The sequence below is a fragment of the Hoplias malabaricus genome, chromosome 2 (genome assembly GCF_029633855.1).
Source record: "Hoplias malabaricus isolate fHopMal1 chromosome 2, fHopMal1.hap1, whole genome shotgun sequence".
Lineage (NCBI taxonomy): Eukaryota > Metazoa > Chordata > Actinopteri > Characiformes > Erythrinidae > Hoplias > Hoplias malabaricus.
In genome coordinates this window covers 44,613,605-44,757,783 of record NC_089801.1, presented here as the reverse complement: position 1 = coordinate 44,757,783, position 144,179 = coordinate 44,613,605, and the positions used below count along the sequence as shown (strand labels likewise).

General features: G+C 41.8%; 2 protein-coding genes, 2 long non-coding RNA genes and 1 pseudogene across 4 annotated transcripts; 4 read left to right on the top strand and 1 right to left on the bottom strand.

The window, feature by feature from the left end:
- The first annotated feature begins 7,057 nt into the window (after positions 1–7,057).
- LOC136676754 (uncharacterized) lies at positions 7,058–15,266 on the top strand. Its single transcript, XM_066653962.1, has 10 exons — positions 7,058–7,274; positions 7,414–7,479; positions 7,921–8,055; positions 8,185–8,280; positions 10,576–10,701; positions 12,771–12,833; positions 14,490–14,552; positions 14,653–14,715; positions 14,822–14,884; positions 15,056–15,266. Exons 1-10 carry the CDS (start codon positions 7,058–7,060, stop codon positions 15,169–15,171), a joined length of 1,008 nt encoding a protein of 335 aa, XP_066510059.1. The 3' UTR covers positions 15,172–15,266.
- A 9,116-nt stretch (positions 15,267–24,382) lies between these two features.
- LOC136676743 (deleted in malignant brain tumors 1 protein-like) lies at positions 24,383–122,690 on the top strand. Its single transcript, XM_066653950.1, is given in 17 exon segments — positions 24,383–24,499; positions 28,637–28,945; positions 29,666–29,980; positions 30,096–30,410; positions 30,504–30,833; positions 31,012–31,317; positions 31,781–32,086; positions 32,472–32,786; positions 102,548–102,862; positions 102,978–103,292; positions 103,389–103,583; positions 119,003–119,308; positions 119,449–119,514; positions 119,722–120,036; positions 120,256–120,501; positions 120,631–120,726; positions 122,559–122,690. Coding segments are annotated over 15 exon segments (3,834 nt in total). The 5' UTR covers positions 24,383–24,441; the 3' UTR covers positions 120,324–120,501; positions 120,631–120,726; positions 122,559–122,690.
- Positions 44,150–44,514, top strand: LOC136686225 (uncharacterized). Its single transcript, XR_010800293.1, has 3 exons — positions 44,150–44,262; positions 44,344–44,379; positions 44,466–44,514. It is a non-coding gene; the product is annotated as an uncharacterized lncRNA (long non-coding RNA).
- LOC136686212 (scavenger receptor cysteine-rich type 1 protein M130-like) lies at positions 66,610–89,180 on the bottom strand (annotated as a pseudogene).
- Positions 122,691–138,039: 15,349 nt separating the features above from the next.
- On the top strand, positions 138,040–140,529 carry LOC136686224 (uncharacterized). Its single transcript, XR_010800292.1, has 3 exons — positions 138,040–138,145; positions 138,252–138,312; positions 140,118–140,529. It is a non-coding gene; the product is annotated as an uncharacterized lncRNA (long non-coding RNA).
- The last annotated feature ends 3,650 nt before the right edge of the window (positions 140,530–144,179 follow it).

Here is a 144,179-nt window from a genome sequence, read left to right as displayed (position 1 = left end):
GGCTCTGGGTGTCCTGTGGAGGTGCTGGGAGCAGATGCTTTTGGCCAAAGGGAGGTCCAGATGTGGTCAGAGGAGCTTCACTGTAGAGGAAATGAACCTCGGATTTACTCCTGCCCAATATCATCTTCACTCAGACACAACTGCACTCATGATAATGATGTGGGACTGGTGTGTTCTGGTTAAGTATAACTATTTAAACTCTATTTTAAAAGTTCTCTTCTCTGCTTGTCACACTCTGTGAGCAGTGGTCTGCACTTCTCTGAGCTAATTCCTGTAATATGATGTTCATTCAGGTCACACAGGGGCTCGTCTGGAGAAGGGCTGGGACTAGTGTTCTGGTCGAGTGGAGCTCCAGTATCTCAGTGAGTGGGGCACAGTGTGTGATGGAAGCTGGGATATGAGAGCTGCCAGTGTCCTCTGTGGTCAGCTGAAGTGTGGGAGTGCTGTGGCTGTGTTGGGGTCAGACTGGTTTGGGGAGGGGAGTGACCGGATCTGGGCTGATGTGTTTGATTGTCAGGGAAAAGAAACCCACCTGTCACAATGTCCCATTTCATCATGGAGTCGAGCTGCATGCTCTCATAAACAGGACGCTGGAGTCATCTGGCAACCCGTTTGGCTGTTTCTGTACCCGTTTGGAAGCTGTTTTGATCGCTCGGGTTTTCCTGTTTACTCGTTTCCATTGTTATTTCTATATTTATATCTGTTTTTATAACCTACTAACCATCCATAGATCTATCTTTTAGATTGTCTCCGCAGGAATATTCATTACAGAGGCACTAAAACTGCCACCGGACCCTGGAGTAACGTTCTTGGTGTAAGTTACTAAAATTCACTAAAAGCGGTAAGTACCTGCAATTCCATGGCTACTACTGGCTGTTTTGCCTGCTCAGAGTGTGGCATGTTTAGTTTAACGTCCTTTTCCACCTCTAGCGATAAATATAGTGGTTGTATTTGTAGTAAGTGTCAGCTAGTTAGCTCTCTGGTGGATAAAGTGGACCAGTTAGAAGTGCGCATCCGGAGCTTATTATTGTTGAGGGATAAACAGCGAGATTCAGTGTTAGCAACTCCGGGTGCCTTAGGGAGAGTTAGCACCCCCATGACTCCGGCGTTAGAGCCCTCACAGCGGGGTGAATGGGTGACGTCTCGGCGTCATAGCCGGAAAGCTAAGGCTGATGCTAACGCTGAGGCCAAAGCTAGCCCACCGGGACACCACGCTCCTCCGATTCGCGTGTCAAACAGGTTTGCCCTGCTCAGCGAAGCACCCGCTGTGGAGCCTGTTAAGAGTGCTCTGGTTATAGGAGACTCTATTGTTCGGCACGTGAAATTAGCTACTCCTTTAGGGGCGCCGGCAGTAACAGTTAGCTGTTTATCGGGAGCCAGAGCGCCGGATATTAGTGGCAACCTTAGACTGTTAGCTAATAGGAGATATTCGAGGGTAGTCATTCATGTAGGGGCCAATGATATTCGTCTGCGGCAGTCTGAGGTAACTAAGGGTAATATTACAGAGGTGATTAAACTGGCCCAGACGATGTCCGATGCCGTAATCTGCTCTGGCCCCATACCAATGCGGCGTGGCGACGAAGCTTACAGCAGACTTTGGGCGTTAAACTGCTGGATGTCCAAGTGGTGTTCCGAAAATCAAGTGGGCTTTATAGACAATTGGTTACGTTTTGAGGGCAAGCCTGGTCTTATAGGTAGGGATGGTATCCACCCCACGCGGGAGGGTGCTGCCTTACTTTCTTGCAGTATAGCACATAGTCTTTTAGTTAGTCAGCAGAGTAGTGTAGATAGCTGCTGACAATCCAGAGCCGGGACCAGGCCGCAGACAGACAGGCTAAACCGACCGTCTGCGAACTGTCTTGAGGCGTCACCCAGGTTCAACTGTATTGAGACTGTGTCTTTCCCCCGAACTAAATGTAAAAGTAGAAAAACAAAATCAGCCTGTTTCAGCAACCTAATCAATATTAAATCATACACAACACCTAGCAGCAACACCTCAGAACTAAAATTTGGGTTACTCAACATAAGATCACTAAACTCAAAAGCACTCATCGTAAATGATATTATAAGTGATCATAAATTCAATGTTTTCTGTCTCACGGAAACGTGGGTTAAACCAAATGAATATTCAGCACTAAATGAAGCCACCCCCCTAGGCTATAATTATGCACATAGCCCAAGAATATCAGGCAAAGGAGGTGGAGTATGTGTAATTTACCTTCTCTTCTTTTGAGGTTCTCTCCACTATTATTACAAATCCGGTCACAAAAAAGGACGCATTTTTATTATGCAACATTTACAGACCACCAGGGCCTTACTTAGAATTTCTGAAAGAATTCAGCGATTTTGCTACAAACCTAGCAGTGTGCAATCATAAAGTTATAATTGTAGGAGATTTCAATATCCATTTTGAGAAGGAAAGTGACCCACTAAAAAAGGCATTTACCTCAATCTTAGACTCTATTGGTATTACTCAAAATATAACAGGGCCTACACACTACTGCAGCCACACTTTAGACTTAGTTCTGACACTAGGTCTTAACATTGACAAAATTAATATCTTACCGCAATCCTCAGCAATCTCCGATCATTACTTAATTTCATATGAGCTACGTTTTATCCATAATATATGTAAGAACCCTCGCTATTCTACAAGGCGTATAATAAAACCATCTACCGCCCTACAATTTATAGAAAACCTACCAGAACTATCGACCCCAGTTCCAACTCCATCAGACCCAATGGACCTAGATGTACTAACTGATTACCTAGAAAATACCTGTCGATCTACTTTAGAAAAGGTAGCACCACTTAAACATAAAAGTATAAGACAGAAAAAGCTCGCACCATGGTATAACGATAAGACCCGTACTTTAAAACAAACATTACGAAAACTAGAGCGGAAATGGCGATCAACCAAGCTTGAAGTGTTTCATTCTGCCTGGAAGGACAGCCTTATAGAGTATAGAAATGCCCTCACTAAAGCTCGCTCAGCATATCTGGCCTCGCTGATCTCCAATAATAAAAATAATCCGAGAGCACTGTTTAGTGTGTTTTCTAGAATTACAAAAAATCAAGCAGGTTCTGAACAACTAATTCCAGCAACTCTCACCAGTAAAGATTTTATGGACTTTTTTAATAATAAAATTGAGAATATTAGACAACAAACTCTAGCCACAGGATCAAATCCATCCTGGCTGCCACCTGATGTGAATGAAATAAAACATAATATAACTGCAAAAGAAAGACTTGAAACCTTTTACCCACTCCCACAATTAGAATTAGAGAAGATTATCACCTCCGCAAACTGTACAACTTGCACACTTGATGCAATTCACACAAAGTTGCTCAAAGAAGTACTACCAGCTATTATTGATCCTCTTTTAACTATAGTAAACTCATCGCTTAGTCTGGGCCATGTACCCAAAGCTTTTAAACTAGCAGTTATTAAACCTATGATCAAGAAACCAAATCTTGATGCTAGTACACTGTCTAATTACAGGCCTATTTCTAATTTGCCATTTCTGTCTAAGATCTTAGAAAGAGCTGTGGCCCAACAACTTTCAGTTGATATCTACATGTTCATATCTACATAAGAATCATATATATGAAAAATTCCAATCTGGATTCAGGCAACATCATAGTACAGAGACAGCTCTAGTCAAGATAACAAATGATCTTCTTCTTGCCTCTGATCAAGGCCACGTATCCCTGTTGGTGCTTCTTGACCTAAGCGCAGCCTTCGATACAATAGACCACAATATTCTCATAGAAAGGTTAGAAAACATGGTTGGAATCACAGGGACAGCCCTATTATGGTTCAAATCTTACTTAACGGAACGTTATCAATTCGTAAAAGTAAAAAAAGTAAACAATCTAAATTCAAATTATTCTAAAGTAAGATTTGGAATTCCACAAGGCTCTATTTTAGGACCATTATTATTTACATTATACATGTTACCGCTAGGCACAGTTATAAGAAACCATGACATTAACTTTCACTGTTACGCAGACGACACACAATTGTATATTTCAGCCAAGCCCGATGACAAACACAGATTAAAGAAAATAGAGGACTGTGTAAAAGACGTGAAAGGCTGGATGTTGCGTAACTTCCTCCTTCTAAACAGCAACAAAACAGAGGTCCTGCTTTTGGGTCCAAAAGTGACAAGAAATAAATTATCAGATTTAATTTTAAATCTAGCTAACTTTCCAGTTAAACCTGGTTCAGCAGCAAAAAATCTTGGTGTCATAATTGACCCGGATTTATCATTTGATCAACACATAGGTAGTATCACTAGGACAGCTTTTTTACATCTTCGCAATATTGCTAAGATTAGAAATGCCTTATCCCTGCAGGACGCAGAAACATTAGTACATGCCTTTATTACTTCAAGGCTTGACTACTGTAACGCACTACTGTCAGGATGCACCAGCAGCAATTTAAGAAAACTTCAACTAGTTCAAAATGCTGCAGCTAGGGTCCTCACTAAAACTAGAAAATTTGAACATATCAGCCCAGTTTTATCATCACTTCATTGGCTGCCTGTTAAATTCCGCATTGACTACAAAATTTTGTTATTAACATATAAAGCTCTACATGGGCTTGCTCCTGAATATCTTCAAGATACAATTTCCTATTATGAGCCTCCACGTTTACTCAGATCACAGAATACTGGATTTTTAAATGTTCCCAGAATTCAGAAGGCCTCAGCTGGGGGAAGAGCCTTTTCTTATAAAGCCCCCCAACTCTGGAATGATCTTCCAGAAAATGTTCGGGACTCAGACACAGTCGCAATCTTCAAATGTAGGCTAAAAACTCATTTGTTTAGTTTATCATTTGGTAGCTAATGCTCCCCCATAGATAAAGGCGGCAGATCCGGGGGGTCCATGGACACAGGGAATTATAGTAAACTGAGACGCTGGTGCTGTCGTCCCGCCGCTTCTCGCGATCACTCAGGTTTGTTGACGGTGGAGCGGAGGGATGCCAGTGTTTCAGGATGCTCCCGTGTCTGTGTGTCCTCCTGGTTCTCTCCTTTTAGTTAATGCTGTCATAGTCAGATCTGCCGGAGTCATTAGCCACACTCTGGAAATTTTCATATTTTCTACTTTACAAACACAAAACAGTTCAAAACTAATTCCATCCCTTTACATCTTTCCGAGTAAACGACTGCCCACCTGTCTGTCTGGACACTGATGGATGACTGTCGAGATCCTCCTCCACGCTTCAGACCAGCTGCCCACGCTCCAGCAACCACCAAGTGCCTTGAAGCTGTCCCTACACTGAAGTTCTCATGGACTACTAACTATCATCACCAGTAGATTGACCAGAGGAGGATGGGTCACCCCTTGTGAGCCTTGGTTCCTCCCAAGGTTTCTTCCTCAGCTGGGGGAGTTTTTCCTTGCCACTGTCGCCCCTGGCTTGCTCACTTGAGGGTTTTACATTTGTCTTTACATTTCATGTCAAATCTTGTCTTACTGGAATTCTGTGAAGCTGCTTTTTGACAACATCAGTTGTGAAAAGCGCTATATAAATAAATTTGATTTGATTTGATTTGATCTGCACGAGTGAGATCTAAAACTGTTCATATCCTCTTAGACTAATATATAGTATAATGTAAATCTATGTTAATGCTTTATTTAACTCATCATTCTCCTCTCCAGACTCTTCTCTGGCTCTTCATGAGGGGCGAGTGCGGTTGTCTGGAGGGAGGGAGTATGAGGGGGAGGTGGAGGTGTACTTCAGTCAGGACTGGAGGAGAGTTCTGCTGGAGGGAGGGAGTGTGTCTGAGGCCTCTGTGGTCTGCAGACAGCTGGGCTGTGGCTCTGTGCTCAACTTCTCCCCCTCCTCTTCATCCAGTCCTGAACACACACACACGTGTGTGAGGGGTTTCAGCTGCTCTGGGAGTGAAGCTCATCTGGGGAACTGCAGCAGTGCAGAAGTAGTAAACTGCAGCTCCAGAGAACAGCTCTCTATCACCTGCTCTGGTACATGTTACACCACTGCTCTGATTAATACATTTTAATCTCCAGTGTTGCCTGATCTATATGGCTACAACACAAATTAACCTTAACATAATTCTCATAACCAGAGGAATAAATAAGGCCATCATGTTTTGGGATGAAGTGATGTATTGAATTTGTTATGCGTGTGTTTTGGTTTGTGATCTAGCCGTCAGACTGGTAGGTTCTGGAGGAGCGTGTGCAGGAAGGCTGGAGGTCTTTCACAGCGGCTCATGGGGGACAGTGTGTGGTGACTTGTGGGATATTAAGGATGCACAGGTGGTGTGCAGACAGCTGCAGTGTGGAGAGGCCCTCAGTGCCCCGGTACCAGCCCGGTTTAGATCTGGAACTGGACCCATATGGCTGAATGAGGTGCAGTGTGAGGGGAATGAGACGTCCCTGTGGAACTGCAGATATCAGCTGAGTGAAGAGGGGGTGAATGTGGACATGAGGAGGAAGTAGGGGTAGTGTGTTCAGGTAAGATTCTGTGCCATACTTAACTGACATTTGGTTCTGAAGCTGATAATACTTAAATGTTATGCATCACTGGAGAATGTTATGAACATTCACTATGTATTTTTACTAGACCAGCCAAGTGCTATTTTTACTAGACACCTAATAAGGAGGTGATTATAGTGTCATGGCCGATGTTCACATGTTTGAAGACACTGTATAATTAGTGAATTCAGCCATTATGTATTTTGTCCATTGTGAACATGGCTGTTTCAGATGTGCGTGTGTAGAAAAGTATGAAATTAATTTGGGGATATGGAGCAGGTGCACATGAGCTTAAGCTCTACAAAATCAATATTAGGCAGCACCTGGAGGGTTAAAATCCATCCAGTATTGAGTTGTGGAGCAGTAGAACTGTGTTCTCTGGAGTGATAGAGCGGCATACTGTTATACTAGGTAAAACTAAAAGTAACTTTATGTAGCACTGTGTTTATTCATTTTCCTCCCAACAGAGTTTAAGGAGATCAGACTCACTGAGGGCTGTGAGGGGAACCTGGAAGTGTTCTACAATGGGACCTGGGGTAATGTGTGTGTAAATCACATGTCTGAAGAAACACCCAGTGTGATCTGTCGAGAGCTGGACTGTGGAGGAACTGGCAGTGAATCCTGGGGCACAGCGAGAGTGGAATCAGCTCCTAACTGGCTGGATGATGTGAAATGTAGGAAACATGACCCCACCCTGGGGCACTGTCCATCTTCACCCTGGGGTCAGAAAAGGTATAATAATCGCAATGAGGTGGCTCTCATCACCTGCTCAGGTAGGTTGTTTCTCTCTACAGATTATAGTGCTGTTACTGATTGGCAGTCAATTTTAGATAAATGTTGTCATGAATTCATAAAGTAAATCTTCTGATAGACAGACATTGGATCTGGGTGTTTACCTTTTTTTTCTTACAGAAGATCCAAGCCAGTCACACCCTCGAAAGAAATGCTCTTCATCTCGCCTCCAGAAAGGCTGCTCAGGTTAGGCCCTTCATGTAATTGTTTTACATAAGATAGTCTGCTAATGTGGATTTTCTAGGTTAGTTATAAGACACTTACACTGGCCTACACTGTCAAAAGTTTATTGGGATTGTAGGAATCTAAAAATATATTTCAGCATGTTACTATACATTATATTATATTTATTTTATATATATATTATATCAACAGTCTTCATGTGTTTTGTAGATCACCTGCCTCTCAGACTGAGTGGAGGAGAGGGAAGCTGCTCTGGGAGACTGGAGGTGTATTATAACTCTAAGTGGGGGTCCATCTGTGAGGATCTGTGGGACATCAGGGACGCTCAGGTGGTCTGCAGGCCTCCTCCATCACCACCACCACAAGTACTTTTTTTAAACAGAAAATTATTTCTTAATGTGTTTGTGTTCTACTTCATTTTTCTATGTTTGTGTTTTTTTCCAGTTGCTCAGACAGTCCCTCCTCTACCAGTTGTTCCCTTCATCTATCCAGTGTCTCTCCTGGTGCTGGGAGCGCTGCTCTTCCTGGCCTTAGTGCTTCTGTTTGTGCTGTTTTATCAGAACAGAGTGCTCAGGAGAGGTAGAGAGATTCAGAAATCATCTACAGTCCACTTTCTGTACTTTCTCTAAACATCATTAGTCCTTCAATCTGTCATCAGTCTTCTCTTCTACTGACCTGGCTCCCTGTTTCTCTCTGTGTCTCTCACAGTGCTCTCTAAGAGGAGGCGTAAGACTCTGACTGAGGCAGTCTATGAGGAGATTGACCGCAGAAATATCACTAAAAGAATCCCCTCCACTCAAAGCGGTCAGTGATATGTGGAGAGTTCTATAGTAAATTAATTTTATTACATTAAAGTTTACTTACATCTGAGATCATGGAAAACATGCCATGATTCTGTGATTAAAGGGGTGTTTCTTTTTCTGTAATAAATCACTATTTCTGTATATTTACAATAAGAGAAAATTAGTTCAGTGACAGATTGAGTTAGATAAGATGTACATTATGGTTATTGTGTAATTCTGCTGAAAAACACATATTCAGGAGCTACATTTAACCCGCATCATTCCTGTAAATCTTCTTTTTCTGATGAGAGAGAGATAGAGAGACAGATTTGTGGGACAGGATTGTGAGTGTGTGAGCTTGTTAGTGACAGAGTGAATAAATGAATAAGCAGGTCGATTAAAATGTGAACGAATGAGTGAGGGATATAACAAGTAAGTTGGTGCTTGAATAAGACCACATAACTGAACTAATAAATCAGTGGCCTAAGCAGAGTGACAGAGTGAGCGATAGATTTAGTAAGAGAAGAGTGACTTCCCAAGTGACTATTAGTGATTGATTGATTGACTGATCAAAGTGTTTTGAGCACACCCATTAATCCTGAACTAATCCCCAACTCCTTTGCTGAAAAGGAACTCCAAATTTGCAAGGTACCCCTTCCATGCTTCACTCTTGCCTGCAGACACTCATTATTGTACTGCTCTCCTGCCCTTCAGCAAACTGCCTTTTGTTAAAACCAAATATTCCAATATTTTTATATTGACTCCTCAATCCAGAGCACCTACTGCCATTTTTCTGCATAGTTGAGTTGCTTGACCTGGGGCCGGTCTGCTAAAGTCCAATTTAAGTTTTCCTTAAATTAAAACCGGTTGCACAAAACTTTTCGTCAATGTTTCCGTAAAATGTTCACTTATGTATTTAAAGTTTTTTCCTCATCTTAAGGAGTCCCTTATTAAATCGTTGCACAAAACACCTTAGCAACTAAACTAAGTAAAACAACTTAAAGTACCTCTGATACTGTCTTAACCGCAACATGGCCGAGTTTATTGCAATAAATGAACATATCCCGAGGAGAGTATTCCACAACCGGAAGAACCCACTGGATACGCTTAATTATGAGCAGTTGATTTTAAATTATACATTTGATCTGCAGTCAATTCATGATTTGTTTAATCGAGTTGGATCATGCTACTTTCTGCAGCTGTGCTATTCCTTCAGAAATGCAGTTAATGATTTCTGTCCGATTTTATGTTACGAGATCCTTCCAGTCAGTAATAGGCGAGGCATTTCATGTCCACAAGTCAACAGTGTGCCACATCATTCAATGAGTTTCAAATGCCCTAACCCGTCTGCTTTTATTGTATTCCTCCAGGATTGTCTTTTTCTTGTTTTCTTTTGTTTTTTTTTGTTGCGATAACATAAAATAGATTTTACTCCCGTATAAAAAATCCTTTATCACATTTCCTAATGGAAGGAATTCTTTTAGGGGATACTATGCAACACCCTTAAATAAATCCCTCAGTTAAGGAGAAATTAACCCGTAAGTGTCAGGGGAAAGCTTAAGGTGTTTTGTACAACTGGCCCCTGGTTTCCATGTTTAAGGTGTGGCTTTTTTGGCTGTATATCTTCTATGAAGACCACTTCAGGCCAAACATCTCTAAAAAGAAGTTAGGTGTACCTGGTACCACAGGTTTCTGCTAGTTTTGACCTAATGACATTGCAGGAAATCTTCTGATTTTGAAGGGAAGAAAGCATGATGTGTTTTTCATCAGCTGCAAGCTTTCTTGGCTAACCACTGCATGTAAGGTCCTCAACACTGCCCATTTCTTTGTGCTTTTTCAAAAGATCAGCACATCCTGAAACCCTAATCTTTTGAAAGACTTTGCAAGGGGAGAGACCTTGCTGATGCAGTATGACTAACTACATTGTGTCTTGCTTCTGTGCAGTCTTGCCATGATGCCCTTTTGAGACTCCTACACACTTGCTTCTGTTTTAGCTTGATAGTGTTTTGACCTATATATATATGATCGTTGTCATCTGTTTGGTATATTTGGTTAGTCAAACTGATTATCTGACTATAATCCTATAAAATCCCTGAGTTTGTACAACTGTAGAACCTAGAAGAACAGATGCTGTTTTGAAGGCAAAGTCTGCTCTTTTGTTCATTTACTTTGCATTTTGTTAATTGATAAAGCAAATTATTAACACTTCTATTGTTTGAAAGCATTCTTATTTTGCAACATGTTTTCCACACCTGCCTAAAATGTTTACACTGTAATGTACATGTAATCAAACTGGCTCTGATGCATCTATCTGCAGAGCAGGAGAGCAAGTGGCAGATGCTAGACCAGCAGTCAAAATGGCAGGCAGAAATGGTCAAACTAGTTAAGGAGTCATCGTTACTGAAAAAACAGTGGAAGCAAGGAACCGAGGAGGAAAAAGAGGGTATTATGATTTTGTAAGAAGAGGTTAGAAGTGAGTTGATGAGACAAGAGCAGAGGTTAGGAGGAAGAGGAGGGGACAACAGAGTGGGCTAGAGCATTTTTAGGGATTCTTTTAATACCTTGTTTAGGACATTAAGGAGACGTCTGGGAGTTTGAAAGTTGGAGAAAGGATTTAGAAGAGCATTTTTCATAGTGTGCATTCCAATAAAGAAGTCACTAAAGGACTGAAGCTGCCAGCAGAAATTCTGCCAGTGGACATCATAGACTGTGAATGGATGTTAACGCAGTTAACTGAGATACAAGAGGTGGTGCAGTGTACTAAAGCTTGTTTGGCAGCAGGGCATAATGGGGTACCATATTGTGTGTGTGTGTGTGTGTGTATAAAAGTGCACCCGCTGCCTTGAAGTTTCTGTGCTTGATGTACTGTACAAAGTTCACTGAACACAGATAAATTGGGCCAGTAGGGATTAGTATAACCTCAGTCACCAGGGAGTCCAGTGTGAATTTACGCGTATCAGTGGAATATAGGACTATGGTGTGTATGTTCTTTAGGTAGAGTATAGAGTCCTGGTAGCACTAAGCGTGCATTAAAGGTGCTTGTGGGGCTAGGTACATCCTTAGTCACCAGGGAGGATGATGTGGTTAAAAGGCTGATAATTTGTTTAAAAAAAAACTTGGAGGGGTGGGACATAAGACATACTTGTTGAGAACTCCAGAGGTGTTATTGGTTTAATTAAGCAAAACACTGAATAAAGAGAGGTGCCTACCTGCTGACCCCTGTAAAAAGCTTGCGACGTAGCAGGTGCTTAGATATGTGTGATAATAAATTGGGATCTATGTGTAACTCCAGTGATTTTTTTCATCTTATTCGGTATAATTTCAATAAAGACCAGCAGTTCCGAGCAGTGCCATAGCATTAGACAGGCACCACAGAGCGGCCCGGGAGTGTTAAAGAAATGTTGTGTTTGTAGGTGGACATCGCAGATCGATTACTCTATTTAATGAGTTAGTGTGACAGGATGTCTGAATGAGTGAGTGAATGACAAATTACATGGCTGTGATGTGAGTGATGGGTTGCATGGTGGTGCAGCAGGTAGTGTCGCAGTCGCACAGCTCCAGGAGCCTGGAGGTTGTGGGTTCAAGTCCTGCTCCGGGTGACTGTCTGTGAGGAGTTTGCTGTGGCATGTCCGTGTGGGTTTCCTCCGGGTTCCTCCCTAAAGACACACATTGGTAGGTAGATTGGTGACTCAAAAAGTGTCCATAATGTGTGTGTGTTGCACTGCGAAGGACTGGCACCCCCTCCACGGCGTGTTCCTGCCATGCACCCAGTGATTCCGGGGTAGGCTCTGAACCCACTGTGACCCTGAGTGGACAAGCGGTTACAGACAATGAATGAATGAATGACAGTGTGATAAGAGAGTACAGTACTGAGTAAGCAACTGGGTGAATTAATGACTAAATTATTAACATCTTAAAAGCCAAATTAGTGTCTAAATGAATAAGTTAATGACCAAAACAAGAATAGGCTGAGGGAATAAACAAGAGCCTGCATGATGAAGTCACTCAGTGAATAAATAAGTGACACCAAATGAGTGAGTTACAGAATGAATGACCAAATGAATATGTGTGAATAAATGAGTGTATAAGACAGCAAATAATAAATTAATGAGTGGCCCGAGTGTGTGAGTAAGTGACTGGACAAATATTAGATTAAATTAGAGAGTGAATGATTCATTAATTGAATAAGTGACAGAGTGAGTGAGAAGCAAGCTGGTCACATGACTGAAGTTCTGAATCAGTATAACAAGTCGTGATCGATATTAACAGTCATTAAAGAACAAATGTAAACTATAAGTAGTGGCACAAGAAGAATATTGTTTGTGTTTGTTTTGGAGTGATCATTAATGGAAAACAGAGGAAGAAGTTGGCAAATAATACCCCCTCAGGGGATGAGGATTCAGGCCTGTAACGTTCTCTTGGTGAATGTGATGTTGTTGGAGCAGGTTATTATACAGTGAACATTTCCAACCATAACCCCCTGTTCATGACTGTACTTCTCTCCTCTAACAGGGAGTATCCTCTCTGAAGAACAGCGTTCAGGATATGAGGATGTGGATGAGGAGCTACTCTTGAGTAAGAGAAATATCACAGATAAATTGATTAATTGGTCAGTTTTGGCAGAGAGGGGACTTATGGTGGTCTCATCTCTGAAGAGCTTTAATTTCATAATGGTTCCATATTCTCAGAGCTGGACGTGTACACAAGGTTTTGAATGTGAATAAAGCCTGTTTCTGTTATTATCTTGATTTGTGGCTGACTCCTGACAGATCTGGCCCAGACTGAAATTCTAGGATTAATAATCCTACTTCAGCACTAAGGCAAAAATGAGAAAAAATATCATGAATGTATTAAATACACACTGAATAATCGAGGGCAATATTTCACCATGTCAAGGTCGAACAAACAGTCTGTACAAAGGGACACAGGAGCACACAGTACTCTGGTGATGTAGAGTGGTGAATTTCATCCTGATTGGCTGATTCGGGACAGAGTCCATTGGGTGTATGATGGGAAATACTCAAAAGACTCAATGGGTTTTGAACAGGACCTGGAACCATGATACCATGTTAGGACTGGACCAGTGGCGGATGCTGGTCTTTCAAGGAGGGGAAGCTCAATTTCGGCCTACATCATAAAATGTGTCGGTTTATTTATACGTAAATTCTACCCTCTGTTCCTTTTCAAAAAAATGATCTGTGACCCTGTCGTACCAACAAGGCGTCTTTTCCAGGGATTTGACTAGTGTCCTCTCAATGGCCAGCAGAGCTAGGCTGCTTAAACGGCCTTGACCCATGTGAAGTGTGTCCGCCTGTGAGTGCTTTGTGACGGTGGAGGGGCTCAGCAGCACCCGCTGGACAGAAACTGCGATAGAAGTCAGAAAGAGTGATAGAAGTCAGTCTCCAAACACAAGCAGCTACAAAAAAACCCACCAGAAATAGAGGCTCAATTTGTCGCTAGTCGTTTTTAACAAAGAAAATGCCGCTAAGAGGATTAAGAAAGTCTGGTTCAACTCAGAACAGAATGAAAATGTAATGCTCCCATGGATCTCTACACCAAAGGATCGCTGATTCGCTCATTTCACTGTCAATCAAAAAGGGATTCAGCCTCAGACAGATCATCCAATCATCATGCAGAAGCTGAGCGTCCGGGCCAGCCGAGGCCAGCCCACTGCCCCATAGACCCCCAGAGACACTGAGCATCCGATGGGCGGGACAAAGCCCAGCATTTATCCAATGACTCGTTTCGCTGCACTTGGCTGCTTCGCTATTGAACTCTGTGGACGCTCAGGTTCCTCACTGTTTAAAGCACTGTGATGCCACGGGAATGATTGAGAGGAAAGCTGCGTCTTTACCAGTGATAAGAAGCTGATTCTGAACAAAAGTTGAGCGCATTGTAATGCATATTAATTCAATGACATGTACAGACAACAGTATATATTTGATCACTTATTTTTTGACATTTTAGGGGAAGCTGAGCTTCCCTTGCAGTCTTAGAGCAATCGCCTCTGGACTGGACATAGTGCTGGACTAAGAACAGTGTCCTGTGACCACTGGAAGCAAAAAATGCAGAGCATTTAGACTACAATCTGTAATTTTAAAACTACAAAGTGCTTCTGTATGGTCTATGGAGCTATTTGGCTAATTGATGGAGTTTCACTGATTTATACTGATTTCTCTTTACAAGTCACAACAACATGTTTTGTAAATGTGTCTGTATGTGTTGGCGTAGACGAAATAAAAGAGATTTATGGTGATGTCATCAGCGCTGACCAGAACTCACCTGGAGGAACAGGTACGACTTGTAATGGAACAACATTGTAATCTCCAACATGAACGCAGTCACTGATGATACTGGGGCTGATTTAATGTCCTCTGTCTCTACATTTGGACAGAAGACATGACAGAGAACTATGATGATGCTGTTCCCACTGGACCAAGCTCCAACATTATGACAAGTAATGTTTTCTTCATGTGGATAAATAATGTTCAACTGAAGCTTCAGCACAGTTCCAATGTCAGCTCTGTTTCTTCTTGTTCTCATTGATCTCCATGTTGGTGCAGTGGATGCAGCAGAGAACTATGATGATGTGGTCACTGCTGGACAGGATGGAGGAGGGGGAAAAGGTGAGGGTCTGATCTTGAGCGACTGGGAGTTTAAAGTCAGTGTGAATGTGGAGTCGGCTCCTTTTCCTTCTGTATCATGACGTATTTCTGAGTGAAACGCAGCGGCAGAGTCTCTGTCCCTGAGCGAGCTGAGTGTCCTCACTCAGTGATAATAATGGATTGATTTTACAGACTATGAAGACGTGGAGGAGGAGCCTCAGACAGAGATGAATCATGTGACTGAGAGACCACACCCAGTGTCTTTCCTCAGGAAACTACATTCAAACCTCTTCAGACGCAACAAGTGATTCTGTTATAGATCAGAATTCATATTTTAAAGGAATATAAACATTGTTTATTGTAGCTTTACAGATCTCAGAGAGGACACGGTGGTATTAAACACCTCCAGGAGTAAATCACCAGCCTCAGTGAGCTACACTCTCAATACAGATGTGTTAAAACAACATGCAGTGTATTATTTTGAACACATCTGTATGTCCAGGTCAGAATGAGAGTTTCTTATGGTGTAAGTGTGTAATGTGTGGAATCTGCTGCTGTGGTCTGAGAGATAATTCTGTTCTCCTCTCTTCTCCAGATGTTGAGCAGCAGTAGACCACTGGACACTTGATAACTGTTAATCTGTCTCTCTCTGACTCTGTGTCTCAGAAATGATGTGTTACAGAACAGAAAATAGATTAGACCTTTTTTAACCATTTTATTACATTTTCTCATTTTTTTCAATCATTTTAATAATTTTATTGTGAATTTTCAATCATTTTTAACTGTCCTAACTGAGCACGCTCTTTTAATAAATGAATCAAATTTTTATTTAATGATTAAATACCGATTGTTCACCACTGGGTGCACTGTGTACAGTGCTGTGTTTCACAGAATCTCCACTTGAGGGCGCTTCACTTCGCCTCTTAATAAAGTGGTAAATGTAGAGCGCTGGGTTTCACAGACTCTGCCTCAGGAAGTAAACGAAAATGTATAAAATAAATGTAGATAATATTGTCTAAAATATGTTATAATACTATTATATTATTATTATTGAGTAATCTGAATATGATTTTTACAGATGTATCATTATAATGATTTTTCTTGTTAATAATTATTCATTCATTCTGTAACTGCTTATCCAGTTCAGGGTCATGGTGGGTCAAGAGCCTGCCTGGAATTATTGGGCACAATGCGGGAACATACCCTGGAGGGGGCACCAGTCCTTCACAGGGCAACACATGCACTCACACCTACGGACACTTTTGAGTCAGCAAACCACCTACCAATGTGTGTTTTTGGACTGTGAGAGGAAACCCACGCGGACACAGGGAGAACACACCATCTCCTCACAGACAATCACCCGGAGTGGGACTTGAACCCACAACCTCCAGGTCCCTGGAGCTGTTTGACTGCGACGCTACCTGCTGCACCACTGTGACATTTACTCCATTCAGCCCCAACATTAAAACCTTCTTGCTTCTATGCTCACTGCCTATTTTATCAGCTCCCCTGTGTTGTAAACTTGTCTCCTGGTGGTTTCAAAGTGAAGAGAGGAGACCAGTCTGAATATAATGCTGTTTACTGAGTGCTCTGGTTGATCCTCAGACTGATCTCAGAATGATCTGGTCACAGGCTGAATCTCAGACTGATCTAATGGTTTGTAAGAGGCACACATCTTTATACCTATTTTACAACTTCCCACAAGGATTGATCTTTACCTAAACAGGATCTGGAAGCACCAGGAACTGTCGTAACACATGGCTTGTCACTGTCGTGAACAAGCCATAAACAACCTAGACCATAAACATCATCTGAGTTCCTGGTGCACTGTCGTAAAGTTAACAGCTGTTCGTATCAGAGGTGTTTAAGACAGGGAATGTGTGATCTCTAAAACAGTCCAAAATGTTATAGGAGAAATGGTACAATTCAGATCCAAAGGAAAAAAAACAATACAACACCTGACTCCTCTGTAGCTCTACAATGACAGAATGTAGTCCATCTTTTACACTGCATACTTTGTTAGTCAACTTTAACCTCATGTTTCAATGGTCAGGACCCTGATAGGACCACCATAGAGCAGATGTGATTTAGGTAGTGGATCATTCACTTTTGCTCTGGTTTCCTCCCACGGTCCAAAAGATAAAACTGCTAGGTGGATTGGCTACGCAAAAGTGTGCATGGGTGTGAGTGTGTGAATTATTGGACGCAAAGTGTGAACACACCCTGAACAGGAAAGCAGTCCATCACAAAGCCTCACACACTCTCCCAGTCATTCACTCACATACACTTTCACAGTCACTCAGACCTGTGGACACTTTTACACTTTTCCTCAGGTTACTTTGGTGACATCAAGAAAAAAAAACATCTACACTTTTACATACATCCACTCAGTGTGCAGTAGTTAGCTCCACCCACTCAAGGTGAATTTATAGAGTGTGTCAGTCTGGGCAGATCTGTAAATGAGGACAGGCCAATCAGAACAGCGCTCATTTACATGTATCAGTAACAGTAACAGTCTGTTTCCTGGATAAAGAGTTTGGAAAAATTAAATATGAGTGTTTTGTTTTATAAATCTACACAAATATCATCAAACACTGCCAGATAAACACAGGTTATAGGCCTGAGTTCATGAAGCAGATTTTCTTTCTTTTACTGTGTTTTCCCCTTCCTCCTACAACCGCTGCATAAAACCCACATTTTTGAAACCTCTACGCTACAACGGTGGGTCAGTGGGGCGTTGTTTGTGTGGGCTGTGCTCAGTCAGTGCTGAGGATTCTGGGAGTTGGTGGCATCTCTGAGCTACTGACACCAAAATATCTACCAGGTAAACAGACAAAATCAGGCATTTTGGACTTAAAGTGTGTCTTAAAAATACAGGTTTACACTGGAATTTTATCAAAATTATCTCTTAAAAAATTTGTTATAAAAAAAAGTGTTATTTTATGGAAAATGTAGGTTTGTGAAACACTGGCACTGCATTTTGTACGAGACAAACACAAAATCAGTGGATTTCAGATCAAGTTTCTAAACTAAAACTAGTTTTACTGAGAAATGCATATTTCCACTGGAATTCTTTAATTTCACATTGTCCACAATAAATACATCTTTAATGAAAAATGGAATTTAAAACTAAAATGAATTTTTTTTAATCAGTGGATTTAGGCCTCAGTGTCTAAAACTAGTGTTACTGAGAAAAACAGGTTCAGACTGGATCTTAATGAATAAAATATTATTCAAGATACATGTAACTTCACGAAAAGTGTGAATGGGGCTGAAATCCACTGATGCTCTTTATTTGTACAAAAACCTGACCAACCACAAATGTGATAAGTTTGGAACAAGAACTGTACCTAATAAACTGTCAGCTTTTTGTGAGTGTCCACTATGTGTCCAAATGTTTGTAGACACTCTTCTAATGAGTGAAATCAGTGGTGGAGCCACTGTGGACACAGGTGTTGAGTTGTTGACACGGTGTGTATAATCTCCACAGAAGAGCAGTGTCTATAGAAGAGGACGCTGTGGAGCAGCTGCACATGAGCGGTCACCAGGCCCAATGCCCAGCGTGGACTAGAGGAGTATGAAGCATTTTCCTCATTCTCTGATGTAACGGAGGTCCATCAAATACATTTAGGATGAGTTTGTGATTCAGAACTAAATCAAATCATCACAGAAATTTTGCAGTATTTAGGGTAAAGCCTTCTCGGTAGAAGCTGTTGGTGCAAACCGGGAACAAACTCTCCATTAAAACCTTAATTTCTGAATAAACGTAGGAAGAGGAGGTGTCCACAAACTTTTGTCCCTGTAGTGAACGTGTGGCTGCACTTCACAGACATTAGAAATCCTCTGGCTCCATCTTGTGGAGAAAACTAATTCCTACAGGGATTGATCCACAGCGCTTCTATAAGACCTTATTTATCAATGTGAAAATACACGTGTTAAAGCAAATGACTGTCATTCAAACACTGTTTTTATGAATTTCTTACATTATATTTAATTCTGTAAATTTGTGTAATTATCATTTCCTTGAACTGTACTCTGTATGTGTTAAAATACATTTAAATAGTTACACCTTTCTCAATGCTGGGTTTAGTTTATTTAGAGTGTTTTTGAATGAAAACTAATAGTTCTGGGTGTATTTTTGTTTTGTAACGTGTTAAGTAGTGAAATAACTGTTCCCCACGGGACTGAGTGGAAGGACAGGAAACTGGGTCCGCCAATCAAGGATCACTCCAAACTCCAAAATTATTTTCACCCAAAGCACTTACATTTATTTTATTTACTCCACACACAAAAATAACAAAAGAAAAATAAATAAAAAGGATCATACAAAAAAGAAAACAATAGGCCTGTTTTCTTAGAGTACCACACACTTCACAGCAATCAGTAAATTAAGGTTTGCCTTTCCCTCTAGGACAGCTCTTTCCAGCTCTCTCCTTAATGACTCTCCTTCTCTCCCCTTTATAGGTTTCAGCCCCGCCCCCTAATTAACTCGAGCCAACCCATTCTCCACTTTCAGGTAGTACCTCTTTAAAACTAATTCCTATTATCCAAATACCTAAGATCTAATCCCTAAAAAAATAAACATAGGTATGACATATATTTCATCTTACCGGTAAGTATACTCATTCTCATTCAAACTGTTCCTTCTTTCCTCTACAGGTACCATATTAGATCACCTACCCCACCTTTTTCTAGTCAACCGAGGGCCCTTCGGCATCCACAAAAAAAGGAAGTCGCATGGACCTCTCCTCCCCTGACCATGCTACCTGAGGGACAAGCAGAAACAGGTAAACACTTTTAAAACATATATATTTTTAACACATGGTCTACTATGTGTTACAGATTTATTGATGAGGCAGGCCTTAACCTCATCACACACCCCCCTTTAACACGTCACTCCTCAGAGTGATGTGAGAGGATGCCAACGATTATATTCTGAGAACCTTTTCGGTACCGGATCTGAAATTTAAAAGGTTGTAATGACAAATACCAATGAGTAATTCTATCATTACTGTCCTTCATACGTTGCATCCATTGTAAAGCTCTATGATCTGTCTCTAAAATAAAGTCTGTGCCCAACAGATAGTATTTGAGTGAATCCAACGCCCACTTCACTGCAAGTGCTTCCTTCTCTATTGCAGAGTAATGAATCTCTCGTGGAAATAACTTTCTGCTAATGTACAGAACCGGTTTCCAGTCCCCTTCATCTTCTTGGAGTAGCACTGCTCCTAATCCATGCCCGGATGCATCTGTCTGCACCACGAATGGCTTATCAAAGTCTGGGCTAGTACGTATGGGTTCTGAACATAAGCATGCCTTCAGATCGTTGAAGGCTGCATCGCACTCATCTGTCCATTTTACCCTTTGTGGTTTGTCTTTCTTCACCAAGTCTGTCAATATGGCCTCTCTATCTGCAAAGTTTGGGATGAAACACCTATACCAGCCCACCATTCCCATCAAGGATCTCACCCTCCTCTTTGTTGTTGGTGCTGGACATCTTTTGACTGCCTCCACTTTGTCCACTGTAGTGCATGTTGGTCATACACCGTGATACCTCTGTGAATATATATTTAATATATATATTTATATTTGTGTTTATAGCGTTGACCTTATCCAAACTCTTATGATCTCTGATATTTGACTTAATGATATTAATTAAAGTTTATAATTGGCTTAAGCAATCTTTGGCTTACTGTCCTGAGCAGGAGGGTCCAACCATATGGACGTTTTGGACGAAAAGTTTCGCTAGTTACTGCAGATCCAGAACTGACAATCGATTCAATAGACTTACTTATTCTACGACTTTCTTATATCTCGGCGGTGTTTCTTACTCTGGCCATGAATAAGTTCACCTGCTTTGATCAGTCGTGAGATTTAACTTAGATTGGGCGATAAAACATAAACACGATTAAAGAAAAGAGATATTCAAATCACTCGACGTATTAGTAAGGCTTCATACTCTAGCTAATTCAAGACGTCTCTTGTGAGCTTTAGTGAAGTCTTTTAAGGTCCTTCTTTGTTTTCGTTCGTCGGCGTGAAGAGGAGAAAGCGTCTCGCTTGGAGAGGTTTGGAGCTTGAAGAGATGAACAAAGAGAACGCGTGCAGGCGTTTAGAGCCGAAACGAAGTTAAGAGTTGAGCTTCTGATCTTCTGAGCTGCGGTTGAGCTGAGTTGAGCTTCCGATCTTCTGAGCTGAACTTGATGAACTGCACGCTCTCTTTTTCCTGTTGCGAACTGTGTTGTTCTCTCAACTGGTCTCTCTACCGATCTCTTCTGATGTCTTTTTTTTTTTTTTGATGTGCCGAGCTGAGCTTCTTTTCAAAGCCAGCGCGGTCACGCCCTATTGGGAGGTGTCCTTTCTCCGATTGGGTGCGAGTTCGAGGCTCACGTGACTCTCACGAGAGAGAGAGAGAGGAGGGGGAGTTTGAATCAGAGATTCACACAGAAGGAATATAAATTTTGCGTATTGAAATTTCTTATACATGTTAGTAATATACAACAATGAGCATCCTGGATTATTAATATCAAACATTTACATAAGATTTCATCTTGGGTGCGTTGTGTTTACGTCCCATTCACAATATCGTTTTTAGAAGTATTAATTCTAGTATTAATTCGTTTTTCTAATCAGAGACAGAAACTTCCTTCATGATTGACAACAGTAATACACATCATTTCATTAGAAGGTGGACGTTCATCGTAGGACACAGAGAGTGACATTTATACATATTGCATAGACATACTTATTAAATTTTTATTAAGTCCATCATGTATTTAGACGACCTTAGGCGAGACGTGATTTCGCAAACGTCCACCTGGGGTCGCTGTTGGTCCATGCCGTTGGTTCGGTGTGGATGAGTCAACGGGGGTTCAAACCGAGGTCACCCCTTCTAACCATCTGCTGATTCCCGTGGGAGATAACGAGAGACATTGAGGTGCCACTTTGTCATAAAACGGGATTATAACTCCCCTCTTTGTTTGAGGTTCCTGTTTCTTACAAGTATTATAAACTTGTTATCTTTTTAGTTCCTGAAGAGAGGAAGGGGGCCGGGGGCCAGGTGTCGCTGGAAAGTGTCCCTCTCCAGTCTTTGATGTGAAACTTGTGTGCGTGCGTGTTTATGGGGGGCTGCAGGGTCTTTGTCCCCCCCGCGGTTTGTGGAATGTGGATTCTGTCGCAGACAGAAGGTCCTGATCAGAATGGAAAAGTTTTAATTCCTTATTTTATTTTTTTTGATTTAACTCCTCCTCCCAGTACATAGCCTAGGTATGACACTGTGTTTCTTGCCAAATTGCATTTACCTGGGTTGATCATCAGCCCAGCATCTGCGATTTTTCTCAAGATTGTGGTTACATGCTGTAGGTGTTCTTCCCAGGTTGTGCTATATATGATGACATCATCTATATAAGCAGCTGCAAATCCCTCTGTTCCCTTTAATACTCCATCCATCAACCTTTGAAAGGTTGCAGCTCCTCCATGCAAACAGAAGGGCATCATTTTAAAATGATATAATCCACTAGGCACCCGGAACGCTGTCAACTCTCTAGCTGAACTACTTAATGGCACCTGTCAGTACCCTTTACATAGGTTTGGTGTTGTCAAAATCTTTGCTTTTCCCAATCTTTCAATCAACTCATCTGCTCTAGGCATTGGGTAAGGGTCAAAAGCCGATACTGAGTTTACTTTGGAGAAGTCGACACAAAATCGCAGACCCCCATCCTTGTTTGGGACCAGAACCACCGTACTGCACCATTCACTCTTCGAGGGTTCAATTACCCCCAACTTTAACATCATCTCCGCCTCTTTTTTTAGTTCCGGAATCAGACGTGCTGACACCTTGCAGTTCATCTGTCAGATTGTATCCTGTTTCAGCAGCCGTATATTATGGTATGGTATATGATGTTTGTTCTCCCTGGCTCTTCTCTGAACAGGTTAGGTGGAAGAACGTTCTCCAGCTCTGTCTGCTGTTCTGGGCTGAGGTGTGATAAGTTGAGTGATGGACAGCCCTCTCTTCTTGTAGGGAAGTACTGTACTGTATTTTCTTCTTCTACTCCCACTGCCCTTACCCATAACTGTTCTGTGCTGTTCTTGATGTCATCTCTTCATGCCCTCAGCATATTAATATGAAAGACTTGTTTTGTTTTGTTTTCTTTCTGTCTGGGAGAAGTATGATGTCTGCCCGATCCGTTCGAGTACTTCATATGGCTCATGCCACTTGGCTAGTATGCTGGTATCTGACGTTGGCAGTAAAACCAGGGCTTTCTCCCCTGGTTTTAACACTCTGTTTCTTGTGGCTTTATAATACCATTCTTTCCGTCTCTTCATCTTCTCCCTCATCTTTAACATGTAGGACAATACATTGAGTTGTTGTTTTCTGTCCTTCCCATGCTTCTTTCAATACATCTAATAGCCCTCTCACTTCTCTTCCTTACAGTAGCTGGAATGGTGAGAACCCCGTGGATGCTTGTGGCACCTCTCTGTATGCAAACAGTAGGTATGGAAGCCATGTGTCCCAGTCTGCACCGTTCTCTGAAACAAACTTGCGGAGCATAATTTTTAAGGTTTTGTTAAACCCCTCAACTAATCCATCAGTTTGAGGGTGGTACGGGGTGGTCCTGATACCTTTTATGCCTAATAAGTCTAAAATGTCTTTCAACTGCTTGGATGTACAATTTGTGCCTTGATCAGTCAATATTTCCCTAGGCACCCCAACCCTAGAAATTATCTGTATCAATGCGTTGACTATCTGGCGTGTTTTAACATTCCTAAGAGCAAAAGCTTCTGGATATCTCGTTGCATAATTGCATACAACCAAAATATAACGGTTACCTCCCCGGCTCCTCGGTAAAGGCCCTACTATATCTATAGTAATTCACTCAAATGGCACATCCACTATAGGCAGATTTATCAAAGGTACTTTATCAAATTTTGTTTTAGGTGCCGTTAATTGGCTACCTGAGGGACAAGCATAAACAGGTAAACACTTTTAAAACATATATATTTTTAACACATGGTCTACTATGTGTTACAGATTTAGTGATGAGGCAGGCCTTAACCTCATCACATAATGTAGAAGTAAATTTGTAAGTTGTTTTTTTTGAGTGTGTGTTTATCAGTGTGTGTGTTTATCAGAGTGTGTGTTTATCAGTGAGTGGATCAGCTGTGTGGAGGTGCAGCATTAAAGCTTTTCTCCACTGGAGTGTTTCCTCTCTCTGAAGTCAGTCTCCTGTTTGCTGGGGACCCTCTCAGCACACTGCCGTCAGCGTCTCTCCTCACACAAAGACAAACACCTCAAGAACCTAAGGAGGAGTTCTGTCCATCAGCGTCACACTCTTTTGATGAAAATGGAGAAAGAAGAAAATGCCTCCTCTGATTTGTCACTGAAATGTTTGATGATTTCCTCTTCTCTTTCTAATAAGGTAATAGTGAGTGTGATTGGTGGCTGGGGGAGCTCTCTCTCTCTCTCTCTCTCTCTCTCTCTCTCTCTCTCTCTCTCTCAGTTTCTTCAGTCTCTCTGGGGGAGTGGAGGTGAAGTGTGTTCTGCTGCTGAGGTGAATGGACTGTGTGCAGGTCAGAGGGAGATGGACAGCTGTGTGACTCTCATTCTCCTGTTCTCCACATTCACTCTCTCCACAGCTGGTGAGTACACTCTCTACTAATCAGTGCACAAAAAGTACACAGTTGTAAGCAAGTGTAGAAAAAAAATGGTGGACAAAGGCTGAAAACTCCTGTTTAAAGTCTTTTCATTGGTGTGAGTGTTACTATGTGTCAGGACCCTGGAGCTGTGTGACACTGTGTTGACCCCACTTTGTGAAGCCTTTAGAAATTGTATATTTCTGTATAAATATTAACTAAATAAAACATCATCAAATTGTTTATTTAGAAAATAATACAGAATACAGTTAATAATAATAATACAGTTATACAGAAAATAATCATTGATAAATCCAACTAATAAATGAGACAACACTATTAAACTTGATTATTTGTTTATTTAGGAGTCAGCAGGTGTGCATGGCAACAAAAGAGAAGAAAAAAGAGGAGTAACTTGTAGACTCATGTTGTGTTCATTTGTACGCATGTACAACTAGCTGTAGTTGGTCTCTCCTCCACTCCTTCTCTTTGTTAGTTAAGTTCCTCAACATCTAGATTATAGTTCAGTTGGATTGCCCTGAGGGTGGTATGATGAAGTGCGGGAATGACGGATACCAGAAAGCTTTTGGAGTGTGGGGTATAACTGATTCTCAAACTCACTGCCTTGATCATGAAGTAGCTTAAAGTAGATATCCAAAAACAAGGCATGAAATCATTACAAATGCACTTGGCTGTGATCTTTCCAATCTTATTCTTTGGGGGATATGCCTGAGCAAATCTATTAAAATGATTAATCACTACAAGAATATACTCATAGCCACACTTACTGGTCTCCAGATGTAAATAGCCAAAACACACTAGCTCAAGGAGAACATATGATGTAATACTGCTCATGGGAGCTTGATTCTGGAGTCACTGGCTTCTTGGACTTGATGCATGGACATTCCTTGGTGACATAGTCCTTGAATTTCCTGGTCATAAAGGGCCAATAAAATTGTTCCCTTGTTAGATGGAGCACCTTTTCTGTGTCAACATGAGCATTTTGTTTATGAAGCTGTTTCAGGACCATCCCCCAGTAGTTGGTTGGGAGACCTGTTTCCTCTTATTTGTTCTTCGGTAGAAGTTTTAATTTTACAACAACTTGCCCCATTTATGAAACAGTTTTTAGGTAGCCACACTAGATGCCTTGTGCACGTCATCAGTCAATGATACACTTGCCTTGTTCAGTCACATCACTCAGCAAACTCCTTTGTGCAGGACTTGTGCAGGTTTTTTTGTCCAATGGGACACATGACAGCATATCTGCATCATAATTAGGTTTTCCTGGTCTATACTTTTTGTCAGACATAAACTCTGCTCCCCTACCCACCTATGGTCCATGACATTGAGTTTACCTGTACTCATGATGCAGGTCAAAGGATTATTGTCAGTGTACACCATGAAATGGGGTGCATAGTATGGGTAATTCCTAAACTTTTGACACACTGGCCACTGTATAGATGGTAGTTACACACAGCTGCCATCAGTGTCCTACCCTTATACCCCATAACCCTTAGCTTGCCATCCTGCCTCTGATAGGGGATCGCCCAGAAGCCCTGGTCTGAGGCATTGGTATGTTGTAAAAAAGGAAAGTCAAAATCAGGATATGCCAGCACTGGAGGGTTCATGAGTAGAATGATGAGTTGCTCAAGGGCTTGTTTTTTTTTTTTTGTTTAGTTTTGTTTTTGTGATCAACAATTTTTATAATTCCATTAAAAAAAAGGGGGGGGGGGGGGGGGGGGGGCAAAAGACAATCAAAACATAAAAGTAAAAAGAAAAAAAAATGTGGAGTTGGATAAATTAAAACTCGCACCAAAACACTTTTGTCCTAGAAACGTAATAAACATACCCCCAGAAACCTTAAAGGGTCTACTTTTCAAATATATGGAGATTGAAAATACATTTATTTTTAGCTTGTTGTTATAGAACATAAGTAACAAGAGGCACGTTTCAGTACGCAACTCAGACCGTGACTTCTGATGGCCCACCCATACGTATTCATATGATAATTGCATGCTAATCCATTCACTCTTATTGGAGGATTATGAACAGTGTGTGAAAACGCTCATTTTAGTCATGTAAACTAAAGAACATGTCTGTTTTCACCCTGATCGCGGAGCTTGAAGACAGCATACTCGTGCTTTTCAGCAGCATGAGGAAGATGAGCAAGTGAAATATATTTGACATGTTTTTCTGCAGCATGTTTTTTCACAGATTAGCTTCTAGCTATTTCCAGCGACAGAATTTGTGAAGCTGACGGTAAATGTTTTGTAATTGCGCAGAGGCAGGGAGCTCAGTTTTTAAAAACAGCTTGTAGTAAAGTTTGGATTCTCTCAGTTGTTTTCAAGCAGTCATCTGAAGCTCATATTTATGGCTTTGTTACTCCAAAGCAGTCTGTCTTGTTATTAAATAATTAAAATACCACCATTTACAACCAAATGATTCAGTTGGTCTCACTGATGGGGTGGGGTTGGGGCTAAAGGGCCATTATCTTTGACAGTAGTGAGGGGATTTCTCACCTGTGATTTTACACCTATTCAAATACTATCACGATGGGGAACCCAGCCGAAGTCATCACAGTGCTCCAACAATGAGAAACAGGACAATGAGAAAAGGTTTGAGTGCACCACAGGCAGCTGCTGACAAACGTGTGGGAGATGGATGAAAGAATGTGGGTTTGTGAGCAGAGCTCACAAATGTATGTGTATTGCAACTGAGAGGTTATGTGATCCCCAAGGTTGATGTTTGCTTGTCAAGCCTCTAAGTGTCTTGGATGGCAACTCCGGTTCTTTACTTTTTCTTCTTGCATGAACTGTCTGGTCTGATATATTTTGGAGTAGGTCATAGATGGGCTTTGCTTCTTCACATCCCCAACTGTCTGTGGTGTCTTACTGGCCAACAACTGTACAGCTTGTGGTTAGTCCTCACTCCCTGAGCCGACACAAGATGACTTCCTGTCAATATTTTTCAGGTCTTAGTTTTACCCCATGACACTGGAGGAATTTGCATTACAAAGAACATAGTTGAGATAGGGGACGCAGCATTCATCCCTCAGGGGGCCCAGCAGCTCCTCCACGCTCCTTTGGAAGGCTGTGGAGGCAATCCCGACTTGCATCAAAAGCTCCTGGATATACTTCTTTACTTATATGAGCAGTGATTTGTGGACTGAGGATTATGCTTTCTGAGGTTGTCACAAGGGTAGATTACTTACAGGTGATATTGCAGGAACACTACTGAACCTCTCTCAGACTTTCTATGTAGAGCCTTTAAAGTAACTCTTGCCACAGCTTGTACACTACAAAGGACTTTAGCAAAGTAACAGTGTGTTTTGTGCTTTTGCTCACTGGTGTGACAACATAAGGTTTCTTTGAAGTCTGTATCTCCAGTCGGCCCTCTTCAAGTTCTAATTCTAATCTAATCTAGAAACTGAAGTTCTAATTTAACTTCAAGTTGTGGAATTTCTTTGTCAGGTTCAAAAAGGATAAATTAATCCAGTAGATCCATACTTGAAGGATGGCTAGCTAACATCTGCCTAGCTATCGGGTTCATGTAAGGAACATAGAAGCTACACAGTTTGCATATACACTAACACTCACATTAGGTTGAGGATTTGACAAGGCATCATGCCAATCAACATTACCCCTGCAGCAAATTTTAGAAGGAACAACATGACTCTAAACGATGGTGCCAATCACATCATTCAACTTCAACAACTGTGCCATACCTGCATCCTCAGACTCAGCCAAACATTAAACATTAGCTCTCTAAGACAGATGTGTATATTTCCATTACTTGGCTATTTTTCGTTTGGTCAAGGCTTTGTTTTCTCCCTTTGTTTCACAAACGTGTGTGTTACAAAGTGTTTCATTAGTTTAGAAATGCTCAATATATATGGTTAGTTGACCATATTTCCTATATAAATTAATAAGTTATTAATACATTATTTATATTAATAAATTATTAATTAGATTTTGCATGCTCAATTGCTCTTTGAAGTGTAAAAACACTGTATAGTGTACACTTTATGGAAATGTGTTTTAAGTTCAGATTAAAAAACATTTTCAATTTCTTTCTTTCTTTCTTTCTCTCTCTCTCTCTCTCTCTCTCTCTCTCTCTCTCTCTCTCTCTCTCTCTCTCGTACAGACAGTGTGAGGTTGGTGAATGAAGACAGTCCCTGTGCTGGGAGAGTGGAGGTTCTTCATGAAGGACAGTGGGGAACAGTGTGTGGTGATGGCTGGGATATGAGAGATGCTGCAGTGGTGTGTAGAGAGCTGAACTGTGGGGAGGCTGTAGATGCCCCACTGTTTGGTCACTTTGGTCCAGGATCAGGACCAATCTGGATGGATGAAGTGGACTGTAGTGGATCAGAGTTTACACTGAAGAACTGTAGATCAGATGGATGGGGTGAACATGACTGTTTTCATGGTGAAGATGCTGGAGTCGTCTGCTCAGGTAAACTGCTGTCAGTCATCACATGAATCACAGTCTGTGTTAATATTATCATTAACATCACACCATTCATTTTACTGAGGATTCTGAGTGTAATTAGTGGTGAATAACAAGACTCTTTTACACCAGTGTTCCTGAACAGAGACATGAGAGATGTGTAAATACAGACTGTAGGGAAGTGAAACAGCCAAACACTTTTCAGAATGAAGGAGCAGATCATATAGTTTCTCACTAAAATAAGTTTATTCTTCTCACAACACAAGCCCTTTCTCTCACTGTTCATCCTGAGATCACTGTGGAGGAACAGGATGAACTACTACTGCAGATATACTCAACCCCTATTTACCAACCCCTGTCGCAACTCAGACTTCAGATGACTACTGCAGTCACAGAATTACTGAACCATTATTTAACACATCCTCCCCCACCCCAAGTGCAAACAGCTGAACATTTCTAAATTCTGCTTAAAAAACCCTAATTTGCAGTGGGCACTCAATAATTTTAATTGCAGCTGTATAAAATACACACACACACACACACATACATACATACATACATACAGCTATATGTAAATATTTGGGCAAGTCAGTCAGATCTTTTGGAGATCACTCTAACACTTGCTACTATCACCAATTACCAGGTGGAAAATGGGTGTGAATCTATAATTTATTATCTATTATTCTGTGCTGTAAAAGAACTGTAATATAACTGAAATACACACAGGTCACAGAAAGTCCAGACTCACTGATGGTCCTCACCTGTGCTCTGGGAGAGTGGAGGTGCTTCATGTGAAGACCTGGTCCACAGTGTGTGATGCTGGCTTTGATCAGCAGGATGCAGAGGTTGTGTGTAGAGAGCTGGGCTGTGGGCGTCCTGTGGAGGTGCTGGGAGCAGCTGCTTTTGGCCAAGGGGAGGTCCAGGTGTGGTCAGAGGAGCTTCAGTGTAGAGGAAACGTATCTCAGATTTACTTCTGTTAAACATCATCTTCACTCAGACACAACTGCACTCATGATAATGATGTGGGACTGGTGTGTTCTGGTAAAGCATAAATATTTAAATTCTATTTTAAAAGTTCACTTCTCTGCTTGTCACACTCTGTAAGCAGTGGTCTGCACTTATCTGAGCTAATTCCTGTAATATGATGTTCAATCAGGTCACACAGAAGCTCGTCTAGTGAATGGCTGGGACTCGTGTTCTGGTCGAGTGGAGCTCCAGTATCTCAGTGAGTGGGGCAAAGTGTGTGATGGAAGCTGGGATATGAGAGCTGCCAGTGTCCTCTGTGGTCAGCTGAAGTGTGGGAGTGCTGTGGCTGTGTTGGGGTCAGACTGGTTTGGGGAGGGGAGTGACCGGATCTGGGCTGATGTGTTTGATTGTCAGGGAAACGAAACACACCTGTCACAATGTCCCATTTCATCATGGAGTCGAGCTGCATGCTCTCATAAACAGGCCGCTGGAGTCATCTGCACGAGTGAGATCTAAATCTGTTCATATCCCAGAGTAATATATAATATAAAACAACTCTATATTAATACTTTAGTTAACTCATCATTCTCCTCTCCAGACTCTTCTCTGGCTCTTCATGAGGGGCGAGTGCGGTTGTCTGGAGGGAGGGAGTGGGAGGGGGAGGTGGAGGTGTACTTCAGTCAGGACTGGAGGAGAGTTCTGCTGGACTCCTGGAGTGTGTCTGAGGCCTCTGTGGTCTGCAGACAGCTGGGCTGTGGCTCTGTGCTCAACTTCTCCCCCTCCTCTTCATCCAGTCCTGAACACACACACACGTGTGTGAGGGGTTTCCGCTGCTCTGGGAGTGAAGCTCATCTGGGGAACTGCAGCAGTGCAGAAGTAGTAAACTGCAGCTCCAGAGAACAGCTATCTATCACCTGCTCTGGTACATGTTACACCACTGCTCTGATTAATACATTTTAATCTCCAGTGTTGCCTGATCTATGTGGCTACAACACAAATTAACCTTAACATAATTCTCATAACCAGAGGAATAAATAAGGCCATCATGTTTTGGGATGAAGTGATGTATTGAATTTGTTTTGCGTGTGTTTTGATTTGTGATCTAGCCATCAGACTGGTGGGTTCTGGAGGAGCGTGTGCAGGAAGGCTGGAGGTCTTTCACAGCGGCTCATGGGGGACAGTGTGTGATGACTTGTGGGATATTAAGGATGCGCAGGTGGTGTGCAGACAGCTGCAGTGTGGAGAGGCCCTCAGTGCCCCGGTACCAGCCCAGTTTAGACCTGGAACTGGACCCATATGGCTGAATGAGGTGCAGTGTGAGGGGAATGAGATGTCCCTGTGGAACTGCAGATATCAGCTGAGTGAAGGGGGTGAATGTGGACATGAGGAGGATGTAGGGGTAGTGTGTTCAGGTAAGATTCTGTGCCATACTTAACTGACATTTGGTTCTGAAGCTGATAATACTTAAATGTTATGCATCACTGGAGAATGTTATGAACATTCACTATGTATTTTTACTAGACACCTAATAAGGAGGTGATTATAGTGTCATGAACGATGTTCAAATGTTTGAAGACACCGTATAATTAGTGAATTCAGCCATTATGTATTTTGTCCATTGTGAACATGGCTGTTTCAGATGTGCGTGTGTAGAAAATTATGAAATTAATTTGGGGATATGGAGCAGGTGCACATGAGCTTAAGCTCTACAAATTCAATATTAGGCAGCACCTGGAGGGTTAAAATCCATCCAGCATTGAGTTGTGGAGCAGTAGAACTGTGTTCTCTGGAGTGATGGAGCGGCATACTGTTATACTAGGTCAAACTAAAAGTAACTTTATGTAGCACTGTGTTTATTCATTTTCCTCCCAACAGAGTTTAAGGAGATCAGACTCACTGAGGGCTGTGAGGGGAACCTGGAAGTGTTCTACAATGGGACCTGGGGTAATGTGTGTGTAAATCACATGTCTGAAGAAACACCCAGTGTGATCTGTCGAGAGCTGGACTGTGGAGGAACTGGCAGTGAATCCTGGGGCACAGCGAGAGTGGAATCAGCTCTTTACTGGCTGGATGATGTGAAATGTAGGAAACATGACCCCACCCTGGGGCACTGTCCATCTTCACCCTGGGGTCAGAAAAGGTATAATAATCGCAATGAGGTGGCTCTCATCACCTGCTCAGGTAGGTTGTTTCTCTCTACAGATTATAGTGCTGTTACTGATTGGCAGTCAATTTTAGATAAATGTTGTCATGAATTCATAAAGTAAATCTTCTGATAGACAGACATGGGATCTGGGTGTTTACCTTTTTTTTTCTTATAGAAGATCCAAGCCAGTCACATCCTCGACAGAAGGATTAGGTTAGGCCCTTCATGTAATTGTTTTACATAAGATAGTCTGCTAATGTGGATTTTCTAGGTTAGTTATAAGACACTTACTCTGGCCTACACTGTCAAAAGTTTATTGGGATTGTAGGAATCTAAAAATATATTTCAGCATGTTACTATACATTATATTATATTTATTTTATATATATATTATATCAACAGTCTTCATGTGTTTTGTAGATCACCTGCCTCTCAGACTGAGTGGAGGAAATAGAAGCTGCTCTGGGAGACTGGAGGTGTATTATAACTCTAAGTGGGGGTCTGTCAGTGATAATCTGTGGGACATCAGGGACGCTCAGGTGGTCTGCAGGCAGCTGGGCTTTGGGCCGGCGCTGAGGGCTGATGGGAGTGCTGTCTTTGGTGCTGGTGAAGGGCCGATCTGGCTGAACAGAGTGAAGTGTAGAGGGAATGAGATTCACCTGTGGGACTGTCCTCATTCCCTGAAGAACCACACTGACCGCTCCCACAGACAGGACGCTGGAGTCACCTGTGCAGGTCAGAGACCACTGGAGTTAGGAGTTTGTGTCTTTAATCAAAACTGCTGTACCCCAGGGTAAATAAAGCTTCACTGAAAGGTGCAGTGATACCCTTTAGTTAATAGCATCTAATACTAGTCTCACACATGCAGTGTTCAAACTGTATGGCTTAAGAATACGAAGTCAGTTAATAACCTTTGTTTTACAGAGTTTATATTAGTATTTAAGGTTCCACTTCTGTATTTCTAGAGATATCTGTGCCTACTACTACTGCACTCACCACAACCACCTTCTCCATCACCACAGGTACTGTTTTAATCTCTTAGGGCATTTTTAAATAGTTTTTCTTAAAGATTGTTCAGAGCTGTTCAGTGTTTCTGTTCTTTGTCATTATTTCCAGTTGATCGTTCAAAGGGAACAAACAGTACGACACATACTCAAGCTGTTCCCTTCATCTATCCAGTGTCTCTCCTGGTGCTGGGAGCGCTGCTCTTCCTGGCCTTAGTGCTTCTGTTTGTGCTGTTTTATCAGAACAGAGTGCTCAGGAGAGGTAGAGAGATTCAGAAATCATCTACAGTCCACTTTCTGTACTTTCTCTAAACACCATTAGTCCTTCAATCTGTCATCAGTCTTCTCTTCTACTGACCTGGCTCCCTGTTTCTCTCTGTGTCTCTCACAGTGCTCTCTAAGAGGAGGCATAAGACTCTGACTGAGGCAGTCTATGAGGAGATTGACCGCAGAAACATCACTAAAAGAATCCCCTCCACTCAAAGCGGTCAGTGATATGTGGAGAGTTCTATAGTAAATTAATTTTATTACATTAAAGTTTACTTACATCTGAGATCATGGAAAACATTCCATGATTCTGTGATTAAAGGGGTGTTTATTTGTCTGTAATAAATCACTATTTCTGTATATTTACAATAAGAGAAAATATTAATTCAGTGACAGATTGAGTTAGATAAGATGTACATTATGGTTATTGTGTAATTCTGCTGAAAAACATATATTCAGGAGCTACGTTTAACCTGCATCATTCCTGTAAATCTTCTATTTCTTTTGAGAGAGAGATAGAGAGACAGATTTGTGGGACAGGATTGTGAGTGTGTGAGCTTGTTAGTGACAGAGTGAATGAATGAATAAGCAGGTCAATTAAAATATGAACGAATGAGTGAGGGATAGAACAAGTAAGTTGGTGCTTGAATAAGACCACATAACTGAACTAATAAATCAGTGGCCTAAGCAGAGTGACAGAGTGAGCGATAGATTTAGTAAGAGAAGAGTGACTTCCCAAGTGACTATTAGTGATTGATTGATTGATCAAAGTGTTTTGAGCACACCCATTAATCCTGAACTAATCCCCAACTCCTTTGCTGAAATGGAATTCCAAATTTGCAAGGTACCCCTTCCATGCTTCACTCTTGCATGCAGACACTCATTATTGTACTGCTCTCCTGCCCTTCAGCAAACTGCCTTTTGTTAAAACCAAATATTCCAATATTTTTATATTGACTCCTCAATCCAGAGCACCTACTGCCATTTTTCTGCATAGTTGAGTTGCTTGACCTGGGGCCGGTCTGCTAAAGTCCAATTTAAGTTTTCCTTAAATTAAAACCGGTTGCACAAAACTTTTCGTTAATGTTTCCGTAAAATGTTCACTTATGTATTTAAAGTTTTTTCCTCATCTTAAGGAATCCCTTATTAAATCGTTGCACAAAACACCTTAGCAACTAAACTAAGTAAAACAACTTAAAGTACCTCTGATACTTAACCGCAACATGGCCGAGTTCATTGCAATAAATGAACATATCCCGAGGAGAGTATTCCACAACTGGGAGAACCCACTGGATACGCTTAATTATTAGCAGTTGATTTTAAATTATACATTTGATCTGCAGTCAATTCATGATTTGTTTAATCGAGTTGGATCATGCTACTTTCTGCAGCTGTGCTATTCCTTCAGAAATGCAGTTAATGATTTCTGTCCGATTTTATGTTACGAGATCCTTCCAGTCAGTAATAGGCGAGGCATTTCATGTCCACAAGTCAACAGTGTGCCACATCATTCAATGAGTTTCAAATGCCCTAACCCGTCTGCTTTTATTGTATTACTCCAGGATTGTCTTTTTCTTGTTTTCTTTTGTTTTTTTTGTTGCGATAACATAAAATAGATTTTACTCCCGTATAAAAAATCCTTTATCACATTTCCTAATGGAAGGAATTCTTTTAGGGGATACTATGCAATACCCTTAAATAAATCCCTCAGTTAAGGAGAAATTAACCCGTAAGTGTCAGGGGAAAGCTTAAGGTGTTTTGTACAACTGGCCCCTGGTTTCCATGTTTAAGGTGTGGCTTTTTTGGCTGTATATCATCTATGAAGACCACTTCAGGCCAAACATCTCTGAAAAGAAGTTAGGTGTACCTGGTACCACAGGTTTCTGCTAGTTCTGATCTAATGGCATTGCAGGAAATCTTCTGATTTTGAAGGGAAGAAAGCATGATGTGTTTTTCATCAGCTGCAAGCTTTCTTGGCTAACCACTGCATGTAAGGTCCTCAACACTGCCCATTTCTTTGTGCTTTTTCAAAAGATCAGCACATCCTGAAACCCTAATCTTTTGAAAGACTTTGCAAGGGGAGAGACCTTGCTGATGCAGTATGACTAACTACATTGTGTCTTGCTGCTGTGCAGTCTTGCCATGATGCCCTTTTGAGACTCCTACACACTTGCTTCTGTTTTAGCTTGATAGTGTTTTGACCTATATATATATGATCGTTGTCATCTGTTTGGTATATTTGGTTAGTCAAACTGATTATCTGACTATAATCCTATAAAATCCCTGAGTTTGTACAACTGTAGAACCTAGAAGAACAGATGCTGTTTTGAAGGCAAAGTCTGCTCTTTTGTTCATTTACTTTGCATTTTGTTAATTGATAAAGCAAATTATTAACACTTCTATTTCTTGAAAGCATTCTTATTTTGCAACATGTTTTCCACACCTGCCTAAAATGTTTACACTGTAATGTACATGTAATCAAACTGGCTCTGATACATCTATCTGCAGAGCAGGAGAGCAAGTGGCAGATGCTAGACCAGCAGTCAAAATGGCAGGCAGAAATGGTCAAACTAGTTAAGGAGTCATCGTTACTGAAGAAACAGTGGAAGCAAGGAACCGAGGAGGAAAAAGAGGGTATTATGATTTTGTAAGAAGAGGTTAGAAGTGAGTTGATGAGACAAGAGCAGAGGTTAGGAGGAAGAGGAGGGGACAACAGAGTGGGCTAGAGCATTTTTAGGGATTCTTTTAATACCTTGTTTAGGACATTAAGGAGACGTCTGGGAGTTTGAAAGTTGGAGAAAGGATTTAGAAGAGCATTTTTCATAGTGTGCATTCCAATAAAGAAGTCACTAAAGGACTGAAGCTGCCAGCAGAAATTCTGCCAGTGGACATCATAGACTGTGAATGGATGTTAACGCAGTTAACTGAGATACAAGAGGTGGTGCAGTGTACTAAAGCTTGTTTGGCAGCAGGGCATAATGGGGTACCATATTGTGTGTGTGTGTGTATAAAAGTGCACCCGCTGCCTTGAAGTTTCTGTGCTTGATGTACTGTACAAAGTTCACTGAACACACATAAATTGGGCCAGTAGGGATTAGTATAACCTCAGTCACCAGGGAGTCCAGTGTGAATTTACGCGTATCAGTGGAATATAGGACTATGGTGTGTATGTTCTTTAGGTAGAGTATAGAGTCCTGGTAGCACTAAGCGTGCATTAAAGGTGCTTGTGGGGCTAGGTACATCCTTAGTCACCAGGGAGGATGATGTGGTTAAAAGGCTGATAATTTGTTTAAAAAAAAACTTGGAGGGGTGGGACATAAGACATACTTGTTGAGAACTCCAGAGGTGTTATTGGTTTAATTAAGCAAAACACTGAATAAAGAGAGGTGCCTACCTGCTGACCCCTGTAAAAAGCTTGCGACGTAGCAGGTGCTTAGATATGTGTGATAATAAATTGGGATCTATGTGTAACTCCAGTGATTTTTTTCCTCTTATTCGGTATAATTTCAATAAAGACCAGCAGTTCCGAGCAGTGCCATAGCGTTAGACAGGCACCACAGAGCGGCCCAGGAGTGTTAAAGAAATGTTGTGTTTGTAGGTGGACATCGCAGATCGATTACTCTATTTAATGAGTTAGTGTGACAGGATGTCTGAATGAGTGAGTGAATGACAAATTACATGACTGTGATGTGAGTGATGGGTTGCATGGTGGTGCAGCAGGTAGTGTCGCAGTCGCACAGCTCCAGGAGCCTGGAGGTTGTGGGTTCAAGTCCTGCTCCGGGTGACTGTCTGTGAGGAGTTTGCTGTGGCATGTCCGTGTGGGTTTCCTCCAGGTTCCTCCCTAAAGACACACATTGGTAGGTGGATTGGTGACTCAAAAAGTGTCCATAATGTGTGTGTGTTGCACTGTGAAGGACTGGCACCCCCTCCACGGCGTGTTCCTGCCATGCACCCAGTGATTCCGGGGTAGGCTCTGAACCCACTGTGACCCTGAGTGGACAAGCGGTTACAGACAATGAATGAATGAATGACAGTGTGATAAGAGAGTACAGTACTGAGTAAGCAACTGGGTGAATTAATGACTAAATTATTGACATATTAAAAGCCAAATTAGTGTCTAAATGAATAAGTTAATGACCAAAACAAGAATAGGCTGAGGGAATAAACAAGAGCCTGCATGATGAAGTCACTCAGTGAATAAATAAGTGACACCAAATGAGTGAGTTACAGAATGAATGACCAAATGAATATGTGTGAATAAATGAGTGTATAAGACAGCAAATAATAAATTAATGAGTGGCCCGAGTGTGTGAGTAAGTGACTGGACAAATATTAGATTAAATTAGAGAGTGAATGATTCATTAATTGAATAAGTGACAGAGTGAGTGAGAAGCAAGCTGGTCATGACTGAAGATCTGAATCAGTATAACAAGTCGTGATCGATATTAACAGTCATTAAAGAACAAATGTAAACTATAAGTAGTGGCACAAGAAGAATATTGTTTGTGTTTGTTTTGGAGTGATCATTAATGGAAAACTGAGGAAGAAGTTGGCAAATAATACCCCCTCAGGGGATGGGGATTCAGGCCTGTAACGTTCTCTTGGTGAATGTGATGTTGCTGGAGCATGTTATTATACAGTGAACATTTCCAACCATAACCCCATGTTCATGACTGTACTTCTCTCCTCTAACAGGGAGTATCCTCTCTGAAGAACAGCGTTCAGGATATGAGGATGTGGATGAGGAGCTACTCTTGAGTAAGAGAAATATCACAGATAAATTGATTAATTGGTCAGTTTTGGCAGAGAGGGGACTTATGGTGGTCTCATCTCTGAAGAGCTTTAATTTCATAATGGTTCCATATTCTCAGAGCTGGACGTGTACACAAGGTTTTGAATGTGAATAAAGCCTGTTTCTGTTATTATCTTGATTTGTGGCTGACTCCTGACAGATCTGGCCCAGACTGAAATTCTAGGATTAATAATCCTACTTCAGCACTAAGGCAAAAATGAGAAAAAATATCATGAATGTATTAAATACACACTGAATAATCGAGGGCAATATTTCACCATGTCAAGGTCGAACAAACAGTCTGTACAAAGGGACACAGGAGCACACAGTACTCTGGTGATGTAGAGTGGTGAATTTCATCCTGATTGGCTGATTCGGGACAGAGTCCATTGGGTGTATGATGGGAAATACTCAAAAGACTCAATGGGTTTTGAACAGGACCTGGAACCATGATACCATGTTAGGACTGGACCAGTGGCGGATGCTGGTCTTTCAAGGAGGGGAAGCTCAATTTCGGCCTACATCATAAAATGTGTCGGTTTATTTATACGTAAATTCTACCCTCCGTTCCTTTTCAAGAAAATGATCTGTGACCCTGTCGTACCAACAAGGCGTCTTTTCCAGGGACTTGACTAGTGTCCTCTCAATGGCCAGCAGAGCTAGGCTGCTTAAACGGCCTTGACCCATGTGAAGTGTGTCCGCCTGTGAGTGCTTTGTGACGGTGGAGGGGCTCAGCAGCACCCGCTGGACAGAAACTGCGATAGAAGTCAGAAAGAGCGATAGAAGTCAGTCTCCAAACACAAGCAGCTACAAAAAAACCCACCAGAAATAGAGACTCGATTTGTCGCTAGTCGTTTTTAACAAAGAAAATGCCGCTAAGAGGATTAAGAAAGTCTGGTTCAACTCAGAACAGAATGAAAATGTAATGCTCCCATGGATCTCTACACCAAAGGATCGCTGATTCGCTCATTTCGCTGTCAATCAAAAAGGGATTCAGCCTCAGACAGATCATCCAATCATCATGCAGAAGCTGAGCGTCCGGGCCAGCCGAGGCCAGCCCACTGCCCCATAGACCCTCAGAGACGCTGAGCGTCCGATGGGCGGGACAAAGCCCAGCATTTATCCAATGACTCGTTTCGCTGCATTTGGCTGCTTCGCTATTGAACTCTGTGGACGCTCAGGTTCCTCACTGTTTAAAGCACTGTGATGCCGCGGGAATGATTAAGAGGAAAGCTGCGTCTTTACCAGTGATAAGAAGCTGATTCTGAACAAAAGTTGAGCGCATTGTAGTGTATATTAATTCGATGACATGTACAGACAACAGTATATATTTGATCACTTATTTTTTGACATTTTAGGGGAAGCTGAGCTTCCCTTGCAGTCTTAGAGCAATCGCCTCTGGACTGGACATAGTGCTGGACTAAGAACAGTGTCCTGTGACCATTGGAAGCAAAAAATGCAGAGCATTTAGACTACAATCTGTAATTTTAAAACTACAAAGTGCTTCTGTATGGTCTATGGAGCTATTTGGCTAATTGATGGAGTTTCACTGATTTCTACTGATTTCTCTTTACAAGTCACTACAACATGTTTTGTAAATGTGTCTGTATGTGTTGGCGTAGACGAAATAAAAGAGATTTATGGTGATGTCATCAGCGCTGACCAGAACTCACCTGGAGGAACAGGTACAACTTGTAATGGAACAACACTTTAATCTCCAACATGAACACAGTCACTGATGATACTGGGGCTGATTTAATGTCCTCTGTCTCTACATTTGGACAGAAGACATGACAGAGAACTATGATGATGCTGTTCCCACTGGACCAAGCTCCAACATTATGACAAGTAATGTTTTCTTCATGTGGATAAATAATGTTCAACTGAAGCTTCAACACAGTCCCAATGTCAGCTCTGTTTCTTCTTGTTCTCATTGATCTCCATTTTGGTGCAGTGGACAGAAAAGTGCTATGATGATGTGGTCACTGCTGGACAGGGTGGTGGAGGCAGAAAAAGGTGTGTCTGATCTTGTTGTGGACATTTCAGATAAATGTGAGTGTGGAGGGTGGAGGAACTGATTTAAATGAAGGGCACAGGAAACTTGTTGAAAATATCTTTACATGATCTACAGCAGGGCTGCCCAATCCTTGTCCTAACACTCAGCACAATTTTCATCCAATCTTTTGGTCCTCATCTTCTCTGACCAGTCACAAGGCTGACTGACTATTCTGCCCTCAATATGTGTCGGTACAAGACTCTTGTGTAGTAAACAAGACTCACCGTATGGATTATGTATTACTCAATCTATGGATTAATAAAACTGAACCAAGAGCTAACAGATACTTAAAACATATTAGCTGGAAAACTTTAAAACATTTAAAGTCTGCTGAGTTACAAAATGCAATGCTTGGACAATACAAATACAATTAACAAGCAATCATTTCCAAGCCACAAAAAGAGCTAGAAAATGATGGTAGTCAAAATCTTGGAAAAACACTTCTGTTTTTGCAAACGCAAAGAGCACCCAAATAATGAGGATGCATAACTTCATCAACCAATCATATTAATTGGGGGGAAAAGCTCAGCGTCTTTTAAGTTGGAACAGTATGTTTGAGGAAAAAACTACTGTTTGTATGTGGCGAAAATGGATCAGCATTTATTCAATAAGTGTTACAGATACAACAGAAACTCATTTGTAACTCGTGGAGTTTAGATTTGTAGCACTTTTGGCGTTCATGCCTTTAGCCATCTCCCGAATTTAGAGTTACCTTAAGAAATCTGAAACAGCAAAAATAAGTCAATATTACTCATTGAGCAGCCTTAATCATCTGTTTCCATGATTTGGGGACCACACCGCCAAATGAGCAAAGTGAGAGAAAGCCTAGAGCAGTGGTTCTCAAACTGTGGTATGTGTACCACTAGTGGTACGTGAAGCAGCAGGAGGTGGTACACCAAATGACCTTGAAAAATGTACTATTTAGTTAAGGAATTTATTCATAACTGAAAATCAAAGGTTTTTATGTGTAAACAGGTGTAACAGGCTGTTTTCACCTGTAGCCTATTGAAGCACATAACTGATATTAAAATGTACCTGTTTCTTTATTTCTTTCAAAATGCTTATTGCCCATACATTTTATGTTCTCATGAATGTATAATAGTGTTTAAAACATTCAGTTCAGGCCTAGTATGTATTTGTATTCCCACTATAATTGTGTAAAGCATTGCAAATATCCAGTTAAACAAAAAAGCAACAAAAGCATGCAAAAATTCAAGCAAGATTTTGCCTTATGCCCCCAGAACAGAGGAAGAACCAGGGGTGCACAAGTCTGTGGTTAAAATCATAGGTGGTACTTGGTCTAAAAAGTTTGAGAACAACTGGCCTAGAGTATGTAGAGACCCTGAATTTTTTTATGTTTTATTTATTTATTTTAAAAATTACCCCCTTACTGTCACTAGGGATATTGAAGAATTAAATGTTCTTTTTGGACCGTTCCCAAAGTAATTAAAATTTAGAAGATTTCCAAAAGATCCAAAATACACCCTCTCTCCTGAGGGAGGCGTGCTCGTTCCGGAAGTTTCACAAAGACCAGTCGAGTGAAGTTCAAAGCAAACCAAAGTATTTATTTTAATACTGAAACCAGGATAATACATAAGAAACGCAACCTAGTACCCTTCCACGCAAAGTTCTGACCTTCCCATCTGACTCCAAAGTTTTTATACCCCAAATGACGTATATCCTGCTGGCAAGGCGTTTCTGGCTGATTATATTAATATGCATAATTAGACATGTTAGTACTCAGGTTCCTCGCGTGCAGGTTTCCCATGCACCTATAACCCCAAAACACTCATCATGCCCTTCTGACTCTGTAGGTTTTATTACCCACATTCCTTTTCTGTCACCAAGATTCAGAGGGGTCACTAATGGACTTAAGGTCACTGAGATGCCCTAAAGTTCAACTGTCCTAACTAACACTTGGAATTTATACTACAAGCCTAAGTGCAGATCTGTTAAAGATCTAAGAAATTAGAAAGGTGTAAACACTGAGTCAGCATGTCAGTTAGTGTGCAGATTCTAAACTGTTTAAATGCATGGTTAAAATACTGGTTAATCATTCATATGAATACAAGGTTTCATACAATGAATATGTAATTATACTTTCTAATTTTAACTAATCATCATTTAAGGATATTTGTCCACTAACACAAAGTAATAAAATTATTTTTCACAACAATATGTAATCTGGCCTCTGAGGTTAGAAACAATTTCAAAAATGAGTGCTGTGCTTATAGTGACCACAGGAGGGACCTATTGACTGACATAATGAACATTTCTGTTGAAATAAAGCTATGCACTGTTTCACTCCCATGACCTTAAAGAGCAGCTGAACAAACAGAGGCCAACAGCAAAAATACTGACTCCGAGTTTAATGTTTGTGTGAATGTGGAGTGGGCTCCTTTTCCTTCTGTATCATGACGTATTTCTGAGTGAAACGCAGCGTCAGAGTCTCTGTCTCTGAGCGAGCTGAGTGTCCTCACTCAGTGATAATAATGGATTGATTTTACAGACTATGTAGCGTGTGTTAACAAGACTGAGATTCATCGACAGAGACTTTGTGTCTGTGAGTGATTCTGTTTCTCTGAGCTTGGAAAAAGGTGGTGGTTAAACTTCTGCATTTACGTTTTAATGGTAAAGAAAATATATAAAACCATCTGGGGGCTCGTCTAGGATTTCTCATGTTCGGGAAGACATTTACCTGGAGCAAGAGGTGACAGGAACATTTCCTGAACACCCACATCAGATGCCTTCATAGAAGGAAGTGACGCTGACCGGCCTCTGCCCGGACCTCTAAAATCAATGGACTCTGAGAACTGTGGTGAATAGGTTTGAGAATTCACCAATGTTTAGAAGTACTTAAGTATCCAAGCCGATAGATTCTTAGGGCATGGTTTATGAACCCTTTAAAAGTGATATTCAGTATGATTCTGGAAACCAGGATGAGCATGGAGCACTTCAGGACCAAGGGCTTGTATGAAAAAGTGATAGGGGATATGGCAGTCATGTTTGCCTTTTTATGAGAAGAATCTCTACAGGAAAAATGGGTTCAGAAGTGTGGTTTCCCAAGAGGGGGCAGCCTGAATGTAGGGAGATTGAAAAAGTTAAAGGTTAGAATATCTGGAGCAGAAGAGTGATGTGGCAGTGGGTTAGCAGAAGATATAACAAGTGTAAGAAACTGAAATGATACAGGGCAGACTGGATAATGTTTATAAATTAGTGGGATGATGCACAAAATATAGAAAGGATATGAGAAATTAATAAGCCCAAGTCTACTAATGTGAATTCTGTGTTCCTCCTCTTTCTCTGTAAAAACTGAATGATTAGGGAAAGCAGGAAAGTAGTATATATCCTACACCTTCTGTCAAACACCTCTGTGAATGATTTATGACCCCTTGATTTATGACCCCTGATTTATGACCCAGGTGACAGGTCAGTACAGGATGTCCTTATATGGGCTTCCCCTCACACCTACACCCCACCCCCTGACACCCTCACACCCCCCAACATGTTTGGGGTGGGTTGTGCTTGCATGTGTTATTTAAAATGACCCTGGTGGATTTCTATGGCTAAACGCTTTTTAAAATGTCTACAGTGTGTGTAAATCAGTCTCTTTTAAGAGAATCTGCAGTTACACCAACTATTAGTTCTGAAACCAACGTTGCTTTTGCGCCAAGGAAGAAACGGCGTGGTAAAGCATTTGGTAGCAGCCCTCGCGAATATTTTAGGGGTGTTAAAATTAACCAGTTTGATTCTCGGGCTTATGACTGACAGGTCAGTACAGGATGCCCTTATATGGGTTTCCCCTCACACCCACACCACACCCCTGACACACCCACAGCCCCCATGTATATATAGTTAGCTTGAATCCTGTGTTTGTGAGAAAGCCTATACCGACACTATTTGGAAGTCGCAATGGAGTCCTTCATTTTCGGTAAGTGTTAAACTACAGATTTCTACCTAATTTTTTGTCAGAATTTCGGTGATATAATATTTTCTTACCCACTTAACAGGGTTTATCTTGTCTAGGTACATCTGAGTTAGAAACCATCCGTGCCATTAGGAGCATTGAAGGTTTATCACAACTTTGTGAAGGTATGACTCTGCTCTTTATTATTTTATGTGTCTTTTTTGATTTTAGTTGTTATTCATGAGATTATTTTTTCATTTCTTCAGAAACTGTGGATGCTACGGGGTATTTAAATCCTCTTGGTAGGTTGTCTGATACATCTTATAACTCATGGTGTTATATTTTGATTGTGTGTCGCAATAGTGTGTAATTTATATGTTCTCTGTAGTAGGGTTGACACGTTTGGTTGAAGAAACAAATCTCTTAACACCGCCAGGGTTTGAAGTTGTTCCCGGCACCTCTGCCGTTGTTGAACCATTGGATGCTACGTACGCCAACAACGACCAAGCGCCGCAAACATTTACGCCGTGTTTAACAAGCAGTCCTACCCGAGCCAATCAAAGCGTCCCAAGGGACATCAGGGTGCCTGTTCCACAAGGAAAACGTGGTAGTTTTGGATCTGGTGGTGCTCAAACATCGCGCTCAAGTAGTGGTAAACGTCTTAGATTGGACGATATCCACAAAACAAACGGTAATAAAAACACAATTAAATATTATTTGTATTATTTATAACATGAGGTTTGTGTGTTAACGAGTGTTTCATTATTTTATCTGTTCATAGATTTGGACATTTTCGATCTGTCGGTGTATGAGGACTGTGTTGATCCTGGTCTGTGCGCCGCTGGATGGTCTGATGAGTTATTTAAAACATGGAATGATAACAGCTTTACAGTAAAGGAGGACAACGGTGCTGCTGTTGTGCCGAATGATGTGTTAAATGATGCTCTGATCGAACCTGGGGACTCTGTTACGGATGAAATAAAATCCAATCAAGATCACGAACAACAACAACAACAACAACAACAACAACAAAACCAGGTGGGGGGTTGTAATTGTGCTAACAACCCTGTTGAGCTTATAACGTTGATGAGACAGATGTCACAGGAGATCGCTAAAATCTCTATTGAACAGCGTAGGCAGGCTGCTTTAAACCGCAGGCGTGACAATATTATTCAGAAACAGTTTGAATGTATTGAAGCCTTGTGTAAAGAACAAACAGCTAATGCCAATTTAGTTAAGGATATTCATGGTTTGTGTAAGAAACAGGTTGCGCACAGTGAAACAGCGTTAGAATTGTTGTATAAATTAAACAGACTTTTGCAGTTAAAAAAATCAACACGGATCCCTGTTGCAGGACCGTCTTGTAGATGATAATAGTTAATATTATAATTGTTATTATTATTATTATTGTGTTAATAATATACTGTGGTTTTTTTTTTTCAAGTATGTGTTAAATAAATCAAATCATTAACGTACATTCAAAAGTAATAGCATTATTTTAAACCATTGACATTTAAAAACCAACAATTTGTGTATCGAAAACCAAATAGGTCTAAACAGTCATGGCATCTACAGATTTTGCGCTTGATGACCCAATATATGAAGCGTGGAAACAGTTGTCTCCGAGTGAAAAAATGCTTTGTCTTATGGACGAATATGATATGGGTATTGAATCGCTTAGCAACCAGCAAGACGTAGACATACAAGACAGCGATAACAGTAACGCACATGGCTTATTACAAATTACACTGGACGAATGGTTAACAAACACAAGACAAGCATCACATACACAACCGGTTAAGCGTTGTAGATATGATAGTAGTGGCGAACAATCAACAGATTTTGCATGTGATGACGCAACATATGATGCTTGGGGGCGGTTGTCTCCAAGTGAAAAACTACACTGTCTTATCGAAGAATGTGACATGGCTATAGCAGACCTAGAAAATGATATTCAAAATAATACACAACACATAAACAATGAACAAACAGGTAGCGGTGTGACAACACCTGGACATTCAGCATTTGACCCAACAGCTCCTAACTTTGGTTTATCTGACGGTCATATAGCAGAATTGGTGAGAAATGGTGGTGTTGTAGACGATTATACCATAGTGTCTAGGAATCGGTTTAACAGCGTTGTGCTTCACCGGATGCTGAATTTACATGACGCGCCATCCACAGACATAGCTTCATACACGTCCTATATACACGATGTGTTGTCAGAAATTGTGTCATTCTCCAGGGTCTTGGCTGGTGATGGCGGTGTTATCGACATCACCCTAAGAGGTAGTAGTTTAACATCTGATGTAAACACGGTGTTGTCTTCAAGGGACGGTTACAGTGTGGACAGATTTTCAGACGCTATTGAAAGGGTTATGCAGACCAATAACAGTATTAAAACGGATGAGAGTTTGGCTCTGACTGTCTCGATAGTCGTGGGTAAAAATGGTGGTGTTCGTCGTAAGGTGCGTGACCTAGCACACGATCAGGTGATCAAAAGGAACAGACTGAATCTTTTCTGCCCAACAAACATCTCAAACAATCTGTGTTTTGCAATCTGCATTGCTCTTTTTCTGAATCCGCATGTACCACATAACACATTAGAACCTATAGCCGAACAGATACAGATAAACATTGGCTACACACGTGACCATAGAGTAGGTTTTAATGATATTGGTCGTTTTGAATATAAGTATGGTATTAAAATAGTTGTGTTCCACAAGAGTCGTTCGGGTAAATTAGAAAAGTACCAAACCAAAGACAAACCACATACCAAGACTGCGTTTCTGTACCTCCATGACGGTCATTATTATTTGGTAAAAAATTTGAAAGCGTTCATGGGGGTGCCGCATGTTTGCACGTTTTGTTATACGGGCTACACTAACGCCAGAGATCATAGCTGTAAATATAGTTGCGATGTGTGTCAAGATGCGATGTGTCACAAACACCCCAGGCGTGTGAAATATTGTGATGACTGTTCGCGTTACTGCAAGTCTGTCTATTGCTATGAGCAGCATAAGAAACAAAAACAACAGTCTATTACAGGGGTGATAGCATCCTCATGCAATCTAACTAAGTATTGCAAAAAATGTGGCCATCGTTATCACGTAAGTTTAATAAAACCAAAACCCCACAAGTGTGTGTCGGGTCGTTGTGTTCATTGTGGTGAAGATTTAATATCGGACACCACACATGAATGTTACATACAGCCGATCAAAATAAAAGAACCCAGTAATTCCTACATCTTTTTCGACTTTGAGACACGCTTTGAAAATGGAAAGCATGAAGCTAATTTTGTCTGCGCTATTACATATGATGGTACAGAATTCACTGCAGAAGGGTCTGACTGCATAGAAAGGCTTATGAGAAAGTTTAGACAGCTCAAATATCAAGGGTACACATGGTTAGCACACAATGCGGCCGGTTTTGACAATTTTCTATTATTGGAATATTTTTCTAGTGTGGGTGTCGCTGTCAAAATCACCATGATGGGGTGTAGACTGATCTCCATGTATGATGAAACATACAAACAACGTTACATAGACTCATATTCATTCATTCCAATGCGTTTGGCTAAAACAACATCAGCCTTAAATCTAACATGCTCCGAGAAAGGACATTTCCCACACAAATTCAATTTAAAACAAAATGAGAACTATGTGGGGCCATACCCTGAAAAGGGTTTTTATGGTTATGACACTATGAACGACAAAGGTAAAAAAGAGTTTGACGAATGGTACGACACAGTCTCAAACGGTGTTTTTGACTTCCAAAAGGAGTTGTATGTTTACGGCAGGAACGACGTTGTTTTACTGCGCGAAGCATGTATCAAGTATCGCGAAGAATTCATTCAGTGCACAAAGCTAGACCCGTTTAATTATACGACATTAGCATCATGTTGTATGGCAGTATACAAAACACATTTTCTACCAAAAGACACGCTGGCGCTGACACACAACAACGCATACATTAACCAGCACAAGACATTCTCTAACGTCTCTATTGAATGGCTTGAGTATGTTAAGCATGTAAGAGATGTTGATGTGCACCACGCTTTAACTCACGGGGAAATGAAGTTTGGCGCATATTATGTGGATGGTTATTATGAAAAAGATGGTGTGCGAAAAGCTTTAGAATTTAATGGTTGCATGCATCATGGTCATGAATGTCGTTACAACCCGAACCAGTGCCATCCTATGTCAAAGGTCTTGTATGGAGATTTGCGAATGCGGTTTGATACCAAGGTGGAGACGCTTGTTCGTGCATATGGTCTAGAAGTTGAAGTGATGTGGGAATGTCAGTGGGCATCTGCTAAGAGGGATGATTTGGATGTTGCCACGTTCATTTCTAATTACACAGCTCCTGAAAGGCTCAAACCAAGAGACGCACTTTTTGGTGGTCGAACAAATGCGTATAATTTGTATTACAAAGCAAAGGAGGGTGAGAAGATTAGATATTTGGACTTCACCAGCTTGTACCCATTCTGCCAGGCCCGGAAGAAATACCCAGTAGGGCACCCCCAAATATTTTTCAAAGACTTTCAACCTCTTGAGGATTACTATGGTCTAGTCAAGGCAACAGTATATCCGCCAAGAAAACTCCTTCACCCTGTTTTACCATACCGTTGTAATGGAAAGTTAATGTTCCCGCTGTGCCGCACATGTGCCGAGCACGAAAACCAGTTGCATTCATGTATGCATAGTGATGAAGAGAGATCTATAACGGGGTCATGGGTCAGTATTGAACTAGTGAAGGCTGTTGAGAAAGGGTATGTAGTTGCAAAAATCCATGAAGTTTGGCATTTCCCAGACAGTTCAGAGACATTGTTCTGCGAGTATGTAAAGACGTTTTTACAGTACAAGCAGGAGGCCAGTGGTTATCCAGCACATGCTGTCACAGAGGAAGAGAGGGCCGAATACATCAGGGATTATTTTGAAAAGGAAAATATCCAACTGAATCCTGACAAGATATGCCTTAACCAGGCGCGTCGCTCTATTAACAAATTGTTGTTAAACAGCTTGTGGGGCCGTTTTTCAATGAGGGAAAACCTGCCCGTGTCTGAAGTGTTAACGGACCCTGAACAGTTTTCACAACACATCTTTGGTGACGGCTATGAGGTTAAACACTTTTCATTTGTGTCCGACACCGCAGCATTGATTCAGTGGTGCTATTCGGCTGGAGACAGCTGTCCAACACGTGATATTAATGTATTCCTCGGCGCATTTACAACAGCGCACGCTCGTTTAGAATTGTATAATCTAATGGATAAATTGGGAGACAGATTGTTGTATAGCGACACTGACAGTGTTATTTTTGTTTCTCGTGAAGGTGATTGGGAACCCCCTCTGGGGCCTTATTTAGGCGATTTGACAGACGAGATTGGTGGTGGTGATTACATTACAGAGTTCTGCTCGGGAGGTCCTAAGACGTACGGTTATCTTACAGCTGGCGGTAAAACATGCATGAAAGCAAAGGGCATTACGCTAAATTCTGAAAACTCAAAAGTTATTAGACTCGACACACTTATTGACCTTGTTGATAATTATGTGACGAATCGCGATACTAGCCGACACATACTTGCTCGCGCTGACGGCATTGTGAGAAATAAAAAGAACCTCACGCTGAAAAACAAATCAGTAGTGAAGCGGTTTAAAGTTGTGTACAACAAACGTGTCCTGTTGCCTGATTTTTCAACACTTCCTTATGGGTACTAAAGACGGTCGAGGTGTGATAGATGTTGACGGGTTTGATTTTAGATTACAACACCCATTTTCGTGTGTAATAAGCGGACCATCAAATTCCGGAAAAACTTTTTTTGTAAAACAGTTGATTGAGCGTTCTGATGAGTTGATTTCAAATAAAATAGAAAATATAGTATACATTTATGACTGCTGGCAACCCCTTTATGATGAAATGTTAAAGATAAGAAATATTATTTTTGTTCAAGGGATACCAACGTCGCTATGTGACGACACACTTTTACCGCTTAACAGAAATAATTTGTTAATAATTGATGATGTTATGAAAGATGCCAGCAATAATGCCGAAGTGGAAAAGGTGTTTACACAGTATGTACATCACAGAAATTTAAGCGCCATTTACTTAATGCAAAATTTGTTTTTTCAAGGAAAGTCTAGTAGGACAATTAGTTTGAATACAAACTATCTCATATTATTTAAAAATCCAAGAGACAACAATCAGGTTTGTGTATTAGGTAGACAGATGTACCCCGGCAACACCAAATTTTTCATGGAATGTTTTCAAAATGCTGTTAGCAAGCCGTTCGGTCACCTTTTAATTGATTATAAAGCTAAGACTCCTGAAAACTTTCGTCTCAGAACAGATCTGCTTTCAAACACGCCTGTTGTTTACATTCCGAAAATACGCAGATAGATCAGCATGTTGGACAGACTATATAGAAACCTGCCGCTTCTTAAACTTTTATTTAAAGCCACACCAGCACAGAGACGTGTTATTTTACAAACGGCGTCTAATGAACTTATCTTAACTCTGTGTGAGGTTGCCCTTAATGTTCTTAATGGCACTGTACCTCTCACATCAACACAATATCGTGAGTTAAAGAAGAAGAAGTCTGAAATTAAATTTATCGCTGATAAAAAGGTTGGTGTTTCACGGAAAAAGAAAATAATTAATCAGAAAGGCGGCTTTCTTTTACCATTGTTAAGCGTTGCTTTACCATTTATAGCAAGCTTGATAGCGGGGAGATAAACTGAAGACATGGAGTATGCTGAAAAATTATTTTTGGTACCTCAGCACCAGTTGGATAAGTTAAAGAGTGATAACAGTCGGGGCGCTGTCCGACAAATTGTAGAAAATGATTTGGACGTGTCGATCAGAGATATTTTGGCCAGGAGGGATCTCGACCCCCACGAGAAGGCCAAACTTTATACATCCGTGTTACAGAGATATTTAACCATCGCTAAACATGGTGATATGGAGACCAATACTTTAACATTGTCATTGCCGCATGCGGATACTGTTAATAAGGAAATAAATGTTGTCGATCAGACTGGTAACAAACATTCCATACTCGATGATGTTCTTAGAAATGTATCTTCGCGAAGCAGACAGAATGTTCAGTATGTTTTAGATACAATGTCTAAATCAAAAGATGTGTCTTCCTGGAATGAATTAGGAGAATTTGTCTTAAATGGACGTACGATCCCAGGGTCACATATTCTGGACTTGGTGAAAAGCATCACCGCCGCACACCGTGTTAGCGATGATCGTAGACCTCAGGGGTGGAGCGAGTTTCTAGAGGCTTTTGCTGTTTTAAACATCCCTCTTTCTACCATACCAAATAAGTTTGTCAGACAAAAAATTAATTTGTTAAAAAATAAAAAGTCTGCTGATTATGCTACACCAGTGAAAGACACTTTGCAATCGCCTGTTAAGAGTGTTGAACACCCCAGATTTCACTCCCCTGTTTTAGACAGAAGTGTTTGGTTAAACTTCTAATTGTTATATATTTTATTTTTATTTTATTTGATGTGTGTGTGATTGTGTTGTTTAATTGATTGTTTTGAATATTTTTCACATTGTTTGAAAACTGTCATTTGTTGTTTTATTATTGTTACATGTATATTTGTAAATAAACGAACCAGAGTTGAAAATCTTTTTTGAAAATCAGTGTTTTTATTCGTCAGCTTTACACTACACAGGGTTATACAATAAACATCTCTCCTTTTTGAACATGTTGTATACAAATAAACGACCTGTTCTTACAAACACACGGATACAAATGTTTCACAAAGGCTGAAACCATATTGTCATTTTTAGTTAAATTAAAACCATATTTTGACATCACTTCTTCATAATTACACTGTCTAACCATGTGGTATAGAAAAAACACACAATGTTGACCGCATGTAGTTGATGTAAAATCTTGAACTTGTCTGGTAGAATACCTCAAAGTCGTGCATGTTGTTTTAAGGAAATCACTAATAATTTTAGGGAACTTGTCATAGGTAGGTGCATTTCCAAAACTGTCAAAAAAACACCCGACACGGTCTTCACTTATGTAGATAGCAAGCCAATGTTCGCCAGGAAGATCAGATGAGTGTGTATTGACAATAGCCGTCACAGGTAATTTCCATATACCATTTGTTGGTAATTGGTCACATGCTAACACACCGAGAAAATGTGTGTTAACAGCCACTTTGTCCATTACAGCAGACAGCTCCAACGTATTCATTAGTAATAATCCACTAAAACTTGTCTTCGGTTAGAGATTTCAATGATGCTGTCAAAAACAGCATACACAACCAAATTTACAGTATGCGGGAGCGGCTGTCTGAAACGGACCTCCAGTCTAATATTACCTGATTTGACCAAAGACACGTGTTGACCGCATTCTTCATCAGGTGTGAGGTTAAACGCATACAGAGTGTAGCCCTGTAGGAAATCCTGCCTATCAATTGGCAATGCCTGGTTTTTCAGATGTCTTCCAGATGCAAGCGCTAACTGGAAGAATTCGCGCACGGCGGAACCAGTGTGGAAATCGGGTTGGTGTGGTTTGGCTGGAAATTGTTGGCCGTCTAAATAGACCGCAAGAAACTCCAAGTTGTAATGTTTAAACGCGAAGGGGTTTTTATTATACGCGCCTGTGAATGCATCATTATCAACCATGGCTATTATCATAGACTTGGGTAGAGTCCCCAAGAACAAATTTTCTTGGTTAGAAACACGTGTTCCAGCGGGTAAGTTTTTTAGACACACTCTGTCAATGGGGTATTTAGCCGTTGTTGACAACAATGTCTGGGCATGACCCAACCTTACAGCTGGTGACACAGATACTTTTTTGACAAATAACGATGCAGAGAGAATATTCACTTTGTATGCTAACGCGTCATGCCGCATTAGACAGAAATCATCCTTATTACGTGTCATGCGAATTTTTATATCAACACCGTTAAGCATCAATTTCTCCTGAAAAAATATGTCGCTATGAATCGGGGTCAGCAGTTCTACCACATTACTAGCGTTTGTAAATGCGGCCCTCTTTGCCAAACCGCGATTGTTCCTTGCGGGGTTTGTTTCATCCTTATGCCCTGCAGTGTCCAGATAAAAGAGGCCTGCAGAGAAGACAGTTTCCAGGGTGTCCCGACCATAGTTGGCAAGACATTCTATCATGCTACGGTATGGGTAGGTACTTGAACTCTGTGATACCAGCCTGTCTCCTAGGGACACGTCGACCTGTGAAAATATTGTGGCTCCAGGATAGTTTATCAACCCCACAGCGGCTCCGTCATCAATGTCGCTTCCGTCAGGTTTTGTGATTTTAAGACGAAGGTATAATAGTGTGTTATTTAGATCCATATAATCTTCACCATGGCCGGCTATGAAAAACTCCAGTGGGGCAGTGTCGGATATTGCTGACAGCGGCGGAATTTCGACATAAGTGTTTTTCTCAATAGCGGTTTGTGTTAAAGGTACTGTAAACAAGTCCAGTTCTGATTTAATACACTCCTCAGACATGCGATGAAGTAGAGCCATGATCAGAAAATGGTTTTAATAGGTTTCCTACAGGTCGAGGTTGTTGTCAGCTTCCCCTTACGCTTTCTTTTTGACACTATGTGTTTTTTCATCTCAAGCTTGGTTTTCTTAGCAGGACGGCCACGCCTCTTACCAGGGGGTCGTTTCACAGATTTTCGAGCCATCACCAACATACCCGACCCATCTTGATTGTGTGCCATCATACGCGTCAGACCGTTACTGACAACATCGCTTACAATGTTTTTAGCAGCTGTTTTTAGATGTGGTTTGGCTATATTAAAACCCTTCTTGAACAACGGTATAGCCATTCTGAATAAATTTCTAAAAATCCCACCAAATCCCGCACCATACATTGTTGGGCTACCTGTATAGCCGGGCATGTGGCCTCCGGCCTGACTTTGATAGTAAGAAACGTAACGTTCAGGATCCATGGCCTGTCTGTTGAAAGATTCCATTTTCAAAACCTAATTCCTTGTTTTACAGGTCTAAAGTGTAGCTTTACAACCACTTTCCCATAAGAAAAATTTACGTGCTGGTTCTGATCGGTTTTCACTTCTATAGCGATATCGTTTATCTGTGATTTTGTTGTCGACACGTAGTGTGGCTTACTGTATCTAACTGTGACAATATCATGGTTGTTCCCTGATATATGTACACATCTTAACAGAGGTACAAAACTGTCACCAATTAATTGGTAATCAACAATGTCTGTGTAAACAAACATTGAGTAGAAACCACCATAGATGTCGACAGGGTGTGGCGCGTACTCTTTTTGTACGACATCCGGGTCATTTGTTTTAACTACACACTCTAGTATCACACCCAGTTTAAAACCCAAGATGATGGCTAGTTTACCATTAAATATCAAACCGATATCAGATAACGTCTTAATAAATAACCTGTGACTTATTTGGTCATAAACAAGACCTATTGAATGGTCTGCTAGATGGATATTAATCTCAGCAACTAATGCCGGTATATGGTTATAATACCCTGTAGGTAGTGTTATTTGTGTTGTTTTGCCAGATTTTTTATCAGTTACGCTAAATGTGGCATCTAGCTCACAAAAGGTTGTCCACGTTCGTGGGTATTGAAACTCTATCACCCCTACTTCCCAGTCACCTTTTAGATCGATTGGTTTTGCTAGTTTTGTTCTATAATTAGAAATTTGATTATCGGGGTATACCGACATAGACGAATTGCTCGGCAGTGTGACGCAAAAACCATTGTCCCCCATATTTGTCCTTTGATGTAAATGAACTAGTTCACAAAGTACAACACCTTTTAAGGCCTTTGTATGTCCACAACATCATTTTCAGGAACCCAGCTGTTAAATTTTGACGGCCAACCTAACCATTTCACTAAAACCATTGTTTTTTTACCCTGTTTTTTTTTATCCAAAATCTTTTCAACTTTGAATGCTTTTTCTGTAGACATGCGTATTTTTTGCAACTCTTCTTCATAGAAACGGCCGTGTATAATGTCACCGTCATAATCTTTCAATTTATAAACGGGTGGTTGTCGTTGGATACATTCTGATATAGTGAAAAACTCCTGTGTATAGTTCTCCTCATACCCCTTTGTAAACGGACCCCTGACTTTAGAAATACGCACAACGTCACCAGTCTTGTACTTAAATATGGTTTTCTTGTCTAATTTGTTTCTCACACCATACAGCGTTTTAAACACGCTAGATTCGTTTTCTTTCGTCACATCAGCTGGCTTGGTTTTGATACTACGGTGGTAACTATTATTGTAACCGCTCATAATATCTTGTAAAACATCAATGTACCTTTTGGAGTTTACAGCTGTTAGATAACGCCACATACGACTTTTTAGCGTTCTATTAAACCGCTCTATGACACTGGCTTTTAGCTCACTACCTGTAGCAAAATGTGTGATTTTGTTTTTTGATACTAAAATTTGAAAATGTTTGTTGAAAAACTCTTTACCCCTGTCAGTCTGTAACTTTTGAGGAACTCTGCCTTCTTCTAATATGTTCGCAAATGCCTTTGAGACTTCTATACCAGACTTATTTTTTAACAGTCGAGCCCACGCATATTTGCTGAACACGTCAATACATGTCAACATATATTTATATCCGTCATTTTCCCTAGAATACGCACTCATATCAACAAGATCAGCTTGGAATTGAGCGTCAATGCCATATACTATAACCCGGTTTCTTTTGTAATTATGTCGTATGGGTTTGTGGAGTGTGTATGCATCCTCTCCAGATAACCAGTCTGAAACCTGTTGATCAGACAGACACAATCCTGTATTCTCTAAAACACCCCGTTTCAAACGATTTTTACCGCCTAATGAACCAGAATTAGACGGCGTGTAATATACCGTTCTCATAAGATTTGATGTGTCGATAGATGACAATGTTGAAAATAATGACCCCAGATTTGTTTGTTTGACTGTTTTATTCACAATGCATCGATGAAATCTAAAAAGTTTGCACACACATCTACATTTTTCTCAACTAGATATTCAACAAATGTTTCAATCACTTTACAAACATCAATTGGTTTCTTTGTTGAAAGTTTTATCACACAAATGTCTATTATATATGTACATAGACAAAGCACATAACCAATTTTTACCACATTTTCACTCTTAGGCATGAGAGACAGTAATTTACTAATAGTCACAAGGGTTGTTTCGTCAGAATCTATACATAACTGTGTCAAATGACACCAATCATGCGATGTTGATTTAACAATATTCATTTGGTTCTTGAAATTTTGTAAACGTTTAACATTGACATCATACACACTATCGTCAATACATTTATACAACAAACGTGTCAATTCGCAGTTCACACGGTGTTTCAGCACACGCTTTGACAGACTTTGGTGTCCGCAAACTATCCCCATTTTCACTTAAACAGCTCTGCAAGTCTTTGAATCACCTTCCCAACAGTCAATGGCATCGCTGACAAACTGTTCAGAGGTTTGATCAATCAGACTTTCTCTTAGTTCCTGCAGCTTTTCCACAATGTACGGCTCGCATTGTAATTCACAGACGACTGTTTCAACACATCCTTGAATTTTTAGAAGGGGTAGTTCTATTCCAAAACACTTTAGAAGCCCAGCTATGGCATGTTTTAAGGCGGGCGTGAACAATGTCCTTGTTATATCTTTATAGTATTTTTCAAAAAAGAAGATATCAGGTTCAAACAGACACGAATGTCGAAGTTGACTAGGGTGATCCACTTCACAACCAAGACATGTTTCCTTCAGCTTGTTGTTTATGATGTGTTGTAGGATTACAACGACAGTGGACTTTATCAGTTTTAGCGCCGTAGAGCTTACTTGCCCGTCCACCACATCAATCGGAGCAGATATAGCGTTGTCTTCAGGAGCTTCAGCGATTGTCAGTTGTCTAGCCATCAACGTTGCCAAATCATCCACCGGGTCTTGTCGAAAAACATGCGGGTTCGCAATGTCCACACAACTGAGATCATCACCATATTGACCCAACAAACTGTTGTCTGATACCGCTTTGGCAACCGCCGTCGATTCACCATAGCTGTAGTTTACAAGCCCATGACCCGTGTCAATCGGCGTATATTCAATGTCCGACAGTCGATAATTTTCACACCACATAGGTCCACGGGTGTCGGGATGGTCTGCTGGAAGAATGTCCTCAAACATGATGGCTTGCGTGTTGTTCGTGTCTTGACTTCGTGTGGTTTCAGTGTCGGCTTATGTTTCTTTTAACAGACATCACTGGAAGGCGTTGATCCACTTTTGACCATCCCACAAACGTCGTAAGCCCGAGAATCAAACAGGTTAATTTTAACACCCCTAAAATATTCGCGAGGGCTGCTACCAAATGCTTTACCACGCCGTTTCTTCCTTGGCGCAAAAGCAACGTTGGTTTCAGAACTAATAGTTGGTGTAACTGCAGATTCTCTTAAAAGAGACTGATTTACACACACTGTAGACATTTTAAAAAGCGTTTAGCCATAGAAATCCACCAGGGTCATTTTAAATAACACATGCAAGCACAACCCACCCCAAACATGTTGGGGGGTGTGAGGGTGTCAGGGGGTGGGGTGTAGGTGTGAGGGGAAGCCCATATAAGGACATCCTGTACTGACCTGTCACCTGGGTCATAAATCAGGGGTCATAAATCAAGGGGTCATAAATCATTCACAGAGGTGTTTGACAGAAGGTGTAGGATATATACTACTCAGGAATTATTGTGCCCTGCCCAAATTCACCTGTCCAGATTCCAAAATAAAAGAAATCGTAACCAAGAGTGCTGCACAAGACCTGGTAGCAGTTAACCCTGCTGTTCATTCTGAAGTTAATGAGATTCCAAATCTGTGCACCAATGTTTTATCACATTTTTCAGTAATAGATTTAACGAAAGCATTTTCTCAGCATTTCAGTCCAACCACAAGTATATGTGGAATCACCTGATAATTCTAATGCAGCCTTGAGACTAGCTCTGAAGGAGTTTGTTTTCCTTTGGGAGCCCAATGTTGCATTACGAGAATGGTTTGCTTGTGTTTTCATCTGATGAACTTGCATAAGATACTTGGGCACTTCTGTATTTTCTAGCAGAAAGAGGACATAAGATCAGCTTGCATAAGTTTAACTGGCAAAGGATGAGAAATTCAATATCATATCTACAGCTGGAAAGCTGTTGGTGCTGTTTTTCTAGCTCTAAGTTAAGCTCTTACCTAACGCAACTGCCACATTGCCTCTTTCACCCACACAATGGGTAAAAAGGAATGAGTTTGTTTATACTCTCATCTTTAGAAAAGTATTATAATGAACTCTAGAAAAAGCAGATTGTGCAAACAATATGACATTTGGTGTTTAAATGATAGTAGACCTTTCTTTCCAGAGCATTTATGCCCTTACTTCACCAAGTTGACAAATGCGTATGTCATGTGTCAGTGAGAGGACTGCTGGAAGAACTACCAAGAAGTGGTTTGCAAAAGGGTTTGCTAAGAATTCCACAAAATTTTACAAGAAATGTCAAGAATAACATAAACTACTGTCAACAAATGTCACCAGGGAACATCCACTGACCCTTTTCAACATTTTCAAATGGATTTCAAAGAGCTGAACACATGTGAGGGTAAAAGTTATACTTTAGTGATCATGGACATATTTCTGAAAGTGTTTTTACCTCTGAATAGGATGTCAGTGCAAGAACTAAGGCTTTAGTGCTGCATACTACACTGACATTAGGCTGCATTGTACAGCAACCCCTCTAATAGCACTTTTCACCAAAAAACCTCTGGTTCTTTAACTGGTTCTGTTTCTGATACTTGGAATCTTGGTACTCTCCAGCGGACCGGTCACCCTCATTTCCATTAGATTAGATGGAAATTATCTGAAAAGATACATCAGAAGGGGGTAGTTTGAGGGGTGCTTGGTTTCCGCTTCGGTTTGATGAAACTCAGTGCCAGTCCCAATAGATAACTGGACAGTGAACACTTTTCTGAGGCTCTAACTCTGTTTTGGTTCCAGATTCGAGCTAAGTTTTCTCATTTGTGAATCAATTTATGTTGGTGTAAACACTCCGAAGAGTTCCAAATTAGGTTCATGAACAGGAACCATACTGGTTCCTCATTGGTGGTAAAGCTCTAAGATTGGCGGGGCAGGATAACAGAATTATATCCTTCTCAAATGTTAAGAGGAAACTGATGCTGAACTGGCTTCAGTCGTCACCTCTAGTGATAACATGCATGAAACAGTGCGTAAGAACTAAACATAATTTTTCTCTTTTTGAGATAGTGTTCGGGAGGCCTCCACAAACCGGCCTGCTCTACAGTCTACAGACGCTACAGCCCAGGTGGTGTTTGGTGATATCTAACCTTGAGACTGGTTCGTCATCAAAGAAGACACATGAAAGAATTGTCAACAGAAGTGGTGGTTGGGTTCATTTCAGATGCTCTTGGTGATGGAGACAGCAGTGGAGTCCAGAGAGAGGGATATGTAGTCACACGGAACCCGCTGCAGATAAGCACCTGGGCTTGACATTAGAATCATAATTGAAATTTTCTGGAATTTTTCTGGAAAGGACACAGTGATATTAAACAACACCAGGAGTAAAACCATCATCTAATATTGTGTTACATTGTAATACATTTTCATGTGTTATTGTTGTAATGATTGTGAGAACCATAGATTAGTACCACATCCTTAATCCCAGCTGTGTTCAGTTCTGGATCTTGAGTTTCTTATGGTTGAAGTGTGTAATGTGTGTAAACTGCTACACTGGTCTAAAAGATAATTTTGTTCTTCTCTCTTCTCCAGATGTTGTGCAGCAGCAGACCACTATAGAAAACAGAAGAAGTTACAGCCATCCATCTCACTCTGACATGCACACATAGTCTGTTTACCTCAGCAGCAGAACACACTTCACCTTCACGCCCCCAGAGAGAGACTAAAGAAACCGAGGGTAAGACAGAAGAAAAGAGACAGTTCTAATATTTAATTTAACTGAACAGCAGCAAAATATGCGCTCCTAACACCTTTACGTTTTTTGTTGATTTTTTGGATATGTACAGCAGCAAACTATAATCTAAACTGTACTTAAATGTGTCAGGAATATTCAGACTCATTTTAAAAGACCTTTCAACAAATTGAAGAGGTGAAAATATAGTTAGTAGATCCAGGGATCATCTGAGCCATTTAGCTTATACAGCAGAATCAAATGTAAGCAAACGTAAACCTCAGCCAACAGAAGCTGAGCAACGAGGAAAGCACAGGAGAGGTGAACAACATCAAAAATGAAGGATACAAGTGGAAGAGAAGAACAAGGCAGACTGGCTGGACTACACCAGTTTTAGAGCTGTTACACCATATAGAGCTCAGATAGTACATTGCCTGGTCCAACAGAACCTTTGTCAGTTACTAACACACAAACTCTTAATGCAGCAGGGGTGCTCGAGAGCTCGCTATGGAGTAGGATGTGTTGAACTTGAGCTCCTGCCGAGCCTTTGTTTTATTTAACTTTTTTTGGACGCTTAAGATTACGGTGTTTTGTTAAACTTTCCTAAAAGTGCTCTTTAAGTAAGGCGGCAAGTTTGTGTGGACTTATGGCTACAAATTTGCGTAAATATAAGTATAGTGGCCCGCTCAGTACTAGGCCTAACGCCGCCTCGACCTCAAGCTCCACAGACACCTCGGAGCGATTTACTTTACCTTCGACCGAATCCCCTGTAATGGACGTCGTAGCTCTCAAATCCGAGATTCTCCTCTCACTAAAAGCGGATATCTCGGCGGTGATTAAATCAGAACTGAAAAATGCACTTGCTGAGGACTTTGATTCCCTTAAAGCCGAGCTGCACAGAGTAAAAGCTGAGATCGTTGGAAATATGGCGGCAATCCGCTCCGAGGTTGACCAGGTGAAGGTAACGCTGAAAGATGTGGAAGGCGGATTGTCAACATGGTCAGATGAGGTGACTGCCCTGCAAACAACGGTGGCGGGTCTGAGAGCGGAGTTGTCGGAGCTACGGGAGAAATGTGTAGATATGGAGGGGAGAATGAGACGATGTAACATCAGAATCCTCGGGGTGGCCGAGACGGACGGCTCGTGTACTACAGCATCCGTCTCAAAGTTGTTGCGGGATGTTCTGCAGTTGGATAGAGATGTGCTCGTGGATCGGTCACACAGAAGTCTGGCTCCAAAAAGATTAGATGGGAAGCCGCGAGCCATTATAGCCAGGCTGCACTACTATCAGGACTGTGTTGAGGTGCTAACTCGTGCACGCACCCGCTCTCCACTTCGGCTTAATGGCAACCCAATTGCGATCTTCCCGGACTATACCGCCACGGTGGCTAAGTCCAGGGCTGCGTTCACGGAGGTCAGGAGACTGCTTCGCAATCGCCAAGGTGTCCGGTACGGCATTCTTTTCCCAGCTCGACTTCGTATCACGCACAAGGGAGAAGAAAAGGTATTCACTGATGCCAAGGAAGCGATGAGTTATGTAAAGGAATATATCATTTCGCCAGTAGAGATTGAGGGATAGGAGTCTGAATTTAGTGGGCTCTTGAGCTGCACTTAGTTTGGGCATATATCCTAATCTTGTCTGTAGTGCCTGTTCAGTTACCCGTGATTATATCTCTCGGACACACTGCTTTTTGTCCGGACTAATTTTGTTTGTTATATTGCACACTGTTTTAGTGCATATTTTCCGTAGTCTTGATAGAGTAATGTACCATATATAGTGCTACATAGCGTCTAATATTGTTAATTTGTTTTATGTTTTACTTTTATTGCTCGGCCGGGGCTCTAGCGACTGGCTCTTTAAGTTCCCTGATAACACTAAATGTGTAGTTCTTTTTGGAGGGGGTACTGTGTTCACCTGTGTTCTGTAGGGGGTGAGGGGGTGGGGTATACTAGGCATGTTATTACGGTTACTGGTTTTTATAATATTGGTATTATTTATGTTAACTCTGTATTTCCTCAGTCGTTGCTATGCTGTAAATTCTCTGTGCTCCAATTTCTCAATCTGTTGTACCTAAATGGCTCAGATCAACATTTCTAGTAGGTCAGGCGGCTGTTTAGTCAATTTTGTAAGTTGGAATGTTAAATCACTTAACCACCCTGTTAAATGCAAAAGGGTACTGGCACATTTAAAACACCTCAACGCAGACATTGTATTTCTACAGGAGACCCATTTACGTACAACAGATCATTTTCGGCTAAGAGGGGGTTGGGTTGGGCACACGTTCCATTCTAACTTCCACTCAAAAGCTAGGGGGGCAGCTATATTGATTAGTAAAGATATACCATTCACAGTCTCAAGTGTAGAGGCAGACTCAGCAGGGCGATATATTATTGTGGTGGGGCAACTATATACATCTCCAGTAATATTGGCCAATATATATGCGCCAAATTGGGACAATCCTAAATTTTTCTCAGATTTTCTCTCTTCCTTACCAAATATGTCAACTCACCATCTTATCCTCGGGGGTGACATTAATTGTGTACTATCCCCTGTTTTGGACCGCAGTTCACTAAGGCAGGGCTCCTTATCCAAATCAGCTCATACTCTCCAGTCATTTCTGGAGCTCTACGGAGTAGCAGATGTATGGCGGTTTCGTAATCCCACCGCCAGAGGATATTCCTTCTTTTCTCCAGTCCATGGAACATACTCTCGTATTGACTACTTTTTTGTTGATAAGGGCTTTCTGCCCTTTATTACTAAATGTGATTATGGAGCCATAGTTATCTCAGACCATGGCCCCTTGTTTATGCAAATGCGTATTCCTAACACACAGCTCAATTACCGTCCTTGGAGGCTCAATCCATTACTCTTATCAGATGAAATTTTTACTAATTTCATTACATCAGAAATTAGATTATTCCTTTCAATCAATCAGACCCCTGGAATGTCCTCTCTAACTGTATGGGAGGCATTGAAGGCATATCTAAGGGGCCAAGTCATATCGTACAGTGCCAATATAACGTATCGTATAAGGTGCCCCTTATCCCCACTCATTTTCGCAATCGCAATGGAACCACTTGCTATAGCTATAAGGCAAAATGTAGACATTAAGGGAATTGTGCGTGCTGGGATGGAGCAGAAAGTCTCGCTTTATGCTGATGATATGTTATTATATATTTCTGACCCCCACTCAAGTATACCAAAATTAATGATCCTACTAACAGAGTTTGGTAAGATTTCTGGTTATAAAATAAACTTCCAGAAAAGCGAACTAATGCCTATAGACGCTGGGAAAGATATGTCCTTGACCTCCTTTCCATTTAAACTTTGCCTTAAAAAGTTTAGGTACCTCGGAATTTGGATCACACGTGATCACAATGATCTATACATCGCTAATTATCAACCTTTATTATCTCAGCTTAAACAAGATATGGTGCGATGGGCCCCCCTGCCTCTTTCCTTGATTGGCCGAATTAATTCAGTTAAGATGAATGTTCTACCAAAATTCTTGTATATTTTCCAGTCTCTTCCGATTTTCTTGACTAAATCGTTTTTTCTCAAATTAAATAACTTAATATTGAACTTTATCTGGAACAATAAAACACCCCGAATAAAAAGGAAAATACTGCAAAGAGGTCGGAGTTCAGGGGGTCTAGCACTCCCGAACTTTTTGTTTTACTATTGGGCAGCAAATATAAGGGCGTTGATGTATTGGATGATGAATGAAGGTACTGCCCCTGTATGGACGATCTTAGAGGAATCGTCTGTTGATTCTACTTCTCTAGCTGCATTATTGTGTTCCGATCTGCCATTTACACAACCTATCACTGCTTTCAGCTCAAACCCTGTTGTCATATGTTCAATTAAAATCTGGAACCAATTCAGGAGATCCTTTTCCTTGAGAGGTCTGTCACAGGCAGCTCCAATTAAAACAATCATATGTTTCCCCCATCAATATTGGATAAAACCTTTGCTATTTGGGCCAGAAAGGGCATGCTTTCATTGTCTGATCTTTACATTGATGGTAATTTTGCCTCCTTTGAACAGCTAATACAGCGATACAATATTCCTAGATCACAGTTCTATAGATATTTACAGCTTCGACACTTTGTATCTTCAAAGTTGGACTGTTTTCCATTATCTCCTTCAACCTCTCTGCTAGAATCAATCTTTAAGTACAAAGCAATTAATAAACAGACGATAAGTATAATTTATGAATTAATTAATTCACATAATTCTACCTCACTAGAACTTCTTAAAAATAAATGGGAAACCGATCTGGATGAAACAATTTCGGAAGAAACATGGCATAAAATAATACAAGGAATCTTCTCAACCTCTATATGTGCGAGACATACCGTTATTCAGTTTAAGATTGTACATCGTTTACATTGGTCCAAGGTTAGACTTTCAAAGATCAGGACTAACTTAGATCCTACATGTGATCGATGTGGATTGGCACCAGCGTCACTTCTGCATATGTTTTGGACGTGTTCAAAACTATATCCCTTTTGGAATTCTATCTTTGAGACTTTCTCAAAGATTTCTGGGAAAACAGTGGAACCATCACCATTCATAGCACTGTTCGGTGTAGTCCCGATAGATTCTGATCTCAATAGACGGGATATGAATATGCTTGCTTTCTGCTCTCTCCTCGCCAGGAGGTTAATTTTGTTCAAGTGGAAAGATACTAACCCACCAACTTACAGTCACTGGATAAGAGAAGTCTTGTACCATCTTAGATTGGAAAAGATTAGATATACTCTGAGAGGGTCCATTGGGAAGTTTTTTGATACTTGGCAACCTTTTCTAACTTTTGTTGAAGATCTGGATGCAGACAGGGTGTTAGTATAACATTTTGTTTTACTTTGTAATTAATCTATATATTCACACATTATTGTGTGTGTATGTTTGTGTTTATATGTATATATGCATGCTGTTGTTATTATTAATTATTGTTATTTGTTGATTTGGTTACTTTATAATTTCTGTTTATATGCATAGCTGGCCATTTATTTATTTTATTTTATTTATTTATTTATTTATTTATTTATTTATTTTTTCTTGAGAATATATGTGTATCATGCCTGGTATGGGGAGGGTTAGGGATGGGGAATCTGATATTTCTTTTCTGTGATTGTAATATGAAAAACGCAATAAAAAAACTTTGATCAAAAAAAAAAAAAACTCTTAATGCAGCACAGTGGGATGGGCCTGGGTGCCCTAGCCATCAACTATCCTGAAGAAGCCTCCAGTGATAACAAAAATAAAAAAATATAAGGCAGAAATATTAAGAAAACACCTAACACACTAAGACAGATTTTACACGGATAAATGAAAGAAGTATTATATCCAATCTACTGTTCTATATGGATCACCCAGATGTATGTCACTCAAGTCTTCTTTCTGATAACCGGCTTCTTAAAATGTGTGGAAATAAAGCTATGAAGCAACTATACCTCAATACCACCCCCAAATTTAATATAAATATTTACAACAATGGAACCATCATGATTCAGGGATCTCAAACCAAACTGAAACATTTTGAACGAGACTTTCAAAGACAAAAAAACAAAGACAAAAATAAATCCACGCTACCCCCTACATCAACACACCCTGCTCTGATGTCTGCCCCCGCCCACCCTAGATTAAACAGTTAGTAGTCTGACTCTAAGCCTCTATAACGAACTGTGCATTACTAAAAGACATAATCTTTAAAATTTGTTGATTTCGTTTACCTGTGTTTGCCAGTCTGCCATTTTCCAATCAGGGTAAGACTGGCTCTCGCTGATGTAACAGCAGAATGGGCTGGGCTTTTAACTTCAGCAGCCAATGACTGTCTAGATCCTGACTCCCATCAAAAGTGAAACTTCTGGAGGCGACTGAGAGAAGCGCAACTAAGAAAAGGTGCAATGAAAGACGATTTTATATAGAGAAATATTCTGTTTATAAACCTGTTTTATAACTCTCAATATTAATGACAGTTTTCTCAATTACAAAAATGTCATTTATTGGTTATGGATCCTGTTTGTTGGTTCATAGAACATTAGAACCTATTTTGACGCCATATTGTGGGTCTTCTTTCAGCCTTCATTAAGGCACCTGTTCAAATATAAAGCTGCTCCAATCATCAGCTTCACTGGCCTCCGGTTCACCGTCAGAGTGTGGTTTATAATGTTATTTTTTACCGTTTCTGGGCTTGAGGTCAGTAACGAGAGCACAACAGATAGCAATGATGGCAATGTTATGAAAGTTATGAAAATGGCTTGCATATAACTGTTAGGGTAACACAGGAGGATCTGAGAAATTTTGCTCAGGTTGTGAGAAAGCACTCTAAAAAGCAGCAAGTTAACGTTAGCCTCTGGCCTTGTACCAAACTGCTGCACTGAAAATAAATAAAAATAATATATAAGATTGTTAGGAATTTATTTGATCAAAAGGTATTTTATAATAAAAACAAGGGTAATGAGGCCAAACTCTCTTTGATGTGTTTATTTAAAGCACATGTTCAGTAAAGTTTATAGGTCATTAGAAATGTTAGAAATGATTGAAGAGTCACAATAAAATGATTTAAATGTATGAAAAGAGTAAAACGTTAACATTAGATGTAGAATAAGTATGTACTCCAATTATAATAGAGTTATCTCTCAGACTAAATTTATAACCAATAAAAAAAAAAAATCACTTGTTGCATCTGAAGAGGTTTGAATGTAGTTCCCTGAAAAAAAGACACTGGGTGCAGTCTCTCAGTCACATGATTCATCTCTGTCTGAGGCTCCTCCTTCCCTTAGTAGCAAAAGGTTCAGATGTCTGTAAACACAGAAATGACATACAAGACATAAATGCTGAGTGCATCCATATATGTCTCCATGGGGTCAGCAGATATTAAACCTAGAATAAAGGTGATGTGATCAGAAACTCCAGACTCCAGTGGTCTCTGACCTGCACAGGTGACTCCAGCGTCCTGTCTGTGGGAGCGGTCAGTGTGGTTCTTCAGGGAATGAGGACAGTCCCACAGGTGAATCTCATTCCCTCTATACTTCACTCTGTTCAGCCAGATCAGCCCTTCACCAGCACCAAAGACAGCACTCCCATCAGCCCTCAGCGCCGGCCCACAACCCAGCTGCCTGCAGACCACCTGAGCGTCCCTGATGTCCCACAGATCATCACTGACAGACCCCCACATAGAGTTATAATACACCTCCAGTCTCCCAGAGCAGCTTCCCTCTCCTCCCTTCAGTCTGAGAGGCAGGTGATCTACAGACACACACACACACACACACACACACAAAGAAACTGAACAAATCTAATTAATTTCATAAATATATTGTAACATGATAAACAAAAAATATTTCAGTGATGCCTATATTTGTTTAAGAGAGGTATATTTTATTTTTTATATCATGATTTCAAATTCAGTTTTACATTTGAAGCCAACATAAAATAAATAAATCAATAACAATCCATTACAGAATTCAGCTGATTTCCTCTGAAATTTATAAAGAGAGGGGTTTCACAGGAAAGAGTAACATTAAGAAGTTACTTAAATACTTTTTTTAAAAGCCTTACTTGAGCACTGTTTCTGGTGCAGAGATGAAAGGTGTGTTTGAGGACATTGTGATGATTGTCCCTTGTCTGAAACATGAATTTAAAGTATTTATTTTATGACTGCAGTGTGTGTGTGTGTGTGTGTGTGTGTGTGTGTGTACATTTATTCATGCAGTTTTTACCCTGTAAAACTTTTGTTTATGTCTCTGTATAAACTGTAGAACTCCCTACCTGTGCAGGTGATGTGTGCCACTTCATTACGGTTATCACAGCTGTTCTGACCCCAGGGGGAAGATGGACAGTGCCACAGAGTGAAGTCATGTTTCCTACATTTCACAAAGTCCAGCCAGTTAGGAGCTGATTCCACTCTCGCTTTTCCATTTCTCTCACTTCCAGATTTTCCACAGTTCAGCTCCTGACAGACCAGACTAACGGTTTCTTCAGTCATCCCGTTTTCACACACATTACCCCAGGTCCCATTGTAGAACACTTCCAGAGTCCCCTCACAGCCCTCAGTGAGTCTCATCTCCTTATACTCTGTGAGAGGAAGAAGATTTATTATGTCTTTAACAGATCTATTATTGAATGAGAGCGTGCTAATTGATTAAATTTAGAACACTTTTTGTAAAATGTAAACATTACTTGCTTGTACATGTTAACAATCATAATATGACTTTACCTGAACACACCACTCCTACTTCATCCTTTTGTCCACATTCGTCTCCTTCACTCAGCTGATGTCTGCAGTTCCACAGGGACGTCTCATTCCCCTCACACTGCACCTCGTTCAGCCATATGGGTCCAGTTCCAGGTCTAAACCGGGCTGGTACCGGGGCACTGAGGGCCTCTCCACACTGCAGCTGTCTGCACACCACCTGCACATCCTTAATATCCCACAAGTCACCACACACTGTCCCCCATGAGCCGCTGTGAAAGACCTCCAGCCTTCCTGCACACGCTCCTCCAGAACCCACCAGTCTGACGGCTACATCACAAACACATTAATTAAAACATACAGCCACATAAACATTCAATACAGGCCAGTTCATTGGATTCAGGCCATTGGATTAATCAGAGCAGTGGTGAAACACGTACCAGAGCAGGTGATAGAGAGCTGTTCTCTGGAGCTGCAGTTTACTACTTCTGCACTGCTGCAGTTCCCCAGATGAGCTTCACTCCCAGAGCAGTTGAAACCCCTCACACACGTGTGTTTGTGTTCAGGACTGGATGAAGAGGAGGGGGAGAAGTTGAGCACAGAGCCACAGCCCAGCTGTCTGCAGACCACAGAGGCCTCAGACACACTCCAGGAGTCCAGCAGAACTCTCCTCCAGTCCTGACTGAAGTACACCTCCACCTCCCCCTCACACTCCCTCCCTCCAGACAACCGCACTCGCCCCTCATGAAGAGCCAGAGAAGAGTCTGGAGAGGAGAATGATGAGTTAAATAAAGTATTAATATATATTTGTTTTATATTATATATTACTCTAAGAGGATATGAACAGTTTTAGATCTTACTCGTGCAGATGACTCCAGCGTCCTGTTTATGAGAGCATGCAGCTCGACTCCATGATGAAATGGGACATTGTGACAGGTGTGTTTCGTTTCCCTGACAATCAAACACATCAGCCCAGATCCGGTCACTCCCCTCCCCAAACCAGTCTGACCCCAACACAGCCACAGCACTCCCACACTTCAGCTGACCACAGAGGACACTGGCAGCTCTCATATCCCAGCTTTCATCACACACTGTGCCCCACTCACTGAGATACTGGAGCTCCACTCGACCAGAACACGAGTCCCAGCCCTTCTCCAGACGAGCTTCTGTGTGACCTGAATGAACATCATATTACAGGAATTAGCTCAGATAAGTGCAGACCACTGCTCACAGAGTGTGACAAGCAGAGAAGTGAACTTTTTAAATACAGTTTAAATATTTATACTTTACCAGAACACACCAGTCAGACATCATTATCATGAGTGCAGCTGTGTCTGAGTGAAGATGATGTTGGACAGAAGTAAATCTGAGGTTCGTTTCCTCTACACTGAAGCTCCTCTGACCACACCTGGACCTCCCCTCGGCCAAAAGCAGCTGCTCCCAGCATCTCCACAGGACGCCCACAGCCCAGCTCTCTACACACAACCTCTGCATCCTGCTGATCAAAGCCAGCATCACACACTGTGGACCAGGTCTTCACATGAAACACCTCCACTCTCCCAGAGCACAGGTGAGGACCATCAGTGAGTCTGGACTTTCTGTGACCTGTGTGTATTTCAGTTATTTTACAGCACAGAATAATAGATAATAAATTATAGATTCACACCCATTTTCCACCTGGTAACTGGTGATAGTAGCAAGTGTTAGAGTGATCTTAAAACTGTGAGAGAGATTTTAAAACATTGCTCATTTTAGTTTAGTTGCTCTGACACTGATACATTTACCCTCCATTGTTTCAATACACCACACTTAATCTGACTGACTTGCACAAATATTTACATATAGCTGTATGTATGTATGTGTGTGTGTGTGTGTGTGTGTGTGTGTGTGTGTATTTTATACAGCTGCAATTAAAATTATTGCGTGCCCACTGCAAATTAGGTTTTTTTAAGCAGAATTTTGAAATGTTCAGCTGTTTGCACTTGGGGTGGGGGAGGATGTGTTAAATAATGGTTCAGTAATTCTGAGACTGCAGTAGTCATCTGAAGTCTGAGTTGCAACAGGGGTTGGTAAATAGGGGTTGAGTATATCTGCAGTAGTAGTTCATCCTGTTCCACAGTGATCTCAGGATGAACAGTGAGAGAAAGGGCTTGTGTTGTGAGAAGAAAAAACCTCTTTTAGTGAGAAACTATATGATCTGCTCCTTCATTCTGAAAAGTGTTTGGCTGTTTCACTTCCCTACAGTCTGTATTTACACATCTCTCATGTCTCTGTTCAGGAACACTGGTGTAAAAGAGTCTTGTTATTCAACACTAATTACACTCAGACTCCTCAGTAAAATGAATGGTGTGATGTTAATGATAATATTAACACAGACTGTGATTCATGTGATGACTGACAGCAGTTTACCTGAGCAGACGACTCCAGCATCTTCATAATGACGACAGTAATGTTTACCCCATCCTCGTGATCTACAGTTCTTCAGTGTAAACTCTGATCCACTACAGTCCACTTCATCCATCCAGATTGGTCCTGATCCTGGACCAAAGTGACCAAACAGTGGGGCATCTACAGCCTCCCCACAGTTCAGCTCTCTACACACCACTGCAGCATCTCTCATATCCCAGCCATCACCACACACTGTTCCCCACTGTCCTTCATGAAGAACCTCCACTCTCCCAGCACAGGGACTGTCTCCATTCACCAACCTCACAGTGTCTGTACGAGAGAAAGAGAGAGAGAGAGAGAGAGAGAGAGAGAAATTGAAAATGTTTTTTAATCTGAACTTAAAACACATTTCTATACACTATACAGTGTATATATACATATTTCTGTACACTATACAGTGTTTTTACACTTCAAAGAGTAATTAAGCATGCAAAATCTAATTAAAAATGCATTAATGAATATAAATAATTTATTAATAATGTATTAATTTATACATGAAATATGGTCAACTAACCATATATATTGAGCATTTCTAAACTAATGAAACACTTTGTAACACACACGTTTGTGAAACAAAGGGAGAAAACAAAGCCTTGACCAAACGAAAAATAGCCAAGTAATGGAAATATACACATCTGTCTTAGAGAGCTAATGTTTAATGTTTGGCTGAGTCTGAGGATGCAGGTATGGCACAGTTGTTGAAGTTGAATGATGTGATTGGCACCATCGTTTAGAGTCATGTTGTTCCTTCTAAAATTTGCTGCAGGGGTAATGTTGATTGGCATGATGCCTTGTCAAATCCTCAACCTAATGTGAGTGTTACTGTAAATGCTAATTGTGTAGCATCTATGTTCCTTACATGAACCCGATAGCTAGGCAGATGTTAGCTAGCCATCCTTCAAGTATGGATCTACTGGATTAATTTATCCTTTTTGAACCTGACAAAGAAATTCCACAACTTGAAGTTAAATTAGAACTTCAGTTTCTAGATTAGATTAGAATTAGAACTTGAAGAGGGCCGACTGGAGATACAGACTTCAAAGAAACCTTATGTTGTCACACCAGTGAGCAAAAGCACAAAACACACTGTTACTTTGCTAAAGTCCTTTGTAGTGTACAAGCTGTGGCAAGAGTTACTTTAAAGGCTCTACATAGAAAGTCTGAGAGAGGTTCAGTAGTGTTCCCGCAATATCACCTGTAAGTAATCTACCCTTGTGACAACCTCAGAAAGCATAATCCTCAGTCCACAAATCACTGCTCATATAAGTAAAGGAGTATATCCAGGAGCTTTTGATGCAAGTCGGGATTGCCTCCACAGCCTTCCAAAGGAGCGTGGAGGAGCTGCTGGGCCCCCTGAGGGATGAATGCTGCGTCCCCTATCTCAACTATGTTCTTTGTAATGCAAATTCCTCCAGTGTCATGGGGTAAAACTAAGACCTGAAAAATATTGACAGGAAGTCATCTTGTGTCGGCTCAGGGAGTGAGGACTAACCACAAGCTGTACAGTTGTTGGCCAGTAAGACACCACAGACAGTTGGGAATGTGAAGAAGCAAAGCCCATCTATGACCTACTCCAAAATATATCAGGCCTGACAGTTCATGCAAGAAAAAAAAGTAAAGAACCGGAGTTGCCATCCAAGACACTTAGAGGCTTGGCAAGCAAACATCAACCTTGGGGATCACATAATCTCTCGGTTGCAATACACATACATTTGTGAGCTCTGCTCACAAACCCACATTCTTTCATTCTTTCATCCATCTCCCACACGTTTGTCAGCAGCTGCCTGTGGTGCACTCAAACCTTTTCTCATTGTCCTGTTTCTCATTGTTGGAGCACTGTGATGACTTCGGCTGGGTTCCCCATCGTGATAGTATTTGAATAGGTGTAAAATCACAGGTGAGAAATCCCCTCACTACTGTCAAAGATAATGGCCCTTTAGCCCCAACCCCACCCCATCAGTGAGACCAACTGAATCATTTGGTTGTAAATGGTGGTATTTTAATTATTTAATAACGAGACAGACTGCTTTGGAGTAACAAAGCCATAAATATGAGCTTCAGATGACTGCTTGAAAAAAACAGAGAGAATCCAAACTTTACTACAAGCTGTTTTTAAAAACTGAGCTCCCTGCCTCTGCGCAATTACAAAACATTTACCGTCAGCTTCACAAATTCTGTCGCTGGAAATAGTTAGAAGCTAATCTGCGAAAAAACATACTGCAGAAAAACATGTCAAATATATTTCACTTGCTCATCTTCCTCATGCAGCTGAAAAGCATGACTATGCTGTCTTCAAGCTCCGCGATCAGGGTGAAAACAGACATGTTCTTTAGTTTACATGACTAAAATGAGCGTTTTCACACACTGTTCATAATCTTCCAATAAGAGAGAATGGATTAGCATGCAATTATCATATGAATACGTATGGGTGGGCCATCAGAAGTCACGGTCTGAGTTGTTACTTATGTTCTATAACAAGCTAAAAAATAAATGTATTTTCAATCCCTATAGATTTGAAAAGTAGACCCTTTAAGGTTTCTGGGGGTATGTTTATTAAGTTTCTAGGACAAAAGTGTTTTGGTGCAAGTTTTAATTTATCCAACTCCACAATTTTTCTTTTTACTTTTATGTTTTGATTGTCTCTTGCCCCCCCCCCCCCCTTTTTTTTAAATGGAATTATAAAAATTGTTGATCACAAAAACAAAACTAAACAAAAAAACAAGCCATTGAGCAACTCATCATTCTACTCATGAACCCTCCAGTGCTGGCATATCCTGATTTTGACTTTCCTTTTTTACAACATACCAATGCCTCAGACCAGGGCTTCTGGGCGATCCTCTACCAGAGGCAGGATGGCAAGCTAAGGGTTATGGGGTATAAGGGTAGGACACTGATGGCAGCTGTGTGTAACTACCATCTATACAGTGGCCAGTGTGTCAAAAGTTTAGGAATTACCCATACTATGCACCCCATTTCATGGTGTACACTGACAATAATCCTTTGACCTGCATCATGAGTACAGGTAAACTCAATGTCATGGACCATAGGTGGGTAGGGGAGCAGAGTTTATGTCTGACAAAAAGTATAGACCAGGAAAACCTAATTATGATGCAGATATGCTGTCATGTGTCCCATTGGACAAAAAAACCTGCACAAGTCCTGCACAAAGGAGTTTGCTGAGTGACGTGACTGAACAAGGCAAGTGTATCATTGACTGATGAAGTGCACAAGGCATCTAGTGCGGCTACCTAAAAACTCTTTCATAAATGGGGCTAGTTGTTCCTGGAAAATTAAAACTTCTACCGAAGAACAAATGAGAGGAAACAGTTAGGTCTCCCAGCCAACTACTGGGGGATAGTCCTGAAACAGCTTCATAAACAAAATGCTCATGTTGACACAGAAAAGGTGCTCCATCTAACAAGGGAACAATTTTATTGGCCCTTTATGACCAGGAAATTCAAGGACTATGTCACCAAGGAATGTCCATGCATCAAGTCCAAGAAGCCAGTGACTCCAGATTCAAGCTCCCATGAGCAGTATTACATCATATGTTCTCCTTGAGCTAGTGTGTTTTGACTATTTACATCTGGAGACCAGTAAGTGTGGCTATGAGTATATGCTTGTAGTGATTAATCATTTTAATAGATTTGCTCAGGCATATCCCCCAAAGAATAAGATTGGAAAGACCACAGCCAAGTGCATTTGTAATGATTTCATGCCTTGTTTTTGGATATCTACTTTAAGCTACTTCATGATCAAGGCAGTGAGTTTGAGAATCAGTTATACCCCACACTCCAAAAGCTTTCTGGTATCCGTCATTCCCGCACTTCATCATACCACCCTCAGGGCAATCCACCTGAACGTTTCAACTGAACTATAATCTAGATGTTGAGGAACTTAACTAACACAGAGAAGGAGTGGAGGAGAGACCAACTACAGCTAGTTGTACATGCGTACAAATGTACACAACATGAGTCTACAAGTTACTCCTCTTTTTTCTTCTCTTTTGTTGCCATGCACACCTGCTGACTCCTCAATAAACAAATAATCAAGTTTAATAGTGTTGTCTCATTTATTAGTTGGATTTATCAATGATTATTTTCTGTATAACTGTATTATTATTAGCTGCATTCTGTATTATTTTCTATATAAACAGTTTGATGATGTTTTATTTAGTTAATATTTATACAGAAATATACAATTTCTAAAGGCTTCACAAAGTGGGGTCAACAAAGTGGAGCAACAGTAGTGTCACTGTCACACAGCTCCAGGGTCCTGGATTTGTGGGTTTGAGCCCCACTCCGGGCGACTGTCTATAACAAAAATGTCTATAAAAGTAATCCATAACATAATCTGTAATGTAACTGAGAGGTGAAAAAAGAAATTAAGTGCTGCTTGTGCAGGACAGTATATGTTTGACATTGTAACATGCTACTGACACATAGTAACACTCACGCCAATGAAAACACTTTAAACAGGAATTTTCAGCCTTTGTCCACCATTTTTTTTCTACACTTGCTTGCTGTGTACTTCACTGATCAGTAGAGAGTGTACTCACCAGCTGTGGAGAGAGTGAATGTGGAGAACAGGAGAATGAGAGTCACACAGCTGTCCATCTCCCTCTGACCTGCACACAGTCCATTCACCTCAGCAGCAGAACACACTTCACCTCCACTCCCCCAGAGAAACTGAAGAAACAGAGAGAGAGAGAGAGAGAGAGAGAGAGAGAGAGAGAGAGAGAGAGAGAGAGAGCTCCCCCAGCCGCCAATCACACTCACTATTACCTTTTTAGAAAGAGAAGAGGAAATCATCAAACATTTCAGTGACAAATCAGAGGAGGCATTTTCTTCTTTCTCCATTTTCATCAAAAGAGTGTGACGCTGATGGACAGAACTCCTCCTTAGGTTCTCGAGGTGTTTGTCTTTGTGTGAGGAGAGACGCTGACGGCAGTGTGCTGAGAGGGTCCCCAGCAAACAGGAGACTGACTTCAGAGAGAGGAAACACTCCAGTGGAGAAGAGCTTTAATGCTGAACCTGCACACAGCTGATCCACTCACTGATAAACACACACTCTGATAAACACACACACTGATAAACACACACTCTCTGATTAACACACAGTCTAAAAATGATCTGAATTACAAATACACACAGAAATATTAGTTCATCATTTAAAATACTTTAAATAAACGAAACTGTTTCAGAATTGTTATTAATTACTATTACTTACTAATGTAGTCAGAATTGAGGAAAATGTGATTTTTAAAAGTATTTTTGACATGTACTAAGCACAGTGAAGGGCAATAGTGACTATAAAAATATCTAGAATAAAATCTATAAATAATTTAAGAAATGTAATAATAACAGTGTTTTAATGGCAGTCATTTACTTTAACACTTGTATTTTCACATTGATAAATAAGGTCTTACAGAAGCGCTGTGGATCAATCCCTGTAGGAGATAGTTTTCTTCACAAGATGGAGCCAGAAGATTTCTAATGTCTGTGAAGTGCAGCCACACATTCACTACAGGGACAAAAGTTTGTGGACAGCTGCGCATCCTACGTTTCGTCTGAGATTGAAGTATTAACGAAGAGTTTGTCCACCGTTTGCTGCTTCTGCTTTTCCGGGAAGGCCTTTCACTACATGTTTGAACATTTCTGTGAGAAATGTTCTGACACAGAAACATTAGTGAGGTTAAGGACTTGTTTAATGCTGAAACAAATGTATTTGATGGACCTCCATTACTTCAGAGAACGAGGAAAATGCTTCATACTCCTCTAGTCCACGCTGGGCATTGGGCCTGGTGACCGCTCATGTGCAGCTGCTCCACAGCGTCCTCTTCTATAGACACTGCTCTTCTGTGGAGATTATACACACTGTGTCAACAACTCAACACCTGTGTCCACAGTGGCTCCACCTTAAAGTAGCTGACTTCACTCATTAGAAGGAGTGTCTACAAACATTTGGACACTCAGCTGACAGTTTGTTAGGTACAGCTCCTTATTACATCAATTTTGTTTTGTTCCCAGCTAACATCACACTTATGGTTGGTCAAGTCTTTGTACAAATAAAGAAAGTGGATTTCAGCCCCAGTCACGCTTTTCTTAAAGCTATATGTGTTCTGAATAAGATTTTATTCATTAAATTCCAGTGTAAATCTGTATTTCTCAGTAACACTAGTTTTAGTTTAGACACTGGATCTGAACCACAGTGAGTTCATCTCGTACAAAATGTTGTGTCAGTGTTTCAGAGACCTATTATTTTAATACATTTCCAGTGTAAACCTCTACTTCAAAGAAACACTAGTTTTAGTTCAGAGATTAAGCTCTAAATGTCTATTTAACTGGTAGAAATTGTGATGCCAGTAGCTCAGACACCAATATTTTACCTTTAAATTCCACTTTTTTTAAATATGTTAGTGTCGTAAATAAGATTTTATTAATAAAGTGTCAGTGTAACTTTATATTTGTCAGTAACTCGAGTTAGTTCAGACATTTGAGCTGAAATCTGATTTTGTTTATTGGCCAGAGGATAAATGACTTATATTTTATTTTAAAATTCCACATTTCTTAAACACTTATATTTCCTGAGTAAGATTTTATTAATAAAGTGTGTTTAATAGGGCGGCACGGCGGCACGGTGGCGCAGCAGGTAGTGTCGCAGTCACGCAGCTCCAGGGACCTGGAGGTTGTGGGTTCGATTCCCGCTCCGGGTGACTGTCTGTGAGGAGTTGGTGTGTTCTCCCTGTGTCTGCGTGGGTTTCCTCCGGGTGCTCTGGTTTCCTCCCACAGTCCAAAAACACACGTTGGTAGGCGGATTGGTGACTCAAAAGTGTCTATATGTGTGAAAGTGTCTATAGGTGTGAAAGTGTGAGTGTGTGTGTGTTGCCCTGTGAAGGACTGGCGCCCCCTCCAGGGTGTGTTCCCGCCTTGCGCCCAGTGATTCCAGGTAGGCTCTGGACCCACCGTGATCCTGAACCGCATAAGCAGTTACAGATAATGAATGAATGAATGAAAGTGTGTTTAATAGATATTGTGTGAGGAGGGTCTGTCAGTAGGGAGAGTATGCCCTGCACTAGGAGATCAGGTGCCACCAGCACTCAGAACTCCAACTCCCAGAATCCTCTGCGCTTACAGAGTCGGTATAAATTATAAACTCACCCAAACATTGTAGAGGTTTCTGAAATATGTTTCTGAAACAGTTTTAGAAAAAAAGAAACTACAGTAAATTCTTCATAAACTCAGGCCATTGATCTACATTTATCTGGTAGTGTTTTCTTTAAAAGCTGATCATGTTTGTGTGAAGTGATGAACAAAAACAACCAACATTTTTTTCTATGCTCTCCTCATCCCTCTGTATAACTTCAGTTTGAGTGGGCGGGGCTAAACTGGGATCAATCCCTGCCTCAGGTCACTGTCAGTGAGGAGTGTGGTGTCTTCTCCCTGTGTCTGTTCGGGTTTCCTCCCACAATCTGAACATACAAGTTTATGGGTGGATTGGCTGTGCAAAAGTGTTCACATTTGTGTGTGACTGTGTGAGTGTGTGATGCCCTGTGATGACCTGGAGCCCTGTCCTGCCTTGTGTTCAATGTTTCTGGGCAGGCTGCAGAACCACAGAGAATGAAGATGAATGAATGAATTTATAAAACCAAATTAACTCAAAATAGTCCAGTTCATTTTCATCTTCACAAACACACCATCAGCACCGCTGTGTCTGATTCTCTTGTAGCAGCACAACACCACCACCACCACCACGTCAGTGTCACTGCAGCACTGAGAATGATCCACCGCCCAAATCACACCTGCTCTGTGGTGGTCCTGTGGGGGTCCTGACCATTGAAGAACAGGGGGAAAGGGAACAGTGGTCAGTGTCTGGACAACATCACAGTAAAGAGGTACATGGATATTATTTGATGTATTTATTTAAAGATTGTTTTCAGTAAGGACAGGTCAGGATGTTAGAAATGACTGAAGATTCACATTAAAAAAGAACAAAGTACAAAGATAATGCAATAAAATGGTAAAGGAATATACAGTCTGTTCTGTAATGTGTCTAATCTATTTTCTGTTCTGTAACACATCATTTCTGAGACACACAGAGTCAGAGAGAGACAGATTAACAGTTATCAAGTGTCCAGTGGTCTACTGCTGCTCAACATCTGGAGAAGAGAGGAGAACAGAATTATCTCTCAGACCACAGCAGCAGATTCCACACATTACACACTTACACCATAAGAAACTCTCATTCTGACCTGGACATACAGATGTGTTCAAAATAATACACTGCATGTTGTTGTAACACATCTGTATTGAGAGTGTAGCTCACTGAGGCTGGTGTTTTACTCCTGGAGGTGTTTAATACCACAGTGTGCTCTCTCAGATCTGTAAAGCTACAATAAACAATGTTTATATTCCTTTAAAATATGAATTCTGATCTATAACAGAATCACTTTTTGCGTCTGAAGAGGTTTGAATGTAGTTTCCTGAGGAAAGACACTGGGTGTGGTCTCTCAGTCACATGATTCATCTCTGTCTGAGGCTCCTCCTCCACGTCTTCATAGTCTGTAAAATCAATCCATTATTATCACTGAGTGAGGACACTCAGCTCACTCAGAGACAGAGACTCTGACGCTGCGTTTCACTCAGAAATACGTCATGATACAGAAGGAAAAGGAGCCGACTCCACATTCACACTGACTTTAATCTCCCAGTCGCTCAAGATCAGACACTCACCTTTTCCCCCTCCTCCATCCTGTCCAGCAGTGACCACATCATCATAGCTCTCTGCTGCGTCCACTGCACCAACATGGAGATCAATGAGAACAAGAAGAAACAGAGCTGACATTGGGACTGTGTTGAAGCTTCAGTTGAACATTATTTATCCACATGAAGGAAACATTACTTGTCATAATGTTGGAGCTTGGTCCAGTGGGAACAGCATCATCATAGTTCTCTGTCATGTCTTCTGTCCAAATGTAGAGACAGAGGACATTAAATCAGCCCCAGTATCATCAGTGACTGTGTTCATGTTGGAGATTACAGTGTTGTTCCATTACAAGTCGTACCTGTTCCTCCAGGTGAGTTCTGGTCAGCGCTGATGATGTCATCATAACTCTCTGATACGTCCTCTGCTCCTAAACACACACACATTTAAAGAACAGTGGTGGGGACTTTTAAAGATGTTCTCTGAACTGTGTGTGTACTATTCGACTGCATCTAAACCAGCGTGAAAAGTTATTTCACTGCACTTGCGTACTTACTTACTTTTCTCTCTAAACTAGAAACCAGAACACACACACACACACACACACACACCTGCTGCGCTCTCAGAGATCTGTCCAGCAGTGAGGACATCATCATAGCTCTCTGCTGTGTCCTCTGTCTCTGTTTCACCAAAATCAAATAAAAACACACTGACTTTACAAACAGAGCAGTCCTAGTTTTACACTGTGGTTTAATGGAAACAGAACAAAATGCATGTGATTATTTAAGAGAGGAGCTCACCTATCAGACCACTGGGGGCAGCATCATCATAATATTCTGCCTTCTCCTCAGTCACTGACTTTGCTGGAAACAAGGAGAAACTTTACTCATTCAGCGTCATTTCAGAGTTCTACATCTCTTCTGCGTCTTTTGTGAGCGACAGTAAGTGATTCTATTAAGATTCTAAAGGAAATCAAATCTGTCTGGAATTACTTTTCTACAGATGAACAGAATCATTCACCAAAGCAACAAACTACTTCCACAATTAAAAACAAAAGAGCGAGATCATCCCCCAGAGACTAATGTTACACCAGTGCTGAAGTAGGATAATTAAACCTAGGCCTTCAGTCTGGGCCAGACATGTCAAGACTCAGCCACAAATCAAGACAATAACAGCAGCAGGCTTTACTTTATCAGCTTTCAACACTGTGTACACGTCCAGCTCTGAGAATATGGAGCCATTATGAAATAAAAGCACTTCAGAGATGAGACCACCCTAATCCCCCCTCTCTGTACGGCCCAAACTGACCAATTAACCAACAATGATCCTCTCACCCGAGAGCAGCTCCTCATCCACATCCTCATATCCTGAACGCTGTTCTTCAGAGAGGATACTCCCTGTTAGAGGACAGAAGTACAGTCATGAAACACGTTCAGAGTCAGAATCACCCACAAGACTCTGAGAGCCGTGGAGCTCTGAGAACTGCATTTGTTTACATTAAAATAGTCTAAAACTTTCTAAAAACTGTGCACTCAAATGTTAAAATTACAGCCTCAAACCCTGCCTCACAGTCTAATCTCTACCAGTGAGGATTTTCAGTTCAGCTGCTTTGTACAAACTCCTAAAAATCCACACTGAACTCCACAGAGACGGACAGAAACATTTACACTAGAGACACTGTTGTCTTTCTTATTTCTTGGGTGTAATGTGACTTACAAGTTGTAGAATTTAGACGTGTAGTTCCCCAGTTTAGACACACAGTAAATACACACTGTTTCAGGCCTTATTTCCATATTCTGAACCATGTAACTACTTCTCAGTGGAATGGAGTCTGACACTGGTTCTTTTACCTGAGAGGAGCTCCTCATCCACATCCTCATATCCTGAACGCTGTTCTTCAGAGAGGATACTCCCTGTTAGAGGAGAGAAGTACAGTCATGAACAGAGGGTTATGGTTGGAAATGTTCACTGTATAATAACCTGCTCCAACAACATCACATTCACCAAGAGAACGTTACGTTCGGACACTGTGCGGACACTGGGGGCGCTGTAGTATTGAGTTGGTTAATGCCGCTTTTAATTCAGTGTATAATCAGACGGAGCTGAATCAGAGGGTGAAGTGTTTTCTTCTGCCTTCATTTTATCTCTTTTTGAGAAGATGCTGCTTTTCTGCTCGATGTGAGGATTTTATTTCTGTTTTTTTGTGGAACCTGTGTATGTTTCAGCACCAGTCAGGACTGTTGTGGTGGTTTGTTATGCTAATGCTATGATGCTAACGCTTACTCTTTGTGGTAAAGTTGAACGGTCGGACCTTTGGTTTTGTTAACACAAGGAGTTAATATTTTTATTCAGTTATATATTTGGTTTTTCACCCGGTGTCTTCTGGATCATAACGGACTTCTGAACAGAGGAATGTCTTCATTAAAGTCTGGAGCAGCTCACTGTGGCCTGGACTCAGTTCTGAGGATTATACACTGCACTTAGGTGAGATCAGTCCATTTACCCTCTGAGGATCTTCCCAGACTGGGATTAAACCCAGTGGACTTTATACACACTTTACAGACTGAATGTTAATGACGAGGATAAAGTTAAGTTTATTGTTCTCCAGCTTCTTTTTCGGATTTCTGGTTCCACCTTAAATGGTGCTGCAGTTACATTCTGTCGCCTGTAGAAACTAACACTGAGAAAGGCGCATGTAAATAAACAGTAGTTCAAACGGCCTGAATTAAAAAAGAAAAAGAACACAGTAACTGTACAATAACGAATTTCTAGCGGAATATATTTGAGAATTTACAAAACTGATATTATATCTCAGCATTGTGTAATAGTGACTGTACTGTCTTCTTCAAAGTGAATATTTTGTGTGTGAACTGTTTCAAGCCTCTTGCAAAATATTCAGTAAAAGTTCTGATTGTATTTATCGTGACTTTCTGAACCTGAGCCGTGACAGAACTAAATATGAAGTGGTCTGCACTTGTTTTTCCTGTGTCCCTATTACGCTTGGCCTGAGAAGAATAAAACACTCATTAGACAATCTGGAATATTGAGATATTGAATAAATCTACTGTAAATATTCTCCACATCAACTCCATCTTGTACTGAAGCTGTGATGAAGAAATGATTTATTACAGAAAAATAAACTTCTCTTTAATCACTGCACTGTGGCGTGTGTTCTGTGATCTCAGGTGTAAGTGAACTTCAATTTAATAATTAAAAATAAACTAATGTAGAACTCTCCACATATCACTGACCTCTTTGAGTGGAGGGGAGTCTTTTAGTGATGTATCTGCGGTCGATCTCCTCATAGACTGCTTCAGTCAGAGTCTTACGCCTCCTCTTAGAGAGCACTGTGAGAGACACAGAGAGAAACAGGGAGCCAGGTCAGTAGAAGAGAAGACTGATGACAGATTGAAGGACTAATGGTGTTTAGAGAAAGTACAGAAAGTGGACTGTAGATGATTTCTGAATCTCTCTACCCCTCCTAAGCACTCTGTTCTGATAAAACAGCACAAACAGAAGCACTAAGGCCAGGAACAGCAGCGCTCCCAGCACCAGGAGAGACACTGGATAGATGGAGGGAACAGCTTGAGTATGTGTCGTACTGTTTGTTCCCTTTGACCGATCAACTGGAAATAATGACAAAGAACAGAAACATTGAACAGCTCTGAACAATCTTTAAGAAAAACTATTTAAAAATGCCCTGAGATTAAAACAGTACCTGTGGTGATGGAGAAGGTGGTTGTGGTGAGTGCAGTAGTAGTAGGCACAAATATCTCTAGAAATACAGAAGTGGAACATTAAATACTAATATAAACTCTGTAAAACAAAGGTTATTAACTATTCCTTAACATTAACTGACTTCGTATTCTTAAGCCGTACAGTTTGAACACTGCATGTGTGAGACTAGTATTAGATGCTAATAACTAAAGGGTATCACTGCACCTTTCAGTGAAGCTTTATTTACCCTGGGGTACAGCAGTTTTGATTAAAGGCACAAACTCCTAACTCCAGTGGTCTCTGACCTGCACAGGTGACTCCAGCGTCCTGTCTGTGGGAGCGGTCAGTGTGGTTCTTCAGGGAATGAGGACAGTCCCAGAGGTGAATCTCATTCCCTCTACACTTCACTCTGTTCAGACAGAAATTCCCTTCACCAGCACCAAAGACAGCACTCCCATCAGCCCTCAGCGCCGGCCCACAGCCCAGCTGCCTGCAGACCACCTGAGCGTCCCTGATGTCCCACAGATCCTCACAGATGGACCCCCACTTAGAGTTATAATAGACCTCCAGTCTCCCAGAGCAGCTTCTATTTCCTCCACTCAGTCTGAGAGGCAGGTGATCTACACACACACACACACACACACACACACACTAATCACATATTCCATAAATTAATATATACATTGTATTATTATCAGCATCATCAAGTGACACTTGTTTACGTTTCAGAGACTGATTTCTGAATTCAGAGGGTGTTTCTCTGATAATGACACATTCTCATCTAAAAGAAACACAAAAGCAGTTACTGAGATACTTGGTGTTTAAAAGTCTTACTTGAGCACTGTTTCTGGTGCGGAGCTAAAAAGCATGTTCGAGGAGTGTGTGATGATTTTCCCTCGTCTGGAATAAGAACATACAGTATTTATGTGATTCTGATGGCGTATGTGGTGTGTGTAACTTTAATAATACACTCTTTCTCTATAAACTGTAGAACTGCCTACCTGAGCAGGTGATGTGAGCCACTTCATTACGGTTATCACAGCTGTTCTGACCCCAGGGGGAAGATGGACAGTGCCACAGAGTGGAGTCATGTGTCCTACATTTCACAAAGTCCAGCCAGTTAGGAGCTGATTCCACTCTCGCTTTTCCATTTCTCTCACTTCCAGATTTTCCACAGTTCAGCTCCTGACAGACCAGACTAACGGCTTCTTCAGTCATCCCGTTTTCACACACATTACCCCAGGTCCCATTGTAGAACACTTCCAGAGTCCCCTCACAGCCCTCAGTGAGTCTGATCTCCTTAAACTCTGGGGGGAGTAGAGGATTTATACTGAAGGAAAATATAAATGCAACACTTTTTGCTCCCGTTTTTCATCAGCTGACCTCAAGGATCTAAGATTTTCAATGTTCACAAATGCCCTTTTTCTCTCAAATGGTGTTCACAAATTTCTCTAAATCTGTGTTAGTGAGTACTTCTCCTAGTGAGCATGCAGAGATACTCCATCCACCTCACAGGTGTGGCATATGAAGATGCTGATTAGACTGCATGATTATTGCACTGGTGAGCCTTAGGCTGGCCACAATAAAAGGCCACTCTGGAATGTGCAGTTTACTTTTACTGTAATTGGGGGTCTGGGGGGGGTCAGAAAACCAGTCAGTACCTGGTGTGACCACCATTTGCCTCATGCAGTGCAATACATTTCCTTTGCATAAAGTTGATCAGCTTGTTGATTGTAGCCTGTGGAATGTTGGTCCACTCCTGTTTAACGGCTGTGCAAAGATCATGCTGCAACACGAGGTGAAGGTCGTGGATGAATGGCACAAAAAGGGGCCTCAGAATCTTTGTTCATAACATACACCTGCCCTACCATAACCCCACCGCCACCATGGGCCACTCCATTCACAACGTTGACATCAACAAACCGCTCACCCACATGACGCCATACACGCGTCTGCCATCTGCACTGAATGTGAGCATTTGGCCTTTTGTGAACAAAGAAAAAGTCTTAGATCCTTGAGGTCAGCTCATGAAAAACGGGAGCAAAAACAAGTGTTTCCTTTATATTTTTGTTCAGTATTTTTTAGCTTAAGCTTTAGTCTTTAACAGACCCTTTTATTATGTCATTTATGACATATTCACTGCTTTTGTTTATATTCTTTGACAAAATTAACCATTTCTTGTTTGTACATGTTAATTATCATAATATAATTTTACCTGAACACACCACTCCTACGTCCTCCTTGTGTCCACATTCACCCCCTTCACTCAGCTGATATCTGCAGTTCCACAGGGACGTCTCATTCCCCTCACACTGCACCTCATTCAGCCATATGGGTCCAGTTCCAGGTCCAAACCGGGCTGGTACCGGGGCACTGAGGGCCTCTCCACACTGCAGCTGTCTGCACACCACCTGCGCATCCTTAATATCCCACAAGTCACCACACACTGTCCCCCATGAGCCGCTGTGAAAGACCTCCAGCCTTCCTGCACACGCTCCTCCAGAACCCACCAGTCTGACAGCTACATCACAAACACATTAATTAAAACATACAGCCACATAAACATTCAATACAGGCCAGTTCATTGGATTCAGGCCATTGGATTAATCAGAGCAGTGGTGAAACACGTACCAGAGCAGGTGACAGAGAGCTGTTCTCTGGAGCTGCAGTTTACTACTTCTGCACTGCTGCAGTTCCCCAGATGAGCTTCACTCCCAGAGCAGTTGAAACCCCTCACACACGTGTGTGTGTGTTCAGGACTGGATGAAGAGGAGGGGGAGAAGTTGAGCGCAGAGCCACAGCCCAGCTGTCTGCAGACCACAGAGGCCTCAGACACACTCCCTCCCTCCAGCAGAACTCTCCTCCAGTCCTGACTGAAGTACACCTCCACCTCCCCCTCACACTCCCTCCCTCCAGACAACCGCACTCGCCCCTCATGAAGAGCCAGAGAAGAGTCTGGAGAGGAGAATGATGAGTTAAATAAAGTATTAATATAGATTTGTTTTATATTATATATTACTCTAAGAGGATATGAACAGTTTTAGATCTCACTCGTGCAGATGACTCCAGCGTCCTGTTTATGAGAGCATGCAGCTCGACTCCATGATGAAATGGGACATTGTGACAGGTGTGTTTCGTTTCCCTGACAATCAAACACATCAGCCCAGATCCGGTCACTCCCCTCCCCAAACCAGTCTGACCCCAACACAGCCACAGCACTCCCACACTTCAGCTGACCACAGAGGACACTGGCAGCTCTCATATCCCAGCTTCCATCACACACTGTGCCCCACTCACTGAGATACTGGAGCTCCACTCGACCAGAACACGAGTCCCAGCCCTTCTCCAGACGAGCCCCTGTGGGACAACAACTGAAACATTAGTGAGAAAGGAAAAAAGTCTTTGCAGGTAGCAGAACAGTGTCATTCAAATTACATCTCTTCCCCTGTAACTGATGACGTAATCCCTGACAGAAATAATATGATATAAAATTAATAAATATTTATACTTTACCAGAACACGCCAGTCCCACACCATTATCAGGAGTGCAGGTGTGTGTAGCTGCAGGTGATGTTGGGCAGAGAGTGATATCAGATTCGTTTCCTCTGCATTGAAGCGTCTGTGACCACATCTGGACCTCCCCTCGGCCAAAAGCAGCTGGTTTCTGAACCTCCACAGGACGCCCACAGCCCAGCTCTCTACACACAACCTCTGCATCCTGCTGATCAAAGCCAGCACCACACACTGTGGACCAGGTCTCTCCATGAAGCACCTCCACTCTCCCAGAGCACAGGTGAGGACCATTGGTGAGTCTGGACTTTCTGTGAGCTGTGTGTTTAAGGAAAAGCATGTCATGAAGAACAGTAAATTTGGAAACAGTGTGTCTTAAGGTTTTGTGGTGTGTTCAGGAGAGATTTTACACCTCTACCTCTTTGTTAATGTTTTTAAAATAAAGTCACATATTAATGAGTCTGGACACTATCTTTGTGGTCAGTTTTAACATTTCTTTGACTGGACACATTCCAGCTGTGAAACAAATTCAGATTGTGGTGGATTTCTTTGTAACTTCTAGGTGAAGGCTGATTAAAGCTTGCAGATGGACTGATAGTTTCTAATAGTTTCAGTAATAGCACTAATAGTTTTACTAATGTTAAATGTGTTATTAGGTCATATATCTATATTATAATATTGATGTGACGATATAAACACAGTCCTTTATTTGATCTTGTTCCTCCACTCACTGCTGTCACTCATTTAAACAGTTAATCTGTGCTCCTCAAACCTTTTAGTAGATTTTGGCTTTAGTTTTTATTTTGCTTTTAGTCGTTTATTTTCTTTATTAATTTATTTGTGTAAAGCCTTGTAACACTGGAAATGAAGGTCACCCTCAGCGTTCTCCAAGTTGTGGAGTGAACAGCCTGAGTATCATTTTACATTTTACATACACTACTTTATCCAAAAGTTTGTGGACACCCTTCTAATGAGTGAAGTCACTGTGGACACAGACGGTCAGATGTAAACACACAGTCTGTATCTAAACAGAAAATCATGGGATGAACTGGAACACTCTGGAGCAGTGAAGGTAGTGTCTGAGGTGTAAAGCCCACCCTCACTGGGCTGTGGAACAGTGGAACTGTGTTCTCCATTGGTGAACAAAGGGGATGAGTTGGAGTCTGTGATCCAAAACTAATCCAACATCAGACACTGATCACGGTAAAGTTCTCATGGCCGAGTGCCATCAAACTCCCACATCAATGTTTCAGTATCTAATCTAAAGTCTTTGTAGAAGAGCAGAAGCTGTTCGTGTTCTTCATTTCATAAGAAATGTTGGAGAAGCAGGTGTCCACAAACTTTCAGCCGTTTAACGCTGGAATGATTTTAACTTCAGTTTGTGAAGCTTCGGCTGAAACAGGTTCAGTGTAAAAGAGTCTTTTAGAGAAAGCAGTTCATCTCAGCGCTCACTGAACTACAGCACAATCCAGAGTGAAGAGGTCTTTAGAGTTTAGTTTAGAGATGAAGTGGAAATCAATAGTGATTATTAGTGATAGGTGCTGGTTATTGTTTATTAATATCAGTGATGTTTGTTATTGAGGAGTGAGGGCAGCCTACCTGAGCAGTTTACTCCAACGTCTTGGTCATGAGAAGTACAGACCTCACCATAATATGAAGGAAAAGTACAGTTATTCAGTGAAGACTCTGATCCGTCACATTCCACTAATCCCATCAATATCTGTCCTGATCCTGGACCAAACTGAGGAGTGCCCTGAGCCTCTCCACACTTCAGCTCTCTACACACCACTGCAGCATCTGTCATATCCCACTCATTATATTCATCGTCACACACTGTTCCCCACTGTCCATCACGATACACCTCCACTCTCCCAGCACAGCGACTGCCTCCATCCACCAACCTCACACTGTCTGTACGAGAGAGAGAGAGAGAGATAAATTCTAAATTCTAGATAGAAATTCTCATTTAAGTAAACATCTTTATGTATATTTATTTTTAAATATTTCATAATCCTATAACACCAACGTTTGTTGATTATATAATTATTACGTTTGCATTATTGTTAATAAATTTATATAATTTTTTGTTTAAAATAATTTAAAAAGACAAAGAACGGTGTAATTTTTTTAGTGAAGTCAGTTACTACAAATGTTCTCTACACTTTTACATCAAACCTGGATGATTTAATACACTTCAGTTCATTTCATTCTTAGAAAGTTGACACCATATAATAATATGAACATCTCCTACTAATAAAAGCATTTATCTATAAACTGTTCACAAAGAAACGTTGAACTTTTTACTTTGATTCCTGTTTTAAATAAAATGAAGACAGAAAAATCTCTTTCAGTCAGTTACAACAAATGCTCACAACACTCAGAGTTTAACGTCAAACCTGGAGCGTGCTGAATATTTCACACTGATCTGAATCACACCGACTCACCAGCTGTGGAGAGAGTGAATGTGGAGAACAGGAGAATGAGAGTCACACAGCTGTCCATCTCCCTCTGACCTGCACACAGTCCATTCACCTCAGCAGCAGAACACACTTCACCTCCACTCCCCCAGAGAGACTGAAGAAACTGAGAGAGAGAGAGAGAGAGAGAGAGCTCCCCCAGCCGCCAATCACACTCACTATTACCTTATTAGAAAGAGAAGAGGAAATCATCAAACATTTCAGTGACAAATCAGAGGAGGCATTTTCTTCTTTCTCCATTTTCATCAAAAGAGTGTGACGCTGATGGACAGAACTCCTCCTTAGGTTCTCGAGGTGTTTGTCTTTGTGTGAGGAGAGACGCTGACGGCAGTGTGCTCAGAGGGTCCCCAGCAAACAGGAGACTGACTTCAGAGAGAGGAAACACTCCAGTGGAGAAGAGCTTTAATGCTGCACCTGCACACAGCTGATCCACTCACTGATAAACACACACCCTGATAAACACACTCTGATTAACACACACTCTGATAAAAACACATTCACTGATTTAACACACACTCTGATTAACACACACTCTGATTAACACACACTCTGATTAACACAAACTGATAAACACACACTCTAATAAACACACACTCTGATGAACAAGTTACAGGTTACTTCTGAATTACAAAACAAAAACACAAAGAGAAAAATCAGTTCATCATTCATAAATGCTTCAGAAAAAATAAACCCAGTCAAATAAATGTTATTAATCTAGTCAGGATTGAACTGACTAAAAAATTATTTGACGCCTACCAAGCACCCTGCAAGTAAATGACAATTATAAAAATATACAGAATAATCTACAATGTAAGAAATTTAAAAAGAACAGTGTTTTAAAGGCTGTCATTTACTTTAACACTTGTATTTTCACATTCATAAATAAGGTCTTACAGAAGCGCTGTGGATCAATCTCTGTAGGAATTAGTTTTCTCCACAAGATGGAGCCAGAGGATTTCTAATGTCTGTGAAGTGCAGCCACACATTCACTACAGGGACAAAAGTTTGTGGACAGCTGCTCATTCTACGTTTCTTCTGAAATTAAGGTTTTAATGGAGACTTTGCTGCACCAACAGTTTCTTATCTTCTGGGAAGGATTTACACTAAATATTTGAACATTCCTGTGAGGATTTAATGTCATTCAGACGTAGAAGCGTTAGTGAAGTTAGAGGCTGATTTAGTTCTGAATCACAGACTCATCCTAAATGTATTTGATGGACCTCCATTACTTCAGAGAACGAGGAAAATGCTTCATACTCCTCTAGTCCACGCTGGGCATTGGGCCTGGTGACCGCTCATGTGCAGCTGCTCCACAGCGTCCTCTTCTATAGACACTGCTCTTCTGTGGAGATTATACACACTGTGTCAACAACTCAACACCTGTGTCCACAGTGGCTCCACCTTAAAGTAGCTGACTTCACTCATTAGAAGAGTGTCTACAAACTTCTGGACACACAGCAGATTTTCAGGTGACAGTTTATTAGGAAATCTGTAGTTAAAATAAATAGTCATTAATTATAGAATATTACATTAATAACTAGTCGTGATTTACAAGAACAATAATGTATTGATACAATAACATTTTTGTAAATATTAATATATACAACTTTTATTAGAATTATTCAGATTCAGATTCAGAAATACTTTATTGATCCCAGAAGGAAATTGCTGCTGTTACCGTTGCAACTGTTTATGTAAAGAATAAACTCTCTAATAATGTTAAAAAAGAGAGAGAGAAAATGAGAAAAGAGAAATTTCCAATATGTACACATTTACAGTCTTAAAAATACAGTAAAGTGGCATTGGCTGTGATAATAAATATAAAATATATTCTATAGATTATTGCACCTCTGAATTACTGCACACATTAAAAATGAATCACACTAATATTGTTATTGTACATATGAACAGTATAATGTGGTATTGAGTATTGCACGGATGAACCATGGTGTCACACATTGAGGGAGGAAAGACCTCCTGTGTCGCTCTGTAGTGCATTTCGGTGGAATGAGTCTTTGAATGAGCATTGAATGTGCTGCTGTGTTTCATCACTGTGTCGTAGAGTGGGTGAAAGCCATTGTCCATAATGGCCTGTAGCTTAGATAGCATCCTCCTCTCTGACACTGCCACCAGCGAGTCCAGCTCCACACCCACACCACCACTGGTCTTACGAATCAGTTTGTTAAGTCTGTTGGCATCTGCTGCCCTCAGCTTGCTGCCCCAGCTTTTAAAGGCATATAGGATAGCACTCACCTCCACAGACTCATAGAAGATCATGAGCATAGTCCAGCAGATGTTGAAGGGCCTCAGAAAATAAAGATGACTTTGGACCTTCCCGTAGAGGGTGTCAGTGTTCTTAGCCCAGTCCAGTTTATTTTCAGTGTCTACACTGACCCTCCTGATGGACACAGGGGACACAGGTGCCTTGTCCCTCCTCAGGTCCACCACCAGTTCTTTTGTCTTTGTCACACTGAGCTGCAGATGGTTCAGCTTGTACCATGCAACAAAGTCTTTCACCGTCGTCCTGTACTCATCCTCATCGCCCCTGCTGATACATCCAACTATTGCAGAGTCATCAGAAAACCTCTGAAGGTGGCAGGTCTCTGTGCAGTAGCTGAAATCCATGGGGTAGAGGGTGAAGGGGAATGGAGAGAGGAGAGTTACCTGCGGGGCTTCAGTGTTGCTGACAACTGTGTCCGACACACAGTGCTGCTTGTGTACATACTGTGGTCTGTCAGTCACATAGTCAACAATCCAGGACACAAGGAGGACATCTACTTGCATCGCTGTCAGCTTATCACCCAGAAGAGCAGGCCTAATGGTGTTGAATGCACTGGAGAAGTAAAATAACATGATCCTCACAGTGCTGGCTGGCTTGTCCAGGTGAGTATAGACTCTGTTGAGCAGCTAGATGATGGCATCCTCTGATTTCTGAATTAAAGTACACTACAGAATCACTGTTCTAGAAGTGCTTAGAGGAGAATTATTATAATAAAACATAAACAAATCATGTTAATTACAATGCAGTCACTGTAAATAATAAAATAATACAGAACTTTTGTCCCTGTAGTGAATGTGTGACTGCACTTCACAGACATTAGAAATCCTTTGGCTCCATCTTGTGGAGAAAACTAATTCCTACAGGGATTGATCCACAGCGCTTCTGTAAGACCTTATTTATCAATGTGAAAATACAAGAGTTAAAGTAAATGACTGCCATTAAAACACTGTTATTATTACATTTCTTACATTGTGGATTATTCTGTATATTTTTATAATCATTTATTTCATTGAGAGGTGCTCAGTACGTGTCAAAGAATTATTTAAAAGTCATTTTCCTCAATCCTGACTGGATTAATAAAATAGATTTGACCAGGTTTAGTTTATTTGAAGTATTTATGAATGATGAACTAATATTTCTGTGTGTATTTATTTGTATTGCAACTCAGAAGTAAGTTTGTAAGTTGTTTTTTAGTGTGAGTGTTAATCAGTGTGTGTTTATCAGAGTGTGTGTTTATCAGAGTGTGTGTTTATCAGAGTGTGTGTTAATCAGAGTGTGTGTTAATCAGAGTGTGTGTTAATCAGAGTGTGTGTTTATCAGTGAGTGGATCAGCTGTGTGCAGGTGCAGCATTAAAGCTCTTCTCCACTGGAGTGTTTCCTCTCTCTGAAGTCAGTCTCCTGTTTGCTGGGGACCCTCTCAGCACACTGCCGTCAGCGTCTCTCCTCACACAAAGACAAACACCTCGAGAACCTAAGGAGGAGTTCTGTCCATCAGCGTCACACTCTTTTGATGAAAATGGAGAAAGAAGAAAATGCCTCCTCTGATTTGTCACTGAAATGTTTGAAGATTTCCTCTTCTCTTTCTAATAAGGTAATAGCGAGTGAGAAAACTAATTCCTACAGGGATTGATCCACAGCGCTTCTGTAAGACCTTATTTATCAATGTGAAAATACAAGTGTTAAAGTAAATCACTGCCATTAAAACACTGTTATTATTAAGGGATTAGAGGATTTTATTGAGAATAAATTCCAAATATGTCATTTTAATGGATTTAAAGTTTAAAGTTATTATGGGTTTAATCCATGACCAGAGGGGGACTTTTCCTTAAAGCCACACTGTCTTCATCTGAAAGTCCTCCACTGTTCAGTTATATTCACGTTTATGTTACTGCTCTTGTGTCTGAGGGCAGTGTTTCTGATGATGGTCAGTTTATTGGTCACTACATTACAGATGTATTAGGGCCTGGTGTTAAAGCATCGGTGCTTGTGTAAATTATAATTTATTGTTGTGTTTTAATCTTTTACTCCTTACACTGACACACACACCTTTAAGCTCCTGTTCACATTGGTTTCTGTCAGTAATCTGTTCTCTGCTGATGTACTAGAGGATATTATTCAGTACTTACACAGGCTCCGACACCACGGTAAAGTTAGTTTTCTTTTCGATATTCAGAACACAGAGAACAGTGCACAGCCGATTCGTTTGACATATTGCTCCTTTTCCTTTCAATAGCTGAATACACAGACCGTTTTTGACATCGCAACAAAGTGCATTCGTTTCTAGACTCAATGCACACCATCGCCTTTCAGCCTAATTTGCATAAATACGATTAAATACGTACTTTCCTGTCGCCGCTAACAACAGAAGGCAGTCTTCAATAGCTTTGTTTTCACTGTGTTTATAAATATCAGATTGGCCATGTTTGATACTTGGAGCAGTGGCGGATGCTGGTCTTTCAAAGAGGGGAAGCTCAGTTTCGGCCTACATCATAAAATGTGTCGGTTTATTTATACATAAATTCTACCCTCCGTTCCTTTATTAGAAAATGATCTGTGACCCTGTCGTACCAACAAGGCGTCTTTTCCAGGGACTTGACTAGTGTCCTCTCAATGGCCAGCAGAGCTAGGCTGCTTAAACGGCCTTGGCCCATGTGAAGTGTGTCCGCCTGTGCTCCCACGGATCTCTACACCAAAGGATCGCTGATTCGCTCATTTCGCTGTCAATCAAAAGGGATTCAGCCTCAGACAGATCATCCAATCATCATGCAGAAGCTGAGAGTCCGGGCCAGCCGAGGCCAGCCCACTGCCCCATAGACCCCCAGAGACGCTGAGCGTCCGATGGGTGGGACAAAGCCCAGCATTCATCCAATGACTCGTCTCGTTTCGCTGCACTTCGCTGCTTCCACACTGTTTAAAGCCACGTCTTAGAGCAATTGCCACTGGCTTGGAGTGATAGGGAAGAATGCACATCAAATGATCTCTTATTAACAGTTAAATGTAGGCTTCAGAATTTAGGTGTCTCTCTCTCTCTCTCTCTGAATTACGTTTCAACGTTGTCATAACCAAAAAGTGGGCACCAAAAAACATAAATAAAAAATAGGTGTCACAACGTAACCGTGTTTGTTTGGGGTAATCTTACGTGTCCAGGCGTTGTAATTAAGACGATTTTGGCCTCAAATGCATGCCATAGAACAGCGACGTCATCAGTCCGTCTGGACAAGGAACCACGACTACGTCACTTCTGCTAAATGAGAGCGTCTCGTCCGTCACCGCGGTGAACACTCCCCCCTCGAGCAGCATCAGCACTCGCTGTGATGCAGGACAGAACCAAGGCCTGGATCCTTTGCTTCAACTAAACAGATTCGCTGTATCCATCGGTTGGTGAAACAACTTAACAGTAATCCTCAGATCTCATTTTAGAGTCGGTGCCTAATTAGTCCATTGATAAAATTCCATTTTAATCACTAGTTAACTTACATTAGAGTTAGATCATATTTAGTCACACATAACGATATTACCTTAATTTTATCATTAATAAGATTCATAAGAGGGGTTTCATCTGCATTAATCCCCATCTATGAAGTTCTAATAATTATGCTATATCGATAAAGTGGTTATTGTTTTTAAATGAAGTATCCTTTATGATTTGAAGTGATTGCGTGTAAAGATTTTGTTGAAGATTCGGAAATTAAACCCACATCCTAGTTAATTTGTGTGTGTGTTGCCCTGTGAAGGACTGGCGCCCCCTCCAGGGTGTGTTCCCATTTTGCACCTAATGATTCCAAGTAGGCTCTGCACCCACCGTGACCCTGAACTGGATAAACGGTTACAGATAATGGATGGATAAATGGATAACAACGACAATAATAATAATAATAATAATAATAATTAATGTGTGTGTGTCTGTGTTGCCATGTGAAGGACTGGCGTCCCCTCCAGGGTGTATTCCTGCCTTGCGCCCGATGATTCCAGGTAGGCTCTGGACCCCCCGCGACCCTAAATTGAATAAGCGGTTACAGATAATGGATGGATGGATAATAATAATAATTACAATAATCCATCATTAATAACCACAATTAAGTATAAATGCTCCAAATACTGTTTCCATGCTACAGTTCACTCAAAGTAATATCATTCAGGCTAAAGATAATGTTTTACACAATTCTTAACCAAATGGCACACACATAATATCTACAGATAGCTGCCATGTGGAGATGCTGGTGATCCATGATTAAAATGTCATTTTAAACACATAATTACATTTTTGCTTGTCCAACTGGAATTATTTTTACACCATTTTATACTTGAGAATCATTTTTTAAATCAATGGGAATTCAGGAAGGTTTCATTCTGTAGAGATCTCAGGGGGAAAAACTGAGGCTTGTGGAAACTGGAGGTGTCCTGGCCAAGTTCTGAAGATTAAAAATCCTAAAAGTCATATTTTTTTATGAGAGAAATTGAGAGATGCTGCAGTGGTGTGTAGAGAGCTAAATTCTGGGGAGGCTGTAAATGTTCCCAGTGAAACCCACATTGGAGCAGGATCAGGACCAATCTGGAATGTAGTGGATTAGAGTCTACACTGAAGAAATGTAGATCATCAGGATGGGGTGAACAGAACTGTGATCTGTGGTGGAAAATTATGCCAGAAATATGAAAGCTGAGTCTCTGAGTCGGCATCAAGTAAAACAACAATTTATTAACATGAGAGAGGACGCTGCACGCAACACTGTTCCTCTCTGCTGACCGTTTCTCGACTAGCACCTCTTATACCTGGAAAGCCCTTTGAAGTTCACCATCTGTTCGCTATTTTACATTTCAATCACCTTTCAATGTATCCTGTTCCCAGTATGACTCAGACTCTTTTACCATTTGTTTTTACTCTCTTTTGTATTTCTAACACCTTTCCAGACAGCATCCCCCTCTACCCCCTTTGGTCTCAGTTATCTCCCCTCTGTGGTCTGGACACAAAAGTAATTGATTGAACGGAAGGTGTCGATATGCTGTTATTTGAAACACACACACGGTCCCTGTTTGCCACAATTGTAGCACCGATTCGTCCATGTATCTCTTTGAAACACGTTTGGCTGGAAAGCTGGCCTGTTGCAGGCAAACCCTCTTCCTCTGCTTCGCCATCGACCCCTCCCTTGTCCTCTTCCTCTGCCTCCTCCACGTGAAACGTTGGTTTGGGTTCGGGCGGAGACGGTTCGGTGCTCTCTGTCCAACACATCGATTTCTCGCTGCAGATTGACATAGGGGCTGGGTGCTGGATGTGGGTCCACTGAGGCCTGGTGCTCCGGTGGGTGGAGGTGGTTGCACTGCCACTTGCTCAGGTGCTGCTGTGGCTTGGTTGTTCTCTGGTGCGGTTCTTTTCGGCGGGGCGGCATCGAGGTCAGGATCGGCTGGAAAAGGGACACACTCTGAGGCACTGGTTTAGTTTTGCCCCCTTCCCTTTTTTTTCCCTTTCAAATTATTAATCACTGCTTGTGGGCACCCCACAGGTACTTTTTCTTTTCTTTTACACAGTGTTTAATCACTACTTGTGGGCACCTCACGGGTGGTTGTTTCACCCTGTCCTTGATCTTATTTAAATATATAGTATATTTTAGTATAAATATATAGTATAATTTTATATATATATATTTTTTTGTTAACTGTGATCCCATCTTGTTCTCTTACTTGATTTAGTGACCCAGAGAAATTTAGCCCCAACAACAACATCTCACCTCCTTTTACCTACTTAACACTATTAGCACTCCTTCCCATGGTCCGGACCTATACTCTGGAGACACATCTATCAACAGAGACCTCGCTATGAGCAGGCTACACTTTTCCTTTTGTTACTCTAGTGATACGTCTACCACTAGTGGCCTCGCTATGACCAGGCTAGTCTTTTACTCCAGTGATACTTTTTATCACCAGAGGCCTCGCTATGACCAGGCTAGTCTTCACACATTACACCGTCATGTAACTAAACTTAATCCAGGACGGAGTGTTTAAAAGGAGGTGGAGGGGAATAGTTTAAACTATAATAAATCTCGAATAATTAGACTGTCACTCACCACCAATGTTTGTAGATGAGGCTTGGATTGTTAGCGGAGGGAGGATCAGTCAAATATACACCTGCGGTACTCATTTTTTTCTTTCCCTGCCTTTGGGTCCAGTCTCTGCCGGAGAGCGTCCTCGGTCCGTGTTCACTGCTCCTCTCTCTGCCACAATCCGTTGCTCATCCTGCCGACTACGCCAAATTGTGGTGGAAAATTATGACAGAAATAAGAAAGCTGAGTCTCTGAGTCGGCATCAAATAAAAGAGCAATTTATTAACATGGGAGAGGGTGCTGCGCGCAACACTGTTTTCCTCTCTACTGACCGTTTCTTGATTAGCGTCTCTTATACCTGCAAAGCCCTTTGAAGTTCACCATCTGTTCGCTATTTTACATTTCAATCACCTTTCAATGTATCCTGTTCCCATAACTCCATGTCTCCCACCATTTGTTTTCCACTCTCTCCTGTATTTCTAACGCCTTTCCAGACGTGCTCTGTGCATCCCCCTCTACCCATTTGGCCTCAGTTATCTCCCCTCTGTGGTCTGGAGACAAAGGGAGTTGATTGAACGGAAGGTGTCGATATGCTGTTATTTGAAACACACACAAACACATAAGTCTGCTGTTACACACAGAGAATTAGGAATAAAACAATTTCAGTTACACAAGCATGCGTGGTCGTTGCTGATTAAAAATATCTCTATTGATTATGAATCATTTCTATAAACAAATTTCCATCACACAAGTTTCTCTAAAATGTCATGTTTTTGGTCTCGAGTCAACTTCAGACGTTTTTCATTCTTTTCAAAATTAGCATTACCTTCTCTGAGACACAGCTCAACATCAAAAGAAAATGTTGGAATTGGAAAAGGGTCTGGAGGCCATCCTCCAGAATGCTCAGGGGATGACACATCTGAAAATGTTTCTGTACAGGCAAGAGAACTGAACCAGACTGTTCTGTAAATGAAATATGTACAACTGCCTTTTGGGGTAGCTCGTCAATATCCACCAAAGAGATGAAGTTTGGATCCAAGTTTAGCTGCTCCTTCAAAATGCTGATCAAGTCTTCAACAGATGCAGGTGGATAACTGAGTTTTAACTTCCTTACACAGTGTTTTTCAACAACACGCAGTATCATGGCTTGTGGTTCTGTAGCTGCCATTGTTCTGCTAAGACAAAATATAAAGTAATTGCTCATTAGAACCCTAACCCTTTGCATACAGTCTGCATGGCTCTAATGGACCTTATGATTCATAAATGAGCAAAGGGTTAACTTACAAATATGATACACCTAGGTTTCTAGAAATGAGATATACAAACTACACACAAGGCTTGGGCATAGGGTTCTAAGGGTTAAGAGACTACCCAGATAAGAGTTATATTTTATATACTCAACCAAAAAAAGTTTTGTTTAATAAATAGAGAATCACTACAACAAATGAATAAGACACTCACTTCACTTACTTCACATGGATAAACCTCTTTGGAGTCAACAATAACCTGCCATCAATTTTGTAAGCAGCGAACGTCACACTGTCACTGAGCTCAGACAGCAGATGGATGGACAGAGCAGCTCCTGTGGATGACAACTCATAAGAACGAAGGTGTTCTACATACCACGATTCAAATTCTGAACACAGAAAAGAAACTTCGTTATTCACAAGATAGATCTGTACAATTTTGCAGAACTTTGGCAAACCCCCACTTACTCCAACTGTTACAAACATGCCAATGACATAATCAGTGCCATCAATTGTGACCTTTAAAGTACTGTAAATTGTGTCACTAGATGTCATTCCTTTGATGCATGTCTGAGCAAAGTTTGGTAAAGCTGAGACTGAAACAGACTCAGTTCTACATGTTTGTGTTTTGGGTTTGAAAAATGATGGTGCACTGGTGTCTGGTTGCCAATGTCTTTAAAATGTTTTTGAAGTTCTTGGCATCATGCACAACCCTTTTGAAAAAACTGTGTTTTCCTTCAAATTGCATGGTCCAAAGTTCCACATAGTGATGCTTAGGCCGCAGTCTAAACATAGGAAAAACCTCTTGCAGTGTTTGCCTGTGATCACAAATTTTGCGTTGAAAGTAGTCCAAGGTTTCATCTCTAAAAGATGGGCACAAAGTCAGTTCTACCACAACTTTCAGCTCCATTAAAACTGCATCTCCCTCTGGCACCAGATTGCCTACAAGTAGCAGAAACATTCTTAGCCGAGTGGCATTTTCATGTCCATTACCTCCTATTGTAGCTCTGGACATAAATGTTTTGGGAATGGGATGAGGTTTGTCAAATTTATCAGAGTACTGATAGGGGAACGACATGATCTTTTGGTTCAGATGCTCTAGTGTGAAATATTTCATTCTGACCATCTCTTTAATTCAAAGAGATAGTTCGATGGGCACAATACCTTCCAAAAAATCATGAAGTACATCTGGAGGGAAACCAGTAATTGGGTGGAAGTATTGTAGTGACTCATGAAGGACACAGTCTCCCTTTACACCATACTGGCTTTCAAAAGTGTCATTCATTACAACATTGTGAACATGAGAGTCATGGCTAACTTTGGTTCTCTGGATAAATTCTCCATCCCCAACTTCATGAACTTGAAATTCTTCACTAGTGGCCAGACAGAATCTGCAAACATACTCTGCTCTGAAAGACTCAAGAAATCCATCTAATCAATGAGCAGCCAAATTGTCAGCACAGAAACACATATAACAGTACCCTTGACACTTTGACCAATGGATTCAAGAAAGACACCATCCTGTTCAAGAGTACAGAAATCATGTAACAGTGGTGCAAGTACAGCTCCATAACCATACATGTGAAGGTCTTTGTGTTTACACAACACAGCTAGCTTTATAGTGTGTAGTCCTGATAGATATTTAGGGGGTAGATTGGCCAGGACCCAATATACTGCACAAATTTTGTGAATTTTACGAGATGTGCCAAGAGGGTCAACAATTTGTAACTCATCAATATACAACTGAATTGCCAGTGTCAGTTCATCAGTAGAGAGTAACTCATTTTCACGGAAATAAGTCCCATCACGGTATGACATATACTGAGTCAAATGAGAGATAGGCTCCGTGATTTTGCTGTGAATGTCACTGTTTCTGAACAACTCCTGGATCATTTGGAGGATTGGAATATACATGATGTATATGTCCAGGTTGCCCTAAATGTCCAGGTTGCCCTAAACTGTATTTTACTGGTAATACAAGTGGATAGTAATTCCTGCCTTGCGCCCAGTGATTCCAGGTAGGCTCTGGACCCACCGCAACCCTGAACTGGATAAGCAGTTACAGTAAACTTTATGCTGGGCTGTGTCTGATACAAAGCACACCTGGACACAGGAGACGTTTAGAGTTGCAGCCTATATCTGATAGTTGGGTGGGATCTTGGCTGGATCACATTCTCACCACAAAGAAACCGGTCCTAAGATTGTTGGGGACTGGTTCAAGACCACTTATTCTCAGTATGGTTGTTTTGGTCCACACCTGAGTGCAATTACTGTATTCACACCTGCTCAAACAAATCACACCAAGGGTGAATACAAACCAGAAACTGATTCAACCAGACAAAAAAAAATGCACATGTGAAAAAGATCTAACTGAATAAATATTACCCAAAATAGAACTACATTTTCCAGCAGTGCACACTATTAAAAACTACAACATAAGCTCACTGGATGAAAAATTATTCACCCACAGGGATGTTCACTAGTCATTTTTTTGCAAGTCCGTCTCAAGTCTTTGAGGGGCAAGTCCAAGTCAAGTCTCAAGTCTCTCATTATGAGTCCAAGTCGAATCTCAACTCTCAAGCGGAGAAATTAGCACTTGGCTGAGGGGGGCTTGGACTAGTTTGGGCTAAGCCACTGCGAGTGGACATTATTTTATTGTTAAACGGGAAATTTCTTGTAAAGCAAGAATAAAAATATAGTACATTTAATTCGGTAGGTTGTGCTTTGCTGCATACAGCACAGTAAAATAAACAGCAATCGGCCAAATTAATCAGATAATTACAAATAGATATGCAGCCTATAGGCTTAGTCCATGTACTGCTATAAATAAAAATCCAGCTAAATTTAAGCAATAATAAGAATTATGTTTTATAACCAAATTGAGCGAAAAAAGTCTCAGCTACAGCGGGTGACCGTTGTCAGTGCTGATATCTGTGGTTGCGCGCATGCGCTTTGTTGCGCTTGGAAGGAACTAAATGCAGGTCACTAAACAAACAATAAAGATATACATAAAAAAATAATTATAGTAATAATAATAATAAATTACATTACACAGAGATTGTTCACGAGTCCCATATCTCGAGTCCATGTCGTCATTTGAAGGCGAGCCTCAAGTCGAGCCTGAAGTCACTGTTTGAGCGACTTAAGATTGTCTCGAGTCCGAGTCTCAAACTGTTCACCCATGACTGAAACATGCCTAATAGCATGTAATACTTCCATGAATTAAATTAGTGATTCAATTTGGCCTGGAGTGTACCAGTTTTTGGATGTATGTGACGTTATTCAGCCGCTCTTACATCAAAGTAGATTTCATGGATGTCTTCCCTGGAATATTTTATTAATTTATTCCAGATAGTCTCACTGATTTGTAAGCTTTTCACTCTTGACACATTTCTTCATTTAAAAAAAATATATATAAAAAAATTAGAGATGAGGGAATATTTCACTCTCACCACTTTTTAGCTTAATTCACGTAAGGGCCCCCTTTAGGTCCATTACAATTAAGAAGTCCAACTGAAATACAGCTGAACACATGCCCCACATTTTTTAAACTTCTATTTGTCTTGAGGCAGGAAACACACCACTACATGATTTTATGTAGAATTCCATATTATATTTGTATCACATTCATTAACTCTGTCATTAGTATATGAAGTGTATTAACTATTAAATAAAAAATAAAACTACACAAAGTTACATAAACACACAAACGCAAGTAATCATATACAAAATGTTGGGCACCACTGTCATATATCATATAGTTTATATTTTATTCTATAAGTGAGCACAAATGCTGAACACCTACAAAGAACACACTGCTTTATGTTCCCTAGTAAACTTAAAATAAACAATGATGTGTATTTGGTGAATTTCACATAATGAATGTAACTGAAATAAACACAGCTCACAGAAAGTCCAGACTCACTGATGGTCCTCACCTGTGCTCTGGGAGAGTGGAGGTGCTTCATGGGAACACATGGGGCACAGTCTGTGATGCTGACTTTGATCAGAAAGATGCAGAGGTTGTGTGTAGAGAGCTGGGCTACGGACGTCCTGTGGAGGTGCTGGGAGCAGCTGCTTTTGGCCAAAGGGAGGTCCAGATGTGGTCAGAGGAGCTTCACTGTAGAGGAAATGAACCTCGGATTTACTCCTGCCCAATATCATCTTCACTCAGACACAACTGCACTCATGATAATGATGTGGGACTGGTGTGTTCTGGTAAAGTATAAATATTTCAACTCTATTTAAAAAGTTCACTTCTCTGCTTGTCACACTCTGTGAGCAGTGGTCTGCACTTATCTGAGCTAATTCCTGTAATATGATGTTCATTCAGGTCACACAGAAGCTCGTCTGGAGAAGGGCTGGGACTCGTGTTCTGGTCGAGTGGAGCTCCAGTATCTCAGTGAGTGGGGCACAGTGTGTGATGGAAGCTGGGATATGAGAGCTGCCAGTGTCCTCTGTGGTCAGCTGAAGTGTGGGAGTGCTGTGGCTGTGTTGGGGTCAGACTGGTTTGGGGAGGGGAGTGACCGGATCTGGGCTGATGTGTTTGATTGTCAGGGAAACGAAACACACCTGTCACAATGTCCCATTTCATCATGGAGTCGAGCTGCATGCTCTCATAAACAGGACGCTGGAGTCATCTGCACGAGTAAGATCTAAAACTGTTCATATCCTCTTAGAGTAATATATAATATAAAACAAATCTATATTAATACTTTATTTAACTCATCATTCTCCTCTCCAGACTCTTCTCTGGCTCTTCATGAGGGGCGAGTGCGGTTGTCTGGAGGGAGGGAGTGTGAGGGGGAGGTGGAGGTGTACTTCAGTCAGGACTGGAGGAGAGTTCTGCTGGACTCCTGGAGTGTGTCTGAGGCCTTTGTGGTCTGCAGACAGCTGGGCTGTGGCTCTGTGCTCAACTTCTCCCCCTCCTCTTCATCCAGTCCTGAACACACACACACGTGTGTAGTGGAGTATGAGCCAAATATGAATATCGGACAATCAAGAAATGAAAAGTTTTGAATTAAAACTTTTCCAGTCTGCAGAAGACTTTTCGTCTGCAACATAGCAGCCCCCACACACACAACCAATCTAAAGACATCAAAAGAACCCTTTTAAGTAACACATGGCCCCAACACCCCCCTTCTCTCTTTTAACTAACAGGAACTGTCGAGATAACTAACTTAAAGAGACAGGAACCTCAAACAAAGAAGAGAGCTTTTACGGCCCGTTTTTATGACAATGGCACCTAAATGTCTAATCCTTATCTTTCACGGAGATCAACAGATGTTCAAACCAAAGTGACCTCGAGTGAACTCCCGTGAACCAACAGCTGAAACACGGATTAACAACGACACCAAATGGACACTGGCGGAACTACACCTCGCCCGGAGTCGCCGCAAGACAATAGCGAAAATAGTCGTTCTCTGAGTTATTTGTGTATAAACGAACGTATGAATGTCACTTTCTGTACCCTCAGATGAATGCCTACCTTCTAATGAAATGATGTATAATGCCGATTGTTTCTATTACAAAGATCAGTTTTGTCTCTGAATGAGAGAAAATGGATTAATGTTTTATTTTTCAGCGTATCATCACGAATTGGACGTGAACAATGTACTCAAGATGGGACCTTATGTAAATGTCTGATATTAATAGTCCAATGTACTCATTGTTATAGGTTGATAACAGGTATAAGAATTTTGATACGAGAAACTCATATTCCTTATGTATGAATCACAGAGTCAAAACCCCCTCCTCCTACTCTCTCTCTCTCTCTCTCTCCCTCACGAGAGTCACGTGAGTCTGGACTCGCGTCCAATCAGAAAGAGGACGCCTCCCATTAGGGCGTGACCGCGCCAGCCTTGAAAAGGCCAAACAGCAAGACAGACAAGGAGTTCGAAGTTTGAAGAGTCGCGAGGACTCTGCAGAAGTAACGGACCACGAAAGGAACTGGAAAATAGAGGACGCCGACAACAAACAAAGAAAAACCTCTCAGACTTCAGAAAAGCTTACGAGAGACGTCTCGAAATTAGCTAAGAGTATGAAGTTTTACTAATACGTCGAGTAATTTGAATATCTTTCTTTTCCTTTAATCTTGTTTATGTTTATTACCTATCGAAGTGTGATCTCACGAATGATCAAGGCGGGTGAAACTTATTTGTGGCCAAAGTAAGGTATCAACCGTTTGAGTAATCGATAACAGATATATTAACGTTATAAGCTGATTCCTGAAGACATCAATCCTGGAAAGCTGGACAACGAGACTAGCTAATACTCTGAAAAAGCCTCCCCACTACGGTGGAAAACCAGCCACGCCTGTGAAAAACCGAAGAAGGGAAATCTCGATCAACGCAGCTCAGCTCGGAATCGAGGGTCTTCAAATCGACTGTAAAGAGATCCTCCATAAGCGGGCCTGCTTCTCACCACGTGGGAACGACGAGAACACCCCGGGACACGGAGATTAAACAACAGGACGCGACGGCTCGGTGAAACGGCGAACGAGTAAGCTAGCGTATTTAACACCTTTTCAGTAGCTGATGTCCAAACAAACCCTCTTTATAATTTACCATTTATTAACCTTAGTTAGCAACAATTTAGTCACAAGTTAGAAGTGTCTAGCTCACCTTAAGGTCAAAATCAGTTCCCCCTGCCGGACACCGTGAGATTACAAGGTTGTGCTATGTTAACTAAATATCTTCTTTTTATTAATAAAACTCTCATTATTTGAAGTCACAGTGTTTGCAATTTATTCATTAGAATTTCTGAAAATCCTGAAGAACTCATTTAGCATGATTATTATTCATTCTCAAACTAATTATTAATGTTTTAATTGCTTAAACCAATTATAAATCTTAATTAATATCATTAAGTCAAATATCAGAGGTTGGAGGAGTTTGAATAAGGTCAAGGCTATAAAACAAATTATAAAATTATATATATATGTATCGGGGTGTATGACCAACATCCACTACATATAAAATATATATATTTTATTGGCGCCCACGCGAGGCCGGAAAAAGGCTTTTAATGAACAAACTGCAAAACACTGAATATCAGCTTGGGTTTATGAAATACTTTCCGCTGTTTGTGTTGCTGAATAACGATTGAGATTCAAAGCTTGATGTGGGTAATTTCGTGTTGTGTTTGTTACTGCTGAAAAACTGTTCTGTGATATATACCGGTTAGAAAATAAGCTTGGTTGTTTTTGAAAGAGCGCGGCTCTGCGCCATTTTGCATGCATTAAATTGAGGCCTGGGCACGTCTGAACTGCGCGAAATTCCGCTGTGAGACTTTGCCGTCGGATTCGACCTCCCGCCGCGAAATCCCGGCGAAGAGAGACCACCGAACCGAATACCCCCGTTCGTTTTAAACTGGGTCGCTACCAGCGTTAATAACGAGATCGCGCGCTAGGCGATTGGGAGGTTATTAAACAGCCGAAAATACGGCTTGTATGAAGAGCAGTCTGCTCTCGTCAGCTGTTCCTGTTAAACTGAAATCATATTCAGAAAGGAACGAACCCCTTTGAAGGGGCGGAGCTGAAACTAAGGAGGGAAATTCAAAACGCCCCCAAAACAGAGGAAGACAAATTCCCTCTTGTGGTATAAGTGCGTAATTGCAGGGAAAAATACTTCATAACTAGCGTCTATTGAAGCGTGTCCTCCCTTGCTCCTCCTTGTGGTCAAGCGGTGCTACCCTTGACGTTTGATTCCCGTACACCCTCTAGTGGTTGGGAGGTTGTCCGCCGAGACAACATAAGTGTTTAGCAGCCCTCTGGTGTTTAAAAGTTGTCATTACAGATGAAATTCTTTTAAAAATACCTTAGTGTAAAATCTCTGTTCCCCTTTTAAAATTTTAATTTTTATTTTTTTGATAGAGTATCTGAGCGTTTAAAATCTTTATTCCATTTTAGATTTTAATCTGATAACACCCTCTAGTGTTGAAACTTCCCGCTACAGTGGAAATTCCCATTTGTGTTAGTGTATCTGCTGGTACCGTGTCTATTGGGACTCTCACCAGCGCCGACTGGTGTCCATTGCTGCTATTGCATTGTAACTTGCTTGTCGCCCTCTGGTGTCCTAGTCTGGTATTACAATTTAAGTTCAACTTAAATACTGAAGCTCGCTGTTGCCATTCAGACTTACCTTCAGTACCCTCTGGTGGAGAAAACTTACTATCGCAATTGAAATTGTCGACCAGTTCACACTGATAAGACCTGGTATCACAGCTCTAGTGGCTGTCTCTAAACTCTGCACATCTGAATAATTACAAGTAAAGGCTTGGAAGCATAATAAGTTGATACAACTACAGCAGACAGCGTGCAATAATTAGAGATTGACACTTTAACTTGATACCAGATCACAAACGCAGTTAAAAGAGAGAGTCTTTTAATCTTGCTATTCTTAATAATTCTTTCATTTGGAAAATTCTTTTACTTTCATAATTCCTTAATTGGAAATTATATGTAGTAATAAATTTCACTTAATTTAAAATTCTTTAATCCAAATTTTTCGACAATTCTTTAATTCAAAATTTTAATAATTTTAATTATTGAAAATTTTTTCGTTAATTTTTTCTCTCTTCTTGTATTCACTTGCGCATAGCAACTTTCACTCCACCCTCTCATACTAACAGACTTCCCTTAGAGATTCACAAGTGAACTCTAACACCATACATACTAGCAGTTACTCTTAGAGCACTCGGTACAGGTGAATTTAGTTCAGATTTAGTTAGAAAAGGGATTAACGGAATTAATCCTAACTAAATAGAAGTAAGTTACACCTCGCAGTTAAAACACAGCTAACATGGCCGAAGGGACTTTTTCTTCGGAAGTATATGTAGAAGGTTTGTGGGATGAGGCATTCTCTGTTCTGACCAGCATCACCAGCGATGTGATGCCTGGACTCGCAGAAACCGTGCAGAAAACCTCACAGGCCCATCGTGACCACATGGTGGCTAAGTGGGTAGAGAACCACTTAACCGACATCCTCAAGGGCAAGCCCCTAACTGAGGCATTAGGTCAGATAGCCCTCCTCGCTGTAGTACAGCTCAGAGCCAGCGAACGTGAGCTTGAGGTATCAAGGCGACAGCAGGCAAAGGTAGAAGCAGAGCTAAGTCGACTTCAAAGCGAAATAGCTGAAGGGAACACGCTGCCCCAGGTCACACCCGATGTGCCACCTAGTGCCGCTATAGGAAGACAGGACCAGCAGGAAGATAGTGAGGATCAGGAACCAGACTCAGGGACCGTAACCTTTAGAGCTGCTGCAGCACCTCCTCTGGTATCAACGGGTATTTCCCCCTCCCCTGTGTCTCCTGTCAGTCGTCCCTTACAACGCCCTGCTAGACCCAGAGCACTGCAACCCAGTGTCTGGTCCCCTCAACCTTTACCCTCTCATGGTCCCTCATACAAGGACCTAGATAAAATCGCGCGTAATATAACCCGCTTTGATCCCAAACCTGACGGTTCTAATGATATCTTTTCCTACCTAAAAGATATTGACTTCTACCTCCAAAGGTTCCCCGGGATCACCATAGATGACAGACTATATGTGATTAAACTGACCTCCAACCGAGACGTCAGTAACTTCATTGAACGTCAGCCAGACTATGTAAAAGCGCGATATGATGTGCTGTGCCAAGCATTGGAGGAAGAATTCTCCAATCACCTGTCACAGACCGGACTGGCCGCTGCTTTGAACATAAAACAGCAACGCCAGGAATCCCCTCAGCAATATTATAATCGACTCAGACAGGCGTACTTCGGACCTAGAAATGACTCCGGAATGGAGGAAGAGTTAAATTTCAAATCACTATTTATCCAAAACCTCCATCCCCACACCAGTCATCAGTTGGGAGTCTCAGCTTGCCCTCGCACCCTGTCTAGCAGGCAGCTGCGTGATTTAGCACTCAGAGGTTTCCTCAAAACCCAACAAATTCCCAACAGGCGGTCCGAAACACCCCAAGTCTTCAATGTCGACTCCAGTTCCCCACATTTAGAGTTAGAAGGTGCCACCCAGGCCGATCCACAAAGATCCGCCCTGGACCCTTCCTCCACTCCGTGGACCAGTGAGGGCCCGAAACCTCATCCGCCCTCACACCAATACAAGCGCTACCCTCCTCGCAGGCCAGACAGAAATCACGACAAAGATTTCTGGAACCCTCGGGACAGGGCTGGGTATGGTCGTGACTATCACCCTATAGAAAACCGCGGTGCGGGCCGTGGAAAACCATCACATCCCCATAAGGGATATGAGCGAACAGCTCCGAACCAGCTTTCTAATTCCTATAGAGAAAAGAAAGAGAAATACTGGTATCAAAATAAAGAAAATCACACTAAAGACAAGCTTAAAGGCACGGAACCCAGCTCTAAGGAGTTAGAGGACATCCGCCGAATGCTTGCAATGATTTGCAAAGAGAAAAAGAAAAAACCTGACGTTCTTTCTATCACCTCTTCGCGGTCTAACCCAAAGCCATCCTCTAACACCCCAAAGATGTTAGAGAGTTATGTAGGAGAAGTGACAAGCGAAGCTCCGTCTTCTAGCGCACCGCGCAATCTCCTAGTGACCCAAACAAACACTGAAAACCCGATGATACAGGGGGGTGACTTGCAACCACCCTCCAGTGCTGTTTTGGTTGTTCAGTTAGACGGTAAAGAAGGTTTAACGCCAAATGACCCCTCAGTCATTGAAGGCGACACACCCGTCCGACAATTCATGGGACACCTAACGGAAAAAGGGGTTGCACGCAAATTCTACTTGTCCACCATTGTGGAAAGAAGGCTAGTACATGAGGCCCTATTGGACACTGCATCAGATGTCACGCTCATGTCTTCCGCCTTATTCCACCAGGTTCGAGCCATTGCGCGGCGTGAAAATCGCGAGATACAGCTCCAAAACTGCCCTCTTAAAATTCAGCCGTATTCACATGCAGGCCTCACTATCCAGTCTATGGCACTAATACACTTAGCCATTGGACCAATGACCTTAGTGCATCCAGTCCATGTGTCTCCTCTCGAAACAATTCCCTTCCTCATCGGCAAAGATCTCCTTAATCGCTTCGAACCACTGATTGACTTCAAAAGGTCAAAGATCTGGGCACAAGTGCGTGAGCCGTTACCCATCTGCACCCCATACCACCGGGAAGCTCAGTGTTGCCGCCTCGAAATCCGGCCTGAATCAATAGGAGATCCACCCAGTCAGATCCCTCACTTCGAGGAAGAGGAAACTGAGCCCATGGCAGCCACACCAGAGACAGCAGTCTCTCCCTGGCCCCCTAGTGCCATGTTAGAACAACGGAACACATTCCTGTGCACTTTCACACAGCCGTCCACAACAGACGCTCCAGGCCTTCCCATCGTGAATGGTCTCACAATGCAGGACTATCGTGTAGACAATGCAGTTCTGGCTCTATGGGCCGACCAGTCCGCCATAAGCCAAACCCTCTTTAACACTCTGCGCCTCACTCAACCAAATATTCCTTTGGTGAGCAGTCCTTGTCGCTTTCCTCTTAACCTGGCATCAAAAGCAATGTCACCCACTGATGGAATTTGCGCTTTAACCGTCCAGTGGAACAAAAGGGTAATCACCCATTATTTCTTAGTCGTCCCTAACTTGCCGCACGACGTTTACATTGGTAGTGACTTCTTGGTGCGCCTCGACGTCCACGTAGACACCCTCAATAGTGTACTGTGGTCTTTGACTGATGTTTCAACGGAAACCTGGTCCTCCGATCTCAGCAACCTAGGCTCAGGACAAACTATTCCCGAGGTATGTCAGGTCACTAACCAAGGTTCACTTGTGGTACCTGCGAACGCAGCAAATGTACCCATCCGCTTAGTCATGCGACCTGGCCAACACTTAAGCCACGCGCATGCACTTTTCCAACCGTCACCTCAGTTCTTCGAACTAGGCCTCACCCTCGAAGCCACACCTTTGGTGGAGACGCGAGCAAGATCCACCTATCTATTCGTACGGAACGAAACCACTCAACCCTTGACGATCCCTCACTCATCTCCTCTGGGTTGGTTAGTCAGTACGAAATTCCATGACTTCGAGTTGCGAATTCCGATCATAGGACCAATGCCTGAATCCCTGCTTCTTGATCATGCAGAATCAAAGGTGTTCTACACTCATCCGACACGAGCTGTTGCTCTCTTCTCAGCTCTGGACATGAGTAATGATGCCATTTGCAGGATAGATCTCGCTGACGACAATCAAATGACGATCACGGTCCTTTCCATAGATTCATCCCCGGAATCCTCCCGGGAACCATCTCTTCTTCCCGAAGCGGGAGAAAACACTTCAAATCCGCGTACTTCGAAAGAACTATCTGACTCCGAATTTCGTATCCAAGTCGAACAAGTTCTAAAGGAGGCCGACGCCCTCCAAAGCAAAGAAGAACGTGAGAAACTCTGTGAAGTGCTCCTTAAATATCAAAAATCTTTTTCCAAAGATTCAACGGACTGTGGTCTCACTGACATTCATTCAGTACGTATTCCCACTCGTCCGGGAGCACCACCCACGTTTGTCCGCCAATACAAAATTCCGTTGGCATCCTATGAACCGGTACAAGAAATCATTAATGACTTGCTGGAAAAGGGCATAATTCGACCCTGTAACAGCACGTACTCGGCACCATTATGGCCCGTCATAAAACCAAATGGTAAATGGCGCTTAACCATCGACTATCGGAAACTAAATCAACAGGTTCCCTTGTCTCGATGGCCGATGACACAATTGGAGCAAGAGCTTCCCTCGGTCCGAAACGCTAAATACTTTTCCACCATCGATGTAGCCTCTGGCTTCTGGACCATCCCGGTGCAAGCAGAAGACCAACACAAGCTCGCTTTCACTTTCGCAAACCGACAGTACACATTCACTAGGTGCCCTTTTGGATATGCCAACTCACCCGCGGAGTTTAATATTTTCTTAAACAAAGCATGCCCTGATGCCCGCGAGCGAGGCACCCTCATATATGTGGACGACATACTCATGCGTAACCACTCCCTACAGGCACACATTGACGAGATTGATCATGTTCTTGACCAGCTTACAACAGCAGGTGCGAAAATATCACTCTCCAAATGTCAGTGGTGCAGAACAAAAGTGAATTACGTCGGTCTGCTCGTAAGCACTGATGGTGTTGAACCACAAGTGAGTCGAGTGCAAGGGGTAACAAACCTCGCAGCACCCACCAACCTTAAGGAACTCCGCAGTTTCTTAGGAGTATGCAACTACTCACGACAATTCATAGAGAACTATGCGGACCTAGCTCGTCCACTTTATGACCTCCTGAAAAAGGACACTCCGTTCACCTGGGGCGAAGCCCAGGAACACGCCATGCAGGCACTAAAATCGAAACTGTGCACGGCCCCATGCCTTGCCTATCCTGACAGTAGCAAAGAATTCTACCTAGAAGTAGGGTTCTCGAACCACTGTCTCAGCTCCGGTCTGTATCAATTACACGATAGAGACAAACGTGTCATAGCCTATGCTAGTAAAACTATGCTGGCTGCCGAAAACAAATACAGTGACTGCGAAAAAGCACTACTAGCAACAGTGTGGGCAGTCAAACATTTCTCCAACTACCTAGGTGGTCAGAAGGTGATTGTTGAAACTCATCATCAACCAGTCACTTTCCTAAACAGCCAACGAATTCGAGAGGGTGTAGTAACTAACGCTCGAGTAGCGTCATGGCTAATGGCTCTCCAAAGCTTTGACTTAGAGGTGCGTTACGCGCAAAACTACAAGAGCCCCCTAGGCACAGGCCTTGCTTCCTGCAGGCGATGCGAAGGAAACATTCCTTCCCAAGTGCCACAAACTCCAGAAACCCTCTTACCCACCGTGGCTAACCACCACTATTTTGATCCTAACACATGCAAAGACCTTGTCACTGCATATGTAGATGGCTGTTCGTTCCGCCGAGAACACACCCTGATGGCAGGGGTGGGTATTATCGGAATAAACGGATGGCCTCACGAACCCCTAAGTTTCAAATTGGGTGCTCAGTCCTCCCAATATGCTGAAATAGCAGGAATTCTTATCACAATCCAGTCTGCAGTCCAGAAAAGCATAAAAACGTTGGTGATCTGCACAGACTCCAACTACGCGCGCCTAAGCTTCACATGCCACTTGAGACTGTGGAAAACCAACAACTACACCACGTCAAACAAAAAGCCAGTTAAACACAAAGAGCTTTTCGCGGCATGCGAACACTTGGTAGACACACATGACCTGCAGATCTACTGGAAGAAAGTGAAGGGTCACTCCCGAGTCCCGGGAGATGACAAAGAATTCAATGATCAAGCAGATAGCTTAGCCAAGCAAGGGGCCCGCGAAGGCACATCGTGGACATTCGATCCCTCCCTTTTTCCAAACCCACCCGACATCGAAGTCCTAGCTGTCACACGGTCTCGAACTATAACAAAGGCGTCGCCTGACAATGCCAAAACTACCATTGTCTCTATTAACCCTGCTTTTTCGGACGCTGACTTAGTTACTCTCCAAGCTCGAGACCCATCCATTTCTAAAATGCTTAGCCATGTCTCTGACCCTTCTACTAATCCCATCGCAGCACAAGATCTTGACACCATACCAGGCCTTAAAGACCTATACGGCGCCAAAGCGTCCCTCCAAGTCGTCAAAGGCTTGCTAGTTCATGCCACTGACTCGCACACTTCACCTACGTTCGTGGTTCCTCAGTGCCACAGGGGGGTGATGCTGATGCACGCCCATGACTCCCCATCTGCGGGACACAAAGGGGTCAAAGCAACACACCATGCGCTCAAGCAGGTGGCATATTGGCCCCACATGGTAAAAGATGTGGCTGACTACATTAAAGGCTGTCTGGTATGTTGCCAATTTCAACCCTCGAATCCTCTTCATAGAGCCCCCTTGCAAAAGAAAGGAGTATCCTTCCCTTGGTCAAACCTCCAGATAGACTGGGTTGGACCACTCACTCGAACAGTAAGAGGTAACAAGTACTTCCTCACAGTCACGTGTGCATTCACTAAATGGGTAGAATGCCTCCCCGCACCGAATGACACAGCACTAACCACTGCATACTTACTGATGAACCATGTCTTCTCACGGTTTGGCCTACCCAGCCGTGTCGACTCTGACAGAGGGACACATTTCACAGCTGAGGTCATGCAGCAGCTCTGGCAACTCTTAGGAGTAAAAGCCAGCCTTCACATTAGCTACCATCCTCAAAGCTCAGGTCAGGTAGAGCGAGCCAACCGAACTGTTGTTAGCATACTGAAAAAGTACGTAGCAGCAAACCAACGAGACTGGGATGTCAAACTCCCCCTCGTACTGATGGCCATACGGGCGACCCCACACGACGCGGTCGGGGTCTCACCCTTTGAGTTGATGACAGGGAGACAAATGACTCTGCCTCTACATCTGTTATATCAGCCAGGTGAAGCTAGCATAGCCGTAGCCTACACCACTCATCAGTATATGGAGGACCTGCAGAAACACCTCAAAGCTACTTTCGCCTTTGCCCAGCAGAAACTGGAAAGAAGTGCAGAAGGTCGCAAAGCGTACTATGATCACAAAGCATCCCACGATGAACTCCAAATAGGGGACAAAGTATGGTACTACATCTTTATCCAACCTGTTGGAAGGTCGCGAAAAACAGGGGGGAATTTGGCCCGCAAATTCCTACCCCGATGGTCCGGTCCCTACAAGATAACAGACAAACTGTCCCCCGTTGTTTACAGGATCAAAATAAACAAAGCTCGGGGCAGTACTGAATTCAAATGGGTCCACCGCAACCAAATCCGACCACACACAACCCCCATGGGACTTGTAGGGGATACTAACGCTTGTGTTAGATCATAAACGGCAGAACCAAAGGCAGGGAGAGTGTTAGTTAACAAACAACTATAACCTTCTACTCACACCTTAGTTCTCCTATCCCTTTTCCCTTTTTCTCTCACTCTTTAGCAGGCAACGAGCTTCTAACCAGACTGAGGACACTCAGGGTGCAAGACCCTAGTCCCTCATCGTCAATTATTGTAGAGTGCTTACCCTAGGAAATTTTTATCAAAAAGGGGGGTATCGTGAAAATTTCTTATAATTTATCTAAACGACTCGCCGTAAATACCCTAAATCTAACCATGAGCATCTCTTCCGGTAGGATGGCCCCGCTGCTCATTCTCCTGATCGTCGGCTCCCTAGGAACCGCTGTGCTCCCTGAAGTGATTGAACCAGGTCCTGACTCAAGAATAATACTGAAAGACCAGCCGGGACTGCCAATCACTAATTGCCGCCTCCATACCCAGAGAGTATTTGTACGGTTGAATCCCGCCGAAGCGTGTAGCAAAAACCTACCGATAACCACGCTGCAGACTGGCCGGAATGGAGTTAGATGGACTGAGGAAGCTATCAGCCATGCTGAAGCCGACGTAACTCACATGCTCCGCCAGTTACAAAAGTTTACCGTAACGCAATCAGAACTAAATGGTTTTAATAAACGACCTAAACGCTTCATAGGCGGATTGTTAATGGCAGCTGCAACTGTGGGATCACTACTGAGTCTCGGAACGTCCGCCGTCAATGCCGTCAATGTAGCCACTGTTAAACGTCAAGTAGGGGAATTGCAAGCGGAAATTCCGAACATTAAAACCCAATTAGACAAACAGCAGCAGCACCTGCAAACCATTGGGCAAACCCTACGTGGCACCGTCGTAGTGCTCAACGCTCACAGTGTCGCTTTGAACAAAACGCTCCAGACGGTTAACTCCATGCTCTCAGTAGTACAACTTGACCTTGCCCACATCCAGCTTGTGAATATGTTATTGTCTGATATGCTACAAGAAATCAGCTCCTCTGTAGATAGCCTAGCCATGGGGAGAATCCCTCCCTACCTGGTGCCCCTATCCTTAGTACAGGAGATTTTATCCACAGCAACTCGAGAAGTAGTTACTGATCTCCAGGCCCACCTAGCCTATACCTTAGGTAGCGCCATCCCAATTTATGTTAATCCTCAAGACCGAGAATTAGCATTCATTATTAACCTTCCCATAATGGCGCCTGAAAACATATACCGTTTGAAAGATGTTGTCAACGTTGGTTTCTGGCAAGATTCTGCCTACGTTCGTGTGAAAACAACATCTCTTGTAGCATACCAAGACGATAACCCTGACCTATATCTGGTACCCAATTTGCTTATGTGCACACTCACTAAAGACATTCACTACTTGTGCCCTAGCAAACCTTTCATTCGTGACAGCGCAAATGGGATCTGTGGCCTTAAGCCTATGATGAGTAATACTCAATGCCCGGTAGTCGTCACGCCCCGACGTTTGGTAACCAGTACTCAAGCTGAAATTGTTGGAAATCGTTGGTTGGTTAACACCCCCTTTAGAGAGGCCCTACTAACCTATGATCAACATGACACCTCAGAAAGGGTACTCCTTCCTAGCCAAACCTTCTGGGTAGACGTCCCCGTAAACGCAATCTTACATGTAGGAGACCTGGCCCTGTATCACCTAAACCCTGACCAATATGAGAGCGACATAGAAATCTCAGAGTTCTTCTCCAAACACACCATCGAGCTAGATACTAAAACCCTAACTCGCCTAGAATATGAGGGAACCCAAGTCATTGACCTGACCCCCATAGATAACACTCTTAGAGAACTGTCGTCTCAACCCCTATGGCCAGTTCAGCCTGTCACCTATGCATGGTCCACCCCGGACACCTTACTAGTTACCCTGGTAGGATTAGGATATCTTTTGACCTTTGGTATAGCTTGGTTCTATTTCAAACGCACTCGAGCCCTCCAGAGCAGGTTAGAAACTTGGTCTAATAAAATGGTCAAATTCGTTAGACATAAGAGAGCCCAGAGAGGTGAACCCCCAAGTTTTAGATATGAAGCCGAAGGCCATGTCGAAGAATCAGCTCTCGAGGTTGCGTTTGAACAAGACCTGCCCCTAAATAATTAGGATCCCTTCAACATGCAAACATACACATTCCATATACACCCATACACTAATAGGAATACATCAGCTCTGGAAATGTGTTTGAATATGCTTGCTGACCTCACCTTCCTCCACAGCAAAAGTTCTTTTCAGCTCCATGATCCCTGACGAACCATAAAACTGAAAAGAAAGGGGGGAATGTAGTGGAGTATGAGCCAAATATGAATATCGGACAATCAAGAAATGAAAAGTTTTGAATTAAAACTTTTCCAGTCTGCAGAAGACTTTTCGTCTGCAACATAGCAGCCCCCACACACACAACCAATCTAAAGACATCAAAAGAACCCTTTTAAGTAACACATGGCCCCAACACCCCCCTTCTCTCTTTTAACTAACAGGAACTGTCGAGATAACTAACTTAAAGAGACAGGAACCTCAAACAAAGAAGAGAGCTTTTACGGCCCGTTTTTATGACAATGGCACCTAAATGTCTAATCCTTATCTTTCACGGAGATCAACAGATGTTCAAACCAAAGTGACCTCGAGTGAACTCCCGTGAACCAACAGCTGAAACACGGATTAACAACGACACCAAATGGACACTGGCGGAACTACACCTCGCCCGGAGTCGCCGCAAGACAATAGCGAAAATAGTCGTTCTCTGAGTTATTTGTGTATAAACGAACGTATGAATGTCACTTTCTGTACCCTCAGATGAATGCCTACCTTCTAATGAAATGATGTATAATGCCGATTGTTTCTATTACAAAGATCAGTTTTGTCTCTGAATGAGAGAAAATGGATTAATGTTTTATTTTTCAGCGTATCATCACGAATTGGACGTGAACAATGTACTCAAGATGGGACCTTATGTAAATGTCTGATATTAATAGTCCAATGTACTCATTGTTATAGGTTGATAACAGGTATAAGAATTTTGATACGAGAAACTCATATTCCTTATGTATGAATCACAGAGTCAAAACCCCCTCCTCCTACTCTCTCTCTCTCTCTCTCTCCCTCACGAGAGTCACGTGAGTCTGGACTCGCGTCCAATCAGAAAGAGGACGCCTCCCATTAGGGCGTGACCGCGCCAGCCTTGAAAAGGCCAAACAGCAAGACAGACAAGGAGTTCGAAGTTTGAAGAGTCGCGAGGACTCTGCAGAAGTAACGGACCACGAAAGGAACTGGAAAATAGAGGACGCCGACAACAAACAAAGAAAAACCTCTCAGACTTCAGAAAAGCTTACGAGAGACGTCTCGAAATTAGCTAAGAGTATGAAGTTTTACTAATACGTCGAGTAATTTGAATATCTTTCTTTTCCTTTAATCTTGTTTATGTTTATTACCTATCGAAGTGTGATCTCACGAATGATCAAGGCGGGTGAAACTTATTTGTGGCCAAAGTAAGGTATCAACCGTTTGAGTAATCGATAACAGATATATTAACGTTATAAGCTGATTCCTGAAGACATCAATCCTGGAAAGCTGGACAACGAGACTAGCTAATACTCTGAAAAAGCCTCCCCACTACGGTGGAAAACCAGCCACGCCTGTGAAAAACCGAAGAAGGGAAATCTCGATCAACGCAGCTCAGCTCGGAATCGAGGGTCTTCAAATCGACTGTAAAGAGATCCTCCATAAGCGGGCCTGCTTCTCACCACGTGGGAACGACGAGAACACCCCGGGACACGGAGATTAAACAACAGGACGCGACGGCTCGGTGAAACGGCGAACGAGTAAGCTAGCGTATTTAACACCTTTTCAGTAGCTGATGTCCAAACAAACCCTCTTTATAATTTACCATTTATTAACCTTAGTTAGCAACAATTTAGTCACAAGTTAGAAGTGTCTAGCTCACCTTAAGGTCAAAATCAGTTCCCCCTGCCGGACACCGTGAGATTACAAGGTTGTGCTATGTTAACTAAATATCTTCTTTTTATTAATAAAACTCTCATTATTTGAAGTCACAGTGTTTGCAATTTATTCATTAGAATTTCTGAAAATCCTGAAGAACTCATTTAGCATGATTATTATTCATTCTCAAACTAATTATTAATGTTTTAATTGCTTAAACCAATTATAAATCTTAATTAATATCATTAAGTCAAATATCAGAGGTTGGAGGAGTTTGAATAAGGTCAAGGCTATAAAACAAATTATAAAATTATATATATATGTATCGGGGTGTATGACCAACATCCACTACACGTGTGTGAGGGGTTTCAACTGCTCTGGGAGTGAAGCTCATCTGGGGAACTGCAGCAGTGCAGAAGTAGTAAACTGCAGCTCCAGAGAACAGCTATCTATCACCTGCTCTGGTGAGAATTACAATATTGTTTATATAATACAAAATTGAGCAGCATATTGTTATACTAGGTAAAACTAAAAGTAACTTTATGTAGCACTGTGTTTATTCATTTTCCTCCCAACAGAGTATAAGGAGATCAGACTCACTGAGGGCTGTGAGGGGAACCTGGAAGTGTTCTACAATAGGACCTGGGGTAATGTGTGTGTAAATCACATGTCTGAAGAAACACCCAGTGTGATCTGTCGAGAGCTAAACTGTGGAGGAACTGGCAGTGTATCCTGGGGCACAGCGAGAGTGGAATCAGCTCTTTACTGGCTGGATGAAGTGAAATGTAGGAAACATGACCCCACCCTGGGGCACTGTCCATCTTCACCCTGGGGTCAGAAAAGGTATAATAATCGCAATGAGGTGGCTCTCATCACCTGCTCAGGTAGGTTGTTTCTCTCTACAGATTATAGTGCTGTTACTGATTGGCAGTCAATTTTAGATAAATGTTGTCATGAATTCATAAAGTAAATCTTCTGATAGACAGACATGGGATCTGGGTGTTTACCTTTTTTTTTCTTACAGAAGATCCAAGCCAGTCACATCCTCGACAGAAATGCTCTTCATCTCGCCTCCAGAAGGGCTGCTCAGGTTAGGCCCTTCATGTAATTGTTTTACATAAGATAGTCTGCTAATGTGGATTTTCTAGGTTAGTTATAAGACACTTACTCTGGCCTACACTGTCAAAAGTTTATTGGGATTGTAGGAATCTAAAAATATATTTCAGCATGTTACTATACATTATATTATATTTATTTTATATATATATTATATCAACAGTCTTCATGTGTTTTGTAGATCACCTGCCTCTCAGACTGAGTGGAGGAAATAGAAGCTGCTCTGGGAGACTGGAGGTGTATTATAACTCTAAGTGGGGGTCTGTCAGTGATGATCTGTGGGACATCAGGGATGCTCAGGTGGTCTGCAGGGAGCTGGGCTGTGGGCCGGCGCTGAGGGCTGATGGGAGTGCTGTCTTTGGTGCTGGTGAAGGGCCGATCTGGCTGAACAGAGTGAAGTGTAAAGGGAATGAGATTCACCTGTGGGACTGTCCTCATTCCCTGAAGAACCACACTGACCGCTCCCACAGACAGGACGCTGGAGTCACCTGTGCAGGTCAGAGACCACTGGAGTCTGGAGTTTCAGACATCAGTCAAAACACCTTCATCCATCACTGTTAATAATCCACAAGCTGAACTGTAAAACATTCTGAAATTATAAAGCTAAAGGTAAATTGTGGGCACTTGTAATGTATGACTTCACTTTGTCCAATGTGTATTTCTATTCTATGTGCTTTTGGATTTATTGTATTGTTTTTATTATTTCTATTTACAGATTTAGAGTCCCCTGCTGCTGCAGTCACAAGAACCTCCTCCATCACCACCACCACAAGTACTTTTTAAAACTGAAAATTATTTCTTAATGTGTCTGTGTTTTTTTTTCCAGTTGCTCAGACAGTCCCTCCTCTACCAGTTGTTCCCTTCATCTATCCAGTGTCTCTCCTGGTGCTGGGAGCGCTGCTCTTCCTGGCCTTAGTGCTTCTGTTTGTGCTGTTTTATCAGAACAGAGTGCTCAGGAGAGGTAGAGAGATTCAGAAATCATCTACAATCCACTTTCTGTACTTTCTCTAAACATCATTAGTCCTTCAATCTGTCATCAGTCTTCTCTTCTACTGACCTGGCTCCCTGTTTCTCTCTGTGTCTCTCACAGTGCTCTCTAAGAGGAGGCGTAAGACTCTGACTGAAGCAGTCTATGAGGAGATCGACCGCAGACACACCACTAAAAGTATCCCCTCCACTCAAAGCGGTCAGTGATATGTGGAGAGTTCTATAGTAAATTTATTTTATTACATTAAAGTTTACTTACATCTGAGATCATGGAAAACATGCCATGATTCTGTGATTAAAGGGGTGTTTATTTTTCTGTAATAAATCACTATTTCTGTATATTTACAATAAGAGAAAATTAGTTCAGTGACAGATTGAGTTAGATAAGATGGTTATGGTTTTTTTCATTATGGTTATTGTGTAATTCTGCTGAAAAACACATATTCAGGAGCTACGTTTAACCTGCATCATTCCTGTAAATCTTCTATTTCTGGTGAGAGAGAGATAGAGAGACAGATTTGTGGGACAGGATTGTGAGTGTGTGAGCTTGTTTGTGACAGAGTGAATGAATGAATAAGCAGGTCAATTAAAATGTGAACGAATGAGTGAGGGATAGAACAAGTAAGTTGGTGCTTGAATAAGACCACATAACTGAACTAATAAATCAGTGGCCTAAGCAGAGTGACAGAGTGAGCGATAGATTTAGTAAGAGAAGAGTGACTTCCCAAATGACTATTAGTGATTGATTGATTGACTGATCAAAGTGTTTTGAGCACACCCATTAATCCTGAACTAATCCCCAACTCCTTTGCTGAAATGGAATTCCAAATTTGCAAGGTACCCCTTCCATGCTTCACTCTTGCCTGCAGACACTCATTATTGTACTGCTCTCCTGCCCTTCAGCAAACTGCCTTTTGTTAAAACCAAATATTTCAATATTTTTATATTGACTCCTCAATACAGAGCACCTACTGCCATTTTTCTGCATAGTTGAGTTGCTTGACCTGGGGCCGGTCTGCTAAAGTCCAATTTAAGTTTTCCTTAAATTAAAACCGGTTGCACAAAACTTTTCGTTAATGTTTCCTTAAAATGTTCACTTATGTATTTAACGTTTTTTCCTCATCTTAAGGAATCCCTTATTAAATCGTTGCACAAAACACCTTAGCAACTAAACTAAGTAAAACAACTTAAAGTACCTCTGATACTGTCTTAACCGCAACATGGCCGAGTTCATTGCAATAAATGAACATATCCCGAGGAGAGTATTCCACAACTGGGAGAACCCACTGGATACGCTTAATTATGAGCAGTTGATTTTAAATTATACATTTGATCTGCAGTCAATTCATGATTTGTTTAATCGAGTTGGATCATGCTACTTTCTGCAGCTGTGCTATTCCTTCAGAAATGCAGTTAATGATTTCTGTCCGATTTTATGTTACGAGATCCTTCCAGTCAGTAATAGGCGAGGCATTTCATGTCCACAAGTCAACAGTGTGCCACATCATTCAATGAGTTTCAAATGCCCTAACCCGTCTGCTTTTATTGTATTCCTCCAGGATTGTCTTTTTCTTGTTTTCTTTTGTTTTTTTTGTTGCGATAACATAAAATAGATTTTACTCCCGTATAAAATATCCTTTATCACATTTCCTAATGGAAGGAATTCTTTTAGGGGATACTATGCAACACCCTTAAATAAATCCCTCAGTTAAGGAGAAATTAACCCGTAAGTGTCAGGGGAAAGCTTAAGGTGTTTTGTACAACTGGCCCCTGGTTTCCATGTTTAAGGTGTGGCTTTTTTGGCTGTATATCATCTATGAAGACCACTTCAGGCCAAACATCTCTGAAAAGAAGTTAGGTGCACCTGGTACCACAGGTTTCTGCTAGTTCTGATCTAATGGCATTGCAGGAAATCTTCTGATTTTGAAGGGAAGAAAGCATGATGTGTTTTTCATCAGCTGCAAGCTTTCTTGGCTAACCACTGCATGTAAGGTCCTCAACACTGCCCATTTCTTTGTGCTTTTTCAAAAGATCAGCACATCCTGAAACCCTAATCTTTTGCAAGACTTTGCAAGGGGAGAGACTTTGCTGATGCAGTATGACTAACTACATTGTGTCTTGCTGCTGTGCAGTCTTGCCATGATGCCCTTTTGAGACTCCTACACACTTGCTTCTGTTTTAGCTTGATAGTGTTTTGACCTATATATATATGATCGTTGTCATCTGTTTGGTATATTTGGTTAGTCAAACTGATTATCTGACTATAATCCTATAAAATCCCTGAGTTTGTACAACTGTAGAAGCTAGAAGAACAGATGCTGTTTTGAAGGCAAAGTCTGCTCTTTTGTTCATTTACTTTGCATTTTGTTAATTGATAAAGCAAATTATTAACAGTTCTATTTTTTGAAAGCATTCTTATTTTGCAACATGTTTTCCACACCTGCCTAAAATGTTTACACTGTAATGTACATGTAATCAAACTGGCTCTGATGCATCTATCTGCGGAGCAGGAGAGCAAGTGGCAGATGCTAGACCAGCAGTCAAAATGGCAGGCAGAAATGGTCAAACTAGTTAAAGAGTCATCGTTACTGAAGAAACAGTGGAAGCAAGGAACCGAGGAGGAAAAAGAGGGTATTATGATTTTGTAAGAAGAGGTTAGAAGTGAGTTGATGAGACAAGAGCAGAGGTTAGGAGGAAGAGTAGGGGACAACAGAGTGGGCTAGAGCATTTTTAGGGATTCTTTTAATACCTTGTTTAGGACATTAAGGAGATGTCTGGGAGTTTGAAGGTTGGAGAAAGGATTTAGAAGAGCATTTTTCATAGTGTGCATTCCAATAAAGAAGTCACAAAAGGACTGAAGCTGCCAGCAGAAATTCTGCCAGTGGGCATCATAGACTGTGAATGGATGTTAACGCAGTTAACTGAGATACAAGAGGTGGTGCAGTGTACTAAAGCTTGTTTGGCAGCAGGGCATAATGGGGTACCATATTGTGTGTGTGTGTATATATAAAAGTGCACCCGCTGCCTTGAAGTTTCTGTGCTTGATGTACTGTACAAAGTTCACTGAACACACATAAATTGGGCCAGTAGGGATTAGTATAACCTCAGTCACCAGGGAGTCCAGTGTGAATTTACGCGTATCAGTGGAATATAGGACTATGGTGTGTATGTTCTTTAGGTAGAGTATAGAGTCCCGGTAGCACTAAACGTGCATTAAAGGTGCTTGTGGGGCTAGGTACATCCTTAGTCACCAGGGAGGATGATGTGGTTAAAAGGCTGATAATTTGTTTAAAAAAAAACTTGGAGGGGTGGGACATAAGACATACTTGTTGAGAACTCCAGAGGTGTTATTGGTTTAATTAAGCAAAACACTGAATAAAGAGAGGTGCCTACCTGCTGACCCCTGTAGTGGAGTATGGACCGAAGATAGATATGGAAAGAATATAAATGAAGAAATGAAAAGTTTTAATTAAAACTTTTCCATTCTGAAAAGGACCTTTCATCTGGTCCCGAAGTCAGCATTCCACGAACCGCAGGGGGCAAAGGCCTTGCAGCCCCCACACACACGCACCCACCTAAGAACACTTTCAAGTGACACATGGCCAGGAACTGTCGAGATAACCGATTTTTATAATGCTTTTAAGAGACAGGAACCTCAAACAAAACGAAGGGTTATAATCCCCTTTATGACGAAGTGGCACCTCAATGTCTCTCATTATCTCCCACGGGAATCAGCAGATGTTTAGAAGGGGTGACCTCGAGTTGAACCCCATTAACTCATCTACACGACAACCTACACATGGACCAACAGCGACCCCAAATGGATACTGGCGAAACTACGCCTCGCGCGGAGTCGCCTAAAACAATAGCGGAAAATAGTCAAATTCTGATTAAATGTGTATAAACAAATGTATTAATGCCACTTTCTGTGTCCTCAGATGAATGCCCACCTTCTAATGAAATGTTGTATATTGTCGATTGTTTCTATCATGAAAAGAAGTTCTGTCTCTGAATAGAGAAAACGGATTAATGTTCTTTTCCAGCGTATCATCATGAATTGGACGTAAACAACGTACTCAAGATGGGATCTTATGTGGATGTTTGATGCTAACAGTCCAGTGTACTCATTGTTATATGTTGATAACATGTATAAGAAATTTCGATACGCGAAATCTATATTCTTTCTGTGTAAATCACTGATTCAAACCCCCTCCTACTCTCTCCCTCTCGTGAGGGTCACGTGAGGCTGAACTTGTGCCCAATCAGGAAAGGACGCCTCCCGTTAGGGCGTGATCGCGCTGACTTTGAAAAACAGCAGCTCGACTGCTCGCACTTCAGTTACGAGAGCTCGACAGCAGTCCCGAGAGCTCGACAGAAGTAACGGTCCACGAAAGAAAGCGGAGAAGACGACAAACAGCAAGAAAATCCGAGAAACTTTGAAACAACAAAGAGACGCTTCTTCTTCCCGCTGACAAACAAAGGAAAACCTCATAGACTTCATCAAAGCTTCCAGGAGACGTCTTGAATTAGCTCATAGTATGAAGTTTTAATAACGCGTCGAATGACTCGAATATCTTCTTTTCTTTTAATCGTGTTTATGTCTTATAGCCCAATCTAAGTTTAATCTCACGACCGATCAAAGCAGGTGAACTTATTCGTGGCCAGAGTAAGAAAAACACCGCCGAGATACCAGAAAGTTGTAGAATAAGTAAGTTTATTGAATCGATTTTCAGTTCTGGATCCACAGTAACCAGCGAAACTTTGGTCCAAACGTCCATATAGTTGGACACTCCTACTCACGACACTGAGCCAGAGGATCCTGCCGCCGGCGTCATCACGCTCCGAGTACGCCAAGGCGACTCAACCGACGAAGAAACCTCCACGCTGACTCAGCCTGGAAACTTCCGAGACCGCGAAATCAAACAAGACGCCATCACTCCCAGGACCTCAGAGAGCCTCTGTACGCAACGTGTGGAGAAAATCGATGAAAAGTAAGCTAAACTTACGCATATCCAGAGCTGAAAAATTGAATTAAGTTTCTTGATACATTTTATATTAATTAAACCTCAGTTAGCAACACTTTAATCACAAGCCAGCAGTGCCTAGCCCACCTTAAGGTCAAAATCGGTTTTCCCTGCGGTGATACCGTGAGATTACAAGGCTACGCTATGTTAATTAAATATCTTCTCTTTATTAATAAAACTCTCATTATTTGAAATCACAGTGTTTGCAATTTGTTCATTATTTTCCTGAAAATCCTGACGTACTCATTTACCATGATTATTATTCATTCTCAAACTAATTATTAATGTTTTAATTGCCTAAGCCAATTATAAACTTTAATTAATATCATTAAGTCAAATATCAGAGATCAGAGGAGTTTGAATAAGGTCAACGCTATAAACACAAATTATAAATATATATATTAAATATTTATTCACAAAGGTATCGTGACGTGTGATTAAAACCTAACATACGCTACATATACCAATAAAATTATTTTATTTTGGCGCCCACGCGAGGCCAGGAAAAAGGCTTTTAATGCACAAACTGCAAAACACTGAAACAATCTCAGCTTGGGTTTATTAAATACTTTCCGCTGTTTGTGTTGCTGAATAACGATTGAGATTCAAAGCTTGATGTGGGCAATTTCATCTTGTGTTTGTTACTTTTGAAAAACTGTTGTGGTATATTCCGGTTAGAAAATAAGCTTGGTTGTTTTTGAAAGAGCGCGGCACTGCGCCATTTTGCATGCATTAAATTGAGGCCTGGGCACCTCTAAACTGCGCGAAACTCCGCTTTTAAGACTTTGCCGTCGGATTCGACCTCCCGCCGCATTGTAACTTGCTTGTCGCCCTCTGGTGTCCCAGTCTGGTATTACAATTTAAGTTCAACTTAAATACTGAAGCTTGCTGTTGCCATTCAGACTTACCTTCAGTACCCTCTAGTGGAGAAACTTGCTATCGCAATTGAAATTGTCAACCAGTTCACACTGATAAGACCTGGTATTATAGCTCTAGTGGCTGTCTCTAAACTCTGCACATCTGAATAATTACAAGTAAAGGCTTGGAAGCATAACAAGTTGATACAACTATAGCAGACAGTGTGCAGTAATTAGAGATTGACACTCTAACTTGATACCAGATCACAAACGCAGTTAAAAGAGAGAGTCTTTTAAGTTAGCTGTTCTTATTAATTCTTTAATTCGGAAAATACTTTTACTTTCCTAATTCCTTAATTGGAAATTATATCTAGTAATAAATCTTACTTAATTTTAAGATTCTTTAATCCAAATTTTTCGACAATTCTTTAATCCAAAATTTTTAATAATTTCAATTATTGAAACATTTTTTTTTTGAATAGTGTTCTCTCCTCTTTTGCTCACTTGCATATAGCAACTGTCATTCCACCCTCTCCTACTAACAGACTTCCCTTAGAGATTCACAAGTGAACTCTAACACCATACATACTAGCAGTTACTCTTAGAGCACTCGGTACAGGTGAAGTTAGTTCGATTTAGTTAGGAAAGGGATTAACAGAATTAATCCGAACTAAATAGAAGTAAGTTACACCTCGCAGTTAAAACACAGCTAACATGGCAGAAGGAACCTTTCCCTCTGAAGTATATGTAGAAGGTTTGTGGGATGAGGCATTCTCTGTTCTGACCAACATCACCAATGATGTGATGCCTGGACTCGCAGAGACGGTGCAGAAAGCCTCACAGGCCCATCGTGACCACATGGTGGCTAAGTGGGTAGAGAACCACTTAACCGACATCCTCAAGGGCAAGCCCTGAACTGAGGCATTAGGTCAAATAGCCCTCCTCGCTGTAGTACAGCTCAGAGCCAGCGAACGTGAGCTCGAGGTATCACAGCGACAACAGGCAAAGGTAGAGGCAGAGTTAAGTCAACTTCAAAGCGAAATAGCTGAAGGGAACACACTACCCCAGGTCACACCTGATGTGCCACCTAGTGCCGCTACAGAAAGACAAGGCCAGCAGGAAGATAGTGAGGATCAGGAACCAGACTCAGGGACCGTAACCTTTAGAGCTGCTGCAGCACCTCCTCTGGTATCAACGGGTATTTCACCTTCCCCTGTGTCTCCTGTCAGCCGTCCCTTACACCGCCCTGCTAGACCCAGAACACTGCAACCCAGTGTCTGGTCCCCTCAACCTTCACCCTCTCACGGTCCCTCATACAAGGACCTAGATAAAATCGCGCGTAATATAACCCGCTTTGATCCCAAACCCGACGGTTCTAATGATATCTTTTCCTACCTAAAAGATATTGACTTCTACCTCCAAAGGTTCCCCGGGATCACCATAGATGACAGACTATATGTGATTAAACTGACCTCCAACCGAGACGTCAGTAACTTCATTGAACGTCAGCCAGACTATGTAAAAGCGCAATATGATGTGCTGTGCCAAGCATTGGAGGAAGAATTCTCCAATCACCTGTCACAGACCGAACTGGCCGCTGCTTTGAACATAAAACAGCAACGCCAGGAATCCCCTCAGCAATATTATAACCGACTCAGACAGGCGTACTTCGGACTTAGAAATGACTCCGGAATGGAGGAAGAGTTAAATTTCAAATCACTATTTATCCAAAACCTCCATCCCCACACCAGTCATCAGTTGGGAGTCTCAGCTTGCCCTCGCACCCTGTCTAGCAGGCAGCTGCGTGATTTAGCACTCAGAGGTTTCCTAAAATCCCAACAAATTCCCAACAGGCGGTCCGAAACACCCCAAGTCTTCAATGTCGACTCCAACTCCCCACATTTAGAGTTAGAAGGTGCCACCCAGGCCAAGCCACCAAGATCCGCCCTGGACCCTTCCTCCACTCCGTGGACTAGTGAGGGCCCGAAACCTCATCCGCCCTCACACCAATACAAGCGATACCCTCCTCGCAGGCCAGACAGAAATCACGACAAAGATTTCTGGAACCCTTGGGACAGGGCTGGGTATGGTCGTGACTATTACCCTGCAGAAAACCGCGGTGCGGGCCGTGGAAAACCATCACATCCCCATAAGGGATATGAGCGAACAGCTCAGAACCAGCTTTCTGATTCTAATAGAGAAAAGAAAGAGAAATACTGGTATCAAAATAAAGAAAATCACACCAAAGACAAGCTTAAAGGCAAGGAATTCAGCTCTAAGGAGTTAGAGGACATCTGCCGAATGCTTGCAATAATTTGCAAAGAGAAAAAGAAAAAGCCTGATGTTCTTTCTATCACCTCCGTGCGGTCTAACCCAAAGCCATCCTCTAACACCCCAGAAATGTTAGAAAGTTATGTAGGAGAAGTGACAAGCGAAGCTCCGTATTCTAGCACACCGTGCAATCTCCTCGTGACCCAAACAAACACCGAAGACCCAATGATACAGGGGGGTGACTCGCAACTACCCTCCAGTGCGGTTTTGGTTGGTCAGTTAGATGGTAAAGAAGGTTTAACGCCAAATGACCCTTCAGTCATTGAAGGCGACACACCCGTCCGACAATTTATGGGACACTTAACTGAGAAATTCTATTTGTCCACCATTGTGGAGAGAAGGCTAGTACATGAGGCCCTGTTGGACACTGCATCAGATGTCACGCTCATGTCTTCCGCCTTGTTCCACCAGGTTCGAGCCATTGCGCGGCGTGAAAATCGCGAGATACAGCTCCAAAACTGTTCTCTTAAAATTCAGCCGTATTCACATGCAGGCCTCACTATCCAATCTATGGCACTAATACACTTAGCCATCGGACCAATGACTTTAGTGCATCCAGTCCATGTGTCTCCTCTCGAAACAATTCCCTTCCTCATTGGCAAAGATCTCCTTAATCGCTTCGAACCACTGATTGACTTCAAAAGGTCAAAGATCTGGGCACAAGTGCGTGAGCCTTTACCCATCTGCACCCCACGCCACCGGGAAGCTCAGTGTTGCCGTCTCGAAATCCGGCCTGAATCAATAGGAGATCCACCAAGTCAGATCCCTCACTTCGAGGAAGAGGAAACTGAGCCCATGGCGACCACACCAGAGACAGCAGTCTCTCCCTGGCCCCCTAGTGCCATGTTAGAACAACGGAACACATTCCTGTGCACTTTCACACAGCCGTCCACAACAGACGCTCCCGGCCTTCCTATCGTGAATGGTCTCACAATGCAGGACTATCATGTGGACAATGCAGTTCTGGCTCTGTGGACTGACAAGTCCGCTATAAGCCAAACCCTCTTTAACGCTCTGCGCTTCACTCAACCAAATATTCCTTGGTGAGCAGTCCTTGTTGTTTCCCTCTTAACCCGACATCAAAAGTGATGTCACCCACTGACGGAATCTGCGCTTTAACTGTCCAGTGGAACAAAAGGGTAATCACCCATTATTTCTTAGTCGTCCCTGACTTGCCGCACGATGCTTATATTGGAAGTGACTTCTTGGTGCGCCTCGACGTCCACGTAGACACCCTCAATAGTGTACTGTGGTCTTTGACTGATGTTCCAACAGAAACCTGGTCCTCCGATCTCAGCAACCTAGGCTCAGGACAAACTATTCCCGAGGTATGTCAGGTCACCAACTAAGGTTCACTTGTGGTACCTGCGAACACCGCAAATGTACCCATCTGCTTAGTCATGCGACCTGGCCAACACTTAAGCCACGCGCATGCACTTTTCCAACCATCACCTCAGTTCTTTGAACTAGGCCTCACCCTCGAAGCCACACCTTTGGTGGAAACACGAGCAAGATCCACCTATCTATTCGTACGGAACGAAACCACTCAACCCTTGACGATCCCTCACTCATCCCCTCTGGGTTGGTTAGTCAGTACGAAATTCCATGACTTCGAGTTGCGAATTCCGATCATAGGACCAATGCCTGAATCCCTTCTCCTTGATCATCCAGAATCAAAGGTGTTCTACACTCATCCGACACGAGCTGTTGCTCTCTTCTCAGCTCTGGACATGAGTAACGACGCCATTTGCAGGATAGATCTCGCTGACGACAATCAAATGACAGTCACGGTTCTCTCTTTAGATTCATTCCCGGAATCCTCCCAGGAACCATCTCTTCTTCCCGAAGCGGGAGAAAACACTTCAAATCCACGTACTTCGAAAGATCTGACTCCGAATTCCGTATCCAAGTCGAACAAGTTCTAAAGGAGGCCGATGCCCTCCAAAGCAAAGAAGAACGTGAGAAACTCTGTGAAGTGCTCCTTAAATATCAGAAATCTTTTGCCCAAGATTCAACGGACTGTGGTCTCACTGATATTCATTCAGTGCGCATTCCCACTCGTCCAGGAGCACCACCCACGTTTGTCCGCCAATACAAAATTCCGTTGGCATCCTATGAACCGGTACAAGAAATCATTGATGACCTGCTGGAAAAGGGCATAATTCGACCCTGCAACAGCACATATTCGGCACCATTATGGCCCGTCATAAAACCAAATGGTAAATGGTGCTTAACCATCGACTATCGGAAACTAAATCAACAGGTTCCCTTGTCTCGATGGCCGATGACACAATTGGAGCAAGAACTCCCCTCAGTCCGAAACGCTAAATACTTTTCCACCATCGATGTAGCCTCTGGCTTCTGGACCATCCCGGTGCAAGCAGAAGACCAACACAAGCTCGCTTTCACTTTCGCAAACCGACAGTACACATTCACTCGGTGCCCTTTTGGATATGCCAACTCACCCGTGGAGTTTAATATTTTCTTAAACATAGCATGCCCTGATGCCCGCGAGCGAGGCACCCTTATATATGTGGACGACATGCGTAACCACTCCCTACAGGCACACATTGACGAGATTGATCATGTTCTTGACCAGCTTACAACAGCAGGTGCAACAATATCACTCTCCAAATGTCAGTGGTGCAGAACAAAAGTGAATTACGTCGGCCTGCTCGTAAGCACTGATGGTGTTAAACCTCGCAGCACCCACCAATCTTAAGGAACTCCGCAGTTTCTTAGGAGTATGCAACTACTCACGACAATTCATAGAGAACTATGCGGACCTAGCTCGTCCACTTTATGACCTCCTGAAAAAGGATACTCTGTTCACCTGGGGCGAAGCCCAGGAACACGCCATGCAGGCACTGAAATCTAAACTGTGCACGGCTCCATGCCTTACCTATCCTGACAGTAGCAAAGAATTCTACCTAGAAGTAGGGTTCTCGGACCACTGTCTCAGCTCCGGTCTGTATCAATTACACGACAGAGACAAACGTGTCACAGCCTACGCTAGTAAAACTATGCTGGCTGCCGAAAACAAATACAGTGACTGCAAAAAAGCACTACTAGCAACAGTGTGGGCAGTCAAACATTTCTCCAACTACCTAGGTGGTCAGAAAGTGGTTGTTGAAACTCATCATCAGCCAGTCACTTTCCTAAACAGCCAACGAATTCGAGAGGGTGTAGTAACTAACGCTCGAGTAGCATCCTGGCTAATGGCTCTCCAAAGCTTTGACTTAGAGGTACGTTACGCGCAAAACTACAAGAGCCCCCTAGGCACAGGCCTTGCTTCCTGCAGGCGATGCGAAGGAAACATTCCTTCCCAAGTGCCACAAACTCCAGAAACCCTCTTACCCACCGTGGCTAACCACCACTATTTCAATCCTAACACATGCAAAGATCTTGTCACTGCGTATGTAGATGGTTGTTCATTCCGCCGAGAACACACCCTGATGGCAGGGGTGGGTATTATCGGAATAAAAGGATGGCCTCACGAACCCCTAAGTTTCAAATTGGGTGCTCAGTCCTCCCAATATGCTGAAATAGCAGGAATTCTCATCACAATCCAGTCTGCGGTCCAGAAAAGCATAAAAACGTTGGTGATCTGCACGGACTCCAACTACGCGCACATAAGCTTCACATGCAACTTGAGACTGTGGAAAACCAACAACTACACCACGTCAAACAAAAAGCCAGTTAAACACAAAGAGCTTTTCGCGGCATGCGAACACTTGGTAGACACACATGACCTGCAGATCTACTGGAAGAAAGTGAAGGGTCACTCCCGAGTCCCGGGAGATGACAAAGAATTCAATGACCAAGCAGATAGCTTAGCCAAACAAGGGGCCCGCGAAGGCACATCGTGGACATTCGATCCCTCCCTTTATCCAAACCCACCCGACATCGAAGTCCTAGCTGTCACACGGTCTCGAACTGTAACGAAGGCGTCGTCTGACAATGCTAAACCTACCATTGTCTCTATTAACCCTGCTTTTTCGGACGCTGACTTAGTTACTCTCCAAGCTCGAGACCCATCCATTTCTAAAATGCTTAGCCATGTCTCCGACCCATCTACATATCCCATCACAGCACAGGATCTTGACACCATACCAGGCCTTAAAGATCTATACGGCGCCAGAGCGTCCCTCTAAGTCGTCAAAGGCTTGCTAGTTTATGCCACTAACTCGCACACTTCACCTACGTTCGTGGTTCCTCAGTGCCACAGGGGGGTGGTGCTGACGCACGCCCATGACTCCCCATCTGCGGGACACAAAGGGGTCAAAGCAACACACCATGCGCTCCGGCAGGTGGCATATTGGCCCCACATGGTAAAAGATGTGGCTGACTACATTAAAGGCTGTCTGGTATGTTGCCAATTTCAACCCTCGAATCCTCTTCATAGAGCCCCCTTGCAAAAGAAAGGAGTATCCTTCCCTTGGTCAAACCTCCAGATAGACTGGGTTGGACCACTCACTCGAACAGTAAGAGGTAACAAGTACTTCCTCACAGTCACGTGTGCATTCACTAAATGGGTAGAATGCCTCCCCGCACCGAATGACACAGCGCTAACCACTGCATACTTACTGATGAACCATGTCTTCTCACGGTTTGGCCCAGCCGTGTCGACTCTGACAGAGGGACACATTTCACAGCTGAGGTCATGCAGCAGTTCTGGCAACTCTTAGGAGTAAAAGCCAGCCTTCACATTAGCTACCATCCTCAAAGCTCAGGTCAGGTAGAGCGAGCCAACCAAACTGTTGTTAGCATACTGAGAAAGTACGTAGCAGCAAACCAACGAGACTGGGATGTCAAACTTCCCCTCGTACTGATGGCCATACGGGCGACCCCACACGACGCGGTCGGGGTCTCACCCTTTGAGTTGATGACAGGGAGACAAATGACTCTGCCTCTACATCTGTTATATCAGCCAGGTGAAGCTAGCGTAGCCATAGCCTACACCACTCATCAGTATATGGAGGATCTGCAGAAACACCTCAAAGCCACTTCGCCCAGCAGAAACTGGAAAAAAGTGCAGAAGGTCGCAAAGCATACTATGATCACAAAGCATCCCACGACGAACTCCAAATAGGGGACAAAGTATGGTACTACATCTTTGTCCAACCTGTTGGAAGGTCGCGAAAAACAGGGGGGAATTTGGGCCGCAAATTCCTACCCCGATGGTCCGGTCCCTATAAGATAACAGACAAACTGTCCCCCGTTGTTTACAGGATCAAAATAAACAAAGCTCGGGGCAGTACTGAACTCAAATGGGTCCACCGCAACCAAATCCGACCACACACAACCCCCATGGGACTTGTAGGGGATACTAACGCTTGTGTTAGATCGTAAACGACAGAACCAAAGGCAGGAAGGGTGTTAGTTAACAAACAACTACAACCTTCTACTCACACCTTAGTTCTCCTATCCCTTTTCTCTTTTTCTCTCACTCTTTAGCAGGCAACGAGCTTCTAACCAGACTGAGGAAACTCAGGGTGCAAGACCCTAGTCCCTCATCGTCAATTATTATAGAGTGTTTACCCTAGGAAACTTTTATCAAAAGGGGGGTATCGTGAAAAATTTTATAATTTGTCTAAACGACTCGCCGTAAATACCCTAAATCTAACCATGAGCATCTCTTCCGGTAGGATGGCCCCGCTGCTCATTCTCCTGATCGTCGGCTCCCTAGGAACCGCCGTGCTCCCTGAAGTGATTGAACCGGGTCCTGACTCAGGAATAATACTGAAAGACCAGCCGGGACTGCTAATCACTAATTGCCGCCTCCATACCCAGAGAGTATTTGTACAGTTGAATCCCGCCGAAGCGTGTAGCAAAAACCTACCGATAACCACTCTGCAGACTGGCCGGAATGGAGTTAGATGGACTGAGGAAGCTATCAGTCATGCTGAAGCCGATGTAACTCACATGCTCCGCCAGCTACAAAAGTTCACCGTAACGCAATCAGAACTAAATGGTTTTAATAAACGACCTAAACGCTTCATAGGCGGATTGCTAATGGCAGCTGCAACTGTGGGATCACTACTGAGTCTCGGAACGTCCGCCGTCAATGCCGTCAATGTAGCCACTGTTAAACGTCAAGTAAGGGAATTGCAAGCGGAAATTCCGAACATTAAAACCCAATTAGACAAACAGCAGCAGCACCTGCAAACAATTGGGCAAACCCTACATGGCACCGTCGTAGTGCTCAACGCTCACAGTGTCGCCTTGAACAAAACGCTCCAGACAGTTAACTCTATGCTTTCAGTAGTACAACTTGACCTTGCCCACATCCAGCTTGTGAATATGTTATTGTCTGATATGCTACAAGAAATCAGCTCCTCTGTAGATAGCCTAGCCATGGGGAGAATTCCTCCCTACCTGGTGCCTCTATCCTTAGTACAAGATATTTTATCTACAGCAACTCGAGAAGTAGTTACTGACCTCCAGGCCCACCTAGCCTATACCTTAGGTAGCGCCATCCCAATTTATCCTCAAGACCGAGAATTAGCATTCATTATTAACCTTCCCATAATGGCGCCTGAAAACATATACCGTTTGAAAGATGTTGTCAACGTTGGCTTCTGGCAAGATTCTGCCTATGTTCGTGTGAAAACAACATCTCTTGTAGCATACCAAGACGATAACCCTGACCTATATCTGGTACCCAATTTGCTTATGTGCACACTCACTAAAGACATTCACTACTTGTGCCCTAGCAAACCTTTCATTCGTGACAGCACAAATGGGATCTGTGGCCTTAAGCCTATGATGAGTAATACTCAATGCCCGGTAGTCGTCACACCCCGACGTTTGGTAACCAGTACTCAAGCTGAAATTGTTGGAAATCGTTGGTTGGTTAACACCCCCTTTAGAGAGGCCCTACTAACCTATGATCAACATGACACCTCAGAAAGGGTACTCCTTCCTAGCCGAACCTTCTGGGTAGACGTCCCCGTAAACGCAATCTTACATGTAGGAGACCTGGCCCTGTATCATCTAAACCCTGACCAATATGAGAGCGACATAGAAATCTCAGAGTTCTTCTCCAAACACACCATCGAGCTAGATACTAAAACACTAACTCGCCTAGAATATGAGGGAACCCAAGTCATTGATCTAACCCCCATAGATAACACTCTTAGAGAACTGTCGTCTCAACCCCTATGGCCAGTTCCGCCTGTCACCTATGCATGGTCCACTCCGGACACCTTACTAGTTACCCTGGTAGGATTAGGATATCTTCTGACCTTTGGTATAGCTTGGTTCTATTTCAAACGCACTCGAGCCCTCCAGAGCAGGTTAGAAACTTGGTCTAATAAAATGGTCAAATTCGGTAGACATAAAAGGGCCCAGAGATGTGAACCCCCAAGTTTTAGATATGAAGCCGAAGGCCATGTCAAAGAATCAGCTCTCGAGGTTGCGTTTGAACAAGACCTACCCCTAAATAACTAGAATCCCTTCAGCATGCAAACATACACATTCCATATACACCCATACACTAATAGGAATACATCAGCTCTGGAAATGTGTTTGAATATGCTTGCTGATCTCACCTTCCTCCACAGCAAAAGTTCTTTCCAGCTCCATGATCCCTGCCGAACCATAAAACTGAAAAGAAAGGGGGGAATGTAGTGGAGTATGGACCGAAGATAGATATGGACAGAATATAAATGAAGAAATGAAAAGTTTTAATTAAAACTTTTCCATTCTGAAGAGGACCTTTCATCTGGTCCCGAAGTCAGCATTCCACGAACCGCAGGGGGCAAAGGCCTTGCAGCCCCCACACACATGCACCCACCTAAGAACACTTTCAAGTGACACATGGCCAGGAACTGTCGAGATAACCGATTTTTATAATGCTTTTAAGAGACAGGAACCTCAAACAAAAGGAAGGGTTATAATCCCGTTTATGACGAAGTGGCACCTCAATGTCTCTCGTTATCTCCCACGGGAATCAGCAGATGTTTAGAAGGGGTGACCTCGAGTTGAACCCCATTGACTCATCTACACGACAACCTACACATGGACCAACAGCGACCCCAAATGGATACTGGCGAAACTACGCCTCGTGTGGAGTCGCCTAAAACAATAGCGGAAAATAGTCAAATTCTGATTAAATGTGTATAAACAAATGTATTAATGCCACTTTCTGTGTCCTCAGATGAATGCCCACCTTCTAATGAAATGTTGTATATTGTCGATTGTTTCTATCATGAAAAGAAGTTCTGTCTCTGAATAGAGAAAACGGATTAATGTTCTTTTCCAGCGTATCATCATGAATTGGATGTAAACAACGTACTCAAGATGGGATCTTATGTGGATGTTTGATGCTAACAGTCCAGTGTACTCATTGTTATATGTTGATAACATGTATAAGAAATTTCGATACGCGAAATCTATATTCTTTCTGTGTAAATCACTGATTCAAACCCCCTCCTACTCTCTCCCCCTCGTGAGGGTCACGTGAGGCTGAACTTGTGCCCAATCAGGAAAGGATGCCTCCCGTTAGGGCGTGATCGCGCTGACTTTGAAAAACAGCAGCTCGACTGCTCGCACTTCAGTTACGAGAGCTCGACAGCAGTCCCGAGAGCTCGACAGAAGTAACGGTCCACGAAAGAAAGCGGAGAAGACGACAAACAGCAAGAAAATCCGAGAAACTTTGAAACAACAAAGAGACGCTCCTTCTTCCCTCCGACAAACAAAGGAAAACCTCATAGACTTCATCAAAGCTTCCAGGAGACGTCTTGAATTAGCTCATAGTATGAAGTTTTAATAACGCGTCGAATGACTTGAATATCTTCTTTTCTTTCAGCCTCTGGACTGGACATAGTGCTGGACTAAGAACAGTGTCCTGTGACCACTGGAAGAAAAAAATGCAGAGCATTTAGACTACAATCTGTAATTTTAAAACTACAAAGTGCTTCTGTATGGTCAATGGAGCTATTTGGCTAATTGATGGAGTTTCACTGATTTCTACTGATTTCTCTTTACAAGTCACTACAACATCCATCCATCCATCCATTATCTGTAACCGCTTATCCAACTTAGGGTCGCGGGGGGTCCAGAGCCTACCTGGAATCATCGGGCGCAAGGCGGGAATACACCCTGGAGGGGACGCCAGTCCTTCACAGGGCATCACTACAACATGTTTTGTAAATGTGTCTGTATGTGTTGGCGTAGACGAAATAAAAGAGATTTATGGTGATGTCATCAGCGCTGACCAGAACTCACCTGGAGGAACAGGTACAACTTGTAATGGAACAACACTGTAATCTCCAACATGAACACAGTCACTGATGATACTGGGGCTGATTTAATGTCCTCTGTCTCTACATTTGGACAGAAGACATGACAGAGAACTATGATGATGCTGTTCCCACTGGACCAAGCTCCAACATTATGACAAGTAATGTTTTCTTCATGTGGATAAATAATGTTCAACTGAAGCTTCAACACAGTCCCAATGTCAGCTCTGTTTCTTCTTGTTCTCATTGATCTCCATGTTGGTGCAGTGGACAGAAAAGTGCTATGATGATGTGGTCACTGCTGGACAGGGTGGTGGAGGCGAAAAAGGTGAGTGTCTGATCTTGTTGTGGACATTTCAGATAAATGTGAGTGTGGAGGGTGGAGGAACTGATTTAAATGAAGGGCACAGGAAACTTGTTGAAAATATCTTTACATGATCTACAGCAGGGCTGCCCAATCCTTGTCCTAACACTCAGCACAATTTTCGTCCAATCTTTTGGTCCTCATCTTCTCTGACCAGTCACAAGGCTGACTGACTATTCTGCCCTCAATATGTGTCGGTACAAGACTCTTGTGTAGTAAACAAGACTCACCGTATGGACTATGTATTACTCAATCTATGGATTAATAAAACTGAACCAAGAGCTAACAGATACTTAAAACATATTAGCTGGAAAACGTTAAAACATTTAAAGTCTGCTGAGTTACAAAATGCAATGCTTGGACAATACAAATACAATTTACAAGCAATCATTTCCAAGCCACAAAAAGAGCTAGAAAATGATGGTAGTCAAAATCTTGGAAAAACACTTCTGTTTTTGCAAACGCAAAGAACACCCAAATAATGAGGATGCATAACTTCATCAGCCAATCATATTAATTGGGGGGAAAAGCTCAGCGTCTTTTAAAGTTGGAACAGTATGTTTGAGGAAAAAACTACTGTTTGTATGTGGCGAAAATGGATCAGCATTTATTCAATAAGTGTTACAGATACAACAGAAACTCATTTGTAACTCGTGGAGTTTAGTTTTGTAGCACTTTTGGCCTTCATGCCTTTAGCCATCTCCCGAATTTAGAGTTAGTTTTACCTTAAGAAATCTGAAACAGCAAAAATAAGTCAATATAACTCATGGAGCAGCCTTAATCATCTGTTTCCATGATTTGGGGACCACACCTCCAAATGCAGTTTCTCTGCCATGAGCAAAGTGAGAGAAAGCCTAGAGCAGTGGGTCTCAAACTGTGGTATGTGTACCACTAGTGGTACATGAAGCAGCAGGAGGTGGTACACCAAATGAAAAATGAATTATGTACTATTTAGTTAAGGAATTTATTCATAACTGAAAATCAAAGGTTTTTATGTGTAAACAGGTGTAACAGGCTGTTTTCACCTGTAGCCTATTGAAGCACATGACTGATATTAAAATTTACCTGTTTCTTTATTTCTTTCAAAATGCTTATTGCCCATACATTTTATGTTCTCATGAATGTATAATAGTGTTTAAAACATTCAGTTCAGGCCTAGTATGTATTTGTATTCCCACTATAATTGTGTAAAACATTGCAAATATCCAGTTAAACAAAAAAGCAACAAAAGCATGCAAAAATTCACGCAAGATTTTGCCTTATGCCCCCAGAAAAGAGGAAGAACCAGGGGTGCACAAGTCTGTGGTAAAAATCATAGGTGGTACTTGGTCTAAAAAGTTTGAGAACAACTGGCCTAGAGTATGTAGAGACCCTGAATTTTATTTATTTATTTATTTATTTATTTATTTATTTAACCCACTTACTGTCACTAGGGATATGTAATCTGGCCTCTGAGTTTAGAAACAATTTCAAAAATGAGTGCTGTGCTTATAGTGACCACAGGAAGGACCTAATAACTGACATAATGAACATTTCTGTTGAAATAAAGGTATGCACTATTTCACTCCCATGACCTTAAAGAGCAGCTGAACAAACAGAGGCCAACAGCAAAAATATTGACTCCGAGTTTAATGTTTGTGTGAATGTGGAGTGGGCTCCTTTTCCTTCTGTATCATGACGTATTTCTGAGTGAAACGCAGCGTCAGAGTCTCTGTCTCTGAGCGAGCTGAGTGTCCTCACTCAGTGATAATAATGGATTGATTTTACAGACTATGAAGACGTGGAGGAGGAGCCTCAGACAGAGATGAATCATGTGACTGAGAGACCACACCCAGTGTCTTTCCTCAGGAAACTACATTCAAACCTCTTCAGATCAAAATATCATGGCAAATCTAAGCAAATTCTTAAGTGCCATAAAATATTTTGAAGCAGCTTTTTCTAAAGAGCATTTGTGTGTGTGTGTGTGTGTGTGTGTGTGTGTGTACAGTGGCAGCTTCACAGAAAACTTGTCTCTTCTAGTCTTAAATTTGCTCTTTCTTAGTTTTGTCTGGACAATAGATATACACTAATGTTCTTTAGTTCATGTATCAAATAGTTATAATTACTAATGGGAAAATATAATCTGACTAGTAATTAACCATGAAGTTGTTTGCATGTACACAAATGCTTATGTAAGATGGATTGTAGCGTGTCTTAACAAGAAATAAACTGAGATTCATCGACAGAGACTTTGTGTCTGTGAGTAATTCTGTTTCTCTGAGCTTGGAAAAAGGTGGTGGTTAAACTTCTGCATTTACGTTTTAATGGTAAAGAAAATATATAAAACCCTCTGGGGGCTCGTCTAGGATTTCTCATGTTCGGGAAGACATTTACCTGGAGCAAGAGGTGACAGGAACATTTCCTGAACACCCACATAGATGCCTTCATAGAAGGAAGTGACGCTGACCGGCCTCTGCCCGGACCTCTGAAATCAATGGACTCTGAGAACTGTGGTGAATAGGTTTGAGAATTCACCAATGTTTAGAAGTACTTAAGTATCCAAGCCGATAGATTCTTAGGGCAGGGTCTATGAACCCTTTAAAAGTGATATTCAGTATGATTCTGGGAACCAGGATGAGCATGGAGCACTTCAGGACCAAGGGCTTGTATGAAAAAGTGATAGTGGATATAGCAGTCATGTTTGCCTTTTTATGAGAAGAATCTCTACAGGAAAAATGGGTTCAGAAGTGTGGTTTCCCAAGAGGGGGCAGCCTGAATGTAGGGAGATTGAAAAAGTTAAAGGTTAGAATATCCGGAGCAGAAGAGTGATGAGGCAGTGGGTCAGCAGAAGATATAACAAGTGTAAGAAACTGAAATGATACAGGGCAGACTGGATAATGTTTATAAATTAGTGGGATGATGCACAAAATATAGAAAGGATATGAGAAATTAATAAGCCCAAGTCTACTAATGTGAATTCTGTGTTCCTCCTCTTTCTCTGTGAAAACTGAATGATTAGGGAAAGCAGGAATTAATGTGCCCTGCCCAAATTCACCTGTCCAGATTCTAAAATAAAAGAAATCGTAACCAAGAGTGCTGCACAAGACCTGGTAGCAGTTAACCCTGCCGTTCATTCTGAAGTTAATGCGATTCCAAATCTGTGCACCAATATGTTATCACATTTTTCAGTAATAGATTTAACGAGAGCATTTTCTCAGCATTTCAGTCCAACCACAAGTATATGTGGAATCACCTGATAATTCTAATGCAGCCTTGAGACTAGCTCTGAAGGAGTTTGTTTTCCTTTGGGAACCCAATGTTGCAATACAAGAATGGTTTGCTTGTGTTTTCATCTGATGAACTTGCATAAGATACTTGGGCACTTCTGTATTTTCTAGCAGAAAGAGGACATAAGATCAGCTTGCATAAGTTTAACTGGCAAAGGATGAGAAATTCAATATCATATCTACAGCTGGAAAGCTGTTGGTGCTGTTTTTCTAGCTCTAAGTTAAGCTCTTACCTAACACAACTGCCACATTGCCTCTTTCACCCACACAATGGGTAAAAAGGAATGAGTTTGTTTATACTCTCATCTTTAGAAAAGTATTATAATGAACTCTAGAAAAAGCAGATTGTGCAAACAATATGACATTTGGTGTTTAAATGATAGTAGACCTTTCTTTCCAGAGCATTTATGCCCTGACTTCACCAAGTTGACAAATGGGTATGTCATGTGTCAGTGAGAGGACTGCTGGAAGAACTACCAAGAAGTGGTTTGCAAAAGGGTTTGCTAAGAATTCCACAAAATTTTACAAGAAATGTCAAGAATAACATAAACTACTGTCAACAAATTTCACCAGGGAACATCCACTGACCCTTTTCAACATTTTCAAATAGATTTCAAAGAGCTGAACACATGTGAGGGTAAAAGTTATACTTTAGTGATCATGGACATATTTTTGAAAGTGTTTTTACCTCTGAATAGGATGTCAGTGCATGAGCTAAGGCTTTAGTGCTGCATACTACACTGACATTAGGCTGCATTGTACAGCACCCCCTCTGATAGCACTTTTCACCAAAAAACCTCTGGTTCTTTAACTGGCTCTGTTTCTGATACTTGGAATCTTGGTACTCTCCAGCGGACCGGTCACCCTCATTTCCATTAGATTAGATGGAAATAATCTGAAAAGATACATCAGAAGGGGGCAGTTTGAGGGGTGCTTGGTTTCCGCTTCGGTTTGATGAAACTCAGTGCCAGTCCCAATAGATAACTGGACAGTGAACACTTTTTTGAGGCTCTAACTCTGTTTTGGTTCCAGATGCGAACTAAATTTTCTCATTTGTGAATCAATTTATTTTGGTGTAAACACTCCGAAGAGTTCCAAATTAGGTTCATGAACAGGAACCATACTGGTTCCTCATTGGTGGTAAAGCTCTAAGATTGGCGGGGCAGGATAACAGAATTATATCCTTCTCAAATGTTAAGAGGAAACTGATGCTGAACTGGCTTCAGTCGTCACCTCTAGTGATAACATGCATGAAACAGCGCGGAAGAACTAAACATAAATTTTCTCTTTTTGAGATAGTGTTCGGGAGGCCTCCACAAACCGGCCTGCTCTACAGTCTACAGACGCTACAGCCCAGGTGATGTTTGGTGATATCTAACCTTGAGACTGGTTCGTCATCAAAGAAGACACATGAAAGAATTGTCAACAGAAGTGGTGGTTGGGTTCATTTCAGATGCTCTTGGTGATGGAGACAGCAGTGGAGTCCAGAGAGAGGGATATGTAGTCACATGGGACCCGCTGCAGATGAACACCTGGGCTTGACATTAGAATCATAATTGAAATTTTCTGGAATAGTTACGGCGTGGACTACAGGGCTGATAAGTTATTTGGCGAAAAACTGGGGTGCTATGTTTGTCCAACTTGGAGCAGTCATTGGTGTAGTTCTAGGTATCTTGGCCCTGAATACCTGGTTTGTGATTTCCCGTGCACAAGATCTTAAGCAGATTTAGAATTTCAAGGTGTATGCCAATGAAGGCCTGTGCTGAAAGTTTCAGCAGCTGCTGCAGGGTGTTTTTTTTTGTTGCCATTCTAAGTACTGTAAGTCCACAACAATAGTATTTCGAAACCAGTATGTGTTCCCAGAAAACTTCTCAGTGGTTTTATTTCCTCTTTCTCTGTGAACATCTGAAAGACAAAGGAAACATGTTTTTATTGTAGTTTGCAAATCTCAGAAAGGACACAGTGATATTAAACAACACCAGGAGTAAAACCTTCATCTAATATTGTGTTACATTGTAATACATTTTCATGTGTTATTGTTGTAATGATTGTGAGAACCATAGATTAGTACCACATCCTTAATCCCAGCTGTGTTCAGTTCTGGATCTTGAGTTTCTTATGGTTGAAGTGTGTAATGTGTGTAAACTGCTACACTGGTCTAAAAGATAATTTTGTTCTCCTCTCTTCTCCAGATGTTGAGCAGCAGCAGACCACTATAGAAAACAGAAGAAGTTACAGCCATCCATCTCACCCTGACATGCACACATAGTCCGTTTACCTCAGCAGCAGAACACACTTCACCTTCACGCCCCCAGAGAGAGACTAAAGAAACCGAGGGTAAGACAGAAGAAAAGAGACAGTTCTAATAATTAATTTAACTGAACAGCAGCAAAATATGCGCTCCTAACACCTTTACGTTTTTTGTTGATTTTTAGGATATGTACAGCAGCAAACTATAATCTAAACTGTACTTAAATGTGTCAGGAATATTCAGACTCATTTTAAAAGACCTTTCAACAAATTGAAGAGGTGAAAATATAGTTAGTAGATCCAGGGATCATCTGA

Excerpts from the sequence above, each read along its gene's own strand:
- LOC136676754 (XM_066653962.1), top strand. The coding sequence starts at position 7,058 with ATGTCTGAAGAAACACCCAGTGTGATCTGTCGAGAGCTGGACTGTGGA. Across the intron at positions 8,056-8,184 it reads GAACAGAGTGCTCAGGAGAG|TGCTCTCTAAGAGGAGGCGT; the intron begins GTAGAGAGATTC and ends TGTCTCTCACAG. Across the intron at positions 8,281-10,575 it reads AATCCCCTCCACTCAAAGCG|AGCAGGAGAGCAAGTGGCAG; the intron begins GTCAGTGATATG and ends ATCTATCTGCAG.